Source organism: Carcharodon carcharias, chromosome 4 (genome assembly GCF_017639515.1).
Source record: "Carcharodon carcharias isolate sCarCar2 chromosome 4, sCarCar2.pri, whole genome shotgun sequence".
NCBI lineage: Eukaryota > Metazoa > Chordata > Chondrichthyes > Lamniformes > Lamnidae > Carcharodon > Carcharodon carcharias.
In genome coordinates this window covers 110,401,290-110,543,290 of record NC_054470.1, presented here as the reverse complement: position 1 = coordinate 110,543,290, position 142,001 = coordinate 110,401,290, and the positions used below count along the sequence as shown (strand labels likewise).

Sequence of the window (142,001 nt, the reverse complement as noted above, 5' to 3'; positions counted from 1 at the left end):
GTTTTTCTGAGTGGGAGTGTGTGAGCGTGTGTGTGTGTGTGATTGAGTGAGTGAATGTGTGTGAATGAATGTGTGTTTGAGTGGGAGCGTGTGTGAGTGAGTCTGTGTGTGCGTGTGTGTGTGTGAGTGTGTGTGTAAGTGGGAGTGTGTGAGTGGGTGTGTGTATGTGTGTGTGTGTGTATATGAGTGGGAGTGTGTGTGACTGAGTGGGAGTATGTGTGTGTGCGAGTGAGTGTCTGTGTGTGTGTGGGAGTGAGAGTGAGTGAGTGTGCGTGGGAGTGAGTGTGTGTGTGTGCATGAGTGGAAGTGAGTGTGTGTGTGGGATTGAGTGTGTGTGTGTAGGAGTGAGAGTGTGTGTGTGGGGAGTGAGAGTAAGTTAGTGTGTGTGAGAGTCAGTGAGTGTGTGTTTGTGTGTGTGTGCAGAAATGGGAGTATGTGTGCATGGAAGTGAGTGTGCAGGAGTGAGAGTGAGTGAGTGTGGATGGGAGTGTGTGTGTGTGTGTGTGTGTGTGCAGGAATGGGAGTGAGTATGTGTGTGTGGGAGTGAGAGTGAGAGAGTGTGTGGGGGAGTGAGTGTGTGTGTGTGACTGGGTGTGTGTGCATGTGGGAGTGAGAGTGGGTGAGTGTGGGTCGTAGTGATTGTGTGTGTGCATGTGTGCAGGAGTGGGAGTGAGTGTGTGTGTGTGTGTGTGTGTGTGTGCAGGAGTGTGAGTGAGTGTGTGTGTGTGTCGGAGTGTGTATGTGAGTCAGAGTGTGTGTGAGTGAGTGTGTGTGTGCGTGTGTGTGAGTGAGTGTGTATGTAAGTGGGAGTATGTGAGTGAGTGTTTGTGTGCATGTGTGAGTGGGAGTAAGTATGTGTGTATGCGAGTGAGTGTGTGTGTGTGGGAGTGAGAGTGAGAGAGTGTGGGTAGGAGTGAGTGTGTGAGTGCAGGAGTGGGATTGAGTGTGTGTGTGGGATTGAGTGTGTGTGTGTAGGAGTGAGATGTGTGTGTGTGTGGTAGTGAGAGTGAGTGAGTATGGGTGGGAGTGAGTGTGTGTGTGTGTGTGTGTGTGGGATTGAGCATGTGTGTGAGAGTGAGTGACTGTATGTGTATGTGTGTGTGTGCAGGAGTGGGAGTGAGTGTGTGTGAGTGGGAGTGAGTATGTGTGTGTGGGATCAAGAGTATGTGTGTGTGGGAGTGAGTGTGGGTGGGAGTGTGTGTGCGTGTGTGCAGGAGTGGGAGTGAGTGAGTGTGTGTGTTTGAGTGAGTGAGTGTGTGTGTGTGTGAATGTGTATGAGAGTGGGAGTGAGTGTGTGTGGGAGTGAGAGTGCATGGGAGTGAGTGTGAGAGAATGTGTGTGTGTGTGTGTGTGTGTGTGATTTGGAGTGAATGTGTGTGTGAGTGGGAGTGACTGAATGTGTGTGTGGGAGTGAGAGTGTGTGAGTGTGGGTGGAAGTGAGTATGGGTGGGAATGTGTGTGTGTGTATATATTTGTGTGCACGAGTGGGAGTGAATGTGTGTGTGTGTGTGTGGGAGTGGGAGTAGGAGTAAGTGTGTGTGTGGGAGTGAGTGTGTGTGTGGGAGTGAGTGAGTGTGTGTGTGGGGGGGGTGGGAGTGAGAGTGTGTGCGTGGGAGTGAGAATGCGAGTGAAGGTGTGTGTGTGTGAGTGGGAGTGAGTGTGTGTGGGAGTGAGAGTGAGTGAGTGTGGGTGGGAGTGTGTGTGTGTGGGAGTGAGAGTGGGTGTGAGTGTGTGTGTGAGTGGGAGTGAATGTGGGTGAGTGTGTGTGTATGTGACTGGGAGTGAATGTGTGTGTGTGTGTGAGTGGGAGTGAATGTGTGTGTGTGTGTGTGTGCGGGAGTGGGAGTAAGTGTGTGTGTGCGGGAATGAATGAGTGGGTGTGTGGAAGTGAGTGTGGGTGAGAGTGAGTGTGGGTGGGAGTGAATGTGGGTGAGTGTGTGTGTATGTGAGTGGGAGTGAATGTGTGTGTGTGTGTGCAGGAGTGAGATTAAGTGTGTGTGTGTGGGAGTGAATGAGTGGGTGTGTGTGGGAATGGGAGTGAATGTGTGTGTGTGCGTGTGGGAGTGAGAGTGATTGAGTGTGTGTGGTGTGTGTGTGTGTAGGAATGGGAGTGAGTATGTGTGTGTGGGAGTGAGAGTGTGCGGGAGTGAGAGTGAATGAGTGTGGGTGGGAGTGAGTGTGTGTGTGTGTGGGAGTGAGTGTGTGTGTTTGAGTGAGTGAGTGTGTTTGTGTGTGTGTGAGTGGGAGTGAGTGTGTGTGTGTGTGTGGCAGTAAGAGTGTGTGTGTGTGGGGGGGGAGTGACTGTGGGAGTGAGTGACTGTGTGTGTCTGTGTGTATGGGGGGAGGGAGAGTGTGTGCGTGGGAGTGAGAATGAGAGTGAGAGTGTGTGGGAGTGAGAGTGAGTGAGTGTGGATGGGAGTGTGTGTGTTTCTGTGGGAGTGGGAGTGGGTGTGAGTGGAGTGTGTGTGTGTGTGTGTGTGAGTGGGAGTGAGTGAGTGTGTGTGTGTGTGTGAGTGGGAGTGAGTGAGTGTGTGTGGAAATGAGAGTGAGTGTGGGTGAGAGTGAGTGTGGGTGGGAGTGAGTGTGTGCGTGTATATATGTGTGTGCATGAGTGGGAGTGAATGTGTGTGTGTGTGTGTGTGCGGGAGTGGGAGTAAGTGTGTATGTGGGAGTGAGTGAGTGTGTGTGTGTGTCTGCGGGAGTGGGAGTGAGTGAGTAAGTGTATGAGTGAGTGTGTATATCCATGCGGGAGTGGGAGTGAGTGAGTGTATGTGTGTGTGAAGAAATGGGAGTGAGTATGTGTATGTGGGAGTGAGAGTGTGTGGGAATGAGGGTGTGTGTGTGCAGGAGTGAGAGTGAATGTGTGTGTGTGGGATTGAGTGTGTGTGCGTAGGAGTGAAAGTGTGTGTGTGTGTGTGTGTGTGGAAGTGAGAGTGAGTGAGTGTGGGTGGGAGTGAGTGTGTTTGTGCAGGAGTGGGAGTGTGTGTGTGTGTGGGACTGAGTGTGTGTGTGAGAGTGAGTGAGTGTGTGTATGCAGAAATGGGAGTGAGTATGTGTGCAAGGAAGTGAGAGTGTGTGTGTGTGGGAGTGTGGGTGGGAGTGAGTGTGGGTGGGCGTGAGTGTGGGTGGGAGTGAGTGCAGGAGTGGGAGTGAATGCGTGTGCGTAAGAGTGAGTGAGTGTGTGTGTGAGTGTTTCTAAGTGGGAGTGTGTGTGTGCGTGTGTGTGAGTGACTGTGTGTGTAAGTGGGAGTGTGTGAGTGAGTGTGTGTGTATGTGAGAGTGGGAGTATGTGTGCGTGGGAGTGGGAGTGTGTGTATGAGAATGAGTGAGTGAGTATGTGTGTGTGTCGGAATGGGAGTGAGTATATGTGCTTGGAAGTGAGAGTATGTGTGTGAGTGTGTGAGGGTGTGTGTGAGAGTGAGTGAGTGTGTGTGTGAGTGGGAGTGTGTGTGTGCATGTTTGTGAATGTTTCTGAGTGGGAGTGTGTGTGAGTGTTTGTGTGTATGTGTGAGTGGGAGTGTGTGTGTGTGAGTGCGCTAAGTATGTATGTATGCGAGTGAGACTGTGTGTGTGTGTGAGTTTTTCTGAGTCGGAGTGTGTGAGCGTGTGTGTGTGTGTGTGTGTGATTGAGTGAGTGTGCGTGTGAGTGAATGTGTGTGTGAGTGAGTGTGTGTTTGAGTGGGAGCGTGTGTGAGTGAGTCTGTGTGTGTGTGTGTGTGTGAGTGAGTGTGTGTGTAAGTGGGAGTATGTGAGTGAGTGTGTGTATGTGTGAGTGGGAGTAAGTATGTGTGTATGCGAGTGAGAGTGTGTGTGTGTGTGTGTGTGGGAGTGAGAGTGAGAGAGTGTGGGTGGGATTGAGTGTGTGAGTGCAGGAGTGGGAGTGAGTGTGTGTGTGTAGGAGTGAGATGTGTGTGTGTGGTAGTGAGAGTGAGTGAGTGTGGGTGGGAGTGAGTGTGTGTGTGTGTGTGCAGGAATGGGAGTGAGTATGTGTGTGTGGGAGTGAGAGTGAGAGAGTGTGTGGGGGAGTGCGTGAGTGTGTGTGTGTGTGTGTGACTGGGTGTGTATGTGTGTGTGCGTGTGGGAGTGAGAGTGGGTCAGTGTGGGTCGTAGTGATTGTGTGTTTGTATGTGTGCAGGAGTGGGAGTGAGTGTGTGTGTGTGCAGGAGTGTGAGTAAGTGTGTGTGTGTGAGTCGGAGTGTGTGTGTGAGTCGGAGTGTGTGTGAGTGAGTGTGTGTGTGCGTGTGTGTGAGTGAGTGTGTATGTAAGTGGGAGTATGTGAGTGAGTGTGTGTGTATGTGAGAGTGGGAGTATGTGTGCGTGGGAGTGGGAGTGTGTGTATGAGAATGAGTGAGTGAGTATGTGTATGTGTTGGAATGGGAGTGAGTATATGTGCTTGGAAGTGAGAGTATGTGTGTGAGTGTGTGAGGGTGTGTGTGAGAGTGAGTGAGTGTGTGTGTGAGTGGGAGTGTGTGTGTGCATGTTTGTGAATGTTTCTGAGTGGGAGTGTGTGTGAGTGTTTGTGTGTATGTGTGAGTGGGAGTGTGTGTGTGTGAGTGCGCTAAGTATGTGTGTATGCGAGTGAGACTGTGTGTGTGTGTGTGTGAGTTTTTCTGAGTCGGAGTGTGTGAGCGTGTGTGTGTGTGTGTGTGTGTGTGATTGAGTGAGTGTGTGTGTGAGTGAATGTGTGTGTGAGTGAGTGTGTGTTTGAGTGGGAGCGTGTGTGAGTGAGTCTGTGTGTGTGTGTGTGAGTGAGTATGTGTGTAGGTGGGAGTGTGTGAGTGTGCATGTGTGTATGTGTGAGTGTGTGTGTGTGTATATATGAGTGGGAGTGTGTGTGATTGAGTGGGAGTATGTGTGTGTGTGAGTGAGTGTCTGTGTATGTGTGAGAGTGAGAGTGAGTGTGCGTGGGAGTGAATGTGTGTGTGTGCATGAGTGGAAGTGAGTGTGTGTGTGAGATTGAGTGTGTGTGTGTGTAGGAGTGAGAGTGTGTGTGTGTGGGATTGAGCATGTGTGTGAGAGTCAGTGAGTGTGTGTTTGTGTGTGTGTGCAGAAATGGGAGTATTTGTGCATGGAAGTGAGTGTGCAGGAGTGAGGGTGAGTGAGTGTGGGTCTGAGTGTGTTTGCGTGCAGGAGTGGGAGTGAGTTTGTGTGTCTGTGTGTGTGTGTGTTTGCGTGTGGGAGTCAGAGTGAATGAGTGTGGGTGGGAGTGATTGTGTGTGTGCAGGCGTGGGAGTGAGTGTGTGTGTGTGTGTGGGATTGAGTGTGTGTGTGTGTGTGTGTGTGCGCGCAGGAATGGGAGTGAGTATGCATGTGTGTGACTGATAGTGTGTGTGTGTGTGGGAGTGACAGTGAGTGAGTGTGGGTGGTAGTGAGTGTGTGTGTGCATGTGTGCAGGAGTGGGAGTGAGTGTGTGTTTGAGTGAGTGTGAGTGTGTGTGTGTGTGGGGGTGGGAATGCGTGCCCAGGAGTGAGAATGAGAGTGAGTGTGTATGTGTGTGTGTCTGTGTGTGAGAGTGGGGGTGTGTGTGTGTGTGTGTGTGTGGGAGTGAGAGTGAGTGTGCTTGTGTGTGAGTGTGTGTGTGAGTGAGTGTGTGTGTGAGTTGGAGTGTGTGTGATTGAGTGAGTGTTTGTGTGTATGTGTGCGTGGGAATGTGTGTGTGAATGGGAGTGTGTGTGTGTATGTGTGGGAGTGAGAGTAATAGAGTGTGGGTGGGAGTGAGTGTGTGTGTGTGTAGAAGTGAGAGTGTGTGTGTGTGTGGGAGTGAGAGTGAGTGAGTGAGTATGGGTGAGAGTGTGTGTGTGGGGGGGAGTGGGAGTGAATGTGTGTGAGTGTGTGCATGTGAGTGCGTGTGAGTGGGAGTGAGTGAGTGTGTGTGGAAGTGAGAGTGATTGTGGGTGAGAGTGAGTGTGGGTGGAAGTGAGTGTGTGTGTGTGTATATATGTGTGTGCATGAGTGGGAGTGAATGTGTGTGTGCGTGTGTATGTGTGTGTGAGTGAGTGTGTGTGTGAGTGGGAGTGTGTGTGAGTGAGTGAGTGTTTGTGTGTATGTGTGAGTGGGAGTGTGTGTGTGAGTGGGAGTGTGTGTGTATGTGTGGGAGTGAGAGTAATAGAGTGTGGGTGGGAGTGAGTGTGTGAATGCAGGAGTGGGAGTGAGTGTGTGTGTGGGATTGAGTGTGTGTGTGTGTGTGTGTGTGTGTAGAAGTGAGAGAGTGTGTGTGTGGGAGTGAGTGAGTGAGTGAGTATGGGTGAGAGTGTGTGTGTGTGTGTGAGTGAGTGTGGGAGTGAGAGTGAGTGTGCGTGTGTGTGAGTGTGTGTGTGAGTGAGTGTGTGTGTGAGTGGGAGTGTGTGTGATTGAGTGAGTGTTTGTGTGTATGTGTGCGTGGGAATGTGTGTGTGAATGAGAGTGTGTGTGTGTATGTGTGGGAGTGAGAGTAATAGAGTGTGGGTGGGAGTGAGTGTGTGTGTGTGTAGAAGTGAGAGTGTGTGTGTGGGAGTGAGAGTGAGTGAGTGAGTATGGGTGAGAGTGTGTGTGTGGGGGGGAGTGGGAGTGAATGTGTGTGAGTGTGTGCATGTGTGTGTGTGTGAGTGGGAGTGAGTGAGTGTGTGTGGAAGTGAGAGTGATTGTGGGTGAGAGTGAGTGTGGGTGGAAGTGAGTGTGTGTGTGTATATATGTGTGTGCATGAGTGGGAGTGAATGTGTGTGTGCGTGTGTATGTGTGTGTGAGTGAGTGTGTGTGTGAGTGGGAGTGTGTGTGAGTGAGTGAGTGTTTGTGTGTATGTGTGAGTGGGAGTGTGTGTGTGAGTGGGAGTGTGTGTGTATGTGTGGGAGTGAGAGTAATAGAGTGTGGGTGGGAGTGAGTGTGTGAATGCAGGAGTGGGAGTGAGTGTGTGTGTGGGATTGAGTGTGTGTGTGTGTGTGTGTGTGTGTAGAAGTGAGACAGTGTGTGTGTGGGAGTGAGAGTGAGTGAGTGAGTATGGGTGAGAGTGTGTGTGTGTGTGTGAGTGAGTGTGTCTGTGAGTGGGAGTGTGTGTGTGTGTGTGGGAGTGAGAGTGTGTGTGTGTGTGAGTGAGTGAGTGTGTGTGTAAGTGGGAGTTTGTGAGTGAGTGTTTGTGTGTATGTGTGAGTGGGAGTAAGTATGTGTGTATGCGAGTGAGAGTGTGTGTGTGTGTGTGGGAGTGAGAGTGAGAGAGTGTGGGTGGGATTGAGTGTGTGAGTGCAGGAGTGTGAGTAAGTGTGTGTGTGTGAGTCGGAGTGTGTGTGTGAGTCGGAGTGTGTGTGAGCGAGTGTGTGTGTGCGTGTGTGTGAGTGAGTGTGTATGTAAGTGGGAGTATGTGAGTGAGTGTTTGTGTGCATGTGTGAGTGGGAGTAAGTATGTGTGTATGCGAGTGAGTGTGTGTGTGTGGGAGTGAGAGTGAGAGTGTGGGTGGGAGTGAGTGTGTGAGTGCAGGAGTGGGATTGAGTGTGTGTGTGGGATTGAGTGTGTGTGTGTAGGAGTGAGATGTGTGTGTGTGTGGCAGTGAGAGTGAGTGAGTATGGGTGGGAGTGAGTGTGTGTGTGGGATTGAGCATGTGTGTGAGAGTGAGTGACTGTATGTGTATGTGTGTGTGCAGGAGTGGGAGTGAGTGTGTGTGAGTGGGAGCAAGAGTATGTGTGTGTGGGAGCAAGAGTATGTGTGTGTGGGAGTGAGTGCGGGTGGGAGTGTGTATGCGTGTGTGCAGGAGTGGGAGTGAGTGAGTGTGTGTGTTTGAGTGAGTAAGTGTGTGTGTGTGTGAATGTGTATGAGAGTGGGAGTGAGTGTGTGTGGGAGTGAGAGTGCGTGGGAGTGAGTGTGAGTGAATGTGTGTGTGTGTGTGTGTGAGTTGGAGTGAATGTGTGTGTGAGTGGGAGTAAGTGAATGCGTGTGTGGGAGTGAGAGTGTGTGTGTGTGTGGGAGTGAGTGTGTGTGTGGGAGTGAGTGTGTGTGTGTGGGGGGGGTGGGAGTGAGGGTGTGTGTGTGGGAGTGAGAATGCGAGTGAAGGTGTGTGTGTGTGAGTGGGAGTGAGTGTGTGTGGGAGTGTGTGTGTGTGTGGGAGTGGGAGTGGGTGTGAGTGTGTGTGTGAGTGGGAGTGAATGTGGGTGAGTGTGTGTATATGTGAGTGGGAGTGAATGTGTGCATGTTTGTGTGTGTGAGTGGGAGTGAGTGTGTGTGTGGGAGTGAGACTGTGTGTGTGGAAGTGTGAGTGAGTGAGTGTGGGTGAGAGTGAGTGTGGGTGGGAGTGAATGTGTGTGTGTGTGTGTGTGTGCGGGAGTGGGAGTAAGTGTGTGTGTGTGGGAATGAATGAGTGGGTGTGTGCGGGAATGGGAGTGAGTGTGTGTGTGTGCGTGCGGGAGTGGGAGTGATTGAGTGTGTGTGGTGTGTGTGTGTGTAGGAATGGGAGTATGTGTGTGTGGGAGTGAGAGTGTGTGGGAGTGAGGGTGTGTGTGTGGGAATGAGAGTGAATGAGTGTGGGTGGGAGTGAGTGTGTGTGTGCAGGAGTGGGAGTGAGTGTGTGTGTGTGTGTGTGTGTGTGGGAGTGAGTGTGTGTGTTTGAGTGAGTGAGTGAGTGTGTGTGTGTGTGTGTGAGTGTAGGAATGGGAGTATGTGTGTGTGGGAGTGAGAGTGTGTGGGAGTGAGGGTGTGTGTGTGGGAATGAGAGTGAATGAGTGTGGGTGGGAGTGAGTGTGTGTGTGCAGGAGTGGGAGTGAGTGTGTGTGTGTGTGTGTGTGTGTGGGAGTGAGTGTGTGTGTTTGAGTGAGTGAGTGAGTGTGTGTGTGTGTGTGTGAGTGGGAGTGAGTGAGTGAATGAGTGTGTGTGTGTGGGGAGTGAGAGTGTGCGCGTGGGAGTGAGAATGAGATTGAGAGTGTGTGTGTGTGAGAGTGGGAGTGAGTGAGTGAATGAATTGTGTGTGGGGAGTGAGAGTGTGCGCGTGGGAGTGAGAATGAGATTGAGAGTGTGTGTGTGTGAGTGGGAGTGAATGTATGTGTGTGTGAGTGAGATTGTGTGTGTGGAAGTGGGAGTGAGTGAGTGAGCATGGGTGGGAGTGAGTGTGGGTGGGAGTCAGTGTGGGTGTGTATATATGTGTGTGCAGGTGTGGGAGTGAATGTGTGTGTGTGTGTGTGTGGGAGTGAGTGAGTGAATGAGTGTGTGTGTGTGGGGAGTGAGAGTGTGCGTGTGGGAGTGAGAATGAGATTGAGAGTGTGTGTGTGTGTGAGAGTGGGAGTGAGTGAGTGAATGAATTGTGTGTGGGGAGTGAGAGTGTGCACGTGGGAGTGAGAATGAGATTGAGAGTGTGTGTGTGTGAGTGGGAGTGAATGTATGTGTGTGTGAGTGAGATTGTGTGTGTGGAAGTGGGAGTGAGTGAGTGAGCGTGGGTGGGAGTGAGTGTGGGTGGGAGTCAGTGTGGGTGTGTATATATGTGTGTGCAGGTGTGGGAGTGAATGTGTGTGTGTGTGGGAGTGAGTGAGTGAGTGATTGAGTGTGTGTGTGTGTGTGTATGTGTGCGGGAGTGAGCGTGAAGCCCGACACAAGCTTGAGGAACAACATCTCATCTTCCAATTAGGCACTTTACAGCCTTCAGGACTCAACATTGAGTTCAACTCCTTCAGACCATGAACTCTGTGCCCCATTTTGATCCTGGTATTTTGTCACGTGGTGGATTCTTGTTTTTCATGTTTTTGCTTTTGGACACAGCTGTTCATTATTCCACCATTGACATTCACTCTGGACAAATGTTTTGTTTCTTTACCACAACCATTACCACTGCCCCTGTCTTTTGTTCCCTCTTTGTCACTTAACCTCTCCCACCCTGTACCTTATCCCAGGCTTTCCCTTTTGTTCATCCTCCCCCTTCCACTGTTTGATGACATATAACCCATCACATTTCTATCCTCCTTCACTTCTGAAGGAGAGTCATATTTGACTCGAAACGTTAATTCTGTTCCCCTTTCCACAGATCTGCCAGACCTGCTGAGTTTTCCCAGCACTTGCTATTTTTATTTCAGGTTTCCAGCATATGCAGTGTTTTCCTTTTATTAACTTGCTCTTTCTCTTTTTAAATAGTGCTCGGTTCAGTGGTGTATTTCCAACAGTCTCTTTATAGCATACAAATATTACAAATCACACATTCTTCTCACTGTATGAATCTAGGTTCTAGGAAGCCAACGGAATTGAAAGGCTCCTCAGGTCCAATTTTCAGGAGTCCGCTATTGAATTCAAGGTGCCAAACTGGATAAGAAAGTTGTTGCAGTCAAACTTCTCTAACCCTATATGCCTTCAAAATAAAAGAAAGACTTGCAGTTATATAGCCCCTTTCACAACCACAGGAAGTCCCAATATGCTTCACTACCAATGAAGTACTTTTGAAGTGTAGTCACTAGTGTAATGTAGGAAATACAACTGCCACTTTGCATGTTGCAAGATCCTACAAGCATCAGTGGCCTCCTTCTGTCTTATAACCATTCCGTGATTTTAGGTGGTTATAGACCTTGATGCCTTTAGAGTCATCATCGGATTTTTCAATTCCAGATTCTTTTTAACTGAATTCAAGTTTCACCATCTGCCATGGTGGGATTTGAACCCAGTCCTCAGAGCTTTACCCTGGGTCTCTGGATTACTAGCCCAGTGACAATAGCCCTATCCCCCTATGGTCTGTGGTCTCAACTCCATTTGCCATCTGCAAACCCCCTCCAGCAACCCCCCACCCCCCATAACCCTTGACACCCTTGTCTATCAAAAATCTTTCTAACTCAGTCTCGAATATATTCAATGACCCCGCCTCCACTGCTTTCTTCCTTCCTTTCTTGAGTAAATTTAATTGGGACATCTTCCAACAGAAAGGATGAATCTTTGTTTTTTTTTATTGCAGTAGTGATCTATTTGGACTAGGTTAATATTTTTATGGTGTGGAATTGAAATGCAAGCAGCTACTTGCAAAAGTGGCCCGATCAAATGAGATAAGATGTATTCTAAACAACTTTGGAACCCATTCAGTTATAACCTGGCTCAGATAACTCTCTGGTTGCAATAAACAATAACGGCATTTTTATCAAGCTAGAGATGTGAGCAGTCGAAATAAGCATTGCATGAATTTCATTTTCTTAAATGGAAGGAACATATCAGAGGTCCCATCTTGGCGCAGTAGATTTCATCATTGCTCACTGAGCATACGTGCTACCATGATCTGATCCAAGGACTGACTGAGACAGCGAGGGTCAGGTTGTACTGACAGGTCCATAAATCATACAGAAAATAAAAATAAATGCCGGGAAACAGCTGCTGTACTCCTTGCCGCTCACCATTCAGCAGGGTCTCTGGTGTGGGTTCATTTCATTCCGCGTATCAATGGGCTTCAGTGCGATGGGACCAAATAGAAGGAATGTTGCTTTTATTGCTGGGAATAGCAGAGAATGAATTAGCATCTGGTGCTGGGGCAGATACAGGTGTATAAATGTGAATCGTGGTGGGCTGGGTGACAAGTTGATGATGTGGGGAGAGATTGATTTTACCTGCATATCTCCTTAATGTTGAATTCACATGTTACACTTTTCGATGTTCAGCTCCAAGTGATGTTTTAGCTCTGGTCTCACTGTCTTAAAATTTAAGGTGATCTTTGCTCTGAAAGAAACATAATGAAGTAACAACCTAAAGGAGACTTATCTCAGTGTTTCTTTCCTAAGTTCTGCTTTGTATTTCTTAAATTGTTCTCAAACCTCACAATCATACAGAACCATAGAGAATCATACAACCGTTCCTTCAGAATATACTTAAAACTTACAATTACGGTCAAAATATGTATTATATGTTAAGTTCATTATATACAAGGTAAAAAATGTTAATAATAATCATCTACAAACAGGATTTCTAATTCCTAATACCTATATAGCGTTGGAATAGTGGGAAAGAAAGACACAGGCAGCAAGAAAGACACAAAGGAGGGAAAAGAAGAAAGGCAGTTTCTTTCCTCATTCTAGCTTGATTTCTTTTTTCAATTAATTTTGTAAGTTAAACAATACATCTTTGAGCAAAGCAGGAAGGATGGATAGGAAGGGAAACTGGTTGAGGGAGAGAGGCCTCTGGCCTCGTCACCTGCCCTTGCAGTGGAGTGACTGGGATTGGGGCAGTTGACAGAGGACTAAGGGTGAAATAAATGAAGGTAGAGTAAGTGGAAGTGTAGGATACAAGCATTGAGCAGGTAGTTAAAGTGGAAGTGAAAAGGGGAATTAATAGGTGTGAGGGATAGTAGAAAGGGGAATGGGTAGGGACAAATTGAGGGTGAAGAGGTAGAGAAAAGCACTATGATTTGGGGAGGAAATGGGTCGGAACCATGGAGGGCCACATTTGCTCCATATTTGCCTCGCAAACCCAGCTCAAGTAGACTAAAGGAAACACAATAGAGACAGAATCTGAAGAGGAGACAGAGCAAAACAGCAATATGAAGACACTAGTGATGCATCAGACCTTCACCAAGTTATCATGTACAAGCGATGGAAGATCAAAGAGTCAATAAAGTGTCTCCCAAACACTTTGGTGGAAAGCTGAAGGAGTCAGGTATGTCTTGAATTTTAGGTTCCCTGACATTCTAAAACTGCGACAACTCTAAAGTCTAAATCAGCAAATATGCATTTTTATTATAGAAAAACTGTGTAAAAGGGGCTGTGCTACTGACACAGGGGGCAGGAAGGGTTTGCATACTTAGGCTGGTGTCAACTATGTTTTCTTGGCTCCCACTCTCAGCCTGCTCTATAAACAGAATGGTCATGCCAGACAGAAGGCGAAAACTCAAATGAACAAGAAGAGACTATGTACTTTAAATCAAGCATGAAATACGTCATATTGAAAATGTCGGGAAGTAGGCACGGGGAATATACAGGCTATATTCCCAATGATAACCTCTTGCCAAGACTTCTCCAGTATGTGTGAAATGATATGAATAAAGGAGTCACATCCATCAGCTAAAAAAGCAGCAACTGGGTGGCCTGTACAAACTTGCAGATGAGGAAAAATTCTACCTAAAAAGACCGGTCCAAAGATTGTTATCTTCTAAGCACACAAACTTCAGAACCTCCATTAACACTTCAAGCCCTGTGAATGGCTAGATCCAGTGTACACAAAGATGATCTGGATTAAATGCGGTCATTTGGATTTCTAAATGATTGCTGCAACCAGCTTAATTCACAAAGCCACGGAGATATTAAATTAGCAGCCTGAGGCATGTGCTCAGTTTTCATTTCCCACACAGCTCGGGCAAGAGATCCTTGTGAGATCTGTGGGATCAAATAACGCATTGAAATTTAGCATTGGCAACTTGTACTGACTCATGGACTGATAGTAGCACAGCCTGAGGTACAAGAAGGGACATTTCACTAAATGCATTCAACCACACTCTCGTAATACATTTATATGGGCTATCAGGCAACCTCTTCTTGAAAAGGTACCACTGTCATAGATAATCTTTAGAAAATAATTTTTGGTTGGGAAGGAAGAAAAGTTGTTATTTTTATTATACACACTTCACAACATGATAATCCATCTTGAAATGGCACCAATGTCCTCAAAAAATACCTTTTCTTAATGAAGATGTTAAGCGACTATAATAAAACCTCCCAATAACACTCTTTGGGGTCAGCTAGACATTATTTTAAAACTCTTATTCAAGGTCTTTTCAAATGCAGAGATCGTTCACCAGATCCTGGATGCGCTCAAACTGAAAGAGGCTCCTGTTCCATAAACTGATGTGGATTTGGTTCATTAGTTATGGACTAACCAGAGCTGTGAAGCCCTTAAGCAACTTGTATGGACCGCACACATTTATGCTGTTGAATCAGTAATATAGACAATGTTTCGTTAGATATGTCTAACATTTTATCCCAGCAGAGTCCTATATTTGCTGGTATCTTTAGGAAGTTGGAATCCAGCCCTTAAATCCAGCATTCCAATGCTGTCCAGTACAGACCCCCACCTTTTACACTTCATACACTTGAGTTTACCTAAAACTCTGCTGCAACTCGCACCGAGTCCCATTCACCCATCGCCCCTGTGCTTGCTGATCTACATTGGCTCCAAATTAAGCAGCTTCTTGACACTAAAATTTTCATCCTTGATTACTCCCTCTATGGCCTCACCCCCTCCCTATCTCTTTGTCCTCCAGTTCTAAAACTCTCCGTGATCTATGCAGTTCTCCATTCTCTTGAGCATCCCTGATTTTCATATCCCATCATTGGTGATCATGTCCTTCAGCTACCTTGTCCTTTAGACTTGGAATTCCCTCCCTGAACCTCCCTCCTTTGTATCTCTCTCTCCTCCTTTAAGATGCTCCATAAAACCTACCTCTTTGACCAAACCTTTGGTCACATGTCCAAATACCTGCTTTTGTGGTTGAGTGCCAAATTTTGCTTGGTAACAGCTTCTGTGAAGCACATTTTACAATCTTGTAGGTGCTATATAAATGCAATCTGTTCTTGGTGTATTCCAGAGCATTTACAACAGTGCCATTTTCAGTGCTTCATAGGATGGCTTGAAGTACCCACTCCAGTGGAACAGTGCCAGGTGTTACTTTGGTTATAGGTATTATTCAGTTATAATAAACAGAGCTATGTAGACCTAGGAATTGGATCACAGCCCAAAACAGATGGAACGAGTGTGGCACACATCTGGGATCGTGGGGACCTCGTGAAATTGGTGCCATCAGCTCATTCCCAATTCGTTGGCTACCTATTTCCAGGGTGTGGGGTGGGACATCAGGCACGGCTGGCGCTACTCAAAGGAAGCCAGTAACTCTCTGGAAGAGGGGGGCACAGAGAGCAGGGAAGCTTCACACATGGAAAAACGGTATTGGAGAGGTCCACCCAGCTTCTCCGATGAGGCGTCGGAAGCCTTGTTTCAGATGGTGGGCAAGAGGAGAGAGATCCTGTAACTGCGTCCCCACCCTCTTGAGGGAAGAAATTCCTTCAGGTAATGCCTCTACTACCAGTGGAAAGAGTCGCTGAGGAGATCAATGCCCGGACATTTTTCTCAGCTGTTGTCTACTCATTTTCTTTTTGCAAGCAATTTGGTTTAGGTGTTATTATTTGCAGTGAAATTAAGGCTGTGGAATTGGATAGAAGGAATCGTCTGCTGGCAGTTGGGGAGATGGTGATAAGGATTGCAGGATTATTGATTTATTGGGGCTAAGGGGGATGGTTCATGTGAAACGCTTTTGATTGAACTGTTTTGGAGAGTCCGGGCAGTCAAGGGCACTGGCGTTCAATGTTGACAGACTGATGATAAAAGGACACCCCTCACTGTCGCAGAATCACCGCACCATGCTGCAGAATACCTCAAACCTGGTCACATGCTCAGGGCTATGCTGTGGGCTTCCTCCTAGACTCCCAGGCGGCAGAAGTGAGGTTACCAACCCTCCAGGGTTGGCCTGGAGTCACCAGGGTTTGAAGGTCATTCTCCAGGACACTGCTTTCTGCAAACCTGGAGAAAACTCATCAGGACGTTAAAAAGGATTTTTTTTTAAACTTTCTTTAAACATTCCTCTTTACCAGATGGGGGAAAAAAAAGCAGTTTGGCTGATCCAATTGGGTAATGAGTCTTTGTGCTTTCCAATTGGCACAGGAAGGCTGTATGTCACAAGGATGGATGTGTCCACTGACTAATGCCTGGAGTGAGGGCAAGTCATGTGATGAAACCTCCAGGAATACGTTTAATCACAATTGGCAACCCTAAGCAGCAGCATTGTTCGAGAGCACTGACTATCTGTTTCTGGTGAAAGCATGGTTCTCATCATACGCCAGCTCTGCATCTTTGCCCAGTTTCATGATATGAGCCGTGACTGAAGGGATCACCTCATCACCCTGCTGCCAGCCTAAGGTACAATGTCCTGGTTGGAATAAAGACAGCACAGGGAGCTGGCGCCAGATGAATCACGATTGCTGACAAGAAATTGGAAATACATAGAACGTACATGGGAGTGGACCATTCAGCCCAAGTGGAGTTCTAGAAATGAGCACCTGAGCTTTTGCTTGCTTTTTTAAAAATGTCCTTATTAACCGTTGGACGTTGAGGAAGTAGAACCCCTTCCTGTTCAGGGAGGTACCAGATTGGTAATGTGGAGCACACAAGCAGGACAATATATGATGCAGACTATGGCACCTTATCTTGGACTGCATCCACTTTTTTTTATTCACTCATGGGATGTGTGCATCACTGGCTAGGCCAGCATTTATTGCCCATCCCTATTTTTTTTTAAACAGGGCAATTTTTTTTAAGAGTCAACCCCATTGCTGTGGGTCAGGAGTCACATGTAGGCCAGACCAGGTAAGAATGGCAGATTTCCCTTCCCTAAAGGGCATTAGTGAGCCAGTACAGCAATTGACAATGGGTTTCATGGTCGTCATCAGGCTCTTAAGTCCAGATTATTATTGAATTCAAATTCCACGATTTGGTGTGGTGGGATTTGAAACTGGGCCCCCAAAGAGCGTTACCCTGCGTCTCTGCACTACCCGAGACCAGTGACAATACCACTAACACTATCGCCTCCCCACTTGGGAAGCCTGGAATACAGCTGAGGTCTAGTGTGCTCAAATTCGGTCTGCCCATGAGCCAAAAAATACAGGCTGTTCCTCAAGGGTTGTTGGGGGCCTCGGTGATGTCCCAGACACAATAGTAAACAGCAAACTGGGTAATGTCACTGGTGTCACCAGTTGCAGCCTGGAACTGATCCCATGGCATAAAGCGCAGGGCCCAAGGGGACCTCTGCAGCCGCTGGCTGTGCTGCCTATGCCCTGGTTCAAGGCTTGACCACTGTCTTGGCCAATATTTATCCCTCAACCAACATCACTCAAACAACAGGTTATCTGATAATTATTACATTGTAGTTTGTGGGCTCTTGCTGTGCACAGATTAACTATCGTATTTCTTACATTAGAACAATGGCTACACTTCAGGAGTATGGCCTTGGCTTGTGAGGTGCTTTGGGATGTGAGTGAATGGTGCTATACAAATGCAATTCTGTTTCTTTCTGAGAATAGAAGGGCAGCAGCCCTTTGTCTTGTTTCTGTCTCTGAGTTTTGTATATCTGTTTTGCAATCCTTTAACATTCTGGTATTGTTAAGGATAAAATCAAGCTCTAACAATAACAAATATGTTCGAAAGGACTTGGTGCTGTCACTATTTCAAACACCACCCAGCTAAATATATGACCCAGTGAAGATTGGGGATTTATGTCTCATCTACAATGGCTTTCAACTAAGAGTGACAGAGGAGGCCACAACTCGGTCATAGGCTCCTTGGTCAGTCAAAGGTACCTGACACATTGTTCCTCAATTAGGCTCACGTAAGGGACATTCTCTCTTAAGATCTACAGCAGTTATGGCCTCCCACACAGACCCCTTCTTCTCCCAGCTGTTCCTGCTCTCTCTCTCTCTCTCTCCAGTCCCCTTGGGTGCTCCCTTTCCTTCTCCTCCTGCCCCAAGCAGACCACCCCTGACTGGCGTGAAAGCATTGTGAAAGTTAGCCAACAGCAATCCACAGTGAAGTGGTTAGCATGTCAGAAATCAGTGCTGAAAGGCAGAAAACGAAGCCAAAAATAAATCGTCCAGCCTAGAAGCAAAGATCAAGTAGTAACCTGCATCTAGCGGATGAGCCTGTTAAATATCACTGGGTTAGAGTCTTTGCTGACTGCTAGCATCATGAGTTTCTGGACAAGTTTATCATGAGTCCAGAATTGGGGTAGACCAATTTCACAAATAACCAGCCTTATTTAAATCTGATTTTGAGACTTTTAAATGGTTCCAGAGGGCACCCTTTAAACCCAAGATCCCAATCCAATATGACAGATGGCACACTTCCAGAGAGGAACAAACATCTGCTTCAATTCAGCGTAACAGGCATGGCGGCATTGAGCCCTCATAGGAACACGGGAACAGGAAGAAGCCATTCAGCCCCTTGAGCCTGTTCTGCCATTCATTGAGATCATGGCTACTGTGTGACTTAACTCCATATCCCTTAATACCCTTGATTAACAAAATTATATCAATCGATTTTAAAATTAGCAATCAATCTAGCATCAACTGCATTTGCGAGGAGTTCTGAACTTCTGCCATGCTTTATGTGGGAGGCATTATCAAAAAAAACCCATCCTTTTCTATACAATTGCTGAGGTCAGATTATAAATGACATGTTGAATCTGGCAAAATACAGTAGAATTAATTGCCATAGGTACTTAGCTCTTAGAAGTTCAAGCTTATAACTGAGCCATGTGTTTGTGTGTGTGTATGTCCAGCAACCCCTCAAACTGTTTTTTGCCTCAGGGTTTAGTACATGTGTTTCGCAATCCTTAAATATTCTGATGCTATCAAGGACAAAATCAAGCTCTAACAATGACAATCATATGTTGGAGGGAAAAAAAAACTTGATTCTGTCATCATCCAAACAACACCCCAGCCTAAATTCATGACCCAGATCATGGCCCATGGGAAGAAAGTAGTTTTATATTGCATCCAGTAAGATAACCTTTAAACAAGTACTAAAAAGACCAATGCAGCCGTGTACAGGATTTGCATTTCACCAAGTTGTGGAAGAAATTAACATTGGTTACTGGTGAGATCCTTGTAGAAATTAACCTCTCCATGTTCTTTCTATTCGCAAAGTAATTAGCCAGCATCCACAAGGGACCATAGGCACACCTCTCTATTAGAGAGGGAGGAGTGGTTATACAGCTTGAGGGACACCAATCTATCAAACATGGGGCAAGGCAAGGAGACAGGGCCTCCATGAGCTACCACAGCCAGCATGAGGATTGACCCAGCATTGTTGATGTCATTCTGCACCATTCTCTAGCCAACCGAGCTAACTGACCCCCATCTTTCTACTTGTAAGGGTGCAGTCGTTCAATAACCAATTGGATTTGACAATGCAGGGCATTTGGGTCATTCAGAATGGATTGGTCAAATTCCTCATCTGTAATTATCTTAGCATGGGAGGACTAAATTACATTAAAAATCTTAGAATTTTACAGCACAGAAACAGGCCATTTGGCCCAACTGGTCTGCAGGTGTTAATGCTCCAAACAAGCCTCCTCCCACTCCTCTTCATCTCACTATCAGTTTTACCTTTTATTCCTTTCTGTTTAAAAATGCATCTACACTATTCACTTCCACCACAGCACATGGTCGCAAGGTTCACATTCTCACCACTTACAGGTTAAAAAGAATTCTCCCGAATTTCCTATTGGATTTATCATTGGCTATATTATCCTAGTGGCCCTAGCTTTAGTCTCTCCTCCTCCCTCCACCCCACCCCCCACCCCCCACCAGCCTACCCTGTCTCCACGCCTACCCTATCAAACCCTTTGTAATTTTAAAAATCTTTATTATATCACCCCCTCATACTTCTCTTTCAAAAAGAAAAGAGCCTAAGCTCTTCAGGTATTTCTAATAATTATAACTTACAAGGGTAATACCAGAACTGGGAAGTCTATTTACAATCTATTATACAGGATCTTACAGTTATATATATATATATATATATATATATATATATTATTGCTGACAAGAGGCACATGTTGTTTCGTCTTGCACTCATCAGGACAAACACAAGAATGCCAAATTTCAAATGATCACAACAATTTATACTATAGGAGAAAAGGGTGCTGATTGGTTGGCAAGTTAGCTCTGATTGGCTGAGGCATTGCCACAGAGAAAGTAAGAGGGAACTACAGGCTCCCCAAGCTCCTGTGGCAAAAAAAGGCACAAGGCTTGAACATATGCTTTTGTTTGCAGAGAACCGCTCCCTGTGTATGTTGTTTATAGCAAATGTAAATGAACCATGTTACTAGCTTGACTAATTCTATTAAATTGATTGTTAGTGTAGCTATTAGCACACTCAGGGTTGTTCAGATTGGAATGCAGGATGGCCAACCAATCAACACCTTTCTCTCCTGTATAAATTGTGGTGATTATTTGAAATTTAGCATTCTTGCATTTGTCCTGATGAGTGCAAAATGAAAGCCTTTGGTAACATGTCTTTGGCAATATTCAAGTTCTGTACTACAAAGTGACTTTGTATATATTACATCACATTACATAGGCAGAAATAGGCCATCTGGCCCATAAAGTCCATGCCAATGTTTATGTTCCTCCTTCCCCCCCACCACTTCAACTCACCCCATCAGCATAACCTTCAATGTTTTTCTCTTTTAGCCATGGAGCATATCTGTTACTTTTATTATGTTAATGGTGGGAATGAAAAACAACACAGCATGTTCGTGAAGACGTTAATGTAGTTAGTACAAGCAACATGGCGACGGAACAATTTTAGACTTTCCTAGTTCTAGTTTTCAATCAGCAGCCGTTGGTTTTCAGGCAGAATTTGGGCTGCCTTGGGGAGATAACATTTGGTAGCGAACCAGTCACCTTGCTGGCAAAATAATTTTTGTCCATCATTTTTCCTGGATGGACCAAATTGTTCCAAAATTCCACAGCTCTGTCCTCCCCATGGCCTTTCCCAATATATGGTACAGCACAGGACAAACATAGAACAAGTCGAAGTACTGAGAATTGCAAAGAATTTGTGAACACATTTCCATCCAAAACCATGGAGATTTTTTTTATTTTTTTTAAAAATCACAGAAGGAAACATCAATGGGAATTGAAAAAAAATGTTATCAATTTATGCAGAGCTAATCAATTTGTTTTGAACGGCAAGATATTGATATTTTCACCATAATGTTTACATAGAGAATATATCTGCAAAAGTGGTCCTTAGTCTTTGAACAGCTCAAATAAGTTTTTTTTAAAGCCTTTGACGGAATTCATTATACAAAGTGTCACATAGGTCTTAATTGTTAATATCTTACTTCCCAGAAATCTTTCATAGCTTTTGAATTAGGAGTTAGCATTGGTTGTAAAAAGACATTTTGCAAATACAGTCTCAGACATTACATTAGACAATTACATAGAAAAAAGTTAGCATGTTGATTGGTGAAAATCCTCAGATCTGCTCCCGCTCCATTGCATTGCTTTCCTGGAAGTGGCATTTGTGGATGGAGACCCCCATTTACATGCAGAAGTGAGGGGATGGGGTAGGATATCACCAGTGGAACAGTCATGGGCATTCCACAATTCAAGTTTTCATTTAACAATCCTCAAAATAAAAATTGGAACACATCATCTGTCTTCTGTCCTAACTCTGCATTAGTCCCAGTGAGCATCAGTACCTCCTGATAATGAATGAGCTCCCACAGTCTAATGACTACCCCAAACAGTGTAAGCATTTCACTCCACACTCTCTCTCTCTCTCTCTCTCTCAACCTACCTCCATTCCCAGCCTGGACCAGTTTGCCCCCTCCTGCTTATACTGACACCCCCGTAAGTGGACGAGACTGGATTAAACTGTAACAACGCAAAAAGATTCAGCTAATTCGGATGCAAGAATTAAAGAGCAGTTCAGTTCTGAGTTAAAGGGATTAAGTGTTAAACACAATACATAGATCAATACTGAAATGTCCAGTAGCATTTACTAATACAAATTTAAAAGGTTAGTTATGTAGAACACATACTGGCACTAGGTACTGCTACAAAGTCAATGCATAATGACCTGATTACATTAAAATTGTTATATTGTGTAGTGGTGAATAGTTTCTGTAGTAATTACTATCAGGACTATTATTTTACCTCACCGGTGCACAGGTTGTACAGTACTATGTTGAACTCCTTGTGCACTAGATTGCAGAATAATTACATAGCTTGTGAAAAAGTAGTATTACCTGGAAATTAAACTGAATATGAAACCTGACATAATTTAGACAGACTACTCTGAACAACAATCCGGGCACTGCAAATTACATCTTTTTGAAAAACACCTTGCCTAGTTAAAAATAATAGTAAAAATACTCGTATAAATTGTACCTAATCCATGAAATATACAAAACAACTTACTAAATAGTGAAGATTTGGAAAAGGAATACAGGTCACTATCTCCAGTCCTGGTGCATCATTTAATGAGATTGCAGAGTTGGCAATGCACATTACAAACTGCAGTGATGGTCCAGTAATGCTTGGGCACTGCATGAAGTTACAGACACCCAACAATTCAAAAGCATTAATAATTAAGGCACCTTTAGATTAAACAAAAAAAGAAATCCCCAAGCAAAACTGCATTCATCATTGATAGATTATCAAACTAACCATTTAAGACAACTTTTCCAACCCACCTACTCCACCAAATTACATAAAAGTTGCAGGGCAGTAGTCAAATGGTTTACCATTTTGACCAATTCATTTAAGTGCAAAGGGATATGCTTAACCAAGCAGTACTGGCAAGCACATCTACTACGAACGGTGGGGTTGGTTCATAGTAGCACTCCAAGGATGCATTCCAAAGAACTATTGTACTTCCATGCTATGCCTTAATCATGCATCATCATTATTTTTTTTTAATCTTTTTATTTGTTAGGAATTTTCTAATGCTTAAAATTCCAAAAGAACACCAGAGTAGGAAACTCTCCAACGCAGTTAGGCACCTGACGGGAGAGAAATGTATAAGCCACTGAATTTACCATACTCAGTATTAGGAAGTAGAACTCAAAAGGAGAATTCACTTCCCTGAACGCAACACCATCAACCATTTGGTAACATTTACTTTGGCACTAACAACGCCCAGTGCAAACTGGCATGATCTTGTTGACTTGTCAATCTGTTCAAAATCTTAGGATGTATCAATTAAGCATCTCGCCTAGACAGGATTCCATGAAGAACTGAAATCTGTTCACGTGGAGCCATCAACCCCAGCCATCAGAAATCAAATAACAGACCAATACAGTTTAACATTGTCATGTTAAAACACATTATCAGGCCATATTAAATAAATAGTTCACTGTTTTTGCTGACAAACTCATATATTTAAAACCTATTTTTCTGTTTATAACCGTATGTTTTGACTGCAACACAGTAATCTATAATGAAGAGCGCAATTAGCAGCAATTAAAAAAGCAAATGTGTCAGCCATGCTTGAACTAAGGAACTATTTATTCAGTAGGTCCTAAACTGCTGTTGAAACTTGGAATGCTTTGTAAAACAGAACTCATATTTGCTGATATGGAACAGACATTTGTACAATTGTCTCAGATAAACTATCCTGTATAAAATGTGGTTGTAGAAGGCCAAATGTTGGAAGCAAAATTAACTGGGTCAGCTTGGGGTCAACTGTGTTATTTTTAAATAAAAAGAGAATAAAAAAAGCACACTAATGACTTACACAGTTTGTACGTCCCAAAAAACAAAGAACTGCCAACACTCTCTTCACAGGGACTCCATTAGAAGCTCTTTGGTACTAACGTGAAGCTATAAAAGGTTGAACCTGCCTGTTCTGCAAAAGTCCATCTCAAACATGCTGATGAGGGGTGGGGTGGGGTTTGGGCGGGGGGGGGGTGTGAATAAAATAAGTTTATTATATTTTAAGCCATTATTTCTACAGCTTAGCAGGTAATACAACATAAGTACTTAAGACTTCAACTGGTGTTATGACGTCTCACACTAGGTCCTACTAAAGCAGAAATACTTGTCAACAATGTCTCATATTAGTTTATGAATAGGCCCCTGGTGCTTATTTAGTATTTAGTCTTCAGTGTTTAATTCACTCGTCCACAGCTGGTTCACATCTGGTGTCTCCTCTATCCTGGTCATCTTGCACTGAGCAGCCGCGAACCCTTCTGTTCAGTTTTACACCATTGAATGGTCATTGTGGATCCCACTCAAGATGGTGTGGTTCAGGGAGGAGGCCGACCGGTCGGAACCCTCGGCTGCGTTGTTGCTGCCCTCGTTGCGCTGACAGCACAGGATCTGCTTGAACGTTGCGCTCATCTCCTTGTCGCGGTAGGAGTAAATGATGGGGTTCATTGCAGAGTTGAACTCGGCCAACAGCAGGAAAAACTTCTCGTAAGTGAGGACGTTGCATTCAGAGCAGAACACGTCCAGCAACAGCAAAACCAGGCCTGGGGTCCAGCAGATGATAAACGCCCCTAAATGGAATGAACAAAAAAATATATACTTAGAATTTACAGCACAGGAGCAGGCCGTTTGGCCCAACTGGTCCATGCAGGTGTTAATGCACCACATGAAGCTCCTCCCACCTTATTTCATTGCATCCTATCAGCACATTTTATCAGACAGTGGGACATGGCATTCAATTTTGGCAAGGAAGAGTCTGGTGTCGAATAACTATTTTGTAATACATTCAGGAAGTAACATTTCAAAACTTCAGATTAGCTTTTCCAAGAACTAAAATTTCTTCATATTACTAAATATCATAGATGTGCTTACACATTGCACATTCACACTCTATTCCTGAGAGGCTTATCAAATGTGGTTATGCTTAAATGAGGAGGAGGAGGAAACAATACTGACAGAAAGGGAGAGGAATAAACCCTCTTAGTAATATAGAAGATAAAATAGCTTATTCCAAACTACCTTCTCCCAAATCAGGATTTCATTCCAAAATGTTAACACTGCTTCTCTCTCTCCGCAGATGTTGCCTGGTCTGCTGAGTAAACCCAGCACTTGGTTTTAATTGCAGATTTCGGCATCTGCAGTATTTTTTAGCTTTTATTTGGTGCCATGAGCTCTTATCCCCATCAGCTGAGTCGTATTTATTGTGCCTCAAGTTGTGTTTCCATAATTTATCAACTCAAATTATGAAAATCTTTCCTGAGGTTTAGATTGGCTTGCAGCTTCGTTGGCTTATAATTATTACCCCGCATTCCCTCTACTGCCCCCTCCATACCCACCCCCACCCCCACCCCCGCCTCGCTCTATCTTCTTCGCTCTTCTATCCCTTGATACACAAATTAAGAGGAAGACAGTGATGTAGTGGCAATGAGTAACATCGCTGAACTAGTAATCCAGATGCTCAGGCCAAACCTCTGAAGCAAGAGTTCAAATCTCACCACGGCAGCTGGTGGAATTTGAGTTCAGTTAATAAGTCTGGAATATAAAGCTAGTCTCGGTAATGGTGACTATGAATTGATTGTCGTAATAACCCATCCGGTTCACTAATGTCCTGGAGGGAAGGAAATCTGCCATTTTTATCCAATAGGCCTACAGGTACCTCCAGCAATGTGACTGACTCTTCACTGCCCTGTAAAATGTTACTCAGTTCAAGGGCAATTAGGGATGGGCAACAAACGTTGACCTAGCCAGCGGTGCCCACATTGCATGAAATAATAAATTACTTCACATCTGTAGTAAAAATGGTTTTATTTAATGTGTAATGCACCTTTATGAAAAATACTTGTTAGGGAAGATCACGTGATCTGTAGTAACCAATAGGAGAATAGTGTGGACTTCCTCAGCAGTCAGTGTAGACATAGAGTTGGAGTTGAAAGCACACATGTAGTTGCTGCTGAGTACATTATAAATAAACTTAATGTTTCCACTGAAGAAGCATCTGCAGATGAACTCCAAGCTTAATAGTACAACTCAGCCACCCTACAACAAACTGGCGACAAGGATGAAACAGGCTTGAACAGAAGAAATCAAGTTAGAAAGAAATCGGCACTGTACCTCACCCAGTGATTGTAAGTAGCAAGCACCGTTAGAATGGATGAAGTTAACCCCTCTCAAGAAGCCACAATTTGGGAGAATTGATCCTTTTGAACCAGCCACCGACAATTGGTCTCATTACATAGAACGCCTCACATACTTTTTTCAAGCGAACGAGATTACAGGGAAGAGAAGAGGTGAGCGATCCTCTTGAGTGCTTGTGGGAGCAAAACCTACAGTGTGACAACACCCAGGTTTGAAAAATTTCGACAAATTATTGGACTTTGTGAAGTGTCACTTTCAACCCTAGTCCTCAGTCACGATGCAGAGGTTCAGGTTTAATTCACAAAATTGAGCCCCTGGTGAGACAATTGCATGCTACGTGGCAAATTTGAAGCAGCTCATGTAACATTGAGTTTGGTACGACTCTGAACGATATGCTCAGAGATCGTTTAGCTTGTAGTGTGAAGGAGGACGCTATTCAGAAAAGATTATTGTCCCAAGTGAATCTGGATTTCAAGAAGGTGCTAGAGATAGTGCTGGACATGGAAAGCACAGTAAGAGATCCAAAAGCAATACAGGTGCGCAAAATAGCACCATCCTCCACATCGGGCGGGAAACCTCAGCCGAAAGAAGCACGAGAAAGCGAGACTCCACCAAAAAGTGGGAAACAGATCCACTAGCCGATGAATGAAGAAAAATTACTTAACAAAATCAAAGGATAATTTTAATAGTAGTGAAAACAAGCAGTCTTTCAGCGATTGGAAGTTTAAAAAAAGTCAAATGCTATTATTGTCACAGAAATGGACATATGATGAGGCAGTGCAAGGAAAGATTCAAGCAAGCCTGTAAACAAGAGAAGAAGCCCAATGAAATCTACAATGTAGAAGAGCCAGAAACAACAAATTCAGACATTTGCTCATTGTTTAATCTGAAAGTTGGAAAGACAGAACCAATATTTGTTACAGTGAAAGTAAATGCCAAACCTGTTAGAATGGAAGTGGACAAGGGAGTTTCCACTACAGTAATTGGGGAACATACCTTCAGATATTTGAATAAAGGTGATCAACAATTAAGTTTGGAAGAAACAGCCGCCAAGCTAAAAACATATGCGGGTGAACACATTCAAGTAAAAGGCATAAGCAGAATAACTGTCCATTATGGAAGCCAAACTACTCTTGATGGTGGTAGCAAATGAAGGGCCAAGCCTCCTGGGCGAAAATGGTTAAAGGAGATAAAGTTAGAATGGTCTGAAATTTTCTAGTTGAGAGCAAGTGGGCTACTAGAGCTATTTAGAAAGTATGCCACTGTCTTTAAGGACGGACTGGGGATAATCCAGGGACTGCAGGCCAAGGTTCATGTGGATCAGGCATCAACCCCTCGCTTCATGAAGGTGAGACCAGCGTCATATGTCCTGAGAGAAAAAGTCAACCCTGAACTGAACAGGCTAGAGAAACTGGGCATTTTACAACGTGCTCAGTTCTCAGAATGGGCAGCACCCATAGTCCCCATCCTTAAACCCAACCAAAACATCCGTATTTGTGGAGGCTTCAAACTGATGGTTAATAAAATAACTAAGCTAGACAGGCACCCATTCCAAAAATCGAAGACCTGTATGCCAAGCTGGCAGGAGGGACAAGGTACACAAAACTTGACCTCAGTCATGCTTATCAACAACTAGAGTTGGATAATGCCTCCCCGGAATTTGTCACAATTAATACCCGCAAAGGGTTGCGCCAATATACGCGATTGCCTTTCAACGTCTCCTCCGCTTGTGCCATCTTTCAGAGAACAACAGAAAGCTTACTGCAGGGTCTGACCCAGGTTGTATTCTATTTAGGCGATGTATTGGTGACAGAGATTGCTGAAAAAGAGCAAACTTAGAAGTCTTAGGACAGTTTTTGCAAGCTGGAGTGTGTTTTTAAAAAAAATGCATGATCCAAGTGAGGGAGGTAATCTATTTGAGTCACCAGGTAGATTCACAGGGCTTTCACCCGGGTGAGGAGAAAGTGAGAGCCATACGAGAGGCACCTGCACCAAAGAACGCCTCAGAGCTCAAATCGTTCTTAGAAATGATCAACTATTACCCAATTTGTCTACAATGCTGCCCCCCTGCATTCACTGCTCAAAAAGAGCCAACATTGGTCTTGGGAGGTGCTCCTGAAAGAAGCTTTCACAAAGGTGAAACAATTGTTGCACTCGTCCAATCTATTAGTGCATTATGACCAAAGAACAAAGAAAAGTACAGCACAGGAACAGGCCCTTCGGCCCTCCAAGCCTGCGCTGATCATAGTGCCCGTCAACTAAAACATTTTGCACTTCCAGGGTCTGTATCCCTCTATTCCCATCATATTCATGCATTTGTTAAGCTGCCTCTTAAACACCACTATCGTACCTGCTTCCACCACCTCCTCTGGCAGCAAATTCCAGACACTCACCACAGACCAGATGAAAGAATTGGTGCTGACACGTGACACATCTCCCTACGGAGCGGGAGCAGTGCTCTCGCATCGGATGGACGACAGCACGGAATTGTTATGTATCAAGAACACTTGCCACAGCGGAAAAGGGATACTCGTAGATAGAAAAAGGAGGCCTGTCCATTGTCTTTGGTGTCAAAAAATTTCACCAGTACATACAGGGCAGCCACTTTACAACCATTTCAGACCACAAACCATTGTTAGGATTGTTTAGTGAGAACAAGGCTATACCACTCATAGCCTTAGCAACAGTACAACAAGGGGTCTTAATTCTGGCAGCAGACGAATACACTTTTGTGCATAGGCCTGGTAATCAACTCGCAAATGCCGATCCCTTAGTCATTTGCCTTTAAAAGAAAATTATGAGCACATCCCCGTTCCACAGGAACTTGTTTTGCTGATAAATTTCTTAGATTCCTCGCCTGTATGTGCTTGACAGATCAGAGACTGGACAAGTCGGGACGCAGTCCTATCTCAAGTATGAGAACAAGCGCTACAGGGTTGGTCACAGGTGCCCGTATCTGACCAAATGAAACCGTACTTCAACAGAAGACATGAAATAACCAGCCAGGATGGCATCTTATTGTGGGGAGCACGAGTGATAGTTCCTCCAAAGGGAAGGGAGCCACTTTTAATTGAACTACACAGTGCCTATCCAGGAATTTCCCGAATGAAGACCTTGGCACGCAGCTATCTATGGTAGCCTGGGATGGATGGTGAAATAGAGAGTTTAGTAAAGCACTGTGTGCAATGTCAGCAACTGCAAAAGTTGCCAGTGACAGCTCCGTTATACCCATGGGAGTGGCCAGATAGAGCCTGGGTGCGGTTACACATTGACTACGTTGGACCTTTCCTGGAAACAATGTTTCTGCTCATTGTCGATGCCCATTCAAAATGGTTGGAATAATATGAGGTGAAGTCACCAATGTTGGGCGCTACAGTTGAGAAACTACCTCAGAGTTTTGCCATTCACGGACTACCAAAGGTCGTCATTTCTGATGATGGCACGGCATTCACGAGTGCTGAGTTTCAATGGTTTATCAGCCTCAGCAGTATCACTCATGTGAAAATTGCACCATACCACCCTTCCTCAAATCGACTGGCCAAAAGGGTGTTTCAAACGTTCAAGGCAGGCATGAAAAAGCTAACTGGCGATTCCTTGGCAACCAAGCTAGCATGCTTCCTTTTTCATTGTAGGACCACCCCTCACACAACAACAGGTGTCACACCTGCGGAGTTATTGTTGAAATGCTGTCTCAGGACGAGATTAAACTTAATAATGCTGAATTTAGAGAGGAAGGTGGAAAGGAGTCAAGGAAGCCAGAAAACTAGACACAAATGGCAAAGTGGGGGAGTTGGCATACGTGAAAATCTTCGGGGAAGGACCAAAGTGGTTACTGGGTGAAATAAATGCGGTGACTGGACCTCTTTCTTACCATGTGAAAGTGGAAGGCCGGATCATCCATAAACACATGGACCATTTAAGGAAGAGAAAGACAAATCATCAAGATTTGGTTCCACCTGTGACCATGACCAGGTCTATGTTTCCTGTTGAAGATACTCAACCCAGGGCTGACATTTTGATGTTCCGGTAAGAGTTGAGGATACAGAACTGCAAGTGCCCACTGAAGCACCTGATGTTCAGGCAACTCCGGAAAAGGAGGTTCCTGACAAAGAATCTGAAATTGTGGAGCTGCGACGTTCCATACGTACCAGGAAACTACCTGAAAGACTGAACTTGCACACTCCTTACCCAGTGTAAATACTATATTGTCTTGAAAAATATGTACTCATAAATATTATATGTGTAGCCAAGTTAAAGGGGGAGGAATGTTGTAATTATGGTTTTATTTAATACATAATGTACTTTTAAGAATAATACTTGTTAAGGAAGATCACATGATCTGTAGTAACCAATAGGAGAGTAGTGTGGGCTAACTAAGCAGTCAGTATAGAGATAGAGTTGGAGTTGAAAGCACACGTGTAGTTGCTGCTGAGTATATTGTAAATAAACTTAATGTTTCAACCAAGAAGTATCTGCAGATCAACTCATCATTAATAATACAACTCGGCCACCCGACAACAATTATACTAATTACTTTGTTATATATCCATGTTAAATCGGATGGACCTATTGGCAATGGCCCATGCATTATATCAGAATGAGGCATTAGCAATTTCAGCCCAGTCAACTTGGCAAAGTCCCTCCCCATTAACATCTCATGACATTTAGCTTCCAGCTGGGGAGAACTGCCCTTGTACACACACAACAACCTAACACAGGCACAGACATCCTTTCATACACATCATTCAAAAAAGAGCATAACAATGTACTCTGGGTGGGGAAATAAAATATCAAAGATTATCTTTATAGTCCCCCAACTGACCATCCAGGAAAACTTGGCTATCAGACTGGGCCAGTGTCAATAGACGATAGAAATTCACATGAGTGCATCCTCAGTAGGCTACTTGGTGCAAACATGTCTGTCCAAAATGGCACTATTAGGAATGATCGTGCTTGGGCAGGCACTATCTGGATTTCTCAATGAGAATGTCCCCCATCGTGTCTAGTGTTCAATTGTTCTGTGTTTGATTATATGAGTCTGTCTACTTAATGTTCACTGTGTTTGATTGGTCAAGCCTAAGTGAGGATTCATGGAAAAGTAAACAAACTGTAGACAAAAAATAAAAAATACCTGGAAAAACTCAGCAGGTCTGGCAGCATCGGCGGAGAAGAGTACAGTTGACGTTTCGAGTCCTCATGACCCTTCAACAGAACTAAGTAAAAATAGGAAAGGGGTGAAATATAAGCTGGTTTAAGGGTGGGGGGGGGGGTGGGAAATGGTTGTTGGGACAAGCAAATAGTGATAGGAAGAGATAACCAAAAGATGTCACAGACAAAAGAACAAAGAGGTGTTGAATGTGGTGATATTATCTAAAAGAATGTGCTAATTAAGAGGACAAGCAAGGTACAGATAGCTCTAGTGGGGGTAGGGTGAAATAAGACTAAAAGGGCATAAAAGGTATAGATTTAAAAATAATGGAAATAGGTGGGGAAAAAAACTTATGTCAATTATTGGAAAAAACAAAAAGGAGGGAGAAGAAACGAAAAGGGGGTTGGGATGGAGGAGGGAGTACAGGATCTAAAATTGTTGAACTCAATATTCAGTCCAGAAGGCTGTAAAGTGCCTAGTCGGAAGATGAGGTGCTGCTCCTCCAGTTTGCGTTGAGCTTCACTGGAACAATGCAGCAGGCCAAGGATGGACATGTGGGCATGAGAGCAGGGTGGAGTGTTAAAATGGCAAGCGACAGGGAGGTTTGGGTGATGCTTGCAGACAGACCGCAGGTGTTCTGCAAAGCGGTCACCCAGTCTGCGTTTGGTCTCTCCAATGTAGAGGAAACCGCATTGGGAGCAACGAATGCAGTAGACTAAGTTGAAGGAAGTGCAAGTGAAATGCTGCTTCACTTGAAAGGAGTATTTGGGCCCTTGGACAGTGAGGAGAGAGGAAGTGAAGGGGCAGGTGTTGCATATCTTGCGTTCGCATGGGGAGGTGCCGTAGGAGGGGGTTGAGTAGGGGGTGATGGAGGAGTGGACCAGGGTGTCATGGAGGGAACGATCCCTACGGAATGCCGCCGGGGAGGCGGGGGGTGAAGGGAAGATGTGTTTGGTGGTAGCATCATGCTGGAGTTGACGGAAATGGCGGAGGATGATCCTTTGAATGCGGAGGCTGGTGGGGTGATAAGTGAGGACAAGGGGGACCCTATCATGTTTCTGGGAGGGAGAAGAAGTTGTGAGGGCGGATGCGCCGGAGATGGACCGGACACGGTTGAGGGCCCTGTCAGCTACCATTGGTGGAAATCCTCGTTTAAGGAAGAAGGAGGACATGTCAGAGGAACTGTTTTTGAAGGTAGCATCATCAGAACAGATGCGACGGAGGTGAAGGAACTGAGAAAATGGGATGGAGTCCTTACAGGAAGTGGGGTGTGAGGAGCTGTAGTCGAGGTAGCTGTGGGAGTCGGTAGGCTTGTAACGGATATTGGTGGACAGTCTATCACCAGAAATTGAGACAGAGGGGTCAAGGAAGGGAAGGGAAGTGTCAGAGATGGACCATGTGAAAATGATGGAGGGGTGGAGATTGGAAGCAAAATTAATAAATTTTTCCAGGTCCCGACAAGAGCATGAAGCAGCACCGAAGTAATCATCGATGTACCGGAGAAAGAGTTGTGGGAGGGGGCCGGAGTAGGACTGGAACAAGGCATGTTCCACATATCCCATAAAGAGACAGGCATAGCTGGGGCCCATGCGGGTACCCATAGCCACACCTTTTATTTGGAGGAAGTGAGAGGAGTTAAAGGAGAAATTGTTCAGTGTGAGAACAAGTTCAGCCAGACGGAGGAGAGTAGTGGTGGATGGGGATTGTTCGGGCCTCTGTTCGAGGAAGAAGCAGAGAGCCCTCAGACCATCCCGGTGGGGGATGGAGGTGTAGAGGGATTGGACGTCCATGGTGAAGAGGAGGCGGTTGGGGCCAGGGAACTGGAAATTGTTGATGTGACGTAAGGGGTCAGAGGAATCACGGATGTAGGTGGGAAGGGACTGGACAAGGGGAGAGAGAAGGGAGTCAAGATAGCGAGAAATGAGTTCCGTGGGGCAGGAACAGGCTGACATGAACGGTCTGCCGGGACAGTCCTGTTTGTGGATTTTGGGTAGGAGGTAGAAGCGGGCCATCTAAGGTTGGGCGACTATCAGGTTGGAAGCTGTGGAAGGAAGATCTCCAGAGGAGATGAGGTCAGTGACAGTCCTGGACAGTTTCTGTCTGGAAACTGACACTCTGGTCCACTCCTCCATCACCCCCTACTCCTCAACCCCCTCCTACGGCACCTCCCCATGCGAATGCAAGATATGTAACACCTGCCCCTTCACTTCCTCTCTCCTCACTGTCCAAGGGCCCAAACACTCCTTTCAAGTGAAGCAGCATTTCACTTACACTTCCTTCAACTTAGTCTACTGCATTCATTGCTCCCAATGTGGTCTCCTCTACATTGGAGAGACCAAGCGCAGACTGGGTGACCACTTTGCAGAACACCTGCGGTCTGTCCACAAGAATGACCCAAACCTCCCTGTCGCTTGCCATTTTAACACTCCACTCTGCTCTCATGCCCACATGTCCATCCTCGTCTTGCCGCATTGTTCCAGTGAAGCTCAACGCAAACTGGAGGAACAGCACCTCATCTTCCGACTAGGCACTTTACAGCCTTCCGGACTGAATACTGAGTTCAACAATTTTAGATCCTGAACTCCCTCCTCCATCCCCACCCCCTTTCCGTTTCTTCCCCCTCCTTTTTGTTTTTTCCAATAATTTATATAGATTTTTTTTCCACCTATTTCCAATATTTTTAAATCTATACCTTTTATGCTCTTTTAGTCTTATTTCACCCCACCCCCACTAGAGCTATCTGTACCTTGCTTGTCCTCTTAATTAGCACATTCTTTTAGATAATATCACCACCTTCAACACCTCTTTGTTCTTTTGTCTGTGACATCTTTTGGTTATCTCCTCCTATCACTGCTTGCTTGTCCCAACAACCACCACTGCGCCCCCCCCTCACCCACTTCTCCCCCCTTCCCCCGCAACCAGCTTATATTTCATCCCTCTCCTATTTTTACTTAGTTCTGTTGAAGGGTCACGAGGACTCGAAACGTCAACTATACTCTTCTCTGCCGATGCTGCCAGACCTGCTGAATTTTTCCAGGTATTTTTTATTTTTTGTTTTGGATTTCCAGCATCCGCAGTTTTTTGTTTTTAAACAAACCGTAGAAACTGGAAGGTGGAGTTTTAAAGCACTGTGAATTAAACCTGTTACACAAAGAAGCTATTGTCATCTCCGCATGGAATCAAGATTTAAAATATACATAAGTGTCTCACAGCTACATTAATGTGGGATGAATGATCCAATTGACCATCCGTAGGGCGCATGTCAGAGGGAGTCAGCAGGAGCAGAACTGTATATTAACACAATCTTAAACCTCCTGGCCTGACACAACTCGCATTCTTCAATTCCTGTCAAGCCAGCAGACCAACATGGTACAAGAGGATGTGTAAGCGTTACAGAACCAGAACCAGGCAAACTCTAGAAGGGGAAGAGAAGCAGCAAGGTGGGGAAAGGAGGGGAACAAGAGGGGGGAAGAAGGGAGGGAGCAAGGGTGGGGGGAAGAAGGGAGGGAGCAAGGGAGGGTGCAAGGGGGAGGAAGAAGGGAGGGTGCAAGGGGGGTAAAAAGGAGGGAGAGAGCAAGGGAGGAGGGAGGGAGCGAGCAAGGGGGGGAGGAAGGGAGCAAGGGTGGGGGGAAGGGACGGAGCAAGGCAGGGAAAGGGATAGCGAGGAAAGAGATTTTATTCATTCATGGGATGTGGGCATCACTGGCTAGGCCAGCATTTGTTGCCCGTCCCTGTTTGCCCTTGAGAGGGTGGTGGTGAGCTGTCTTCTTCAACTGTTGTAGTCCATGTGGTATAGGTGCACCCAAAGTGCTGGTAAGGAGGGTGTTTCAGGATTTTGACCCAGCGACAGTGAAGGAACGGCGATATATTTCCAAGTCAGGATGGTGAGTGGCTTGGAGGGGAACTTCCAGGTGGTGGTGATCCCATGTGGCTGTTGCCCTTGTCCTTCTGGATGGTAGCAGTCATGGGTTTGGAAGGTGCTGTGTAAGGAGGCTTGGTAAGTTCCTGCAGTGCATCTTGTAGATGGTACACATTGCTGCTACTTTGCTTCAATGGCAAAGGGAGTGAATGTTTGTGGATTGGTGCCAATCAAGCAGGCTGCTTTGTCCTGGATGGTGTCAAGCTTCTTGAGTTTTGTTGGAGCTGCACTTATCCAGGCAAGTGGACAGTATTCCATCACACTCCTGATTTGTGCCTTGCAGATGGTGGACAGCTTCGGGGAGTCAGGAGCTGAGTTACGTGTTGCACGATTCCTAGCCTCTGACCTGCTCTTGTAGCCACAGTATTTATTTGGCTAGTCCAGTTCAGTTTCTGGTCAATGGTAAACCCCAGGATGTTGATAGTGGGGGATTCAGCAATGGTAATGCCATTGAATGTCACGGGGCAATGGTTAGATTCTCTCTTGTTGGAGATGGTCATTGCCTGGCACTTGTTTGACACAAATGTTACTTGCCACTTGTTAGCCCCAGCCTGGCTATTGTCCAGGTCTTGCTGCATTTGGACATTGACTGCTTCAGTATCTAAGGAGTCGAGAATGGTGAACATTGTGCAGCAAACATCCCCACTTCTGACCTTATGATGGAAGGAAAGTCATCGATGAAGCAGCTGAAGATGGTTGGGCCTAGGACACTACCCTGAGGAACTCCTGCAGTGATGTCCTGGAGCTGAGATGATTGACCTCCAACAACCACAACCATCTTCCTTTGTGCAAGGACCCCAACTAGTGGAGAGTTTCCCCTGATTCCCATTGATCCAGTTTTGTTCGAGCTCCTTGATGCCACGCTTGGTCAAATGTAGTCTTGATATCAAAGGCAGTCACTCTCACCCGACCTCGGGAGTTCAGCTCTTTTGTCCATGTTTAAACCAAGGCTGTAATAAGGCCAGGAGCTGAGTGGCCCAGGTGGAACCCAAACCAAGCATCAGTAAGCAAATTATTGTCACTTGATAGCACTGTCGATGACCTCTTTCATCACTTTATTGATGATGGGGCAGCAATTGGCCGGGTTGGATTTGTCCTGCCTTTTGTGTACAGGACATACCTGAGCAATTTTCCATATTGCCGGGTAGATGCCAGTGTTGTAGCTGTACTGGAACAGCTTGGCTAGGGGTGCAGCAAGTTCTGGAGCACAAATCTTCAATACTATTACCGGAATATTGTCAGGACCCATAACCTTTGCAGTATCCAGTGCCTTCAGCCATTTCTTGATATCGCATACAGTGAATCGAATTGGCTCAAGACTGGCATCTGTGATGCTGGGGACCCCCAGAGGAGACCGAGATGGATCATCCACTCGGCACTTCTGGCTGAAGGTTGTTGCAAATGCTTCAGCCTTATCCTTTGCACTGATGTGCTGGGCTCCTCAATCACTGAGGATGGGGATATTTGTGGAGCCTCCTCTAATGAATTGTTTAATTGCAGACCACCATTCATGACTGGATGTGGCAGGACTGCAGGACTTAGATCAAATCTGTTGGTTATGAAATCGCTTGCTGCTATGCTATTTGGCATGCAAATAGTCCTGTGCTGTAGTTTCACCAGGTTGACACTTCATTTTCTTTCAAGGTATGCCTGGTGCTGCTCCTGGCATGCCCTCCTTCACTCCTCATTGAACCACTCCTGGTGATGGACATTGAAGTCCTTCATACAGACAGAGTACATCCATTCCAAGACAGAGGTCTACACTTCTACTGGCTTTGACATTCAGGTTTGTTCAAATTGAAATAGATTGCTCCACCATTGGCAGCCATGCCTTTGACACCCTGGGCCCTAAGCTCTGGAATTCCCTTCCTAAACCCCTCTTGCCTCTCTACCTCACCTTCTTCCTCTAAGATGCTCCCTAAAACTTGCTTCATTTGGCCAAACTTTTGGTTACCTGTCTAGTGTCTCCTTAAGTGCCTCTCTGTTTTGTTTAATAATCACTCCTGTAAAATGCCTTGGAGCCTACGTTATGCCTGAGTGGTTTAGAAGAAGCAAACAGGTTGGCAGACACATTAGAGACAGCACAAATCAAAGTGGCACTGATATTCATTGCTAGCTAATCCAATATCAGCTCTGGAACAGGCTGCTGACTTGCGCAGTGAATGGCAATTCATCGAATTCTTTAAGTGGGAGCTAGGTCTGTTTCTGGCTAGGGCAGAGGTGATCTCTCACAAAGGGTTAGATCCTGCAGAGTATTCATGGCCAGAACGAAACTGGGCTGGTTTCGTTCAGCTGGAGGAACACAGGGGATGGGGGAGCGGGAGGGGTCGGAGAGGGACTTCTGGGCTTATTTTGACCTAGGGTTTTTAAACCTAGTTTCTCACCTTTCCCGGGAAAACATGTGGGTTTTTTTTTGGTGGGGGAGTTATTCATTGTGGAACACAGGATATCACAATCGTATGGTACAGGTTGGGTATTCTAGAGCGTCATATCTTCCAGTTATTGCTTGCAAGTGTGTATATGCAGAGCGACAAATGAGAGTTCAGCACCCGCAGTCTCGAGAGCCTGAGTGCTATACAGACGGTGCAATATTGATGGTAAGTAGCAAACTTCAACAAAACAGGCTTGCTGGAAGTAATTCACTACAGGAGTCCCCTCAATATGTTGTCAAACAGACAATGGAAGATATCTAAATAGGCAGGGTAAAGAGCAAAAAACAAAGAGTATCTCATGCCCTTCAGGAACACCTTAAAATACTTAGATAAACAATGAAGTCCTTAGAAAAGCAGTGACTTGTGACCCATGGCACAAGCTGCATTAATGAGTTAAGGAACACACAACATGGGAAACGGATACTTCAATCTGTCAGAGGACCGGTAAAACATGTTTTGGACTAAAATTCCAACATGCATACCGAACAATCCTGGGGTTCCAAAATGCTCCATGGTCCACTCGTAGTCCAAGATGTTCCAAATAGGCATGTGTGTGTGTGTGTGTGTGTGGAGGCCTGCTGTGCACATTCCTGCCTGGCATGATCCATGCAACTTCCTTCCCAGAGTTCAAGGGCTGCATTTTTTGGCCATGGAGATGAGCTGTGTTCGTTTTCGAGCCAGCAGCCCGGCACCGGTGGGAAGCAGATAAAAGTTAAGGTTTTTCAGGTGGGTGAGCTCTTCATTGGCATGGCGACGGGTTCCCTGTCCAATTAGGGATGGCGGGTGGGCACTCGAAGCTAACAAGCCGATCACAGGCCCGCCAGCCTGAGAGGAGCACCCGCCTGCAGCAAGAGGTAAGAAACTGAGAGGGTGCCTCAGCAAGAAGGTGCCCTCTCAGCTGCTTTTTAAAAACATAATTTAAATTAAATTTAATTTGAACTTTATTTAAATTTAACTTTAAAAAAAAAATAGAAAAAGCAGCCAGGCCACCACAATGGGTGGGGGTGGGGGTGGGGGTCCCTCTGCAAGGCAGCTGTTGGCTTCATGTCCCCCACGGCTGGAAGGGAGAGCACTCCGGCCTGTCCGGAGCACTGGCCTTCCAGCCAGTAATGGATTTCCCACCTCTATTGGCATTTGGTCTGCCTCGTCCTCCCCGCTCCCCCACCACCCCTCCTCCACCACCACCCCTCCCAACCCTGCCCCCCCAATATCCCTCCCCACCACCACCTGCCCCCACCCCGCCCTCCCCAACACCCCACCCCCACCACCCGTCCCAACCCTGCCCCCCCACCACCCCTCCCAACCCCGTGCCCCACCACCCCTCCCAATCCCACCCCCTCCCAAATTTCAAACATAGTATAAATTGAGATTGTTTGAAATTTAACATTCTTGCATTTGTCCTGATGAGTGCAAGATGAAAAGCTTCAACAACATGTCTCCCTTTTCAGCAATATTCATTTCGGTTATTCAGGGCTCCAGGTTCAGGTTGGGACTAACCTATGAAGCACTCTATTTGGGAAGAGATGTAAAAAAAAATGGAAAGCCAGCCAAATTTAAAGAGCTGGCCAATTAATTGATAATGTTAAAATAGGGGGACAATTTTTTTGAAAGCTTTCTGAGATGCGAAAACACCTCCAGCGGTTCGCAGACTTTTCCAAGGATGCAGAGGCAGGGGACGAGGAATCAGAAAGCAACAAAGAGAAGGGAAATGTTAGATAGACTCTGATGTGAATCTGCAGGCAAATCAGCACGACTCATTCCCCCAACCTGACAGCCGACTGAAACTGGGGTTGGTTCAAGCAAAGGAGGCTGCAAGGGAGCGCTGCTCTCTGTGCCACTTCACCGTACCATCGTCATGGGTCACTGCATGCCTGCAAGCTGTTTGACAACCTATAGTATCTGTTGTCCCATTAACATACACAAATCAATCTCCCGCCTGCTTCACACAGGAATGTCAGTCACCCACAAACAGGTAAACATCAGTTAGGATCGATGTCGGCCAGAATCCTTGCTTCATTACAGCCCACTGGTGCACAATTACGGATGCAGAGATTATAATCAGCCCCATTGGCTTTCATCCCACTCAATCAAGCCAAGGTAAAGCCCATGACAAAGCTGCTGGATAATAGTATGTTAATGGGACAACAGTTACTATAAGTTGTCAAACAGCTTGCAGGCATGCAGTGACCCATGACGATGCTGAATAATAGATCCACCCCTAAATGATCTCGTCATCTGTACAGCTCCAGAAAACGGGACCTGGAATTTTACTTGCCCGACCTTCCAAGGGCTGAGGAAAGCAGCGCGTCGGGGTGGGTGCTGCGAACCAGGATTCCCCTGCAGGCTATGGAGTTATACTCCACAATGCGTGCCTGACTCAGTCCCTTTTCAAAGGACAGCCTAGATCGTCTCAGCTTGCTCCTGCCCCACAGAACTCATTTCTCGTTATCTTGACTCCCTTCTCTCTCCCCTTGTCCAGTCCCTTCCCACCTACATCTGTGATTCCTCTGACACCTTACGTCACTTCAACAATTTCCAGTTCCCTGGCCCCAACCGCTTACTCTTCACCATGGACGTCCAATCCCTCTACACCTCCATCCCCCACCAGGATGGTCTGAGGGCCCTTAGCTTCTTCCTCGAACAGAGGCCCGAACAATCCCCATCCACCACTACTCTCCTCCGTCTGGCTGAACTTGTTCTCACACTGAACAATTTCTCCTTCAACTCCTCTCACTTCCTCCAAATAAAAGGTGTGGCTATGGGTACCCGCATGGGCCCCAGTTATGCCTGTCTCTTTATGGGGTATGTGGAACATTCCTTGTTGCAGTCCTACTCCGGCCCCCTTCCACAACTCTTTCTCCGGTACATCGATGATTACTTCGGTGCCGCTTCATGCTCTCGTCAGGACTTGGAAAAATTTATTAATTTTGCTTCCAATCTCCACCCCTCCATCATTTTCACGTGGTCCATCTCTGACACTTCCCTTCCCTTCCTTGACCCCTCTGTCTCAATCTCTGGTGATAGACTGTCCACCAATATCCATTACAAACCCACCGACTCCCACAGCTATCTCGACTACAGCTCCTCACACCCTGCTTCCTGTAAGGACTCCATCCCATTCTCTCAATTCCTTCGCCTCCGTCGCATCTGTTCCGATGATGCTACATTCAAAAACAGTTCCTCTGACATGTCCTCCTTCTTCCTTAACTGAGGTTTTCCACCCACGGTCGTTGACAGGGCCCTCAACCGTGTCCGGCCCATCTCCCGCGCATCCGCCCTCACGCCTTCTCCTCCCTCCCAGAAACATGATAGGGTCCCCCTTGTCCTCACTTATCACCCCACCAGCCTCCGCATTCAAAGGATCATCCTCCGCCATTTCCGCCAACTCCAGCATGATGCCACCACCAAACACATCTTCCCTTCACCCCCCTTATCGGCATTCCGTAGGGATCGCTCCCTCCGGGACACCCTGGTCCACTCCTCCATCACCCCCTACTCCTCAACCCCCTCCTATGGCACCACCCCATGCCCACGCAAAAAATGCAATACCTGCCCTCTCTCCTCTCTCTTCCTCTCTCCTCACCGTCCAAGGACCCAAACACTCCTTTCAAGTGAAGCAGCATTTCACTTGCATTTCCCCCAACTTAGTCTACTGCATCCGTTGCTCCCAATGTGGTCTCCTCTACATTGGAGAGACCAAACGTAAACTGGGCGACCGCTTTGCAGAACACCTGCGGTCTGTCCGCAAGAATGACCCAAACCTCCCTGTCGCTTGCCATTTCAACACTCCACCCTGCTCTCTTGCCCACATGTCTGTCCTTGGCTTGCTGCATTGTTCCAGTGAAGCCCAACGCAAACTGGAGGAACAACACCTCATCTTCCGACTAGGGACTTTACAGCCTTCTGGACTGAATATTGAATTCAACAACTTTAGGTCGTAAGCTCCCTCCCCCATCCCCACCCCCTTTCTGTTTCCCCCTTCCCTTTTTTTTCCAATAAATTATAAAGATTTTCCTTTTCTCACCTATTTCCATTATATATATAAAAAAAAAACCCACTAGAGCTATACCTTGAGTGCCCTACCATCCATTCTTAATTAGCACATTCGTTTAGATAATATCACCAACTTTAACTTTAACACCTATGTGTTCTATTGTACTATTGTCGTTGACATCTTTTGATGATCTGCTTCTATCACTGCTTGTTTGTCCCTACAACCACACCAACCCCCTCCACCTCTCTGTCTCTCTATCTCTCCGCCCCCCACACACACACCTTAAACCAGCTTATATTTCAACTCTTTCTTGGACTCGAACGCAAGTTCTGTCGAAGGGTCATGAGGACTCGAAACGTCAACTCTTTTCTTCTCCGCCGATGCTGCCAGACCTGCTGAGTTTTTCCAGGTAATTCTGTTTTTGTTTTGCCTAACTAACAGGCTTGGTTTCCAAACAGGGAACAGGTCAGTGAAGACCTTAGGGGGAGGTAGGTCTGTATCCGCGGTGATGCAGAGGGATCAGAGGCCTGGAGAATTGGGGGGCGGGGGGGGGGGGGGGGGGGGGGGGGCGCGTTTCGGGGGTTGTCCGATTGTGGGGTTGGGGTCTGGCAAGTCAGATACATTGGGCTCCTAAGGCATCCAACCTCCCCTAACACCACCACGCCCTCCAAAAAGCTTCCGATCTCTTCCCCCGCCCGGACCTCTACCCCCGGTCGCTCAAGCCTCTGGAACCCCCAACTCCACAGGTCCCTGATTCCCCGATGACCCCGACACGATTAAGCCTGTCTTGGTTCCACGTCCCTTAACATCCTTAGCGAGCGAAAATCTATCAATCTCAGATTTATCACTGAACCGGCATCTACTGCTTTTTGTGGGAAAGTTCCACACTTCTACAACCCTTTGTATGAAGAAGCGTTTCCCAACTTTTCTCTCGAAAAGGCTTTTGTATTTGACCTTTCAAAACCCTAAAATCAAATCACCCTTAACCTTCAATATTTCAGGGAATACAAGTCTTGTTTCTGAATAGGACATGAATTGTACTCTTCAACTCGGACAGGATCAGCATCAGTTCTTGAAGATTTACAGCTGACTTCCAACCCTCTATGAAATCCCAACTTCTTTCCTTGTTAACTTGCAGGACCTTCTGGCTTTATTTTTTTAAAACTGAGTGCACTCACCATTCCTTCGGCCTCTCAAACCAATTACAATTAAATATTGCTGAAAAGAGAGACGCATTGCCGAAGGTTTTCACCTCGCACTCATCTGGACAAATGCAAGAATACCAAATTTCAAACACAATTATGGGGAGAATTTTCTCCCCGTTGGGGTCGGGGTGAGGGTTGGGCAGGAGCGGGCGCAGGTGGGCATGCAGCCGATCACCACCCGCGATTGGCTGCGGGCTGCTATTTTACATGAGCGGGCCAATTAAAGCATGCATGTGAAAGAGCGCAAGAATCTCCCTGAAGCACAGAGCTGCCTCAGGGAGTTTGGTTTGAATTTTAAAAATTTTAATAAGAATAAAGAAATATTAAGACATGTTCTCTCATGTGACACTGTCACATGAGGGGACATGTCAATGAACTTCATTAAAAATTTTTATTAAAAACTTTAAAAACCTCCATAAAACCTCATCCTGCCTTAAGGTTGGACGGGCAGCTAAGTTAATTATTTTAATTGGTTTTTAAATGGCCTTAACAGGCCTTTGACAGTTCAGCAGGTGCGCAGCCACCTCCACTGTGTGCCCACCGAACTGAGGATCTGAATGATGGGCGGTGACATCGGGACACACGCCTGACATCACCGCTCGTCACTATACGCATTGGTGAGCGGGACCCATCCCCCGCTCACCAGCCCAATGATTCTGGCCCATAGCTAAGTTTCCTCTCCCTGCCCCGCCTTCAAGCTTTAAACGTATTTTTGTCACAATTACTCTGCAAAGTAGAGGGGACACATTGGAAGATGCACACCACAACAGGGAAACCCAATCATGTTCCAGTTGTAGGAAAAATTCACATGGACAAGATCGACCCATTTGGGGTTTTGGGGCCTCTTTTCCAGGGTTCCCCCTCTGATAGGAAGCCGAGCCTGTCGGTCAGACAAACATCCCAGGAGGGAGCCTATCAGAGACAGCACACATATACCACGAAGCTAAAAAACCGACTTCCAGGCTTTCCTCATGCTACAAAATACTCCCCACCCCACCCACCATGTAGGTCAAAAAGTTAAAATTCTATATCATGTAAAAATAAAATGAACTATGTCTTCTCTCTGTAAAATGCATAGAACTGTTTAAAGGAGAAAGATTGATTTGCATCTTGAGAGGAATTGTAGTGTTCAATTGTTCTGTGTTCAATTCTGAGTCTGGTAACTGATCTATGCTCACTCTGCTTGATTGGTTAAGCCTGGGTGTGGACTCAGAGCAAAGTAAGCAGGCTCCACAGAAGCTACTAGAATCTGAGCTGTAAGCACAAATGCAGATATTTTGTGATTGCAAAGATATTTTGAAACTCAGTGTTGCACACTTAGAAACTAGTGGCATCTCTGCATTGCTCTAGGATATAATAAACATACAACAAACTGGCAAATATACAACAGAGCGTTACTAGGAGATGGAAGCTGCCTGCAAAGCATGTGTGGCAAAGGCGGAAGACAGCCATGATGAGGCCTGCCACTGCCTAGAAGGCCAGCAGTCCTTCGAGCACAAATGTGGTCAAATAGCAACCTGAAAGATACTGCGCCCAATCCACAACAATAAAACATACAACAGGGCCTCTCACAACCTCAGGCCATCCCAAAGTGCTTTACAGCCAATTAAGTACTTTTGATGTGTAGCCACTGTGGCAACCAATTTGCATACAGCAAGCTCCCATGAACAACAATATGATAACAGCCAGACAATCTGTTTTTTTATGATGTTGACTGAGGGATAAATATTGGCCTTGGACACCAAGGAGAATGGCTCTGCTCTTCTTCAAAATGACACCATGGAATCTTTTCCATCCATCCAGAAGGGTAGATGGAGCCTGGATTTAATGTCTGATCCGTCAGTGCAGCACTCCCTCGCTGTATAGCTTCTACGGAAATTGTACCATGAAACTCACTCGTACAAAGATGGGTGCTCACTGGTGTGCTCAAGTGTTCACAACTTTCCAGCCATGTAAAGTCAGCCCACATTATCCACATCAAGTTGTGTACAACTTTGGCCTCGTTCATCTCTTAAAAAGGATATTTTCCCCACTGTTGGGTTACAGGGTTGAGACACTAACTGGAATTTAAGGAGCCTTTGCCAGTCTCCTCAGCATCTTTCGTCTGCTGCAAATGGAAAATAATCACCTGACATACAGTACGGAAAATATAAAGGCTCTTCAAGAATGAACAATATGGAAAATTTTGGATAAAGTCATGTCATCAAGCGTGTGCCAATTAAACCAATGCCACGCTTTAGATTTTTTCCCAACAAGTCAGTTGATCACAAGAAGAAAGCACATTCATTTTATATATCAGTACAGCTGAAAATCTAACCTGGAGAGAAACACTGCTAACTACATGTATTTCCAAATAAACATGGACTAAGAAGAAAGTGCCAGTGTTTACAGAGGTGTTCAGCAGAAACTGACTTTATCACAGGTACCGAATATTCTAAAACTGTTTTTAGATGTGACTATTCCAATAATCTCCCTATCGGTCTCCCACCTTGCACCCTCCATAAACTGGAGCCCATCCAAAATTCTGCTGCCCATGTACTAACCTGCACTAAATCCTGTCCACCCCTGGGCTTGCTGACCGACACTCCCTGTCCAATTTCATCCTTGTTGTCAAACTCTTCCAAGGCCTCACCCCTCCATACCTCTGTGACCTCCTCCAGCCCACAACCTTCCAATCAGCACTCCTCCAATTCTGACCTCTTAGCCGTCTCGGATTTAATGCCCCACCGTTGGTGGCCTTGACTTCAATCGCCTCTGGAATTCCCACCCTACACCTCTCCAACTCTGAAATTTTCTTTCCTCCTTTAAGGGGGGGAAGTACACTTGGTACGGTGAAAAATGGATAGGAAAGGCTCAGCGAAGCCTCCGAAGTTCTCCGATGCTGCATTGGAAGGTCTCACGTGGGCATCGCTGAGTATCTTGTACCCGCCCCACATTGTCAGAACACTAGGATAGTGAAAGGGGACTCAAGCAAGGAAACTGAGGGCTTGCACAAGAACAACTCATAATTCAGTTTGATTACAGCCCATCATGTCAGTTTGGCTTGCTGCAAGAATGTATTAGCTGGTCCCACTCCCCTGACTTTTCCCATTAGCCCTTCAACTTTTTTCTAATTAACCAAATCCCCTTTGAAAGTCATGATTGGACCTGCCTCCACCACACTCTCAGGCACTGCATTCCAGGTCCTAAATCACTCACTGTGTAAAAACATTTTTCATGTCTCCATTGCTTCTTTGGCCAATTACCTTAAGTCTGTGCCCTCTTGTTCTCGAGCCTTCCACCAGTGGGAACAGTTTCTCCCCATCTACTCTGTCCAGACCCCTCGTGATTTTTGAATACCTCTATCAAATCTCCTCTCAACCTTCTCTTCTCCGGTCCCAACTTCTCCTCATCCCTGGAGCCATTCTTGTGAAACTTTTCTGCACTCTCTCTAATGCCTTCACATCCCTCCTATAGTGTGGTGCCCAGAACTGAACACAATACTCCAGTTGAGGCTGAACCAGTGTTTCAATAGAGGTTTAACATCACTGAATGACAAAAGCAAGGAAGTTAAGGGCAGGTAGGAGAAGGCTCCCTGAAGACCCGTTTTGAGAATGACTTCCTTCTGTAGTGCCCTCCTCCACTTTCTTTCACAGCGAACTGCTGTTCTCTCAGGGTTTCATTGCTGCATCCACCTCTCCACCCAGCCCCAAAGGGCAACCTACCACACCATGACACATAACAGCAGTAAAACAAAGAGTCAAGCTTTTAGCAATCTGAGTTGAGTTTTAGAAGTCAGAAAATAAAAGTTAACCAGCAGCCTCAAATGGCAACTAAACTGCTTAGAGAGGGATCAACCCCTTCACCTGCACCGCTAAGCGTTCTTCCTGCTGTTAGTGCCATGCATGGCTGCTTGTGTTTATCATAGGCTGAGTTAGGTGCTGGGGTAGGCCAATAACACTGAAGGCCCTTAACAACAACTGCAAACCCAAAGTAGGCTGTTTTAGATCTAAGATTTTAAAAGTTCTCGCATGCCCTGGACACCGAAAGAGCTGTCCACTCTAGATATGTCGAACAGCACACTTTCGGCACATAGCACATGCGCGTCTCCTGTTCGCCATATCGGAATGCCTAGGCACCCATTTCTCACCTGAAAAAAACAAGGGCGGCACATCAATTTTGGGACTATTTTGCCTTGCTTGTCTTTAGTTAGCTTTGACTTCTTGAGCAGCGCACACCCCCATGCTCATTTCCTGAAGCAGACTTCAGTGAATTGTGGGAGAGCAGCTGCGTGGGGCTCAGTTGGTCGCACCCTCATCTGAGAGTCAGAGGGTGTGGGTTTAAGTCCCACTCCAGAAAGTGAGCACAACGGCAGCACTGAGGGAGTGCTGCACTGCTGGGGGTGCTGTCTTTTGGTTGTGACATGAAATTGCCTTCCTCAGATGTAAAAGCTCCCATGCCACTATCTTGAAGAACAGCAGGGAAGTTATCCCCAGTGCCCTGGTCAATATTTATCCCACATGCAGATTATCTGTTCATTGTCATGCTGATGTTGGTGGGAGCTTGCTGTTTGCAAACTGGGTGCAGCATTTCCCATACACAACAGTGACAACATTTCTGAAGTGCTTCATTGGCTGTAAAGCTCTTGGTGTTGTCCGATGGTCATGAAAGGTACTATAGAGGTTTCAGATGTCTTAGAAGTATTATGAATGGTGAGGAAGACTGTGACAGACTTCCAGAGGACATAGACAGGCTTGTGGAATGGGCTGGTACATGGCAGGTGAAACTTAACATGGGTGAAGTGATACATTTTGAAGGAAAAGCAATATGAAATAAAAGGATATATTTCTAAATGGAGGCAACAGCAGAGGCACACATGGCGGGGAGAGGTGTATGTGCGTGAATTGTTGAAGATTTCCAGGCAAATTGAGAAAGTAGTTCATAAAGTAGACTGACCCTGGATTGTGTAAAGAGAGGCAGAGTAGGAATGTAAAGAGGTTACGGTGCACCTATATAAAACAATGATTCTCCCTCAACAGGAGGATCTGAAGGCATTGGAGAGGGCGCAGAACAGCTTTTCAAGAATGGTTCCGGGAATGAGGGTCTTCAGTTCTGAGGACAGGTTGGAGAAGCTGGGGCTCATTTCCTTGGAATCGCGAGGAGATTGGATAGAGGTGTTCAAAATCACAGGAGGTCCAGACAAGAGCAGGTAGAAACTGTCCCCATTGTCGGAAGGATCGAGAAACAGAAGACACCAATTTAAGGTGAATGGTAAAATAACCAAAGGAAACAGGAGGAAAAACGTTTTATTTTTAAGCACAGCGAGTGACCAGGACCTGGGGTACACTGACTGAGTGTGGTAGAGGCTTTCAAAAGGGAATTGGGTTAGCGCCTGAAGAGAAATGAACCGCAGGGCAGCAGGCAAAGGGCAGGGGAGTCGGACTAGCTGTGATGTTCTTAGAATTACAGAGTTCATAGCACAGAAGCAGGCCATTCGGCCCAATTGGTCTATACACAACAGAAGCATCCTCCCATCCTACTTCATGTCACCCTATCAGCATATCCCTCCATTCCTTTCTCTCTCATGTACTTTTCCAGCTTCTCCTTAAACACATCCACACTGTTTGCCTCAACCATTCCCTGTGGTCCTGAGTTCAACATAATCAGTACTCTGGGTAAAGAAGTTTCTCCTGAATTCCCAATGGGATTTAATAGTGATTACCTTGTATTTATGACCCTTGATTAGAGAGCCAGCACAAACACAATGGGCCAAATGGCCGCTTCCTGTGCTGTAACTTCCTACTATTCTAAAGACAAATCTTTTCTTTGAACTGTCATCTCTAAAGACAGCTGGAGAAGGTTTGCACAACAGCAAGTAGGTCACATAAGGAGATCAATACGATGCCAGGATGCCTGACTCACACTGCAGTATGGTGAAACTGTGTGTCAGAGCAGTATAAATAAAATATTTGAATTGCATCTGGTTTGTAACTTGCCAGTCCCACATCCTTCTGAATGAGGACTTCTGTGTGCAGGGAAAATAGCAAGAGTGATCTGGGAAGTGTTTAACAGATAGCATCTGGTTTTACAGAAAAGTGCAGACAAATGATTTAGTTGGGTTTCAGTTGCCAATGGGAGCAGAGCGACAAGTGACAAGAGTACAATTATCTTCCACCACATACGGAGGCCATTCAGCTCATCATGCCTGTGCTTGCTCTTCGAAAGAACTATCCAATTAGTCCCACTCCCCAGCTTTCTCCTCATAACCCTACAAATTATTTCCAAATGGAATTTCTCAGATACTGAAGCAGTCCCTGTCCATATGCAGCAAGATCTGGATAACATCCAGGCTTGGGCTGATAAATGGCATGTTACATTCGCGCCACACAAGTGCCAATGACCATCTCCAACAAGAGAGAATCTAACCACCTCCCCTTGACATTCAATGGCATTACCATCATGAAATCCCCCACTATCAACATCCCGGGGGTTACCATTGACCAGAAACAGAACTGGACTAGCCATATAAGTACTATGGCCACAAGAGCAGGTCAGAGGCTAGGAATCCTGCGATGAGTAACTCACCTCCTGTCTCCCCAAAGCCTGTCCACCATCTACAAGGCGCAAGTCAGGTTTGTGATGGAATACTCTGCACTGATCCAGCTCCAACAGCACTAATGCAGCTCAACATCATCCAGGCCAAAGGGGCTTGCTTGATTGCCACCCCATCCATCACTTTAAACATTCACTTCCTCCACCAATGATACACAGCAGCAGCAGTGTGCACCATCTACAAGGTGCACTGCAGCAACTTGCCAAGCTTGCTTAGGCAACACCTTCCAAACCCACGACCTCTACCAACAAGAAAGGGAAGTGCAGCAGATGCATGGGAATCTGCAAGTTCCCCTCCAAATCACACACATTCCTGACTTGGAATTACATCACCGTTGCTTCACTGCCACAAAATCCTGAAATGCCCTTCCTAATAGCACAATGGGAGTAGAGTGACCAGTGACAAGAGCACAATTATCATGCAGCAGTTCAAGAAGGCAGCCCAACACCAGCTTCTCAAGGGCATCGAGGGATGGAATATTAAATGCTGACCTTGCCAGTACTGTTCACATCCCATGAACGAATAAAGTAAACAAACATATCCAATTGCCTTTGGAAAGTCACCATTGAATCTGCTTCCTTCACCCTTTCACATAGCATCTACCAGGTCACAACAACCCTGTGTGGGGGAAAAAATATCGCATTTCCCCCCTAGTTTTTTTGCCAGTTATAAAATCGGTGTGTCCTTTGGTTACCGACTCACATGACAGAAGAAACAGAGTTTCTCCCTAATTTGCTATCAAAACCCCTTAATTTGAACACGTCAATCGAATCTCCCTTCTCTGCTCCAAGGACTTTAGGACAGGATTTTCCCGGTGGGCGGGCAGGCTCGGCAGGGGGAGGCCTGGGAGCAGTCGGGAAGCCGATTGCCACCAGCGATTGGGCTCCAACGGCGATTTCACGCTGGCTGGCCAATCAAAGGCTAGCACGAAACGCACTGTGCAGCACTCAGCACTGCCAGGGTGGGGGCAGGGGGAGCGCGAGCGCTGAAGTTCGCGCAGTGAAAGCTTCCCCAAGGCACAGAGCTGCCTCAGGGAGCTGAAGATGTTTAAAATAAAAAAATAAAAAAGTTAAGCAATATTAAAAGCATGCCCCCTCAAGTGACTCATGAGCAGGGACATGTTATTAATGAAATGTTTAAATTTTTGATTGCTGTTGGAAACCTCATCCCGCCCGTGGATGAGGTTCCCTAAAAAATCCAAAGGCCGCTTGGCCTTTTCGCCTGCCCTGCCCACCGTAAGGTTGGACGGGCAGTGAAAAGTTTCATTTACTTATTACTTTAATGGCCTTAATAGGCCTGTTGATCGTCGGTGGGTGCGCTGCCGACTCCCGATTACGTGTTGACGTCAGGACGCTCGCCCGACAACGTCACGCATCATTTTACACTCGCTCGGGTCAGACACGGGCCCATCCGACAAGTACAACATCCTGCCCATGGATTCGATTGGAAATCCACGCCTACTGCATTGTAAATAGAGGATGGGACTGGGTGTGGGGGTAGAGGGAGAGGTCGGAAGCAATGGAAACAAGGAGAAATGATCAAATCTGACAAAAAATTCCATTTCAGCAGCTAATACTTTCCCAAAAAAAAGTTTATTACAACACACATGTTGAAAATTAGTCAGAAAAGAATAATGCTGACTTTGAACCCATCCACCACATTATATTAGCTACTTGGAAACATTGCCAATCTTTTTTTTTTCTCTTCCTGGTTAGGACTTCTGGAAATCATACCATGTATAAAAATGCACTTGAAATTATTCTGAAAACAGACCCAAGGCACTGACTGCATTAGAACTAAAAAAGAGTTGCATTCATATAGCACCTTTCACAACCTTTTGGCATCCCAAAATACTTTGCAGCCAATTAAGTGCAGTCACTGATCTAATGTAGGAAACTTTGCAGCCAATTTGCACACAGCAAACTCCCACAAAAAACAATGAGATGATAAAGCATATAGTCCGCTGTTCACTGAGAAATACATATTAGTCAGCTAGGACACGAAGGGGAACATACAAACATACGAATTAGGAGGAGGAGTAGACCATTCAGCCCCTTCAAACCTGCTCCGCCATTTAGTAAGATCAACTGATCTGATTGTGGCCTCACCTCTACATTCCTGCCTACCCCTGATATCTTTTGACTCCTTTTTAGGTGAGAACTTATTTATCTCTGCCTTCAAAATATTCAATGACCCTGCCTCCACCACTCTCTGGGAAAGAGAAAGAGTTCCACAGACTCACAACCCTCAAGAGAAAAAAAATTCTCATCTCCATCTTAAATGGGTGGCCCCTTATTTTTAAATTGTGTCCCCTAGTTCGAGTCTCTCTCACAAGGGGAAACATCCTTTCATCATCCACCCTGTCAAGTCTCCTCAGGATCTTATATATTTCAATAAGATCACCTCTCATTCTTCTAAACTCCAATGGATACAGGCCCAGCCTGTTCAACCTTACCTCATAAGAAACTGCTTCATCCCAGCTATCAGTCGAGTGAACTCCCCTACTCTTTTTCAAAATGATGCAATGGGAGCTTATATATTCCAACAATGCTCCAAGGATGCTGCGCTCCTCCAATTCTGGACCCTTGCATATCACCAATTTTCACTGTTCCACCATTGGCGGCCATCAATGAGAGGGAAGACATGGCCTCAAGTTTAATATCTTATCTGAAATACAGGACTGTTGTCAATGCAGCACTCCCTCAGTACTGCACTGAGTACATCAAGTTTAGATTTGCGCTCAAGTATCTGGTGGTGGGACTCAAACCCACAATCTTCTGACTTAAGAGGCAAGCATGCCACCAACTGAGCCACAGCCAAAGTCAGAAACATTCTGACAATGTTCCATTCAGATCCCTTTGCTGTGATCCTTGTACTTTCCAACACCAATGAAACAACAACTACTTGTATTTATATAGGACCTTTAATATAATAAAACATTCCAAAGCACAGACACATGCAAAGTGCATCTGTCGTTCTCAAAGTAATTAGAATGGCTAAAGGTAGCCAGTATGTCCCATTGTTAGTTCCAATAGAGAAAGGAAGAAAGACTTGCATTTATATAGCACCCCTCATGATCCCATGACATCCCAAAGCCAATGAAGCACTTTTGAAGAATAGTCATTGTTATAATGTAGGGAATGCAGCAGCAAATGCATGCACAGCAAGATCCCACAAACATTGGTCAGGACACTATGGAAAACTCCTCCGCTCTTCTTCGAAACATAGGCCACCGGGTCCTTTTACGTCCATGCAAGCAGGCAGATGGGGCATTAATTTTTAAACGTTCCACCAGAAACTCTGGCAATGCTGCGCTCCCTCAATAGTGCATTGGGAGCGTTAGCCTAGATCTTGTTCTCCACTCTCTTGTTTGGGACCTTGAATCAGAGGGCGGCTATTCCCACACGTCCTATTAACAAGGTTCCACTTCAACCCCACCACTTCCACAAATAGTTATGAATGTTAGAAAATAGATGTGTACACAAAAAACACTATAGAAGACAAACATAACTTTTTCAATTGTTTAATAAAGGCCAGAATTTTCCGTGCCCACTGGCTTCGGGCGTGTTCAGTGGCATGAGCAGATAATATGGCGAGAAGGTGAAAAATCGGTTTCACAACGTCATGAAACCAGTTTGTGATCATTCGCTCAGCCCGTCGGCAGTTCACGTCTCTCACCATCGGACTTCAGGAATCTCACTGTAATACATCTGCATATTATAAAGCTAGCCCATCAGACTCATCCCCCCGCATCAGCGTGACAGCACGCCGCCGTGTTTCACATCATCACATAAGCAATGTGCACCTGGCGAGCTGCACTTCACTCAGGACTTCAAGGTTTCTTTGCCAACCTTGCTTTGGGCAGCACTTGCAGTCATCAGTGCCAGGCTTCACAGGCAGCACATCACTTTTAGGGGGGCTCATGGGCAGGTGTCTACTTACCAGACCGGCCATAAGGCAGGGATGGCTTTGTACAGCTGCAGGGTTGGGGCTTGCCTGGGGAAGGGGGAGAAATTGCCACAGGCAAGGGAAGAGGCTGCAGGGCGAGGGCTGTACCGGGGAAGGAGGGTATCCCAGGGTGTGTGTGGGGGCACATGTTGATCTGTGCAAGTGGCCTCAAGATGGTGAGGGCTGAGGAGGCAGCCTTCAGAGGAGATGAGGCCAGTTGGAGATTTGAGGGTGTGTGAGGGAGAGTGTGAGTGGTGATATCCCTTGAGCTAGCAGTGAATGAGATGTGTGATGGGTGAGTTTAGAGTGATGAGATGGTTGCTTTACCCTGGAGGCACAGATGAGATCATTCATCCTCTTTCTGCATTGGATGGCCAACCTCTTCTGCAGCATTGGCACTGATCACCAATGCCATCATCTATGAATCCGGAGCGGTATTGTTGTGCCCCTCCTGCAGCCAGAGCCGGGGTAGAGGACATCACGGCAGGGCCTCCACAGTGTCCAAAAGGCACTCGAGGGACACGTCACTAAATCTGGGGGCTGCAGTCTTTTTGACTTTCGGGGCCGTCCGGTCTTCCTTGCAGCAGCCCTGGGTGAGAAGCACTGAGAGGCGTGCGCGCGACTACACTTTAAACGTGGTGCTTGGCATGAAGAAGCGGCGAGGTGATGGCGTGGCAGGCGAATGAGAGCCCGCCCACCATGGAAGCTGCGTGTTTGCCAGGAATGCATAATTAATGCGGCGGGTTTAGGACGATACAGCGCAAGAAGCCCCCACTGCGGCTGGCAGGTAAAACATCGTTCCTCCCGCCCGCTTCGTGCAAAATCTGGGACGATTTCACCCAAAGTTTCTTCAGAATCTGAAGGAGGTTTGTTTTTCCAGAGTCTATGGAGGCACCACCGTTTTTAAACCGATACAGTGAAAGCTTTGCAAAAGATTTATTATTTACATTATCCTTTGGAAACTATTTTTGTACCCAAAAGTAGATTTTCCTCTAAAACCACACTGCATGGATTTGGAAATCTCTTCTGTGTAAACACAACATGAAATTATATTTTGCAGCAGCTCTGAGAGAGGTGTGTCCATGCTGGGAATTCAACCAAGACTAATATTGAAACAAAAATGTTTAATGAAAATAGGATGATTTTACTTCTGTTTTGAAATGTTGACTGCAATACTGCACGGAAACCACCAAAAGCAAAGTTGCAGCCTCAAAACCCACACAACATCCACTTGGGGACAGTCATGAGTCTCAGTAATTGCAATGTGCGACTCAGCCAGCTGACATTCCCCTTGTTTCAGCACTTTTCACAGTGCAGCTCAGGCAGAGATTTCTTTCAGCGAAGTCATACCTCAGTTCATTTCCACTCAATAAACGTTCACTGGGCGGATTAAAACTGAACTTTTGTCCAAAACAGAAAGTCCCACAATAGGGTGGATACCGAGAGGGTGCTTTCCCTAGCTGAGGAGTCTGGAATGAGGGGTCACAAGCCTCACAATAAGGCGTCAGCCATTTAGGACTGAGACTAGGAGAAATTTATTCACTCAGAGGGTTGTGAATCTTTGGAAATTCAGGGATTCTTTAGCCCAGAGACAGTTGTTTATTGCTGAAAAAAGGGATATGTCAAAGCTTTTCATCTTGCACTCATCAGACACTTCCCAAGAATGCCAGTATAAAGAGAAAACAACAATTTATACGGTATGAGAAGAGAGTGCTGATTGGTTGGCAAGTGGACTCTGATTGGGTAGAGGCATTACCATGGAGAATGCACCAGTTGGTGACAACTGACAATTAACTGCCAAGCATTGTTTGAAATTTAAACCAGGCAGCTTGACCCTGATTGACCAAGACAATGCCCTGAGGAATGAGTCAGCGAATGGCTGTCACTTATTTTGTTTAGCTGAAACAGACACAATGTATGTACATGTTCTTTCTGTCTGCAAAGAACAGGGCCCTGTGTTTAATTTATGTAGCTTCCAATGACCTGATCAAGGTAAATGCCCGTGGGATGCCTTTGATGCACTCTACTTCAGCATGAAGTTTGCATGGTGAGCAAATGGCCCAGGCCCTAGTTTACAAGGTGTCCTGCCTATCACATAAATGTGATTTGGGTATATGAATTTCAGTGCCAATATGACACTAGGTATGTAGGCTGTACATCCCAAAGACTGGCAGATCGTACCTAACAGCGTGTCCCAGCCTCTGTTCGCAACGGGCAGGGTACAGGTTGGCCCATGCGTGCAAAACTCAAAACACGGCGCCCAACATTAGTTGCGATTCCGCGATTGGACAACATTTGCTAAATAATCTTCACTGTGCCAAGAATTACGCTGACAACCAGTTTACGATGGTCAGTCAGGCTCACCATGTGGGGCATTTGCATGTACTGGAAGCTATGTATATTAATACACAGGGGCCCTGTTCTTTGCAGATATGTACATATTCCGCCTGTGTCAACTAAACAAAATAAGTGACAGCCATTCGCTGACTCATTCCTCAGGGCAATGCCTTGGCCAATCAGGGTCAAGTTGCTTGGTTTAAATTTCAAACAATGCTAGGCAGTTAATTGTCAGTCATCACCAATAAGACCAATCTTATAGTGTGTGGAAATGTAAGAATCCCAACATGTGTATTGCGGTAGACAGTGGTAGAGGACCCCCGGCAGATTTCTCAACTAGTGCATCAAGGAAGGGGAGTTCATTTGACTACTCCATTTCAAAAGTGAATTCAACATGTCTCTTTTTTTTCAGCAATACTCTAGCCTAGAGATGGTCAGTCGTTGAATGCGTTCAAGGTAGAGATCGCTATATTTTTGGATACCACGGTAATTGAAGGATATGGGGATAGTGGAAGATGGAGCTGAGTTGAGCAAATGAGTTGGCTGAATGGGACACAGAATCAAGGGACTGCAGGTCCTACCCATATGTTGATTTCTTACGTTATAAAAAGCAGACATCTAATAAAGTCATCGTCCGTGTACAAGTTTTAAAAATTTGGATTGTGCAAACAGTGCAAGGTACAATATTAAATGTGCTCCTCCCTGCAAGATAAATAATGCTTCCTTCTCAACCATTTCCACGTGACCTCCTGCTCTCCACCAAGCTTATTTTTCCTCTGGCAATTTACTCGAAGATCCACTGATATCACCGTAAGAGCAGGAAGATGATCAAAATGCTCAACCAACCCAAAGCACTCTACAACGAGCAGCCTAACAAACTAAGACAAAAAAGGACAGCAAAAACATTCATGAAGTTAAACGCCAATACACAAAATCTCAGCAGAAATGGTCAGAATGAAACTGTGATGCCTGTCATGCATTTAAGGTTAAGGAATTTGCAGTCAGAGGGCTGTATATTCAAAGGGCTGAAAGTACTGGCTTATCAGGGTGCTTTGTTGACTGGGAGTCCACAGTTTACTGCCAAGGGAATTTTTGTTAAAACCACTAGAGAGAGACAGAATCTATTGTGGGCAAAAATAAGATGAATAATAGGAGCAAAATTACCTGCTGAAAGAGCATTATTTATGAATCACGAAAATCTAACATGCCAGCGTGGAATTATTTATGTCATTCGTGGCTGCATCAGATCACTGCTTTTGGCAACCATTTCCCAATTATTTGGCAAAGTAGTTCTTGAAATGGCTATCACGCCTGAGAATGTGCCTTGGGATCAATTTATTCATCAGCCTTCCCAGTGGCAGGAGACACGCAGCCAGGCCTCAGGGCCTTAGAGGTGCTGAATAGACTTCCAGCACAAATTCAAAATCAGTTGCATTCAATGACATTCCTACCTGCATCACTTTCATAGGACACATTAATAAATCATGACAAAGGGTTACGAAAAGAGTAACTAGGGAGAAACTTTCCACTGACAGAAGAGTCTGTAACCAGAGGACATGGATTTAAGATAATGGCCAAAAAGAACCCAGTGGTGGTGACAAGAGTGGGGGGGGGGAAACCCCAATGCAGCGAGTCGTGGTGATTTGGAACGTGCTGCCTGAAAGGACATTAGAAGCAGGTTCAATGGTAATTTTCCAAAGGGGAGATTGGCTAAATGCTTGGCAAGGAGAAACGAAAACTGCAGAGCTCGGGGGGAGAGAGCAGGGCAGTGACACAAATTGGAAAGGCACTTCCAAAGGGTTGGCACAGACACAATAGGCTGAACGGCTTCATTCTACATAAGCATTACTGATACAAATGGTACAGAAATTTAACCCCTCCCCCACAGGATGGGTAGGAGAGGGGTGGGTGTTAAGTTAAAAATTCACTGATAGGGCACCTGACCTCAAAATTACCTCCAAACTGCTGCCTTCCAGTTATAATGGTGAAGGGAGGTTTGGAGAGCTGGGGGGGGGGAGGCGGTAGAATGCCTTGCTGTCCAGAGGCGGACGCCAAATTTAGTATGATAATGGGACTGTGTGATCCAAATTTTAACCGTTTTACATTTAATACCTGTGGGCCAAGTTTCCCAGAGCCCAGCAAACCCATCAGGCAAAGGTCTATACAGCACTGCTTGTGGGTCAAGAGGAGCAAGAGTCCTAGTCCTCCTGACCCCATCCCCACACACTCCCCAAGCTAACCTGCATCCCAATCCAAGCCAATCGAACCTCCGTCATCCATCCATGGCACACCTCCACCTCTGGCCCTCCGCGCCATTTCACAGCTAATGGGCCAGAATTTTACCTTCGGCGTGCTGGCGCTCTCTTGACACGCCAGAACGTAATATAACACACGATGACGTTGGGCGTGTCCTGACCTTACCGCGCACTCGCACGATATTTCATTCGGCGGGCGCGCGTCCCAGAGTCAGCTGCAGGTCCACCGATAATTGAAAGGCCTATTAAGGCCACTAAGCTCCTAATTATCTCAAAATTTATGCTGCCTGTCCAACCTAATGGTTGGCAGGCAGGCAAAAAGGCCAAACAGCCTTTACGAGCGGGATGGGTTTTCCTAAAGTTAATACTGATTAAATAAAACCTTTATTTTGACATTAAAGATACAGTCACATGGGGGGATCGTTTTATTACATTTTTACTGTATTTATTAATTTTTTTTAAAAAGCTCTTCAATCTCCCTGAAGCAGCTCCGCGCGTATGCGTGAACTGTGCACTAGGCCTACTCTCTTTCCTCCCCCTGCCTGCACAGACAGCGCTCAGCGCTGCCACTCGCGATCCACACAGGGCGGGCCTCAATTGGCCTGCCCGGGTAAATTGGTGGCGCGGAGCCAATTGCGGGTAGCAGTCGGCTTCCCACCCCTCCCGCCGGCCGTAAAATTCTGGCCATGGAGATGCTTAATCAGACAAATGGGCAAAGAATAAACAGTCCCTTAAACAAAAAACTGGCACCCGTAGGATAGAGAAAATATTTAACTATGAAAAGCCTCATTCCTTAATTGTTAAGCTATTCAAGCAGAAAAATATCCCACATCACATTCACACTGTTGTTTCCTGTTGCAATTAGGCAGGTTTACATTGTATTTAAAACCTTTACTATAGGTGAACAACTTTGGATATTTCATTAGCTACATAGATAGGCGTCACAGCAAAATGGCCTGGGAGCCAGAGGGATCAGGTGGAGGTGTGCCATGGATATTTAAAACCTGTATTTAAAACCTTTACTACAGCTAACTTCTGAGTCAGTAATTAGAAAATGTATGTCAGGCACTAAGTGTTGAAAACACTGTATAATATCACACATATTCACTGACATACTCAGGTATTGTTGGTATCTGAGGCTCAAAAAGAAACTTGGCAACATGTTTACTGTCATTTTGCTCTATAAACATACCAGGAGTGTCAAATTACGTTTCGGGATAATAGCATTTTATTTAATGCCTCCATCTGAAATTCTTTTGCCTAAAAGAATTTCAGATGAAACAAAAACTTGCATTTATATAGCACCTTCAATATAACCATGTGACTTGTTTGATTGTTGTAAAACCCTATCTGGTTCGCTAATGCCCTTTAGAGAAGGAAATGTGCCCTCCTTACCTGGTCTGGCCTACATGTGACTCCAGACCCACAGCAATGTGGTTGACTCTTAACTGCCCTCTGAAATGGCCTAGCAAGCCACTCAGTTCAAGGGCAATTAGGGGTGGGCAGGAAATGCTGGCCTTGCCTGAGATGTCCATATACCATGAAGGAATATAAAACCTCCCAAGACACTTGGCAGAAGTACAATCAATCAGGCAAACTATTGACAGAGTCAGAGAGTGCCAACTGGTTGCTAATAGCTACACTAACAACCAGCTTAAGATAGTCAAGCTCATAATGTGGCTCATTTACAATTGCTAGAAGGTTCCTACAAATGAAAGGAACTTGTGCCTTTTTGAATTACCCGGGAGCCTGTAGTTCCTGTTGCTTTCTCCATGGCAACGACTCAACAAGAGTTGACTTTCCAACCAATCAGTACCCCTTTCTCCTGTAGCATAAATTGCTGTGATTGTTTGAAATTTGACATTCTTGTGTTTCTCCTGGTGAGTGCAAGATGAAAAGCTTCAGCAACTTCTCTCTCTTTTCAGCAGTATTCAAGTTCTGTGTTACCAAGCGATGCCCGTTTATCAGAGTTGCCATCATTCAGACTAAAACAAGCTCAACTGAATGCAGAGGATCACAGGAAACTATCTGAAGAGTGGGAGTTTGCCCTGTGCCTTGCTGAGCATTCTTCTCTTACCCAAAAAATGGATGAGCTCAGTCTCAGGCCTCGGTCTGAGAAAAATGGGCTACAAGTATGACTGATTCACCAATCAGCTGATCATCTCACTTTGAGATGCCCTGATACATAAACGTAGTTAGTGGCTTTTTCCTGACCGACTCCAGGTTGGGTCGTTGGGTGGGCAGGCCCGGGAAACGGCCAATTAACGGCCAGCCAGCCTGAAAGGTGTGCTGAAAGGCTCAGCACTGCTGGGGTGGGGAGAAGGAGGAGGACGAGAGCAGAGCGCTCACTGAAAGCTCCCTGAAGGCAGGGAGCTGCAGAATATTAAAATCAGAAATAAAGATTTTAAGAGTATGAAAAACATGTCCCCAAATCACTCACATGAATAAAGACATAGTAAAAATGTTGTCAAAACATTTTTTTTAAAGTAATGTTGGAAACCTCATCCCACCCTTGGATGAGGTTTCCTAAAAAATCCAAAGGCTGCCTGGCCGATTTGCCTGCCCGCCAACCATAAGATTGGACGGGCAGCAAAAAAAGTTTTCAATTAATACTTCAACGGCCTCAATAGGCTTCTTAATTGTCGGCAGGCACGCTGCCGACTCTCGCGCACACCTGCCGACTGAAATATTGCACGAGTGCGCGATGACGTCAGAACACTCACCCAGTGTCATTGCGTGCTATGTGACGCTCGATCGGGTCGGGCACACGCCCATCCGCGGGACAGAGAATCGTATCCCTCGGCAGTTTTAGTCTTCCGAGGGAGTCATTACCTTCGACAATAAAGAGAGGGGGAGAGGAGGATGAAGGGGTTGAAGAAAAGGGAGAGAGAGGGTGGGAAAGAAGGGGGACTTCCTTGGACTTCACTGATCAAGATCAGGAGGCAGCACTGTAGCATCCGTGAAGAAGTGCAAGAGTGTATGTCCTTTTTTGTCAGGTAAGAAATTCTCCAAGTGGAATAAAAAAATAGTCTACACCAGGAGTCAACAACCAGAGACGCGGAGATGTACGCAGCTCATTTAGGACTCACGTGCAACACCCAACCTTGATGGATCGAAGCTGTTATTTTTCATCATCAGTCTAAATATGTTTCTAATTTTAAATTAATATTTTAACAGATAACAGCTAGAACTTGTGAAATGTTCAACCACAAAATGTGAAATTCTATCTTGTTTGTTCAAAAGTCAAAATAACTTACAGGTGCGTTTTTTTGTCAAGTAAAATGACCCCATGAGCCATCACGGTAATGGTTTACATATCACCCAATAATCAATCACGCGAGATGTTCGCAGCTGGAGACATATAAATCAATAAATATAAATCAATAAAGCTTAAAAATAAGGGGGCTCCCATTTAAGAAGGAGAGGGGGAGAAATTTCTTCTCTCAGAGGGAACTCTCTTCCCCGGAGAGTGGTGGAGGCAGGGTCATTGAATATTTTGAAGACAGAGGTAAATAGATTCTTGACTAACAAGGGAGTCAATGGTTATCTGGGGTTGGCGGAATGTGGAGTGAGGCCACAATCAGATCAGCTATAATCTAACTGAATGGCGGAGCAGGTTAGAGAGACCAAATGACCTACTTCTGCTCTTTAATTTGTGTGTTTCCGTGTAGAAAGGAACTAACTATGGGCCACATTTTGCTGGAAACAAATTTAATTTATTACAGCAAACAAGTTTGAGACTTTCACCAGTAGTACTGTGCAGAACATTGAGGTCAACAGACATTCGTTTAAATAGATTAGCATTTGAATTAACACATTACTGTCAATAAAAGAATTCAATCAAGATCCCAAAAATTGCTTCAGCCTTATTTTTCATTATTATTGGCATTCGAGTAACGGCATTGAGGCTCCTAAGTACTCTGTTTTGGGCCAAATTTAGAAAGTATTATTCAGATTGATGACACTGGTCTAGGTCCTAAATAAAAAATCATTGGCTTGAGAGATTTCATCATGCCAGGGCTCTCCTTCAGTCTGAAGGGAGGAAGGGCAGACAACATTTAGATTAGAGTGCTAGATGTTTACAGTAGCTGTGCAGTTTTGAGGCAATTATTTAGCCAGTGAGCTTGACAAAGAATGGAAATTTTTCTAACCAGGTTTTCTGGGTCATGTGGATCGTTTATAAATGGGTTACTAGCTTGGAAGTTTGCAGGGTTTATAAACTTGCCAGAGTGCAGCTACACATTTACACTACTCACATCTAACAACTTTTTCTTACAACTTTAAACTTCCTTTTTAAGGATTTTTCTGATGTTTATCATTACTTGCCTTTAGGAGGGAAAGAACCGCTTTCTTTAAGAAAACTTAAGTTGGTCCCTGAAATGCCCGTTGATACACAACAGATTCACAGTGGAGGTTTATTTATTGTGTGTCTCACACAGACATAAAAAGATAAACTTTGGGAAGCGAGTGGCTTGTACAAAATAAGCCAAGTTACTTCTAACCCCACAAAAATAATTGCTTCCTGCTGTATAAAGTACCAATCACCAAGAACTGTTCCCCACATCTGTAGCAATATGCAAAGTGGGATTAGTTACAAAATTTATAACAAAGATGAGCTTGTTTTTAATTAAAAGATTTTGGTGCATAGTTCCTGTATGGTATCAAATAATGAAGTGCATATTTCTGGAAGTGCCTTTGTTCCAGTTTATATAGGGGCCTGAAGAGTGTGATTTATTTAATTATACTATTTAATTGTGTACAGCCTCACTGCCCACTCATTAAGTTATTCAAGCAGAAAAATATTCTCTATTCCAATCGCATTGTTGCGCCCTGCTGAATTATACAGTCATGTCAGGTTTACATAGTATTCAAAAACTTGGACTCTAGTGTGCCTAGTTTCCAAGTCTGTCGTTAGTAAATGAATATCAGGCAGTAATTTTACAAAAAAACATATTATATTGCACCTACATAAATACTTAAGCATTGAGTATAAGCTGGGCAGCATGTTTATTAGCTCTGCAAACATATCAGGAACTTCAAGTGACATTGTGGAGTATTTGCCCTCATCCGAAATTCTTTGGTCCACTGATTTAGCAGAGACATGAATCCAATGGGTATGACAGCATTGTGGTTATGCAACTGGACTAGCAGAGACATCTGTTCAAGTCTCAATAAGACAGTCGGGAAATTTAAATTCATTGAATTACTCGCATCAGTAATGGTGACTAAGAAACTATTGGGTTGTCGGAAAAATCCATTGGGTTCACCAGTGTCCTTTAAGGCAGGAAATCTGCCATCCTTACTCTGTCTGGCCTACACATGACTACAGATTCACAGCAACATAGCTGACTCCTAACTGCCCTCTAAAATAACCTAGCAAGGCACTCAGCTGCATCCAAGGAGGCACTTCAATCTCAAGATCAATTAGGGATGGGCAACAGGGTGCCAGATCTTGCCACCGATGCCCACATCCCATGAACAAAGAGGTAAAATAAATGATTTCACCAAAAACCTTGCAAACTCCTAGAGTTTACAAAGACCCCACCACTTCAGCTCCCACACCCATTTCTGCCAGATGCCTCTGTTGAAGGGGCTGATATGGAATGGCTGGGGCTGCCAGCTCTGGTTGGACATACTCCTGGAGGGTTAATCACGTGGCCTCCTGTTTACAACCAGCCCGCCCTCACAACATGGCTACTGGTCTTCCCGCATGTCAATCCTCACGGTGCAGCACCTTCCCAGCCAACTGGAAAGCAAATCAGATTCATTAGTCCCAACTGGATGATTCTTGGCTTGTCAGTCAGTCTTTTCTTCCACACATGTCCCAAAACTATTAACCAAAAGTGTTTAAAGGAAATGAAAGAAAAACATAATTCAGTTCATGCCCCTTACGATTTGGCTCAGAAGAGTTTCCTGGGGATTAACCTTTAATTCCTGGGGACTCTAGAGCAATCCTGGAGGATTAGCCAACTCTTAGGTACAGGTCTAACAATGTGAAATGGCTTCTCGTGCCTTGTCCATCCCCCTCGTATTCAGGCAGGGGCCTAGACAGCCAGTATAAGTAAGAGTCTTATTACAATTGCACAGGGAATTGGTGAGGCCACATCTGGAGTACTGTGTGCAGTTTTGGCTCTCCCTACCTAAGGTAGGACATACATGGCATACAGGGAGCGCAATGAAGGTTCACTAGACCAGTTCCTGGGATAAGGGGATTGTTCTATGAGAAGAGCTGGGTCTATATTCCCTGGAGTTTAGAAGAATGAGGGGATCTAAGGAAAATACTAATGGGGCTTGTCAGGGTAGATGCTGAGAAAATGTTTCCCTAGCTGGGGATATTAGAATATGGGCTATTTACTGTGATGCTATACCGCTTATCAAAGACAAAAGGCAGGTCCTACAGATGCACAGGGTAAATCCAGCATCCCAAATAATTAAGGGGAAAGGGTGTTGGGTTTCACCAAAAGCATACCAGATAGCAAGATCAGCAAGAGGTTACTGAAAATGTAGGAAAGTGGCAGACACTTGCAAAAGTCAGAAATATGGAGGTGAAAAAATGTCAGAGGTTACAAGAGCTGAGCTGAAGTGGAGCAGAAATTTTTTTGGGAAGAAGGGGTGAGGTGAGGAAGGCAAGAGTGCTGGCTAGCCTATATCTTGCCAATTTAACCCCTACTTTAACCCACACTGGGAAATTAAACTGAGTATTACAGTCAGCGTGCGGGTGCACGCCTGACATGTCCGAGCAAAAAATGATGCACAATGACATGGGGCGTGCGTCCCAATGTCATCACGCGATATTTCGTTTGGTGGGCACACATTGGAGTTGGCTGCACACCCACCAATAACTAAAAGGCCCATTAAGGCCATTAACAATCTAATTAAATTCAAATCTATGCTGCCCGTCCAACCTTACAGTTGACAGGCAGGCAAAAAGGCCAAGTGGCCTTTACGTTTATTAGGGAACCTCATCCATGAGAGGGATGAAGTTTCCTAAAGCTAATAAACATTAAATAAGAACTTTATTTTGGAATTAAAAACATGTTCCATCTCATGTGACACAATCACATGAGGGGGCATGTTTTATTAAATTTTTTACTGTCCTATTAAATTTTTTAAAAAGCGCTTCAATCTCCCTGAGGCAAGACTGAAACACACTTTCTTGCGCATGCACGAACTGAGCACTATGCCCGGCTCTCCCTCCTCCTGCCCCACCCGCACAGGCAGCGCTCGGCGTAATTTCTTGCCATCCATGCAGGGCGGGCCAATCGCGGAGCAGAGCGCAGGTGGTGGTCGGCTTCCCAATCGCCCCCGCCAAGGGCAAAATCCTGCCCCATACGTCTGAATTTACTGCTCACTAGATAACCTCCCAGAGCCACCACTGGAAGCACGAGTTTAAGCCAAGATAAAGCCAGTGCAAAGACATAACTAGTTCCTCGGCTGTTGATAGTTCAATTCAACACATATTAATGATTGGCATGTACGCTTTAAGCTGTTCCACAATGTTTATCTATTTCTATCCAACTTTTATGTGCCCTTACTATTAGAGATGAACTCAGTTAGCAACATTGGCCTAAATTAATGCTACAATGCAAGCCCAAAGCGTTACATCTCCTCTCCTCCTGGTAACCCATGAACACTGAACAATCTGAAGCTCTGGCGATTTGAATAGTGCCTCGCCATTGATCCTACTCAAAATGTCCGTCATTTCATCATGTAGACTCCATACATAAAAGCTGGCACTGCTGCACACAAAGAAAGAATATCTATTTGAGTCTTCACAGCGTCTTGCTAGCCAGGTAACAGGGATTTGGCTTCCAAAACATGTTATCTGGTCTTGCTGATACTCAGCTGAATGTCTAATGAGAAGAAACTATTTCACATTCCCATCTTAACAAGGTCAACAGTAAGGTGCCAATGCATTTTAACTGTTTATTCATTAAATGATGCTGATTAGTCACCAGATCGGGCCAATAAAATAAAATTGGAGAGCAACAGGAACAGCACATAACTATTTCAGCTATGTTGGAATGCTCTGCCTGAAAGAGCAATGGGAGCAGATTCAGTGGTAATATTCCATAGGGCAACTGGACAAACAGTTGAAAGAAAACATTTGCAGGGCTAAGGGGAAAGAGAAGGGGAGAGTGTGATGGATTGGACAGATCTTTCAGTTGAAACAATAAGCTGAGATCCTGTCTCCCCTATCAGGTGGGTGTAAAAGGTCCCAGGGCACTATTTTGAAGAAGAGCAGGGGAGTTATCCCTCAGGTCCTGGCAAATATTTATCTCACAACCAACAGCTAAAAATAAATTATCTGCTGGGAGCCAATTGGCTGATGCTTCTTAAATTACAACAGTGACTACAGTTTAAAAAGTGCTTTATCAGATGTAAAGTGCTTCAAAACATCTAGTGGTCGTCAAAGGCTTGATATAAATGCAAGTATGTCTTTCAGGTTCCCCGAATGGATGAGTGTGTTTTTTATTTTCAACGATCTCTGTTAGAAAACGCCACTGTGATGCATCAGAAGGCTGAACAGCTCGTCGATACCGAGTACAGGCTCACACATGGATAATGGCTCCTTTGCTAAGATACCATCAGCAGCTTATTAACTATAAATCACAATCCCTGGAAGTGGATTGGAAAGAACAGCAGGAAAAGCTAGAAAAAGAATGTAAAATGAGCACACAGGTTTTACTACCCAAATCCACCCCAAAACTCTCTTTTCAAAAGACATCCAAGGAATTAATACTTAAGCCAAAACCTGTAACAAGTTTTTGAAAGCTATGTGACTTTCTGAAAATGTAGGATATGGCCGAGTTTCATTTGCACTAATAGGCAATATTTACAATTCACATTTCTGAAGCATTAGATTGTGTAATTCAAGACACTTGGATTAGTATTCAAAAACATAAATATCCGTTAAAGAGAACACTGTCTTTGTGCAGACTACTTAGTCCAAACTTCAGCAAAGCTCCACTATAAGATCTTGCCAACTTGCAATAAAATGAATGTCAAATGCTTTGATACCCTTCTATGGAATTTGTGTGACACTATGTTTGGTCAGTATATCTGTTGCTATGAAGCTGGACTTTACAAGACAGTTATGCTTTAAAATATCCCCTTTAATTTCAGATATAACAGAATGTTCCGAAAAGGGGCATGGTGAGGTCATAATAAACACCTCTGCTCAGAGACAGGCCCATGTGAGCTGGTTATCATGGGGGAGAAACTCAAACAGAAACCTACTGAAATATCAAGTGACAATTTTCAAGCCTTTACAAAGTAACTCACAGAAAAAAGGACAGTTGTTTCTTTGAGAGGCAGAGAGAGAGAAAAAAAGATAGTGCTTGTGAGTAGACAAAACAGTTACTGCTGTGGAGATTAATAGAATGCGTTAACAACCAAGCAGGGTTCATTTTCTGTTTGAAAAGACAGAACCAACGAAGTGGGCCTTGCTAGTGAAAACTGGATCTAAGAAACTCAGGCTGAGTGGAACAATTTTTGAAAAACACTGGAATTTTCCAGCTAGTGTGGCAGGGAGAACTAAGCTTGCTGGAAAGCTGGGCATTATGGATGGGCTGTTACTGAAATGATACAAATACACCAGAAGTGCAGCACACAGCCAAAGGGGTTGTGTAACACTTATCTTGATTGTATTAGCTAGTTATGGTGAAAGTACCTTTTCTTTAATCTGTTGTATTAGTTGCCTGTTAAGTAATGTTTGGTCTATGGTTTGATGTTAATTTTGTTTGTTACAGTAAAAGTCTTAAAATGTCAAATCGTGTCCTGTGATTCTTTCTATTGGTCACTGGGAAATTCATCACTTTTTAAAAACTATTGGTCTATATTGGGATCGGGACAGTGTTAAAGGAGTTAAACCTTTACTCAACCCAAAAATCACCGCTCAGATAACTAAGGGAAGGGGCGGCGGGAGTGGCATTTGTTAACTGAGGATACAAAGCAGGTTTTTAGTTCTTTGTTAAATAAATAACTCTCACAGTTTGCTGACACAGGACTGGTGAGGAGAGCAGGGCCAAAAAAAAGAAGCCACCAATGTTATAAACAGAGAGAGAGAGAGAGAGAGAAAAAAAAATAGCCTTCTGGCTGCAATCTAATCTCAAATGCCAGTGAGATTACAGCTGTAAAATAAAGTTGAAGATGGTATCAAATTGAAAGAAAAAATGTACAATTCTGCGAAGATTAGTGCTGGGTCAGGAGATTGGTCAGAATTTTTAAAAAACAGCAGAGAATTACCTAAAATTATTGGGGAGGAATTAGAGTGCGAGAGAAAGCTAGCTTGAAATAAAAACAGATACAAACATTATTCAAAAAGGAAGAGTCATTAAATGGAGCATTGGTCCTCTAGAGAGTGAGAATGGGGAATTGATATTGGAAATTAAGAAAGTGGGGGAAGTGTTGAACAGATATTTTGTGTCTGTCTTCACTGTAGAAGAGACAAGTAACATCCCAGGAATAAATGTGCATCAAGGGAGGGAGAAATTCAAAACAATTACAATCACCAGGGAAAGGGTACTGAGAAAACTATTAAAACTAAAGTCTGTCAAGTCCCCAGGACCTGTTGGCCTGCATCCTAGGATCTTAAAGGAAGTGGCTGCAGAGATAGTAGACGCATTGGTTGTAATTTTCCAAAATTCACTAGATTCTGAAATGGTCTTATCAGATTGGAAAACAGCCAGGATGACTCCTCTATTCAAGAAAGGAGAGAAAAAGAGAGACAACAGAAAATACAGGACAGTTGGCTTAACAGCTGTCATAGGGAAAATGCCAGAATCTATTATTCAGGAGGTTATAACAGGAAACTTAGGCCAGGATTTACTGGTCGACAAGTGGAGGGGTTGCGGGGGTGGGGCCTGCTCCCGACACATAAAATGATGCGGGATGATGTCAGGCAGAACTCCCAACATCACCGCACCCCATTTAAATTTTCAGGAAAGTGGGAGCTCAGCAGAATCAGCTGTGCGCCCGCCGACCTGTCAATGGCCAATTGAGGCCTTTCAGAGTCATTAAAGTAATTAATGGAGCTGCCCGTCTAACCTTAAGGGAGCCCTGGCGGGCATTAGAAAAAGCATTAAACCTCATCCACGGGTGGGATGAGCTTTCATGTAGATTTTTAAAAATGTAATTAAAGTGTATTTAAAAGTGATGGACATGTCCCAACTCATGTGACAGTGTCACATGAGGGGACATGTCAGGGAATTTTTTTTTCTCTATTTTTCAGATTTTTTTTTTACTGTGGAGCCAATCTCCCTGAGGCAGCACTTAGCCTCAGGGAGATGAGTGCGCTCTTTCGTGCACATGCGCGAACGAGCATACTCTTGGCTCAGGGAATTCTCCCCGGCCTGCATAGGGAGTGCATAGTGCTTCCGTGCAGATGTCACGCTGGGTGGGCCTTAATTGGCATGCCCGCTCTTCAACTTCCCTTCCCCCCAACGGGGGGAAAATTCTGCCCTTAGAAAATCTTAATGGGGAATCAGGCAGAGTCAACATGGCTTTGTAAAAGGAAAATCTTGTTTGCCTAATTTATTAGAGCTCTTTGAAAAAGTTACAAGCAATGTGGATAAAGGGGATCCTGTAGATGTAGTGTACTTGGATTTCCAAAAGGCATTTGATAAGGTGCCACATTGAAGATTACTCCACAAAATAAGAGCTCATGACATAGGAGGTACCATACTCCAAGAATAGAGGATTGGTTAGTGAACAGGAAGCAGAGAGTAGGGTTAAATGGGTCATTTTCAGGTTGCTAAGCTGTAACTAGTAGAGTGCCACAGGCATCGGTGCTGTGACCTCAACTATTTACAATCTATATCAATGACTTGGATGAAAGGACGGAATGTGTGGTTACTAAACTTGCCGATGACACAAAGATAGGCAGAAGAGTGGGTTGTGAAGAGGACATGAGTCTGCAGAAGGACATAGATAGGCTAAGTGAGTGGGCAAGAACTTGGCAGCTGAAACATAATGCAGGAAAATGGAACTTGGAAATGGAAAGTGGAACTTATCCACTTTGGCAGGGAGAATAGAAAAGCAGCATATTATTTAAATGGAGAGAGACTGCAGAATGCTGAAGTACAGAGGGATCTGGGTGTCCTGGTACATGAATTACTAAATGTTGGTATATAGTTACAGCAAGTGATATGGAAGGCAAATGGAATACTGTCGTTTATTGCAAGGGAAATGGTATATAACATTCAGGATGTTTTTCTATAGCTGTATAGGGCGTTGGTGAGACCACATCTAGAGTACTGGGTACAGATTTGGTTTCCTTACTGTCACGAAGAGATATTAATGTGTATAATGTTATTGGAAATTATTTTTAAATTGGAATTGTAGTAGGGTGTGTGTCTATATGTGTCTCTGTGTGTGGCTTAATTGGATTAAAACCAACTACTCTGGGTGCTTTGTTGTGTAGTAGTTTGAGATGTTAATTAGATAAACGTAAGGGTAGAAGGTAAAGAGTACATTTGCATTTGTTGAATAAACCATTCAAAAGAAATGGGTAAAATCTTGCACCTTAGCTAGGAGACACCAAGCAATGTGTTTATATTACTAATAAAATTGGTGGAATGAAAGGATTATTGTTGGGCGAGGTAAAATTAAAAACCTAGTAATACAATGGAAAATTTATATTCAAAATGGGAAGCTAGGTATAAACAGAAAAGAGTTTGTGTATATACGACAGAGGCGTTTAAGATCTAACCAGCCTGTAAGCCTACAACTGTGTCTGCAAAGGAACCAAATTGCAAGGAACCTCATTTTGAATTCGTAAGGTCAAATGTGCTTTGCCTGTTGTCAGTTTAAAGTCTATGGGTTATTGTCATCTTGGTGAAGATTTACCTGGGAGTGATTAATGTAGGAATTTGTTTAAAAAAGTTATTATGGTAGTTATTTGTAGACATGTATTTAATTTCCTGTTAAATTAATAAATGTTTAATTTAGTTTTACATAAAAAACCTCTTGAGGCTTGGTGGTTTTATTCCTGAATTCAGAGCTGCAAGTCAAACATACCAATGAAAATATAGGTTATGACAGTTGCTCAAGTTTCCCTCTGGGATTTAAACAACTCAGCTTTTACCAGCTGCTGTGTCATAACATTACTTAAGAAAGGATATATTGCAATAGAAGCGGTGCAAATAAGGTTCACTCGACTGATTCCTGGGATAAGGGGGTTATCCAATGAGGAAAGGTTGGACAGGCTGGTCCTGTATCCAGTGGAGTTTAGAAGAATGAGAAGAGATCTTATTGAAACATAAGGTCCTGAGGGGACTTAACAGGGTGGACGCTGAGAGCTTGTTTCCTCTTGTGGAAGAGACTAGAACTAGGGAACATGGTTTAAAAATAAGGGGTCTCCCATTTAAGACAGAGATGAGGAGAATTTTTTCTCTGAGGGTTGTTAGTCTGTAGAATTCGCTTTCCCAGAGAACAGTGGAGGCTGGGTCACTGAATATTTTTAAGGCTGTGTTAGATAGGTTCTTGACTGACAAAGGAGTCAAAGGTCATCGGGGATACAGGGGAAACAATCAGGTCAGCCATGATCTTACTGAACGGCGGAGTAGGCTCGAGGGGCCGAATGGCCTACTCCTGCTCCTAGTTTGTATGTCCGTATGATACATTTGTATATCAGTCTTCTACATGAAGACCACCTCAGAATTACAATGGGAGGAAGACACCAAATAGAAGAGGAGAGTGAGAAGGGAACCTTAAACTGAACCCCTGAAGTTGAATGAAATGAAACACATCAAATCTCGACTGTCATCCAACCTTTCCATTCAATTCTATGCACCCTTGTTCCCACTTCGCCCCACAAACCCTTCCTCTACCTCCCCACCCACCGAAAGAGTTTTGTGCTAAGTGTTTGGGGAGCTTTTGAAAGAAAGGAGAGAGGTAGAGAGGCAAAGTGATTTGATGAGAGGCTTCTAAAGAACAGGATTGCAGGATCTGCAAGTTCAGCGTCTAATGGTGAAGTTCAAGGATTGGCGCTTCTGGGAACAATTGGGAGCCAGAGATATCATGGGGAGAAGCTAAAACATATTTTAGAATATTGCTGAGGGAAGGGATGATGCATCTCCCAGTCAACTGCTGTAACAGATAAATAACAACATGCATTTAAATAGCATATTTAATGAAGAAAGACATTTTAAAGGCATGGCAGAAGTGTAAATACAAGACCAATAGAGACAAGGGTGTGCTCAAGAAAACTGCATTTCTTCAATTAAACATGCACTCTCAGAATCTTACACCATTGGAGGAGGCCATTCGGCCCACATTGCCAGTGCCAGCTCTTTGAAAGAACTATCCAAATAGTGCCACTCCCCTGATCTTTTCCCATTACCCTGCAAAATTTTCCCTCCTTCAATTATTTATCCAATTTCCTTCTGAAAGTTATTACTGAATCTGCTTCGGCCACCCTTTCAGGCAGAGCATTCCAGACCATAATTCATTGTGTAAAAAGAATTCTTTTCATCTCACTACTGGCCCTTTTGCCAATTACCTTACTTGGTCATCTGGTTGCCAATCCTCATGCCAGTGGATACAGTTTCTCCTTAATTACTCTATCAAAACCCTTCTTTGGCTCTGACCACTCTATCAGATCTCCTCTTAACCTTCCCAGCTCGAAGGAGAACAAGTCCAGCTTATCTGATCCCTCATGTAACAGTGTTTCATGCTGAACATAGACTATTAGACAGACCAGCCTTGTCTTATGAGGAAAGGTTGGACAGACTAGGCTTGCATCCACTGGAGTTTAGAAGAGTAATAGGCAACGTGATTGAAACATATAATCTCCTGAGGGGTGTTGACAGGGTGGATGTGGAGAGGATGCTTCCTCTTGTGGGAGGGTGTAGAACTAGGGGGTCACTGTTTAAAAATAAGGGGTCGCCCCTTTAAGACAGAGATGACAAGAGTCAAGGGTCAAGAGTCTTTGGAACTCCCTTCCTCCAAAGACAGTGGAATCAGAGTCTTTGAATGTTTTCAGGGCAGAGGTAGATAGATTTTTGATAAACAAGGGGATGAAGGGTTATCGGGGGTAGGCAGGAGGTTAGCCAGATCAGCCATGATCTTATTGAATGGCAGAGCAGGCTCGAAGTGGCCTTCTCCTGCCTAGTTCACATGTCCACACATTAAAATTCTAGAGAAGGATTCAGATAAGATATAAAATCCTTGCAAATCATCCAGCAAGTGGAATTCTCTTCATTTTGCTTTTTTGTGATCACTAAAGAAATTCAGAATTCACCAACTCTTGGTCCATTTTCCTTTTAGGTCAATGCACTGCAGCTAATCAACCTGTTCTTGTATTATTCCTGCTTCAGGCTCTTTTAGGTATCCCCTTCTCCATTTGGAGGTCCTGTGGCACAGGGGTAGCATCCCTGTGAGTCAGAAGTTATGGTTTCAAGTCTCACACCAGGACTTGATGGCAGAGGAAGGTGAGTTCATAATGTGGCCAAACAGGTTGATTATCAAGCTGTAAATCCTTCCAAAATGTGCCACTCGCAGGCAGTAAAAGATTCCTGGTCAGCCATGTGATTGAAAGAATGTTGGAGCCTCTACCATTGCTATCCATAGCTCCAGACTGCAACATATAAAAGTGCATGTTGCCACAGCACCTTGGACTCTAAGTGAGCTGTAACACCAACGCCACTTCTCAATTGATCACCCATGCACGTTGATTTTGAAGAGTAACTCTGCCTCTTCTATTGTCAATGCTGCATCTAGATAGTTAAGAAATACTATTGAGGGCTGCTCCTTGCCCGATTTCCCTTAATTAAAAATAAAATCAATCTATTCCCGAGAGCCTAAGTAAAGTGGTTCCAGAGGATGGGGAAGACCCACTTGGGTCCCCTCTCCTCCTCCTAGGAATAATGCAGCTGAATCCTTTCAAAGCAAGCCCAAATCTGCAACAACATCCACGGAGGGAGTTTCAGGGTTTTGGCCCAGCAACAGCCAAGTCAGGGCAGTGTGTCGCTTTGAGGGGAACTTGGAGGTGGTGGTTTTCTCATGTGCCTGTTGCTTTTGTTCTCCTAGGCGTTAGAGATCACTGGTCTGGACTTTGATCTGCTCTCGTAGCCACAGTATTTATGAAGCTGGACCAGTTAAATTTCCAGTCACTGGTAAATGCCACCTCCCTCTGTCCCACCACCCACCCCACACCCCACCTCCCCAGGTCATTGATGGTGTGGGACGGTAAATGCTGCTGAACATCAAGGCAGTGTGGGTAGAGGGGGAGGGTAGAGCATGTTTGGGGTAGGGAGGGTGGTTGATGTTCCTGGGGGAAGGAAGATGACAGATTATGAAGAGGGGTGGGGAGGAGATCGCAGGGGTAAATTGTGAATGTGGGGCGAGCGCAAGTACAAGGTTAGCTCGGTTTGACTGCAGAAAGAACCCTTGCTCCTGTTGGCCCACAAGCCGTGCTGTAAAGGCACTTGGCTGATGAATTCCGTCCTTCTCGTCTCCTTTTATCTAAACCAGAGTTCACAAATTCAGATGGTTAAGGGGACTATTTTTACACCATTTCTAAAACATATTTGCTTCCAAGCAGCTTGCTGACTAACAAAACTTGCATAATGAAAGCTGCTCTCAGATGTAAAATATATCACACCATATTTAAATAAACAAATCCTGCGCTGTAACTTTAACAGTATAACACAAGCCACAAATCATAGGTAATCAGTTCAGATTGGCAATTTCTCACTGTGACATGCAACATGTTTAAGATCATTCGTGCTCATCTACATATATACACCCCAGCGATTCATGAATTTATGACTTTGTATTTTTTTTGCCTGTAAACCAAATCAATGAACAAGTGGCTTTAGTGTGAACAGAACCAGTAATACCTGGCAAAGCACTATCAAAAAAACAAAGTCAAAAAGTCTCATTTAATGTTTCACAACAGTTCCACACTGTTCAAAATCCAGGCTAGGAAGAAAATGTAACACTGTGCTAACTGTGACATGGCAGCAAAGTACCTTGGGCCTAGGCCAATATCTACATTCTATAAATTATTAGCAATCAACGCCAACGTGATTTAAGGACCAGCCAAACAATTTAACACCACCTCAAGCCTTTCACCAATCACTTTCTTGCCAGAGCTCTTTGCAATCTGTGCCCATCGATGGCTAACTGTCAACCAATTTACCCCATCCTTCCACCATCCCTTCTCCTCCAGGAACGCTCGCTCGAGAACAAGGAAAGCAAAAGGTTCACTTATTCTCGACCCACCTTCCTTCACAGAATCCGCAAACACAGCGTTGAGGATCTATGGGATTCAAGGACCCCCAATGTCACGTTGACAACAGTCAGGAGGAGAAACAGCCAAAAGACAAGGAGAGAGATCCATTTTCTAAAGAGTCTCCTCAGTGCTTTGCACTTCTGAGGGAGTCCAAAATTAAGGGCAGAATTTCACCCCTCCCGTTATGGGGGAATTTTAGGAGTGGACATGTGGAGGCGCGACTCCGATCGGCGTCCCCAATTGGGGTCGCGCCGCCATTTTACGTGGGTGGGCCAATTAAGGCCCGCCCAGCGTGATGTCCGCCCAGAAGTGCTATGTGCTCCCTATGCGGGTGGGGGGATTCCCTGAGCCAAGAGTGTACTCTTCCACACATGTGCATGAAGGAGCGCACTCACCTCTCTGAGGCTAAGCACTACCTCGAGGAGATCGGCTCTACAGTAAAAAAATCTTTAAAATAGAAAAAAAAGTTTTCCTGACAGGTCCTCATGTGAAACTGCCACATGAGTTGGGACATGTCCATCACTTTTACATACACTTTTATTATCTTTTTTAAAACCTACATGAAAACTCATCCCGCCGGTGGATGAGGTTTCATGGTTTTTCTAATGCCCGCCAGGGCTCCCAGCCTGCCCACCAACCTTAAGGTTGGACAGGCAGGTCCACTAAGTAACTCTTTTGAGTACAAACACGTTTCCATCTGTTTCAGATGAAGTTACATTGTTTCATAGTTTGCCATTGTGAGATTTGAACTCATGATCTTGGGGTTACAAACCCAGTACCATAACCACTTGGCACTTTAATGACTTTGTCAATGACCTCAATTGGCCATTTGACAGGTCGGCAGGTGCACAGCTGATTCTGCTGAGCCCTCACCTTCCTGAAAATTTAAATGGGGCAGGGTGACGTCGGGAGCTCCGCCCGACATCATCCCGCATTATTTTACACATTGGCGAGCAGATCCCGCCCCCTGTTCGCTAAATGGGAAATCCTGGCCTAAGGGTCAAAAGTATATGAAGGGTCAAAGTATATGATAGGTACTAATAAAACCAACAGGGAATTCAGGAGGAGTTTCTTTACCTGGAGAGTGGCGAAAATGTGGAACTCGCTACCACAGGGAGTGATTGAGGTGAACAGCATTTAAGGGGAAGCTGGATACACCTGAGGGAGAGAGGAACAGAGGAAATGCTGAAGGGTGAGGTGAAGTAGGTGGGAGGAGGCTCATTGTGATGCTGTAAAGTCTATGGGCAAAATTTTTCGCTCAGCGTGCAAGTGTACGCCGGACGCACTCGAGCGTGAAACAGCTCGTGATGATGTCGGACAAGCATCCCAACGTCGTCATCGTGCACTCACGCAATATTTCGGTCGGCGGGCACGCGTGAGAGTCGGCAGTCCGCCCGCCGACAATTAAGAGCCTATTAAGGCCACTAACATTGTAATTATCAGAGACATGTTGTTGCTGGTCCAACATCACGGTTGGGCGGGCGGGTGAATCGGCCATTGTCTTTTTCAGGAAACCTCGTCCAAGGGAGGGATGATGTTGCCGATATTAATTTTTACCTGGAATTTCAGCGCACCTTCCAGGCTGGCTGGCCATTAACTGGAAGCAAATATGTTTTAGTAATGGTGTAAAAATAGTCCCCTTAACCACCTGAATTTGTGAACCCTGGTTTAGGTAAAAGGAGACGAGAAGGACGGAATCCATCATCCAAATGCCTTTACAGCACGATAATGGGCCGACAGGAGCAAGGGTTCTTCCTGCAGTCAAACCAAGCTAACCTAGTACTCGCACTCGCCCCACATTCACAATTTACCCCTGTGATCTCCTCCCCCAGCCAGTGTGAAATTGCAGTCGGGGGGGGCCGATCGTGGTCAGCTTTCCGCGGTCACCCCTGGATCCACCAGCAGGCACCTGCCAAGCTAAAAATCCGGCCTTATACAATTTTACACAGCGTTCTGCCACAATAACACAAAACAGAAGGATTTCCCAAGGAGGCTACCCAAAGGTTAGAAATTAGAACACCTACAGCAGGAAAGATTGAGGGGAGACTTAATAGAGTAATTCAAAATCATGAAGGGTTTTGACGGAGTAAATAAGGAGAATCTGCTACCAACGGCAGGAAAGGTCAGTAGCCAATGGACACAGATTAACATGTTAGCAAAAAGAAAAACACCAGAGGTGAGATGAGGAAAATATTTTCACGTAGCGAGTTCCTGTGATCCAGAATGCAGTGTCTGAAAAGCAGATTCAATAACAAAGTTCAAAATGGAAACACTTGAAGGGGAAAGATTTGCAAGGCTATGGGGCATAAAGAGTAGGGGAATGGAACCAAAAGAGCCGCTACTGGCATCATAGGCCAAATGACCTCTTTCTGTACTATATCATTCTATAATTTGTGGCTCTTAACAATCTTTGATCAGAGGTGACAAACATTCTGCCCTGGGACGACTAGTCAGACATCAGAGAACAGGAAGGATATAAGATAATGTCCCGATTAACTTCATGGTAACTTGTGGGTATTTCTCAGAATGTGAAGTAAACACATTCTCCTCAATCTTCACCACATTCTCATTAGAGATGTTTGTAAACAGCCATTTCAAAAATACTAACTAATGAATGGGATGGTAGATTATGTTTAGCAAGGTTTTGTTCGGAGGAAATATAGTGTGACTTGGCAGTACTTATAAAAAAAACTGTTTTTGAAAGATAATAATCAGGTTAAAAATAAACAGAAACCGCTAAGTTTTTTTAAAAAAAAAGGAAAACAGCTCATTTGGACTGTCTTAGACACATTGCTAATGTCATACAGGACATCAATGAATGGTACATTTGGCAGATTCAGACGGCGGTAATAAAATTAAGAGCTGGTTTCTAGGTTACAAACCCTTAAAATAAAAAAGAACAAAAGCAAGTTTTTTTCCTCTTCCAGTATTGCTATGGATACCAGCGGTTACACTACAGGGCAAGCCACCTCTGTGGTACTTAGGGCTAGTGTAGCACAGTTATTTGAGTATAGGCTTCTCAATGCCTCAGGGTTACTCCTGTGACTAGGCAAGATTCACATGGACCAGGGGGAGTCTCAAATCTCAGGCCTGTGTTTAGTAAGGTCAGCCTAGACCCTTAAACTAGTGAATTCACCAACAACTACTTATATTTATACAGGGCCTTAAATATAGTATAATGCTCCGAGCCACTTCACAGGAGTACTATCCAACAAAATTTGGCACTAAGTCACATGAGGAAATGTGGAGGACAGGTGACCCAAAGCTTGGTTGAAGAGGTGAGTTTTAAGGGATGCCTTAAATGGAGAAGAGCAGAGAAGTTTAGGAGGGAATTGCTTATGTTAGGGCCTAGGCAGCTGAAGGCAAGGCTGCCAATGGTGAGTGACTAAACTAAAGGATGCACAAGTGGCCAGAATTTGAGGAGCACAGAACTCAGAGGGCTGTAGGGCTGGAGGAGATTAGAGATATGGAGGGGAGCAATGTCATGGAAGGATTTGCAAACAAGGATGAGCAGTTTTGAAGTGAAGCATTATTAGACCATGAGCCAATTTAGATCTCAGGGGCAATGGGTGAATGAGGCTTGATGAGAGTTAGGAAAGAGGCAGCAAGATTTTGGATGAGTTGAAGTTTATGTAGGGTGGAAGACAGGAGGCCACACAGGAGAGCATTGGAATAGCTAATTCTGGAGGTAACAAAGCCAATGGATGAGAGCTTCAGCAGCAGATAAACTGAGCATAGTGGAGTCGGTGCTGGTAGATATGTGGTGGGCTGACTATGACTGGATGGACAAGGATGCAACCAGGCAAATGCAATCCCACAATGTTGGACACAGTGGAGAGGTGTTGGAGGTGGATGATGCAGTGAAAGACTACAGACAGATAGAGAAGGACGAGGAAGAGTAGATTACCATGGTCGCAGACACATTCGCTTCCAAAACCTCTCCATTTCTTCTCTCCTCTCTCAAGTCCCACCTAAAAGCTCTTTTTCGATCAAGCCTTTGGTCACCTGCCCTAATATTGCTTGATGTGGCTAACTGGAGTGTGATACATTCAAGGGGCTACATAAAAGCAAGTTGTATTTGTAGATTGCTTTCAGTCAGTAACAGTAGTTCTTCTAAACTTGGTCAGAGGAACCCGGAGCTGGATGGGAGAAAATTCCATCAGAGTTTTCTCTCCCAATCATTCACAATATTGGGCCATAGCTTCCTCAGAGTGGCAGTCATGGTTCGATTGCTACTCCGTGCCCAATTACTTAGGGAAATTTCTTCCATGCCTGCCTCACCTGACCTTCCGACTCAGGCTGGGCGAGATCCAGGCAGCGCAGAATCACCAAAGTCCAGTGTCCAAGTCAGGAGAGTTGGATTGAAGGAGGACACAGCCCCTTTCTTACAACACTAGCTGCCGTAACCCGGGTAAGTTGAAAGGTCAGGGAGCAGGCAAATCTTTAAGGTAACTGGGTAGGATTTAGGGGGTGTGGGGGTCAAAGGTCGGGTGCGGCTGGGAGGTTATCGGACATCGGGGAGGTTGTTGTGTGGGGGGGTTGTTGAAGGTTGGGGGAAGGTGGGGAGGAGGTCCGGTCTGGTCGGGAGGGGGTAGTGTCTGCAGAGGGGGAGGGGGGGGGTGGTGGTGGAGGTGGATCTCTGGTTGGGTTGAGTCGGTGGGGGGCGGGTGGGGGGGGGGAGGGTTTTGTCAAATCAGCTCAGGTTGGAGGGAAATCCCATGGGCAGTCGGTATGAGGGGCACTGGGGGGAGTCCCGTGGTGGAGGTCGGTCTGTGTCTTTACATTTGATACCCAGAGGTTAGGAGAGGTCTTAATTGTTCTGATGAAGAGTCATACGGACTCGAAATGTTCCTCTCCACAGATGCTGAGCTTTTTCCAGCTATTTTTGTGTTTGTTTCAGATTTCCAGCATCTGCAGTATTTTGCTTTTATCATAATTCTAACTGTTTCTGAGTAACTAGTTGTGTAACACAGCCAGAACCATTGGAATTTCAAGTTGCATTTTCGGATGGTTTCCAGTCCAGGGCAATTGCCCTAAGGAAGTTTGCACTTCTGGGCAACTGGTGTGCAAACCCTTACCTTTGAAGTTCCAAGAGGGGTTCCCCAGCGCATCTTTGGCATAACCCCAAATCTGATGCTGGGGAGCTCGAAGATTATGGCCTGTTATATTTAAAGTTTCCTGCAGGAAGCTATCCATTAACATTAAAAATGTAACCCGCCTTCCAAGACTGGGGGCTGCATTAACTACACCTGCTGAGATCTATGAAGTCCAGGTGTAATTGGAGCCAGTTGTACAATTTAGCACTGCCAGCTCGGGAGACTCGAAAGTGTGCACTACTATCACCTCAAGGCAGGCACTGTCCGACAGATTAAATGTTTCTAAAAGGGGAGATGATATGAATCAATTGTCACCAAAGTTCAACCCAGTTGTTTATTGTGACCAAAGGGCCTAGAATTTCCTCACTGTGCAAAGATATGCTGAGATTCAAGTTCACTTTGCACTGGTCCTGTTGCCAGGAATTTCACAGAATCACAGATCTTAACAGCACAGGAGGAGGCCATTCAGCCCATCACGTCGGCACTGGCTCTCCAAATGAGCATTATGACCTAGTGCCATTGCCCTGCCTTTTCCCCGTACCCATGCACATTGTTTCTATTCAACTAATCATCTAATGCCCTCTTGAATGCCTCAATTGAATCTGCCTCCACCACACTTCCAGGCAGGGCATTCCAGACCCAAACCACTCGTTGTGTGAAAAAGTTTTTTCTCACGTCGCATTTGCCTCTTTTGCAAATCACTTTAAATCTGTGCCCCCTCTTTCTTGATCCTTTTACGAATGGGAACAGCTCCTCCCTATCTACTCTGTCCAGCCCCCTCATGATTTTGAAAACTTCTCTCAAGCCTCCTCTCAGCATTCACCTCTCTGAGGAGAACAGTCCCCACCTCTCCAATCTACCCTCATAGCTGAAGTTTCTCAACCCTAGAACCATTCTTGTAAACCTCTTCTGCGCTCTCTCCAACGTGTTCACATCCTTCCTATAATATGGTGCCCAGAACTGTACACAATACTCCAGCTGAGGTCTAATGAGTGTCTTATATAAATTCAACATAACCTCCCTGCTCTTGTACTCTAAACCCCTATTAATAAAGCCCGGGATACTATATGCTTTATTAACTGCTCTCTCCACTTGTCCTGCCACTTTCAATGATCCATGCACATATATACCCAGGTTTTTCCACTCCTGCACCCCCTTCAAAATTTCACCCCTTATTTTATATTGTCTGCTCATGTTCTCCCTACCAAAATGCATCACTTCACAATTCTCTGCATTGAACCTCATCTGCCACCTACCTTGCCCACTCCACCAACTTGTCTATGTCCTCTTGAAGTTCCACACCATCCTCCTCACAGTTCACAACAATCCCAAGCTTTGTATCATCCGCAAACTTTGAAATTACTCCCTGCACAACAAGATCTAGATCATGAATATATATCAGGAAAAGCAAGGGTCCCAATACAGACAACTGGGGAACTCCACTACATACCTTCCTCCAGCCTGAAAAACTTCCATTGACCATTACTCTCTGCTTCCTATTTTTCACCCAATTTTGTATCAACATTGCTTCTGTCCCTTTTATTCTATGAGCAATAACTTTTCTTATAAGTCTGTTGTGTGGCACTGTGTCAAATGCCTTTTGAAAGTCCATGTACACCACATCAACAGCATTACCCTCATCGACCTTTCCTGTTACCTCTTCAAAAACTCGGGCAAGTTTCCCCTTTAGAAATCTATGCTGGCTCTTCCTTATCAATCCATATTTTTCCATGTAGCTACTAATTCCATCCCAAATAATTGTTTCAAGAACCTTGCCCACCACTGAAGTTAAACTGACTGGTCTGTAATTGCTGGGCTTATCCTTACAACCTTTTTTGAACAAGGGCATAATGTTTGCAATTCTCCAGTCCTCTAGCATCATCCCTGAGTCTAGGGAAGACTGAAAGATTATGTCCAGGGCTCCTGAAATTTATGCACTCATTTTCTTCAATATCCTTGGATGCCTCTCATCTGGCCCTGGTGCCTTGTTAATTTTAAGTACCGACAGTCAATTCAACACTTCCTCCTTAACAATTTTGAACCCTTCTAGTTTCCTCATCTGTCATCGTGGCCTGGGTAGCATTAACCTCCTTGGTAAAGACGGATGCAAAATATTCATTTAATACCTCAGCCATGGCCCCTTCGTCCACGTGTAAATTCCCTTTTAGGTCCCTGATCAGCCCTAGTCCTCCTTTTACCGCCCTTTTACTAGTTATATGCCTATAGAAGACTTTGGGATTCCCCTTTATGTTGGCTGCCAGTCTTTTCTTATAATCCCCCTTTGCTTCTCTAATATACTTTTTCACCTCCCCTCTGAACCTTCTGTATTCATCTTGGTTCTCAATTGTATTTTCTACCTGGCACCTGTACTAAGCTCACTTTACACCAAAATTTGCTGAGAATCTCATTGCGTGTGGCAGATCATTTTAAAAAAAGACATAAAACAAAATCAAATCAATGTAAACTATCAGGGCTCCAAGGAAAGCACAGAACATCCATTATTTAAACCCATCTTAAATCTCTGATGTCATGAAAATTAAAAGCTTGCAGCCATCAAGACCATCACTCACGCACATTAAACATGAACCGGTTTCAGAAAATACAATCCTGGAAATTTTTCTCTAATTGTGGTAATTATGGTTATATTTAGTGCGTAATGTAACTTTAAGAATAATACTGGTTAAGGAAGACCACATGATCTATAGTAACCAATGGGAGAATCGTGTGAGCTACCGCCGCAGTCAGCGTAGAGATAGAGTTGGAATTGAAAGCACACGTGTAGTTGCTGCTGAGTATATTGCAAATAAACTTAACATTTAATAAACCCAAGAAGTGTCTGCACTTCTATCACTAACAGTACAACTCAGCCACCCTACAACATGAATGCAGCAGATTCTGATGCTATTTTAAAAAAGAAAGAGATGCAGAAGATACCACAGTTAGTTACTTTATGCACAAATTTCCTCAGAGAAATCAGTGCGCCCTGGCACTTACATCATTGTTGTGCTGGAAATTACAAAGTTTCTGTACATCTGAGGAGAAACATGCAACTGTGGGTTAACAACTCCAAACTGCTCACTAAATTAGTACCTGCTGAGTCAAGCTGGAAGCTCAGGCAAGACAACAAACAGAATTGTTGCATAGAACAGTGCGCTGAGTTAAGTTCCCTATCTTTCCCAGTGATAACCAGTCTGAAAGTTCTTGTGTCCAAATGTCAACTGATCAAGAACATGGAGTACAAGAGAAGATATCCCAGTGTGTCACCATCCTCGACCAAATAACAATTCTTCTAAGTGAAAGGCGTTTCTTTCATCATATTAGCGAACAAAGAGAGCTATTTTTGAAACTTCTGGCAGAAGCTCTTGTTGTGCAGGTCTCAGTAATGTTGATGTACAATACTGCCTCACAGTACCAGGCATCTGTCAAACTGATAACAAATGGTAGAGGAAACAGCCATTCCTTTAAATCACTTTTGGACCACAAACAGGCAATGACTTAACTCATATCTGAATGTTGAATTGGTTCCTTGTTGTTCAGCCTCAAACTTCAAGACTGACAATGAGATAGACTCTCAAAATCCACAATGAAGCCACCTTCTGGCAGCCTGAGAATTACACAGCTTTCATAGCACAGAAACAGGCCATTCAGCCCAACTGGATTATGCACAACACAAGCATCCTCCCATCCTATTTCATATCACCCTATGCTTCTGTTCCTTTCTCCATCATGTACTTTTCCAGCTTCTCCTCAAATACATCTACACTATCTGCCTCAAGCATTCCTTGTGGTAGCAAATTCTACATTCTCTCCGGATAAAGACGTTTCTCTTGCATTCCCTATGGGATTTAATTGTGACTACCTTGTACTTATGACCTTTGGTTTTGGACTCCCCACAAGCGGTGAACATATTCTCCACGTCTACTCTATCTAGCCCTTTCATGATTTTAAAGACCTCCATTACATCACCCCTCAGCCTTCTCCTTACATGGAGGAAAGAGCCCCAATCTGTCCTGTACCCTCTCATTCTGGTCTTATTCAAGCAAACATGGGTCATCGGCACTGGTTTAGCACACTTCCGGTCAACCAAGCAAAATAAAACTTAAAAACACTACTAAAGGCTCCTAAATTTACACATTCTTCAAGATTGCATGAAAATGTTTATACTGAGCCAGCTGAAGGACAGCAGAAATGAGGAGCCCTGTACAAACTGATAAACAATTAGAAGCTGGAAATGCTTTTATCATGAAATACTGAAATATGCATCACAAGGGCCATTTGGACAATATTACACTGCCCCGTAGCAAGCATCTCATTTGTTATAGACGTTTAGAGATAAATATTTCTTGACCATTTTTTTTAGAAGATAGCTGAAGTGATATCCACAAGAAGCTTCAGTTTTGCACTTTATTATTGCCCAACAAGTCTTAATCTTATCTCTAAAGGCTCGAAGAATGAAAAGGAAAAGAGCCAAATGCAAATAATAGACGTCAATTAACTTTTGGCAGCCTTTCAATAGAAAGAGAAAGGAAACATTTACCAAGCACTATAGCAACCGTCTTCAACAGGCTCATCATGGTGTCACGGTTTCTGCGGGGTCCTGAGCTGTGGCGAGACATTCGCATCGTCCTCTGCCGTACATAGACAAAGATGTGGGCGTATAGGATCACCATAACGACAAAGGTGACCAGGTTGAAAATAGCCCAAAATACCAAGTAGGAGCTGCTGTAGAGTGGCGCCATGGTGGAGCAGATGTTGATGTTGCAGATGCAATTCCAACCCACACTTGGGATAGCGCCCATGACGATGGCCATAGTCCATATCACCACAATCACCACGACGACGCGCCGGTTGCTCATCCTGGTGTGGAGCTGCATGCGGAAGACAGTTATGTGCCTCTCGATGGCAATGGCCAGCAGGTTAGCCACCGAAGCGGTGAGGCTGGTGTCTATGAGGCCCTGGCGGAGAAGCCACGTACTAACGGTCAACCTGCGGGTGTTGGGTCCTGTGTTGAACATGAGGTAAAAATAGGCCAGGCCTGCAAAGAAGTCGGCCGCCGCTAAATTTGCCATCAAATAATAAATAGGAAAATGGAAACGACGGTTCACATAGATGGCAATCATAACAAGCAGGTTAGCAAGCATGATGAAGATGCACACGGTGATACCCAGCCCCATGACAAGCTTGCTGATTGTGTTCCATTCTTTTGCTAGGGGCTTTTTACTGTTGTTGTAAAAAAAGGTAATGGTTTCATTGTAGAAGCACTGTTCTTCCATTCTGGCAACCTAAGAATGACAAGAAGGAGGAGTTAAGTGCAAGCCAGAAACAATTACCTAAAATACATTACACTGAGTAGTGCGGCCTTGATTATCGCAATCTGATTTCAAACGCAATTTTGAAACAATATTTGCCAAACTTCATTAATTTTCCTTTCACCCTTGATAGACAATCATCTTACCACATGTATGTGATAGGGACCAGGACCTGCTGCAGGTTAACAGATCTCAGCTAAACTGTTCGCTGTCCAGGCATGGGAAATAATGGAGGAAATTTTGCAAGGACAGGGCATGTCGGGACAGATGTCATTAATTTGCACCTCGTTCCACACCCCCCCCCCCCTTCAAAAACGATAAATGCTGTAAGTTGGGTAAAGTTGAGTATCAATAAGGGCACAGTGAGGGCATCTGGGACTTCAGTGAACGATGGGACCAACAGTCTCTCTCCATAACCAAAGAGATTTAAGGATTGAGAAAGAAACAGAGGAACAGGGGAGAAGAAAAAAGGAGCACATTAGAGTCAAATCAGGTAGAGAAGGAAAGAAAGAAGGAAAGAAGGAAAGAAAGAAAGAAAGAAAGAAGGAAAGATTGGATTAAGAGAGAGGTGAAAAACAAGAAAAAATATAAATTTGACATTTTTAAAATCTAACAACAATTTACTACATGCAAAATTATTATTTAACAGTTTTAAGTTGTTCACTTTTCTGGACTGAAGAGGTTCACACTGGAGAAGTTCACATTATGCTGTTAGGAACCCTAACTTTCTGTAGTGAGTTGAACGGGTAATTAATATGTAATTACATGAGGAGGCCTAGTGGTATTGTCACTGGGCTAGTATTCCAGAGACCCAGGTTCGAATCCCACCATGACAGATGGTAAAATTTGAATTCAGTAAAAGCCTGATGATGACCACAAAACCATTGTCGATTGTTGTAAAGATCCATCTGGTTCGCTAATGTCCCTTTAGGGAAGGAAATCTGCTATCCCTACAACAGCAATGTGGTTGACTCTTAAATGCCCTCTGAACAAGGACAATTAGGGATGGGCAATAAATGCCAGCCTAGCCGGTGATGCCCACACACAATGAATTTTTTTTTAAGTTGTTAGAAGTAGCAGGGAGGTTAAAGGCAAGATGCTAATTGCTGAGAGGTATTCGGAAGAATGAATGCAAACTGACCAGCAAGGCCTAGGGTTTTGCAACTCTCAGTGCATCTCTCCAGCCCCCGGACTCACTGATTGAATTAGATAATGGCGCTGTCATTAATTCGCAGTTAATTTCCTGGGAAACTTGCTTCTGAAATTTAAACTGAGCCTATCACTTGAGAATTCCCCCACAACACTCATGTTAAAACACCATGTTAAAAAATAACTGATTTCCCTGTATTCCCAGGTCAATGCCACAGATAAGTCACTGCACATTAGATTTATAACGTAAATTATCTAATATTGAATTATGGATTGATTTGGTTTCTAAAGCTAATTGCATCTATTTCTACAAAATTTACATCGATTCTATTTGTATATCCAACTTACTGACTCAAGTAGTAGATAAGATTGCAAGTAGCCAGACCAGAAGTGGGCACAGTTCTCCACTCTTGGTTCTACAACAACTTTATACATTGCAACACTTTCCTGGACTCGCATACATCCTAGGAAATCAGTCACTGCACGTCAATATCCTGCTCAACACGGCAACAGCTAGAGACATTTCAGGAAACTACCACAGCCAGATATTTCGCTTGATTCATCGCATTCACGGTGCATTAGCGCTTAATAAATTTACTGTTGGCTTGAAACTGAAATCACTTTACAACAACACTAAATTGGGAGTGTTAATCTGGTGCATAAGCCAGAACTGGCTTCAATCCAAACAGCAGCAACACTGCCTCTCACGGGGAATCACACAGCTTCATTTCCTGTGTCAGCATTACATTATGACAGCAGGGCAGGTGTAAAGCAAAACTTCTTTACACTTATACTACGCTATATTATAAATGATTTTCATAGCCATCACTTTATATTTCTCATCAAATACAATGAGCCATTAAGACGCATTACTAATCTTGCAGATCACTTGGAATTTAACACCTAACTTTAGAACATCTTTTGCTGCACTATTTGCCATCAGTTGCAAACTCAGATTGACATTCTACATACAAGAACCTAATATTGCTACCTAAGCCAAAGCACTGACCACAACTACCCAGTTAGAAGGAGAACCATTGCACTTGTTCCTCCCTATCTCCGTCACCTCTTCCATCTCTATTACTCTGAGCTCTCTGCACTCCTCGAATTCTGACCTCTTATGTGCGTTCCCCGATCTCTATCTTTCCACCACTGGTGTTAATTGTATATAAATTGTGGCTAACTATGTGCAGATGGAAGGCTGGGTTGTTACTTGAGCACATATAAAGGGACATTGCACCCAGATATTCCTGGAGGCCTTCCGGGACTGGTGAGCACCACAGGGGCTGGGGTGCATCGTCCGCCCCAAGAACAACATTTTAGTTTGATTTGGTAAGTTTCCTTTTAAAGTTTTGTTTTTTGTTGCAGTGTCCCTTTAAGATACTGTCAACTTAATTATTTTTTCATTAATTTGTTTTATTTTCATTAGTTCTCAAAAGAGGGTGTAAAGAGACACTGACAGACACGGTGCATAGTTGAGTTAGGAGGTTTATACTTGTAATATTAAGCCCTGTGAATAAATTTAAACTGCGTAAAGATGGGCTCCGGTTTCATCCTTCACTAACTGGCTATCAGGAAAGTAACAACAGGCAGTTGAACTTTCAGCTTCCTAGCCCTAAACTCAAATTCCCTCACTCAACCTCTCTGCCTTACTACGTCACTCTCCTCCCTTAAGATGCTCCTGAAAACCTACCTGTTTCCTGTCCTAATATCTCAAGGGCTCAGAGTCAATAGTAACTTTTAAAAGGGAGCTGGATAAATATTTGAAGAGGTAAAAAATGCAAGGCTATGGGGTATGAGCATGAGGTAGGAGATGGTGGGGTGGTGATGAGATTAATTGGATAGATCATTCAAAGAGCCAGCACAGGTATAATGGGCTGAATGGTCTCCTTCTGTGTTAAACATCAAATTGACTGGTCTGCAAATTCTCATGGCAATACTTGCAAACCAGCTATTTTCTAATCTTCTGGTATGAATTTAAACTCCAGAAATTCTCAACAACCATGTCATCATTCACCTCTGTTTCCTCCATATGAGTAATAAGTAACAGTAGTTATCACCTCAGAGTCAAAATCGCAATTATGAAATGCAAGAGGATTATAATTTAGATGGATTTTAAAAGGTTATCTCCCGATGATTGTTCAATGAATGTATATACTAATTAGAAAGAAAGAAAACTTGCATTTATACAGCATCATTCATTAACTCTAGATAGCCAAGTGATTTATGGCCAATTAGTTAGTTTTGAAGTGTAGTCACTGCTGTAATGTAGGAAACGTGGCAACCAATTTTGTGCACAGCAAGCTCCCACAAACAGTAATGTTATAATGACCAGATAATCTGTTTTTGTGATGTTGGTTGAGGGTAGGATTGTCAACTGTGATTCAGTGTATTCCTGGAGGTTTTGTCACATGGCTTGCCCCAACGCTCTAGCCATACATCGGCCAACACATCCCTCCTTGTGACATACTGCCCTCCTATCCAATTGGAAAGAAGATGACTCATTACCCAATCAGATGATGCTCGACTGTAAGCCAAACATACTTTTCTGCCCCCCCACCCAATCATTTTCAATGTTTTTATATCTGGTAAAGAGAAATGCTCAAGAGATTTGGCATCTCATCCAAAAAGTCAGCACCTCCCAACTGTGCGGCACTCCCTGCACTGGACTATCAAAATAGATTATGTACTCAAGTCTCCAGAATAGAATTTCACTCTTCAGCTTGTGGACTCAAGAACTGAGCACGCTACCCACTGAACCACAGCAGACAAACAACTACAATGGCAAATTTTGGGGTTCATTTATGGTGAAATACGTTTGAAAAACCAGAATGATTAGGTTAGACTTGCACAGAACTTGGTTAGACTACACTAGGAGAGCCTTGTATGGTTCTAGACCCAATCTCACAAGGAAAAAAAAGATGCAGAGTAGCTGGAGAAGCTGCAAAAAGATTTCCGAAGGTACCACCAAAACTGGGGGACTATAGTTATCAGGAAAGACTGTTGAAGGTTGGAGTTCTTTAGAAAAGAAAAGGCCAAAGGGTGACCTAACAGGAGGTACTTCAAATTATGAAGGGGTTTGATGGTACAAATGTAGAGAAGCTGTTTCTACCTGTGGGGAATGAGCTATCCAAAATGAGGAGCTATAAACATAATATAATCAATAATAAATTCATTAAGTAATTACACAAAAACCTCCTCACCCAAAGAATGGTGAGCATGTGGAAATCACTAACATATGGATAGCTTGAGGTGAACAGCATAAATGCATCTAAGGGAAGCTATTTAAGCACGTGAGGGAGAAAAAAACTGCAGTGTGTGCTGAGACAGTTAAATGAAATAAAGTGGGAGGAGGCTCGTGTAGATCCTAAATACTGGCGTGGACATGCTTAGGACAAAAAGCCTGCTCCCGTGCAGTAAATTCTTTGTAAAACAAAAGACTATTTTAATAGGGCGAGAGATACGTACCACAGTTACCATTACAGGAGCAAACCGCAGCCCTAATCCCACTTCACAATACAGGATGTTTTAGAGATAAAGTACAGTTGTATCACATCTATTACAACAAAGGGCTGAATGTTAACTTAGCTGCCTTGTCAGGAAAGGGGACAGGGTGTGCTGTTGGAGCTGAACAGGTGCGGGGAGTCTGGAAGACGGGGACTGCCTACACATTATGGAGTTTTAACTCCACAGCATGCATGTGACGTTATGACCGACTCCCTGATTGACAGGCTTGCCTTCCAGTCGGACAGGGAACAGTCTAGAGGGGGGACCGGTGCAGGGGCCAGGTAACCAAGTAGATCCACATCTGAGAGGGTTGATTACAGGAGTGTGGGGCTTGGGGGGAGGAGGGGTAGATTTCTCAGGCTGTGGTGATTCAGATGAGGGTCGATCCCAGAGAACCTGATTTGGGGATGGGAAGAAAGAGAGGAGGAAGGTTACCAGGGTTTGGGGTGCAGGGGGAGGGGGGGTGAAACAGAGCCACATGGGGACTCTGATTGCTCGGAAGTTGTACAGGCAGGAGACTCTGGGTACAGCAGGGAGGTGAAAAAGGCACTTACTCATTGAAACACCATTCCCTGTTGGGCTTAGGTGCTCTGGTTCCCTGATGTTTGAAAAACCCAGCTCTCCACAGTTCAACTCAAAACGGTGAATAAAATGAGGTTCCTCATTATAATATTTAAAATGCCAATGCATCTCCTTGAAGCAGGTTGGTCCCTCAAACTCCCCCAACCTCGCCCACACCCCACCAAGCCCCACACCACAATCCCGCTTCTGCTAAAACCGGGAGCGGACGGATGAGATCCAGATTCATGATTTTTAACCTCCCACCTGACCCAAACCTGCCTTTTGGGGTTAAAATTCCTCACAGAGTCAATTATGGCATGAGACAACAATGCCTTTTGTACCAGGGAATGGCTGCAGTTATACATCTATCGTCATTGGTAAGAGATTTAAGTGGGTGTGGTTATGTTCACGGAATGTAAAACGCCGTTTTAAGAATGCAAGAACCTCAGCATGGGTTACTGCCTACTTAGTAACACAGAGCATCTTAGATTTACAACCCTTACTTAAAGTATTTAAAAAGCAACCAAAGCCCATTCATCAGATTGTGGCAGTTATTATGAAATATGGCGTTCTGAGTAAAGTAAACACAAAAAATAAGAATAAAACCTAGAAATTACTTTAAAGGATGCACACTCAACACATCTCAATCACACGGCTGTCTTCTATTTTAACACAGGCGCCAACACACTTAAATAGATGGGTCAATGCTGAAAGAGCACACAAAGGAATGTCAGCCAAATGCACAAAGTGCTCAGTCACTAATAGTGACAACAGTCGTGTCCAGGGCTGCAATTTTCCAGCCCTGTTGTGGGGGGCAGTCGCAATGGGAAATTCAGCAGCCCTGCCAAAAGTCCATCGACTCCCGGCAGGACCGGACGATCCCGGAGGAAGCTGTGGCCGGAAAATCCCGTCCAAGGTTTCTACCTTGTGTCGGGTTCATGTGCACTGATCTTTGAAGGCGGCAGGACATGCTGAGTGAGTAGTTAGCAAAACATACGAGAGCTTAGACTTCATAAATATATTCAGTACAAGAGCAGGGAAGTTGTGCTGAACCTTTATAAAGCTCTAGCTAGGCCACAACTAGAGCATTATGACCAGTTCTGATCACATTTTAAGAAGGATCTGAGGGCCCTCGAGTGGGTGCAGAGGAGATTTACCAGGATGGTTCCAGGGATGAGGGATTTAGTCACAAGGTTAGGGTGAAGAAGCTGGGCTGTTCTCCTTGGAGCAAAGGGCATTGAGGGAAGATTTGATAGAGATGAACAAGATGATGACAGGTTTAGATAAGGTAGATAAAGAAAAGCTGTTCCAATTGGCTAATTGCACAAGGACTGGAGGGTTGTGGAGGTGGGGGAAGCCTTTTTTTTTGCAAGAGGCGCAGGGGCAATGTGAGGAAGAACATTTTTACAAGCAAGTGGTAATGACCTGGAACTCGCTGACTACAAGAGTGGAAGCGGAGGCGATTGATGATTTCTAAAGTAAATTAGACAAGAGCTCGAGGGAAAAAAACTTGCAGGGCTATGGAGGCAGAGCGGGAGAATGGGATTGACTGGGTTGCTCGACAGAGAGCCAGCATAGACTCAATGGGCTGACTGGCCTCTGTTGGCTAGGGGCTGCAGCCGAACTGCTGACACAGGCAAAAGCAACTTTTGACTTGAAGTAACCTGATTCCAGTCACTGGCCTGAGCTGGCTGGAACCAGTTTGAAGTAGCTGAGTTTCTTGAAGAACAAAGGGAAAGAGATAAGACACAAGTCCTTATTTAGAAAAGGAGTAACGAGGTAATGCAACTAAATCCTTGGGACAAAGCCAATGAAAAGATGCCACCCACAGACAAGGCAAGCAGGCCTAAACCAACGGGAGAGAGACAGCACAGCTTGGAGAGATAAGATTTCGGAATAAGAATGAAGAATTTCAGGCGTGGAGCCAGTGAGAACTCCAGAGACCAACCATTGCAGAAGCGTAAGAACCTACGTCAGCAACGTAGAGACACAAGAGAGAGAGAACAGAATGCCTGGCCAGCGCCAGCTCTCCTTTTCGGGTATTAGCTTTTATATTCTGTGACCACTCAGGGAGTGTCAGAGAAACCCACTGGTGTGCATTTAGATCCTAGTTTTGGGTATAAAACTGTATAACCTGCTGTAAACTGCATGTCTATATTTAACCAGACGTATAAGCTATATGTAGATGTGAATGTGAATAAAGCGAATTTAGAGTTAAGAGAGAATTGATTCTTCTCCTCTTTGTACTAAGCCAACAACCGTTACCGGTAACCTCTGGCAACATCTACTTTTGTGTTGTAATGATTCTGTGAATTTATGCATTATGTAAATTCCCAAATCCATGGTGTTGGGAAAAAGAATCCAGAAATGTCCTACCTCTGGACTAATTAAACTGATAAGGATGCTGAATCGTTATTGGGAGGTGTACAGTACTGTTCTAGTAATCTGATTCAGTGGTTCTTGAAAAGAGGAGAGAAGGTTTAGATATGGGACCTTTTCGACATCAATATTTTAATCACACAATTGTGTGCTCTGTTTCATACACAGCGGTACGACTATTTCTTATAACCAGACCATATCACTGTGTCTCAAATGGCTGTGATCTGATGAGAAGCAATGGCAATGGATTATTTTTAGATTTCACCAGCTGACAACCTGAATTACATGCGCATTCATGGAACCACAGACCTCCTCAGCCTGTTGCTGTTGTTCCATCTGAATGGGTTATTGACATTTTGCGGAGAGTAGTGAACGCTTTGAGCATTGAATGCTCTTTAAAGCATTCTACACAAGTAGCTTTTTTTGTTGGCATCTAACACTGCCATGAAAATTATTCTGTAAATTCCCAGCACTCACAATTAAGCAGATACCGCAACACTAAACAGCTGATTCACCAATACTTTTAAGAACAACTCCAACCTAACCTTGTGGCTAAATCCTTGGAACGGTTCTAGTAAATCTCTTCTGGACCCTCACATCCTTCCTAAACTATGGTGACCAGAATTGGACACAATACTCCAGTTATAGCCTTAACAAAACTTTATAAAGGTTCAGCACAACTTTCTTGCTTTTGTACTCAACGCCTCTATTTATGAAATCCAAGATCCCATATGCTTTGTTAACTTCTCTCTCAATATGTCCTGCCATCTTCAAAGATGAACCCCAAAACCCCTTCTCTCCCAACCCCACCTCCAGGCATATCTGTGTAAATGATTTGAATAGAACAGCCTCAGGTAATAGAGATGCTAATGCATGAGCTTTGATATTAATTAGTCATAGTCAATGAAGAAGGAGGAATTAATTAGCCTGTCTCAGTAATCATGAACAGCTCACATCACTAGGTTAGGGAGCTACGGGTGTGGGGACCCAGCTCCCAGCTAGGAATCCCTCCCTGACCCGGGACAGAGATAAAACACACCCAGGTATGGAGATAAGGTTAACTGAACAAAATCCTGCAAAGCAGACAGGCCCAGCAAAGACTGCATGATGGTTAGAATGCAAATGAAGAAAGACAATCCACCCATTACAGGGAAACGTGGCATGTTCTTTATTTTGTTACCTGTAGACATGTTAAATTGTACTGGTTGAATTGCCTCAGTCTGACCTTAACACCTGTCAATGAAATATTGCAGCACATCGACTTGGATCATGCCTTTTCCCAGCAAGTGTTTGAGCAGCTCACCTTCAGAAAGTGATTGAAGAGGAGATACACTTGCAAAATATCCGATCGCGGTCACCAGGCAGTGCAAGCACAGACTATACCATTGTACTAGCAGATACAAGGCAGCGCGGGGTCAGCTCCCAGACACATAGCTTTGCAACAAGAGATGATTGACTTACATATAGAACATTGTACAATCCTTGTTACTGAGCCAAACTCTCTCCCCACCCCACCGAGAAACATTATTTATACTGCAATACAGCATCATCCCAATTTGTAAAGTATTAGTTGTAATGCCTGGATCTTGCCCAGCTCTCTCCCACTCAATTCCTGAATTGTTATTTGTACCAAATTTCAGTGCTTCAACTTCTCCAGCTACGGTAGAAAAAAAACCAAGGAAACATCATTATTTCCATTGTTCCACCATTGGCGACCGTGCCTTCAGCTGCCTGGGCCCCAAGCCCTGGAATTCCCACTCTAAACCTCCTCCAGCGCTCCTAAAAACCTTGAGCAAGTTTTTGGATAGCTGTCCCAAATCCTGATGCAGTTCAAAACCACATTGTGTTCAATTATGCTCCTGTGAAACCCCTCAGGCTGCTTTACTAGGTCATAGGCACCGTGCAAATGCAAGCTGGTGTTTTTATTTACCTTGTTGTCCAATAGTCACCACTGTACCGCCTTTTCAGATTAAAGTTGTGTGGGTCTGCTTTTAGGCAAATTTCATCCACTATCCACGAAAGGAACAGAGTATCCTTGCAGTTCTATCTCAGCCTGGAGGGATTAACAAAAACTAGCTTAAAGCAACGTAATATGCATAAACCATTAATCTAAAAAGGGGTAAACTGCCTGATAAAACAAAATAGCACAAATGTATATTTAAGTAATCTCACTCCAACATAGTTAATGGATCAGAAATCCTAGTTCTCGGAATTGGTGTATGTTTTGTTTTTGGCCATCTCACTACAATATTCTCTAAAATTTCAACGAAAATGACAAAACCAGTAAACCACAATTATTTCCATACTATTCTGTAATTTTGGAATCCCAGGGTTAGACTGCAAACAATTATTTGCTGCATTAAAGAGGATTCAGTGAACACAAACTCCATCCTGGCCCAACCACGCGATAAATCGGACAGGGCGACTGCTCTCTCTCAAGCAGACGCAAGGGATCCCGGGGCATAATTCCAACAAAGAACGGGAAGGATTCCTACCCGCACCTCACAAGTTGTCCGGGCCAGCCTTTTGGCTCTCAACTAACATTCACCGTTTTTCGAAAACGCATTATCTGGTTGTGTGCCTCATTGACGTTTGTGGGATCTTCCTGTGCACAAACTAACTGCTGCGTTTCCCAGATCCCGACAGGTGACCACACTTCAAAAGTACTTCATTGGCTGTAAAGTGCTTTTGGGGTGTTCCAGGGTTGTGAAAGGCACTTTATAAAATGCAAATTATTTTTCTTTTCCTAGTCAGACACGGTTGGTGGGAGCGCGGCCACTGTTTAAAAATAAAGGGGTCGCCCATTTAAAAAAGAGATGAGACAAAAAAAATTTCACTCAGAGGGTCGTGAGTCTTTGGAACTCTGTTTCCACCGCCTTTTCAGGTAGAGAGTCTTTGAATATTTTTAAGGCAGAGGTAGATAGATTCATGGTAAGCAAAGGGGGTGATAGGTTATCGGGGGTAAGCGGGATGCAGATTTCAGTTTACTATCGGATCGGCCATGATCTTATTAAATGGCGGAGCAGGCTCGAGGGGCTGAATGGCCAACTCCTGCTCCTTGTTCGTATGTTGTGTATGGACAATTGATGATGCTCTTTCGTTTTTTTCCTCGCTCTTTGTACATGCACATTTTACCTTAAATTCGTTTCTCAGAACTCAGATGGGGAACTCAGTAGTTTGAGGGGTGGGGTGGGGTGGTAAGGTGAGGTGGAAAATCACAGCTCTGAACCCAATCATTGGACTACCAGCTGATGTGGCAGTATTCTATCTGACAATGAAGGCTACATAAACACACCAAGCAATTGTACAACATTATTCTCACAGGATAATTTTTTTTTTCAGGCCTCTAGGAACTATTTTAATTAATTCTAATGCTCTTTTAATTAAATTCTAACTGGTATAGTGCTGTGAATTAAATCTCTCACCATCAAGTGGTACAATGTTGTGGAATACATGTCTCTGATTCCCCAAGTGCTCTGTCAGAAGCGGGTATCAATTGACACATAGAAACCCACCAGTGTTCCAGGCTAACAGTTAACACTCTTTGCTCTCTGCTTGCCAAACTTCGCTGCTTCCTAGTCTGGCAACGCCTTGATTTTATTTTCACTACCCTCCATGGCCTTGCCCTTCCCTATTTCCGGAACCTCCTCCAGCCAGAGACTCCTCAGACATCTCGGCACTCCTCCAATTCAGGCCCCATCGCTGCACCACAGGTGGCCTTGCCTTTGACTGCCTGGGCCTGAAGCCTGGAATTCTCTTCCAACACCTCCCCAACTCCATCTCCTACCTCAGGAGCAAGAGACTTCTCCACTGTAACAAAAATAAAAATACCTGGAAAAACTCAGCAGGTCTGACAGCATCTGCAGAGAGGAACACAGTTAACATTTCGAGTCTGTAGGACTCTTCAACAGAACTAACTTCTCCCCTGTACCATGGTCAACATGCATCCCTCGGTGAACATCACAGAAACAAATTACCTGCCTCATCACATCACCATTTGAGGGAGATCGCTGTGTATCGATTGGGTGCCAAATTTCCTGCATAACAACAAATATCTCAGAAGGGATATAGCCATCCCAAAGACATCTAGAAGGATCAAAGAGGGTAAACAACTTTACACTTCAGAAGTGCCTAATTGACTGTAAAACTCTTTGCAACAGCCTGACGCTGTGAAAGGTGCTGCTGCAACAATTCTCTTTTGACCCCGACTTATTCCTGAATGCCTGCTACAAGCTCAGCCTGATTGTATGCAGCCTTAAAAGTTTTAGCCCAAACAAAAACCCACTTATAACTGTCACCCTGATCCTGCTCAGACTACACTGGCTCCCAGTAACACAGTTTAGCACATGCTCTTTAATGGAGTCTCTCCAAATTGCCATTTCCATCTCTGGCATCTCGCTAGAGGAACGCTGCACTGTTGCAGATCTTGCTGAATTCAACAACAAAGCGCAAAAATGTGTCTAGTTCTGGCTGGGCCATGTTTAGACTGTCCGTAGACACGATAAGATCATCTCTGGCAGACTCCTTTCAAATTAACATGAGTCTACTGCTCATTGTTAGCTCCTTCACTGTCACCAGAATCACATTTGTACACAAATTGCCTCCCTAAATTCTTTTGCTTTGCTGCAACTCTCCCCAGCTCAAACACCTGTTTAAAATCTACTTTTGCTATTCATCACTTCTCCACTACTGCTGCCTGATGCCCAAGTATAAAATGTCTTGCACCAAAGCACAGTAGCCACAGTGTGTACCATCTACAAGATGCACTGCAGCAACTCACCAGGACTCCTTCGACAGCACCTTTCAAACCCACAACCTCTACCATCTAGAAGGACAAGGGTAACAGGCACACGGGAACACCACCACCTGGATGCTCCCCTCCAAGTCACACACCACCCTGACTTGGAAATATATCGCTGTTCCTTCAATGTCACTGAGTCAAAATCCTGGAACTTCCTCCCTAACAGCACCATGGGTGTACCTACATCACATGGACTGCAGCAGTTCAAGGCAGCAGCTCACCACCACCTTCTCAAGGACAATTAGGGATGGGCAATAAATGCTGGCCCAGCCAGCGAAGCCCACATCCTGTGGATGAATAAAGAAAAGTTTAAGGATGCTCTAAAATTGCTGCATATTACAATCAGACTCACAATCAAACATAGATGATGCATTACTAGTTAACACAAAATGTTAGTTAATCATAATGATTTCATCATACCGGCAACAGAAATACATCCTGTATTTTTGGCGCTAATTTAGTCATTATAATCAATGTTTGATGTCACTGCCTGTGGTGGGAAGATAGTGAAATGCTAATTCCACAACTGTTCTTCCCATTTCTGCCTTTCGAACATTTTTGTTATTCATTCATGGGATGTGGGCGTCACTGGCCGGGCCAGCATTTATTGCCCATCCCTAATTGCCCTTGAGAAGGTGGTGGTGAGCTGCTTTCTTGAACCGTTACAGTCCCTGTGATGTAGGTACACCCACAGTGCTGTTAAGGAGGGAGTTCAATTATATCCTCTGTTGTGGCTTAGTATCATGCCCTGGCAAATATTTATGCCTCCATCAACATCACAAAAACAGGTTATCCAGTTATTATCTCAATGCCCAACTGCTTACTCACACTAAATCCTCTTCACCCATCATCCCTGCTCTCGCTAAGCAACACTGTCCCCAGTCAAGCAATTTCCATTTTAAAATTCTCATTCTTGTTTTCAAGTCCCTCCGTGGCCTCGCCCCTCCCTATCTCTAATCAACTCCATCCTCACAACCCTCCAAGATATTTGCCTCTTGAGCATTCCCACCATTGGTGGCCATGCCTTCAGCTGTCTGGGCACTAATAACTTATGAACATAAGAAATAGTAACAGGAGTAGACCATTTGGCCCCTCGAGCTTGCTCCGCCATTCAATAAGATCATGGATGATCTTCTTATGTGTCAATTTCCACATTCCCATCACCCCCCGATAACCTTTGATTCCCTTGACTAACAAGAATCTTATCCACCTCTGCCTTAAAAATATTCAATTACCCCGCCTCCACCACCTTTGGAGGCAGAGTTCCAAAGTCACACAACCCTGAGAAAAAAATTTCTCATCTTTGTCCTAAAAGGGCGACCCCTAATTTTAAAGCAGTGCCTCCCTAGTTCTGGACTCACCCACAGGAGGAAACATCCTTTCGACATTGTCAAGGCCATTCAGGATCTTGAATACTTTAATCAAATCACTCCTCACTCTTCTGAATTCCAGTGGAAACAAGCCCAGTCTGTCCAACCTTGCCTCATAAGCAACCCACTCAGTCCAGGTATCAATCTAGTAAACCTCCTTTGAACAGCCTCCAATGCATTTACATCCTTCCTTAAATAAGCAGACCAAAACTGCACAGTCTTCGAGGTGTGATCTCACCAATGCCCTGTATAACTGAAGCATAATATCCTTACTTTTATGTTCAATCCCTTTTGTAATAAAGGATAGCATTCCATTAGCCTTAATTACTTGTTGTAACTGCATACTAACTGTTTGTGATTCATGTACTAGAACACCTAGATCCCTCTACACCTCAGAATAATGCAGCCATTCTCCATTTAAGTAATACTCTGCTTTTTTGTTCTTCCTGCCAAAGTGAACAATTTCACATTTTACCACATTAAACTCCATTTGCCAGATCTTTGCCCACTCACTCAACCTAACTATATCCATCTGCAACCTCATATCCTCTTCACAACATACTTTCCTACCTATCTTTGTATCATCTGCACATTTAGCTACCATGTCTTCACTTCCTTCATCTAAATCATTGATGTAAATCATAAAAAGTTGAGGCCCCTGAGAGACTCCACTCATCACATCCTGCCAGTCAGAAATAGACCCATTTATGCACACTCTCTGCTCTCTGCCAGCCAGCTATCTTCTATCCATGCTAATATGTTACCCCCTACGATGTGCACTTTTATTTTCTGTAATAATCTTTGATGGCACCTTATCAAACGCCTTCTGGAAATCCAAGTACCGTATGTCTTCCCTTTATCCACTGTGCATGTTACTCCTTCAAAAAAACTCCAATAAATTGGTTAAACATGATTTTCCTTTCACAAAACCATGCTGACTCTTCCTGATTGCCATGATCTTCTAAGTGCCCAGCTATAACCTCCTTAATGATCTATTCTAATAACTTCCCCATGACAGACATCAAGCTAACTGGACTATAGTTTCCTGTTTTCTGCCTTCCTCCCTTCTTGAATAGAGGGGTTATATATGCTACTTTCCAATCTGATGGAACCTTTCCAGAATTTAGCAAATTCTGGAAAATTAACACTGTGCATCGACTACCTCATTATTCACCTCTTTCAAGACCTTAGGATGTAATCTATTGGGACCCGGAGACTTGCCAGCCCACAGTTTCATCAGTTTACCTCAGTACCATTTCCCTAGAGATTTCAATTTCACCAAGTTCCTTTCTCTCTTTCAGTTCCTGATTTGCAACTATTATTGGAATGTTTTTTGTATCCTTTAAACTGAATGCAGAAGCAAAATATTTGTTCATTTCTTCTGCCATTTCCTTATTATCTACTATTAACTCTTCACTGTCACTCTCCAGAGGACCAACTCTCACTTTACTTACCCTTTTCCTTTTTAAATACCTGTAGAAACTCTGTCCATCCATTTTTACATTTCTAGCTGGTTTCCTCTCATACTCTAATTTCTTTCTCCTGATTAGCCATTCTCTGCCGTTCTTTATATTCTGTCCAATCAGCTATCCTGCCACTCATCTTTGCGAGTTGTATGCTTTTTCCTTAAGTTTAATGCTTTCCTTAACTTTAGTTAACCATGGATGGTGGGTCCTCCCCTTAGAATTTTTCTTTATATTAGGAATGTACTTATTCTGAATACTCTGAAATATCCCCTTAAATGTCTGCCACGGCTTCTCTATTGATCTATCCTCTAGCCTAGTTTCCCAGTTCACTTCAGCTAGCTTAGCTTTCATCCCCACACAATCGTCTTTATTTAAGTTTAAGATATTAGTTTTAAGCCCACTCTGCTCCCTTTCAAACTGGATGTAAAATTCAATCATATTGTGGTCGCTGCTACCTAGTGGTGCCTTTACTCTGAGGTCGTTAATTAATCCTCTCAAGTTACACAATACCAATTATAATATAACCTGCTCTCTGGTTGGTTCCAGAACATGCTGCTCTAAGAAACTATCTCGAAAGCATTCTTAAGAATTCCTCATCCAGGCTACTACTGCCAATCTGATTTTTCAAGTTTGTGTAGATTAAAATCACCCATGATTATTGCCATCCCTTTATCCCAAGCACACAATATTTTCTCTTGAATACTTTGTCCTACATTGTGGAAACTGTTAGGGAGCCTGTAGACCACTCCCACTAATGACGTTTTTCCCCTACTATTCCTAATCTCCACCAAACCAATTCTACATCCTGATCTCCTGAACCAAGGTCATCTCTAACTATTGCACCAATGCCCTCTTTCATTAACAGTGCTACCCCTCCACCTTTACCTAGCTTCCTGTTCTTCCTGAATGTCATGTACCCCTCAATATTAAGGGCCCAATTTTTGTCATCCTGCAGCCACATCTCGGTAATTGCTATCAGATCATATTTATTTACTTCAACGTGGGCCATCAATTCATTTGCTTTGCTAGTAATGCTACATGCATTCAGATAGAGAGCCTTCAGTTTTGTCTTTTTATTACCTTTGTAACATCTAGTCTTGACTGCTAATTTATTAGATTGTTTTCTCTGACCCTCATTTCTCATATTACTATTTTGCTCTCCTGTCTTGACTCTACACCTTGAATTGCTACCTCTACCCAAGCTTGATCCCTCAACCCCTCTTGTTTAGTTTAAAGCCCTCTCTACTTCTCTAGTTATGCGATTTGAGAGAACACTCATCCCAGCATGGTCCAGGTGTAAACCGTTCCAACAGTACAGCCCCCATGTTCCCCAATTCTGGTGCCAGTGCCCCACAAACCAGAACCCACTTCTCCCACACCAGTCTTTGAGCCACGCATTTGTCTCTCTAATCTTATTTGTCCTATGCCAATTTGCACACAGCCCAGGTAATAATCTAGAGATTGTTACCTTTGAGGCTCTGCTTCTTCATTTGGTACCTAGCTCCTCATACTGACTTTGCAGAACCTCTTTCCTCGTTCTACCTATGTCATTGGTACCTACATGGACTACGACAACTAGATCCTCCCCCCTCCCACTGCAAGTTCCTCTCCAGCCCTGAGATATCCCAAACCCTGGCACTGGGCAAGCAGCAGTCATCTGGACTCTCACTCTTTGTTGCAGAGAACAGTGCCAATCCCCCTCACTATACTATCCCCTACTACCACTACATTCCTTTTTCCTCCCTCGCCTCTGCATGAACGGCTTCCCACACCACAGTGCCATGGCCAGTCCGCTCATCCACCATGCAGACCCTGCTTTCATTCACACAGGTTGTGAGCACCTCAAACCTGTTTGACAATTGCAAAGCCTGAGGCTCCTCCCCTACCGTCTGCTCAGTCCCATTACCTGTGTCACTGACAGTCACATCCTCCTGTCCCTCACTGCTGACCAAAACAGATGACCCTCTTTTTAAGAGGTGTGACTGTCTTCTGGAACAAAGTATCCAGGTATTTCACCCCCTCCATTATGTTGTGCAGTGTCTGCATTTTGGCTTCCAGATCAATAATCCTGATCCAGAATTCCTCAAGCTGCTTACACTGCCTACAGATCACCTTGGCACCCAAAAACTCCCACAAATCCCAGCTGCAACATAACACCTGTCCCGCCATTCTAAATTATGTTATTTAGTTAATTTACTTTAATTACACTCTTCCTGTGTACGTTACAAATTTGCTGTGTTTATTGAATGCTAGTACCACTGAAAACGAAAGGTTATTCGCTTAACTACAAGGTGCTTGTTTTAGATGTTGTTTAAATGACTTTATTTTTATTGCTATTTTATCTTCATTGTTTTATTTTTAATTTTCAAGTTTTCAAATTTTGGTTTATTATTTTGAAGTTTTAGTTCTTTTTATTTACACATCTACCTGAACTCACCTGTCCTAAGCTGGTTTCTCACCCACTGTCCCTTAGACTGAGCACTAACCAGCCACTCAACTTACTAGCTTCCTGTGATGCCACAGTTGCTTTTTTCTCCTTTTTTTTGCCTCCAGACTCCAGCCTCACAGCAGCTGAAAGAGTGCGCTCCTCATCTCCCAACTGTCTCCCACAGGTCCGCTCGGCTCCGACTCCCAGCAAGGTAGGCCTCACTCGAATCCTCGGACTGTATTTATAGGTGTTCCTCAGCTCCCGACTGTCTCCCACAGATCCGCTCCGACTCCCAGCAAGTTCTGGAATTCCCTCTCTCCACCTCTCTCTCCTCCTTTAAAACGCTCCTTAAAAACCTGCCTCTTCGACAAAGCTTTTGACCATCTGCCCTAATAATGCCTGATGTGGGCCAGTGGCAAATTGTGTTTTCTAATGCTCCAGTGAAGCACCTTGGGACATTTTATTCTATTTATATAACTCCTATAACAGGAGTAGCTGTTTGTGGGGCTTTGCTGTGCACAAACTGGCTGCTGCATTTCCCTTAATTCCAAAGCTGTGTTTGCTGCCAACACGCACAGCTCAAGAGTTTTGAGCGCCCCGTAGTTTCACTGAGGTCGAATATTTCTAATCTACCATGAAAGCGGCCTCCAACAAAATGAATGGGATTCCTAAGAGGAGCAGAGTTTTTTGAGTTCATATAGAATCAAACAATAAAGTGCGAAAACAGCTTGATAAGCCGATGTGGAATCCTAGGCTTTACAAACAGTAGCAGAGCACACAAACATAAGAAGCTGGTATGAAATCAATACAAATCATTAAAGGGTACTAAGGCCTTATAGAGCCCAGAAGAGATTCACTATAATTATAGTGAATGAGAAATGAATGAGAATTAATGAGAAATGACCAAAAAACAAAGAGAATATTAGATTTCCTCCCAAATGTGCTCAAAACTACATGACACTATGCTCCAGTAAAATTGGGTGCTATTATTCACATGATCCCAAACTAGAGAGCGTGAATTGCAACATTGCAACATCAAGGAGATTTTAAGAGAATCTTTCTTGCAGGGGGAGGGGGAGGGGTGCACAGGACGTGGAAGCAGAGTTACTTTTAAAATGGGAAGTGGGTAACTATTTGGGCTGAGTGGTGCCTGCACGGACCAGCGCACATACGCAGGCGGCCATGTTGCAAATGGCAGGAAAGGAAGTGTGGTTACAACAGTGACTGCTCTCCAAAAACACTTCACTGGATGGAAAAAGGCTTTGGGGCGTTTTGAGGGTGTAAAAGGTGCTTTGGAAAGGAGAGTTGTGTGTGTCATTCAATGCTAATCATTCTTCTTCCAAAAGAAATACACTCAACAAAAAGACAGTTTTCAACTGAAATACTTCCATCGGACTGGAGTTACTTACTTCTCTTCACTTGGAAAAAGAAGCCTAGTCACAAGTTTTGTACAGCAGTGGCTTAATCACCTTCAGAGCTTCCACTACTAAAATACCTGTTCTCGTGTTTCGAAAGGCTCCTGCCCATTGCAATTAATAATTAAACTTCACATTTGGCAGTCACATAAACAATTGATTTCTCCATGTTATAAACCTCCCAATTACTTTTGAACTTTGGCCTGTTAAACAGGACTTCGTTAGATCAATTAATATCAACTGAAAACCAAAAATTCATATGGCTATAACATACACCTTTTGCTTCTGTCCCCTGCCCAAAATGTTTTTATTCTCTCTCTCTCACCAAGTCTTTCACCATCAGGCACAAATCTGACACAGATAAGCCAAGCAGCCTTTTCTAAGTATCAATACTTTTCTCCATCAGGCTTTTAGAAGGTGCACAATAGTGAGTTACCTGGATACCTTGCACCTCAATGTATTACTGTACTCATTCTGCCACCCCTACTAATCCTTAGCCCCCATGGGGAAGTGTTCAATCTCCATTCTGTTTTTTGCCTTCAGCAGTACTAGGGTCATTTTCAGCACAAGCTCACAGTGTCCAATTAAAGCTGAGCAGTTTGATTTGCCAGAATTCTCTTCACCCGAAAATCAACTGAAACAAATATCAAAACCAAGATTTTTGTTAGTTGAAGCACGTTGGGGGTTAGAGAATCAAGGCAGGTAGATGGAGTTAAGATGCAGAACACCCATGACCTAACGGAATGGCACAAGAGGCTCGAGGGGCTGAATTTGTTCATGATATGTGTGCATTCCTAATTGCCCTCAAGAAGGTGGTGGTGCCATTTCAGAGGGCATTTTTAAGAGCCAGCCACATTGCTGTGGATCTGGAGTCACATGTAGGTCAGACCAGGTAAGGATGGCAGATTTCCTTCCCTAAACGACATTAGTAAACCAGATGGGATTTTACAATAATCAACAATGGTTTCAGTGTCATCATTAGACTTTACATTCCAGATATTTTTTGAATTCCACCGTCTGCCGTGGTGGGATTCAAACCTGGGTCCCCAGAGTATTACGCTGGGTCTCTGGATTACTAGTCCAGTGACCACACCTCCCCCCACTAACTCGCCATCGCAAGTGCTTATATATTTTGGTCTGACATTAATGATGGAAGAAATTTTTTTCAGCACTGTTACTCCCAGGCTCCTCACGCCCCTACTCCCTTCATTTGCAGCTGTTTCTTTCCACTCTCATTTTCATCTCTTGAATGCATTCATTCATTCAATTGCTTTGATCCTCAACTAAGTCTCCATGTGCAATGCCAGACATCAAGGGCAGAATATTATGCTGGGCGTGTGGGCATGCATCCCAACGTCATTGCGCAGTCTCACGATGTTTCATTTGACAGGCATGCCCGCCGTTAATTAAAAGACCTATTAAGGCCATTAACAATCTAATTAAATTTAAATTTACGCTGCCTGTCCAATTTACGGCTGGCGGGCAGGTGAAAAGGCCCACCGGCCTTTACGTTTTTCTTGAGGAAACCTCATCCATGAGCGGGATGAGGTTTCCTGAAACAAATAAACATTAAATAAAAACTTTATTTTTGAATTCAAAACATGTCCCAGCTTAAATGACAGTCACATGAGGGGACGTGTTTTATTATGTTTTTATTCTCTTCATTTTTTCTTTTTTTTTTACACAGCGCTTCAGTCTCCCTGAGACAGCTCCATGCGCCAGTCCTGGCTCTCCCTCCTCCCCCCGCCCGCACAGGTAGCGCTCAGCGCTGCTGCTCATGATCCACACAGGGTGGGCCTCAACTGGCTCGCCCGTGTGAAATCGCGGTGCAGTGCCAATCGTGGGTGGCGCCAATCGTGGGTGGCGTTCAGCTTCCTGATCACTCCCCACCCGCCCCTGCCGAGCACCACCGCCAAGGGCAAATTCCTGCCCCAAGTCTTTGCAGATGATTCAAAAGTGTACAGCATCACAGACAATCCCAATCCTGAAGTTACCTTCAGCCAACGGTCGTGCTCATAACAAACTTACTCATAGTGAGAGCAGCCTAGATGCTGTTTAAGGGGAGGCGGTGGTCTAGTGGTATTGTCACTAGACCAGTAATCCTGAAACCAGGGTAATGCTCTGGGGACCCAGGTTCAAACTCCACCACGGCAGACGACGGAGTTTGAATTCAATCCATCTGTTCCAACCCAACTGTTTCATTAACGTCCTTTAGTGAAGCTCTGGCCCATGTGTGACTCCTTACCCTCTGAAATGGCCCATAAGCCATTCAGTTGTATCAACCTGCTAGACTGTAGCAGTTCACCAACTTCTCAAGGGCAATTAGGGATGGGCCATTAATGCCCACATCGTATGAATGAATAAAAAAAGAACTCTAATTCAGGGTTTCTGAAGCCCAATTGGTCCACTACAGGCCCAAGTGAAGTCAATTAACTCAACACAAAGAACATAATCTAACTCAGGCCTTTATTGTCTGTAAGGGGAGGCAATGGTAGTTGCATTGTCGCTGGGCTAGTAATCCAGGATAATGTTCTGGGGCAAAAACAGAATTACCTGGAAAAACTCAGCAGGTCCAGCAGCATCGGCGGAGAAGAAAAGAGTCGACGTTTCGAGTCCTCATGACCCTTCGACTCTAGTTCTGTCGAAGGGTCATGAGGACTCGAAACGTCGACTCTTTTCTTCTCCGCCGATGCTGCCGGACCTGCTGAGTTTTTCCAGGTAATTCTGTTTTTGTTTTGTTTTGGATTTCCAGCATCCGCAGTTTTTTGTTTTTATCTCTAATGTTCTGGGGACCCGGGTTGGGATCCCACCATGGCAGATGGTGGAATTTTAATTCAATAAAGAAAAACTGGAATTAAAAGTCTCATGATGACCTTGAAACCATTGTCAATTGTTGTAAAAACCCATCTGGTTCACTAATGTCCTTTAGGGAAGGAAATCTGCTGTCCTGGTCTTGTTTACATATGACTCCAGACTCTCAACAATGTGGTTGACTCTTAAATGCCCTCTGAAAAGGAATGCTTTACTAACCAGCAACACCCACATCCCATGAATGAATAACAAAAACAAAAGGGTCATCTATTCAAGGAAGCACTTGCATTTATATATAGTGCCTTTCATGACCTCAGGGTGTTCGATTGTGAGTTACAAGCAATGAGGGTAATGCTGTAATGTAGGATAACATGTTAGTCAATCTGGGTTATTACCACATTGTGCAGAAATCACAATCATCTATTTTTAGGCAGTGGTTGAGGGCTAAATATTTGACTTATCTCTAGTTTTCTTTATTAATAGGGGCAGAGAGCACAAGAGCAGGGAGGTTATGCTGAGTTTATATAGGACGCTAGTTAGACCTCAGCTGGAGTATTGTGTATAGTTCTGGGTGCCACAACATAGGAAGGATGTGAACAGAGTGCAGAAGAGGTTCACAAGAATGGTTCCAGGGATGAGAAACTTCAGCTGTGACAATAGATTGGAGAGGTTGGGACTGTTCTCCTTGGAGTGGAGGAGGCTAAGAGATTTGATCGAGGTGTTCAAAATCATGAGGGGGCTGGATGGAGTAGATAGGGAGAAACTGTTCCCGTTCAGAAAAGGATTAAGAATGAGAACGAGGGGGCAGAGATTTAAAGAGATATGCAAAAGAAGCAAATATGACATGAGAACTTTTCACACAATGAGTGGTTCGGGACTGGACTGCACTGCCTGGAAAGTGTGGTGGAGGATGGGTCAGGCGAAGAATTCAAGAGGGCATTAGATAATTATTTGAATATAAACAATGTGCAGGGTACAGGGAGAAGGCACTAAGTCATGATGCTCATTTGGAGAGCCAGTGCAGAAATGATGGGCCGAATGGCCTCCTTCGGCACTGTAACAGTTCTGTGATTGTATGATAAAACTATGGCATTTTTTGTCTCCAGCTAAGGGTATAACCAATTGAGTCATCGCAAAGGACTTTTATTATTCAAACTTGATAGCATGCACCTTCCAACAGTTATGATCCTTTCTCCATTTAAAAAATTTCCACTCATAAAAGAAATAAGGGCAGGGGAGGCCATTCAGCCCTTCGAGCCTGCTCCACCATTCAATAAAATCATGGCTGATCTACAATCTCAATTCAATTTTCCAGCTGTATCCCGCTATCTCCGATTCCTTTGGGCTCACAGTCAATTCAGTAGCACTTAAATGGAAATTGTTGATATTATAATGTCTCTAACATTGGTAAAACATCCCAAGGCACTTAAGTAAGCGCATCATCAGTAAAAACATTTTGAACACAGAGGGACAAAAGGAGATTTTAGGACGGTTAACCAAACACTTGGTCAAATAGGTGGGTTTAGGAGGAGAGAGAGGGAGGGAATTTTAGAACTTAGGCCCCAGGCAGCTGAATGCATGGGTGCTGAAGACAATGGTGTCAGCCTTCCCAATATGGATAAAATATCTAACATATCGATTAAGACTTTCCAACAGATGATGTGACGCTGGAATAATTCTGGAGTAAAGTGGAAACAAAGGCTGCTCTCAAAGCGAGTACCATTATGAGCTAAATAGGATGACAATTCACTCCAAACCACTGCCAGTGACCAAAGACAAACTGCTGAGATACTGGAACGTGATGTACAATAAGCAATGCAGCAGTCACATGACTATTCTTATCTTGTAATCGAAAACAGCTCTGGAATCAATGGCCCAATGAAAAAGGAGCACATTATTTCTGCAACCATTACCCTGAGAGCAATTATCGCAATGGACTACTCGTCACCCATCAAGGCAAGTCCTTAGCAGTGTCCCTTAAAGACACAAGGAATTAAGAAAGAGGGAAAAATCAGCAAGAGCTGCTGGTATGTGCGAATCCCATGTGCCTTGATGTTGGGCTCCGAGACACTGGATATTCTTGAAAGATACCCAAGAGACCATCCAAAGACAAAGTCCTTTGATCCAGACCTCCCTGAAGCCAGTTCAGAGGGCAGGGAATGGTGGGGGTCAGGGGTCGGTGGGGGAAGGGTGGGGTCAGGAAAGCATTTGAGTGGTTTATATTCAGTCAATCTCCTCTCAGGAATGTGGTTTAAGAATTCCAAACACTTAAAATATTTGGTCACTAGACCCAATGGTGAAATCACTCTTCACTAATATGGGTATGACAGCATAGTGAGTATGTTACTGGATTAGTGATGCAGAGGCCCGGACTAATAATCTGGAGTCACGAGTTCAAACCCCACTATGGTAGTTGGAGAATTCAATTAATTAAATAAATAAATCAGCTAATTAAGTAAATCTAGAATTAAAAATCTATTAGCAACAGCGACCCTGAAACTACCAGATTTATGTAAAAACCCATCTGGTTCATGAATGCCCTTTAGGGAAGGAAATCTGTCGTCCTTACCTGGTCTGGCCTACATGTGACTCCAGGTACACAGCAATGTGGTTGAGTCTCAACCGTCCTCTGAAATGGCCTAGCAAGCCAATCAGTTGTATCAAAACCGCTGTGAAAACTATAATCCACATGAACATCAGTGGCTCCAGGCATCGGCTCACCACCACCTTCTCAAGGGAAATTAGGGATGGGCAACAAATGCTGGCTCAGCCAGTGACAATTCCTTCCAGTGAATGAATGAAAAAAATGGATGTCTGTTATAACAATGAACAAAGAAAAAAACTTTAAAAAATGCAAAACTCAGCTTTTATTATAGTCAGACATACACAACTGATCTGCAAATATGTGAAACCTGGAAATAATTTCCACTGTGTTCTGAAATACTAAAGAATAATAATGCGCTGAATCAAACCTCCTCTTGAAACACTAAATGACTTAAACTGAGCAAATTTTCCTCCACTCAGGCTGACCAAGGGCCCTGTCATTGTCAGTCTTGCGTGGAATTTGGGAGTTCATCGACCTTTCCTCCCAACTTGCCCATCTTCAGCATCATTTCCCTTCAATTGCCAGTTTATACCGCAATGTTCTATTGCTGTTGCACAATTCGAGCTGGAGTTGTAAGAAAACCGCCCATTGTGGCCTGGCAGTTTTCTTCAGGTTATTGCTTTATAGTGAACTAATGAAGAAAAATTCATTGCATGCGTTCCAAACCAGCCACTGGAAAGAGCAAGAGAATGCCAATGGCATTATTTTAATTCTTTCGTTTCCGAAAGACACAAATGATGCTTTTCGGGGGAAGCAAGTATAAGGTGAGAATTGGATCGCAAGCCACATGGTGAAGTATGAAACTAGACACAGATCCTTTTCTTGATAGTTGATTTATTTACAAAATGCAGCATTCCATATGTCTGCCTCTTATCTACTAACTCACTCAGTGTCCCAGCAGTCTTTCTTTATATGTGATCCAATTACTTAATCAATTATGGTCCGTCACTCCTGTATCATTAAGCTTGATAATACAATTAACATACTATTAACACAAGGTGCCCTCTTAGTTTCTCTGCTCTCAAGACTACCTCTCCCTCAGCCCAAAGCTCTTAATCCCAACCATAACATCATTATCAAACCTGCTGATAAATGGGGAACTCACAGCCTAAGCAATCTTTTATACCAGGAAAAAGACCTTTGTATTCTCCTTTAATTCCTACAGAAAAGTCAAAGCGTATGTCTCTCCTGATCTGCTCTGCTTTCACCTTACCATTCTGAAGACCCCACTCCCATTCAATGCCTAGTCTGTGCACTCTACTTTCTACGAGACCAATTGCTTGCCACGTTAAAAGAAGTATCTCAGGCAGGATTTGGCTGACTGACAGTCTACGCTGTGTTGTTGACTTAAACATGCTGTGTTACAAAGTGGCAAGATGAAGCTTCACACCCATTGTTTCCCACCTGGCGACAAGTTTCAGTTGACAGACTTGTGATGGACTCACTGACTGGAGTGCCCTCTACGGGGAAAGAATGTCCAAGCTCACTTGAATGGAAAGTGGAAACCACAATCTCAAAGCACACCACTTTCGATGCTTAAGTAAGGGAAAGAACCTGGGATATGGGTTCAAATCCCACCACGGCAGCTGGTGGAATTTAAATTCAGTTAATAAAATCTGGAATATAAAGCTCATCTCAGTAATAGTGACCATGAAACTATCATCGATTGTTGTAAAAACCCAGCCAGTTCTCTTGTGTCCTTTAGGGAAGGAAATCTGCCACCCTTACCTGGTCTGGCCTACATGTGACTTCAGGCCCACAGCAATGTGGTTAATTCTTAAATGCCCTTTGAAACAGCTCAAGGGCAATTAGAGATGGAAAACGAATGCTGGCCTTGCCAGCGACATTCACAACCCATGAAAGAATACAAAGTGAGGAGCACATTTGGGGATGCATCATTGGCACCTCAATGAGTTGGGATTGGTGTACATTGTCTTCTCAACGGAGTGTTGAAACCACACAAACATCCCCAATTCAATTAGTTCCTTCAAATAATGGATTATTAAAGTACAAAAACCAATCAGATAACACAACCCTACAAACTGACAGAATGAGCTATTTAGTCAAGGGATAAACACAGTCTTCACATGATCTCTGAATAAACACACGTCACATTCAAATGCATTTGGTTCTCTTAACTTTTCCCTTCATGGAGGAAAAATTGCTTTGAACTTTGGACATGTTCGCATGTCATGTAGAGCCAGATTATCAATCACATTCCAATACCACCATGAATGCTTCATCCCATGCTTTTCTTTTTTTAAAAAAAAGCACACAGAAGATCTGCTTCTAGTTACCAATGAGTAACAAGCGGAATGACTGAAAAGTTATCTCACATGGAATCCTCATTTACTCCCAAATGCAATTTATTTTAATTGCTTCCAACCGCAGCAGCACCCCCACACCACACACCCCACCCCCACACCCCAGCAACAAGGGCAAAAGAAAACAGACAGTTCAAGCAGGTCACCTCCAACTCACTTGAGGTAACTTCTAATACATCTTGATTTGGCAAATCACTTTTGTCTCTTTCAAATGGAAAAGGCAAAATGAGTAGACACATGGAGAAAGAAAAAAAACCTGTAGTGAAATACATCTGCACTATTTCTCCCCAAACTGCTGCAGAGCAAGTGGGAGGATGGCTGGCATTAATGCACACATGGGATGGAAATAATGTTAGTGACAGCTGAATTCCAAGATTGGCAATAATCTTCCATGCAATTATCCCTTATGTACAGTGGGTTTTTTTAAAGAAAGCATTGCAGCCACTTCTTTTAATATCATTTGATGCTTCTAAATGGTGTGGGACCTCAGGAATTACTGGGCTTTAGGATAGTAAGCCATTCACTAAATACATATGGGAATCAAAGCCTTTCATAAAAAGCTTCTATGTTATTGTTTATAAACATAGACTAAAATTGATAGAACATTTGAGTACTTCGGCGTATACTGACTTGGTTACCATGGTGCTCCATGTATTTTAAATGGTAGTTTGAATACATTTTGCCAAGACCCCAAGCTCGGAATTCCCTCCCGAACTCCCTCCGCCTCTCCTTTTGGATACTCCTTAAAAAACTTATTTCTTTGACCATGCTGTTTGGTCATCTGCCCTAATAATCCTTATGTGGCTTGGCTTCAGGTTTTATTTGTTATGGCTCCTGTGAAGCTGTTGGGATTTTTTGCTACATTGAAAAGGGGCTATACAATTGGAAGTGGTTGTGGAAAAAAATGGAATTACTTCGCCCACTGAGTAAGTGACAGTGTGAAACTTGTTTTCACATAGGAGTGTTTGAGGGGAATAGAATGAGCTCCTTTAAAAGGAAGCTGGATACGTACATGAAGGAGAAAGGAATAGATGGATATTGATAGGGTGAGATGACATTCATGTGGAGCATGGACCCCAGCACAACTAACCAGGCTGAGCGACCTGAAAATTCAATGTAATTCTATATGATTCTCAATGACAATACCATCAATGCATCTGATTTAGCGCATGGCTCCATCTTACTTGACTCCCACCTGCTACAGACATTTACTTTGCAATAGGGACAAGTGCCTAAAATATGCAGCATGAAATTTCCTTGTAATGTCTAGTTACACAAATCTACAGCTTTGTGACTCAAGCAAATTGGATGAAGAGCGTGACTCAGAAAAGCAAAAGGGCCAAGTTGTTAGGAAAGAAAATTCTGAATTTGTGTCGCTCAGCAATATGTGCCATTAAAAACATTTTAATCACAAATTAGTTAAATAATGAAAAATTGAACTTAATCATCCATCATTTCAATGCAAAATACAAGTTAACAACTGGCTTGAAGGGCTTTATAACCAAGTGCTGAGAGCCTTATGTCTCCCAAGTGTAGGTAGTCTGACAGCTGTTGTTTGTAATACAGTTAACCGACTATTTGCTCTTAACTGAAGATTTAGCTAGTCAGGTTGAGGACTGACAGAAGCAGAAGAAGCCAAGTAGAGTGTCAAACCATGCCCACTCAGCACAATGATATACTAGGGAATCCCTTCTGAGAAACAGGTCTTAAACATTATTGATTTCTGTTGACGGCAATTTGCCCACTTACATAGTGCAGACTGGAATCGGTAATATTAGGACAACTATACATTGCACAACTCAGCTCAAAACTGTGCAACACTTAAACGTACTGTGACTGAAGCATTCCCAAAATTATCATAGCAGGTGTCAAGTAAGATGGAGCTATGGACTAAAGAGATCACAATACCCAACAATGATGGAAGTATGCCATTGGGCAGCACGGACCAGCAGTTGAGAGGTCAGCACAGCAAGGCTCAGGCATGCTTTTGTTTATTCTTTCACGAGATGTGGGCATCACTAGCAAGGCCAGTATTTGTTGCCCATTCCTAATTACCCTTGAACTGAGTGGTTTGCTAGGCCATTTCAGAGGGCAGTTAAGAGTCAACCACATTGCTGTGGGTCTGGAGTCACATCTAGGCCAGATCAGGCAAGGATGGCAGATTTCCTTCCCTAAATCCTTAACTAGAGACCTAGGATAATGCCCTGGGGACCCGGGTTCGAATCCCACCATGGCATATGATGGAATTAGAATTAAATAAAACAAATCTGGAATTAAAAGTTTAATGATGACCATGAAACCATTCTCGATTGTTGTCAAAACCCAACTGGTTCACTAATGCCATTCAGGGAAGGAAATCTGACCATCCTTGCCTGGTCTGGCCTGCATGTGACACCAGACCCGCAGTAATGTGGTTGACTCTTATGTGCCCTCTGAAATGGCCGAGCAAGCCACACAGTTCTATCAAACCGATACAAAGTCACAAAAAAGGAACGAAACCGGACGGACCACCCGGCATCGGAAACAACAATGGCAATCTCGGCCCTGTCGACCCTGCAAAGTCCTCCTGACTAACATTTGGGGGCTACTGGAAGGGTTGTCTCACAGGCTAGTCAATCAACAGTCTGACATAGTCATCCTCACCGAATCATATCTTACAGGTAATGTCCCAGGCACCACCATCATCATCCCTGGGTATGTCCTGTCAGACACAACAGAGGTGGCGGCACAGTGGTATAGTCGGGGAGTTGCCCTGGGAGTACTCAACATCCGGACCCCATGAAGTCTCATGGCATCAGGTCCAAAATGGCAAGGAAACCTCCTGCTGATTACCACAAAACCGCCCTACTTCAGCTGATGAATAAGTGCTCCTCCATGTTAAACACCACTTGGAGGAAGTACTGAGGGTGGCAAGGGTGCAGAATGTACTCTGGTTGAGGACTTCAAGATCCAGCACCAAGAGTGGCTCAGTAGCATCACTACTGACCGAGCTGGCCAAGTCCTAAGTGACATAGCTGCTAGACCGGGTCTGTGGCAGGTGGTGAGGGAACCAACAAGATAGTAAAAAAATACAGGACCGCATCCTCACCAACTTGCCTGCCACAGATGCATCTGTCCATGACAGTATCGCTAGAAGTGACCACCCCACAGTCATTGTGGAGATGAAGTCCTGCCTTCACATTGAGGATATCCTCCATCGTGTTGTGTGGCACCATCACCATGCTAAATGAGATAGATTTCGAACAGATCTAGCAACTCAAGACTGGGCACACATGAGGCGCTGTGGGTCATCAGCAGCAGCAGAATTGTACTCAAACACAATCTGTAACCTCATGGCCTGACATATACCACACTCTACCATTACCACCAAACCAGGGGATCCACCCTGGTTCAATGAAGAATGCAGGAGGGCATGCCAGGAGCAGCACCCGGCATACCTAAAAATGAGGTGTCAACCTGGTGAAGCTACAGCACAAGACTACTTGCATGCCAAACAGCATAAGCAGCAAGCGATGGACAGAGCTAAGTGATTCCACAACTAACGGATCAGATCTAAGCTCTACAGCTCTGCCACATCCAGTATTGAATGATGGTGGACAATTAAACAACTCACTGGAGGAGGAGGCTCCACAAATATCCCCATCCTCAAAGATGGAGGAGCCCAGCACATCAGTGCAAAAGATGAGGCTGAAGCATTTGCAACAATCTTCAGCCAGAAGTGCCAAGTGTTTGATCCATCTCAGCCTCCGAAGGTCCCCAGCATCACAGATGCCAGTCTTCAACCAATTCAATTCACTCCACATGTATCAAGAAGTGGCTGAAGGCACTAGATACTGCAAAGGCAATGGGCCCTGACAATATTCTGGCAATAGTACTAAAGACTTGTGCTCCAGAACTTGCCACATCCCTAGCCAAGCTGTTCCAGTACAGCTACAATTCTGACATCTACCTAGCTAAGTGGAAAATTGCCCAGGTATGTCCTGCACACAAAAAGCATGACAAATCCAACCCGGCTAATTACCACCCCCTCGGTCTACTCTCGATCATCAGTAAAGTAATGGAAGGGGTCATCAACAGTGCTATCAGGCGGCACTTGCTTAGCAATAACCTGCTCACTGACGCTCAATTTGGGTTCCGCCAAGGCCACTCAGCTCCTGACCGCATTACAACCTTGGTTCAAACATGGACAAAAGAGCTGAATTCCCAAGGTGAGGTGAGAGTGACTGCCCTTGACATCAAGGCAGCATTTGACAGAATGTGGCATCAAGGAGCCCTAGCAAAACTGGAGCCATTGGGAATCAGGAGGAAAACTCTCCACTGATTGGAGTTATACCTAGCAAAACGGAAGATGGTTGTGGTTGTTGGAGGTCAGTCATCTCAGCTCCAGGACATCACTGCAGGAATTCCTCAGGGTAGTGTCCTCAGCCCAACCATCTTCACCTGCTTCATCAATGGCCTTCCTTTCATAAAGTCAGAAATAGGGATGTTCGTTAAAGATTGCAATGTTCAGCACCATTCACGACTCCTCAGATATTGGAGCAATCCACGTGCAAATGCAACAAGACTTGGACAATATCCCGGCTTGGGCTGACAAGTGGCAAGTAACATTCACGCCACACAAGTGCCAGGCAATGACCATCTCCAACTAGTGAGACACCAACCTTCTCCCCCTGATATTCAATGACATCACCAATACTGAATTCCCCACTATCAACATCCTGGGGGTTACCATTGACCAGGAACTGAACTGGACTAGCCATACAAATACTGTGGCTACAAGAGAAGGTCAGAGGCTAGGAATCGTGTGACGAGTAACTCACCTCCTGGATCCCCAAAGCCTGCCCACCATCTACAAGGCACAAGTCAGGAGTGTGATGGAACACTCTCCACTTGCCTGGATGAGAGCAGCTTCCACAACACTCAAGAAGCTCAACACCATCCAGGACAAAGTAGCCCGCTTGATTGGCGCCACATCCACAAACATTCACTCCCTCCACCACTGACGCACAGTAGCAGCAGTGTGTACCATCTACAAGATGCACTGCAGGAATTCACCAAGGCTCCTTCGACAGCACCTTCCAAACCCACGACCACTACCATCTAGAAGGACAAGGGCAGCAGACACATGGGAACACCACCACCTGGAAGTTCCCCTCCAAGTCACTCACCATCCTGACTTTGAAATAAATCGCCGTTCCTTCACTGTCACTGGGTCAAAATCCTGGAACGTCCTCCCTAACAGCACTGTGGATATACCTACACCACATGGATTGCAGAAGTTCAAAAAGGCAGCTCACCACTAGCTTCTCAAGAGCAACTAGGGATTGGCAATAAATGCTGGCCCAGCCAGTGAAGTCCACATCCCATGAATGAATTTTTTAAAAATGATTTTAGTGAACCAGTTGGGTTTCTTCAGAACAATTATAGTATAGGGTTACTATTTCTGAGCTTTATATTCCAGATTTACTAATTGAATTTAAATTCCACCAACTGCCCTGGTGGAATTTGAACCCATGTCCCCACAGCATTAGCTGCTGGATTACCAGTCCAGTGACATTACCCCTGTGCCACTGCCTCTCCACTAAACATATCTCAAACCCATAGCTTCGCTGCCACTTCATGTTGGAGGCAACCAGCAAAATTGGGGCCTTGCTACCTCAGCGGGAGGGGGTGGTGTATGTCCACGTCCAATGAAAGAATAAAGAAAAAAGGTGGAACGAGGATCGGGATCTTTATATCGTAACATTATTTCGGAAGTGCTCTTTCCATCAGAGGGAAGTCTGTAGTTCAAAAGGTACTGACTGGCTTCTTGAGCAAAATCAGCCCAAATTCACTCCTGACCAATGTCTCTTGTGTGAAAACTGGAAGACGACACGACATCAGGCTGGGCTGTGTAGTTTGACAACTTGCCAATTCTCAAAACCGAGGCTCACGGAGGAAGAAGGGGGTCGCTGCGGTGAGCCAGCAGAGAGGACGGTGCCCATGGAATCATACCCAGCACATGCCAGATCTTCAAGGGAAATAAGAGTCATACTTGCCCACAAACCAGAGGTTTGTGGCTCAATGTTTTAAAGATGCATGAACATCTTGGAGTCAATGAATTCACACTGTAAATGCTGCAGAACATGTGATCAAAAATACTTTGAAATGACCATGTCTTTGTTCACTTACTGAATATCCAACCATAATTCATTCGCAGAGCTAAATGGGAGCGAGAAAGAAAAAGAGAGAAAGGAGAGAGAGAGAGAGAGAAAGAGAAAGGAAAGAGAGAAAGAGAAAGGAGAGAGAGAGAGAGAAAGAGAAAGGAGAGAGAGAGAGAGAAAGAGAAAGGAGAGAGAGAGAGAGAAAGAGAAAGAAGAGAAAGGAGAGACAGAAAAAGAGAAAGGAGAGACAGAGAAAAAGAGAAAGGAGAGACAGAGAAAAAGAGAAAGGAGAGACAGAGAAAAAGAGAAAGGAGAGACAGAGAAAAAGAGAAAGGAGAGACAGAGAAAAAGAGAAAGGAGAGACAGAGAAAAAGAGAAAGGAGAGACAGAGAAAAAGAGAAAGGAGAGACAGAGAAAAAGAGAAAGGAGAGACAGAGAAAAAGAGAAAGGAGAGACAGAGAACAAGAGAAAGGAGAGACAGAGAAAAAGAGAAAGGAGAGAGAGAAAGAGAAAGGAGAGAAAGAGAAATGGAAAGGAGAGAGAGAGAAACAGAAAGGAGAGCGGAGAGAGCGGAGAGAGAGTGGAGAGAGAGAGCAGAGAGAGAGAAAGGAGAGAGAGAGAAAGGAGAGAGAGAAAGGAGAGAGAGAAAGGAGAGAGAGAAAGGAGAGAGAGAAGGGAGAGAGAGAAGGGAGAGAGAGAAAGGAGAGAGAGAAAGGAGAGAGAGAAGGGAGAGAGAGAGAAAGAGAAAGGAGAGAGAGAAAGAGAAAGGAGAGAGTGAGAGAAAGAGAAAGGAGAGAGAGAGAAAGGGAAAGGAGAGAGAGAGAAAGGGAAAGGAGAGAGAGAGAAAGGGAAAGGAGTGAGAGAGAGAGAGAAAGGAGCGAGAGAGAGAAAGGAGCGAGAGAGAGAAAGGAGCGAGAGAGAGAAAGGAGCGAGAGAGAGAAAGGAGCGAGAGAGAGAGAAAGAGAAAGGAGCGAGAGAGAGAGAAAGAGAAAGGAGCGAGAGAGAGAGAGAAAGAGAAAGGAGCGAGAGAGAGAGAGAAAGAGAAAGGAGACACAGAGAGAGAGAAAAAGAGAAAGGAAAGAGAGAATGAAAGAGTAAGGAGAGACAGAGAGAGAGAGAAAGAGAAAGGAGAGAGGGAGAATGGAGAGAGAGAAAGAGAAAGGAGAGAGACAGAGAAAAAGAGAAAGGAGAGACAGAGACAGAGAGGAAGGAGAGACAGAGAGACAGAGAAAAAGAGAAAGGAGAGACAGAGAGAGAGAGGAAGGAGAGACAGAGAGAGAGAGGAAGGAGAGACAGAGAGAGAGAGGAAGAGAAAGGAGCGAGAGAGAGAGAGAAAGAGAAAGGATTCAGAGAGAAAGGGAAAGGATCGAGAGAGAGAGAGAAAGAGAAAGGAGCGAGAGAGAGAGAAAAAGAGAAAGGAGCGAGAGAGAGAGAAAAAGAGAAAGGAGCGAGAGAGAGAGAAAAAGAGAAAGGAGAGACAGAGAAAAAGAGAAAGGAGAAAGAAAAAGAGAAAGGAGAAAGAAAAAGAGAAAGGAGGGACAGAGAAAAAGAGAAAGAAGAGACAGAGAAAAAGAGAAAGAAGAGACAGAGAAAAAGAGAAAGAAGAGACAGAGAAAAAGAGGAAGAAGAGACAGAGAAAAAGAGAAAGAAGAGACAGAGAAAAAGAGGAAGGAGAGACAGAGAAAAAGAGGAAGGAGAGACAGAGAAAAAGAGGAAGGAGAGACAGAGAAAAAGAGGAAGGAGAGACAGAGAAAAAGAGGAAGGAGAGACAGAGAGGAAGAAAGAGAAAGGAGAGACAGAGAGGGAGAAAGAGAAAGGAGAGACAGAGAGGGAGAAAGAGAAAGGAGAGACAGAGAGGGAGAAAGAGAAAGGAGAGACAGAGAGGGAGAAAGAGAAAGGAGAGACAGAGAGAGAGAGGAAGGAGAGAGAGAGAGAAAGGAGAGAGAGAGAGAAAGGAGAGAGAGCGAGAAAGGAGAGAGAGCGAGAAAGGAGAGAGAGCGAGAAAGGAGAGAGAGCGAGAAAGGAGAGAGAGCGAGAAAGGAGAGAGAGCGAGAAAGGAGAGAGAGCGAGAAAGGAGAGAGAGCGAGAAAGGAGAGAGAGCGAGAAAGAGAAAGGAGAGAGAGAGGAGAGAGAGAGAAAGAGAAAGGAGAGAGAGAAAGAGAAAGGAGCAAGAGAGAGAGAAAGGAGCAAGAGAGAGAGAAAGGAGCAAGAGAGAGAGAAAGGAGCAAGAGAGAGAGAAAGGAGCAAGAGAGAGAGAAAGAGAAAGGAACGAGAGAGAGAGAGAGAGAAAGGGAAAGGAGCAAGAGAAAGAGAAAGGAGCAAGAGAGAGAGAGAAAGGAGCGAGAGAGAGAGAGAAAGGAGCGAGAGAGAGAGAGAAAGGAGCGAGCGAGAGAGAGAGAGAAAGGAGCGAGAGAGAGAGAGAAAGGAGCGAGAGAGAGAAAGGAGCGAGAGAGAGAGAAAGAGAAAGGAGCGAGAGAGAGAGAAAGAGAAAGGAGCGAGAGAGAGAAAGAGAAAGGAGCGAGAGAGAGAGAAAGAGAAAGGAGCGAGAGAGAGAGAAAGAGAAAGGAGCGAGAGAGAGAGAAAGAGAATGGAGCGAGAGAGAGAGAAAGAGAATGGAGCGAGAGAGAGAGAAAGAGAATGGAGCGAGAGAGAAAGAGAAAAGAGCGAGAGAAAGAGAAAGGAGCGAGAGAGAGAGAAAGAGAATGGAGCGAGAGAGAGAGAAAGAGAAAGGAGCGAGAGAGAGAGAGAAAGGAGCGAGAGAGAGAGAGAAAGGAGCGAGAGAGAGAGAAAGGAGCGAGAGAGAGAGAAAGGAGCGAGAGAGAGAGAAAGAGAATGGAGCGAGAGAGAGAGAAAGAGAAAGGAGCGAGAGAGAGAGAGAGAAAGGAGCGAGAGAGAGAGAGAAAGGAGCGAGAGAGAGAGAAAGAGAAAGGAGTGAGAGAGAAAGAGAAAGGAGCGAGAGAGAGAAAGAGAAAGGAGCGAGAGAGAGAAAAAGGAGCGAGAGGGAGAAAAAGGAGCGAGAGAGAGAAAAAGGAGCGAGCGAGAGAAAAACGAGAGGGAGGGAGAGAAAAAGGAGAGGGAGGGAGAGAAAAAGGAGAGGGAGGGAGAGAAAAAGGAGAGGGAGGGAGAGAAAAAGGAGAGGGAGGGAGAGAAAAAGGAGAGGGAGGGAGAGAAAAAGGAGAGGGAGGGAGAGAAAAAGGAGAGGGAGGGAGAGAAAAAGGAGAGGGAGGGAGAGAAAAAGGAGAGGGAGGGAGAGAAAAAGGAGAGGGAGGGAGAGAAAAAGGAGAGGGAGGGAGAGAAAAAGGAGAGGGAGGGAGAGAAAAAGGAGGGAGGGAGAGAAAAAGGAGAGGGAGGGAGAGAAAAAGGAGAGGGAGGGAGAGAAAAAGGAGAGGGAGGGAGAGAAAAAGGAGAGGGAGGGAGAGAAAGGAGAGAGAGGGAGAGAAAGGAGAGAGAGGGAGAGAAAGGAGAGAGAGGGAGAGAAAGGAGAAAGAGGGAAAGAAAGGAGAAAGAGGGAAAGAAAGGAGAAAGAGGGAGAGAAAGGAGAGAGAGGGAGAGAAAAGAGAGAGACAAAGGGAGAAGGAGAAAGGAGAGAGAGAGAGAGGGAGAAGGATAAGGAGAAAGGAGAGAGAGCGAGAAGGAGAAAGGACAGAGAGGGAGAAGGAGAAAGGACAGAGAGGGAGAAGGAGAAAGGACAGAGAGGGAGAAGGAGAAAGGACAGAGAGAGAGAGAGAGAGAGGTGGGGGGAGAGACATGAGGCAGGTGAGGGTCGGGCATAGAGGGAGAAGGCAGGCTGGGGAGGTAGGGGGGTTGGGGGAAAGAATGAAGAGAGAGGTGGGGGGAACAGGAGAGCGAGAGACCAGGGGTTTGGTATCAAAAGGTCTGATCTATCCATTCGAACGAACTGCCCTGACCTTGTGAAATATTTCATCAATTCTGAAGCACTATTTTGTTTGGAGTTCTGGACTGCCACTGCCAAGTGTGGTTCTGTCACTTTCTATTTTAGTCTATTTAGTGGTCAGCTAGGTTATTGACCAACAAAACTGCTGTTAGCCTCAGGCACTGCTCTGTAGATTACGTTAGCATTGGTACCATAGAGAGAAAAGACTGACGCCAGTAAAAACCAGTAACCAGCCAAGAACATCAAAGCCAAAGACATCGCACAGTGCTGTGCTACATGGCCCTACCCATGTTTCTCTGTACAGTGCATCTCTACCCCTTGCCCACATCATTAATATTGAATTTAATTGGGAGGGAGGCAGATGTATAGTGGTAATGTCACAGGACCAGTAATCCAGAGGCCCAGGCAAATGGGCCTGGGGAAATGGGTCCAAATCCCACCACAGCAGCTGGGGGAATTTAAATTCAGTTAATAAATCTAGTCTCAGTAATGATGGCCATGAAACTATCAATTGCTGTAAAATCCATCTGGCTCACTAGTGTCCTTTAGGGAAGGAAATCTGCCATCCTTACCTGGTATGGCCTGCATGTGACTCCAGACCCATAGCGATGTAGTTGACTCTTGACTGCCCTCTGAAGTGACCTAGTAAGCCACTCAGTTCAAGGGCAGTTAGGGATGGGCAACAAATGCTGGTTTTGTCAGAGACACCCACATCCCGTGAAAGAATAAAAAGGGAAAAAAAAAGTCATATAAGTGCCAACATGAAGCCATGTATTTATCCTCACAGGGAAGGGATTTGTGCTTTAAAATGAACACAAAATGTCTACTGAAGCAGCCCCGCTACAGCACACCCGTGAGAAAGCAAATGAAGTAACTGTGCATACATCAAAGGTTCCATCAAGCTAGTCTCAGTCCCACCAGCTCAGGTCTGTTAACATTTCTCTGCTATATTGGACTATTATTAAGTCAGCCAGTGTGCTGCAAACTCTCAACCCGCATCCCAGAAATAATTCCCTTGACTGGATCAGGTTAACCAATTTTAATCTCAACCACATTTTCGCTTTTCCCTCAATGGGCATGCATTGGTGACTTCAAATGGCGATCTACAGAAAGTGTATTTATTCAATCATCATTGCAAAGACGACATATTAAACAGCAATTAAACTCAACCTGTGGTCAGGAGTAATGACCTCCCTTCTCCAAATGTCTGTACTAAACAGCTGAATCAAGTAAATCTGAACATCAGCTTGGTGAGGTATTATTAATTTAGGAAACAGGCAAGGTAGACGGAAGATTAAATACAGACTTTATAAAAGAGATGAATAACATCATGTTGCATTGGCTACTGGTGACTTTATTTCTATATGCAATTCCTGTCGAATATTCAACAAACTACAGAAGAAAGATGCTAATGCCAGCCAGAGAGACTGTTAAAAGGAAAAAGGGACGCCACAGATAGAACTTACCAACAACATATGCAAATACTAAATCTACAATAGATCAGAAACAGGTCATCATCCCGAAAATTGTTGCCCTGGAGAGTTTCCTGAACCAACATCACTAAAATAGATTACCTACACGTTATCACATTGCTCTTTTTGGAATCTTGCCGTGTACAAATTGGCATCCGCATTTCCTCTTCTGAAAAGTGTTGCATTGGTTGTAAAGTGCTTTGGAACATCATAAGGATGTGAAAGGCTCAATATAAAAACAAGTCTTTTTTTTTTCCCCACACTTGGTACATAATTCAAATCCCAACTCTTTCCAACAATAAAAACAAGAAAAATGCTGGGAAAAACTCAGCAGCATCTGTGAAGAGTCATACAGAATTAACATTAATTCCGTTTCTCTCTCCACAGATGCTGCTAGACCTGCTGAATATTTCCAGCATTTTTCCTTTTTATTTCAGATTTGCAGCATCTGAAGTACTTTTCTTTCACCCAGTTCTTTCCAGCAAGATCCATTTCAGCATTTTTCAACTGGTCCAACATGGTAGAGCATCATCTTTGTTGGTGGGCAGCCGGGAGGTGGAAGGTGGGGTGGGGAGGGTTGAGGGAAGGAGGGGTGAGGAGATAGAGAAACCAATCATAGAAACCCCATTTGTCTGCAAAGTGTATATTCTGCTGTCAAATAGGGGGGAAAAACAGAGTGTGATATCGTGGATATTGAAAAGGCTGCTCCTCTGCACATTCGGCTAAATAAGCACTTTAGAAAAATAAGAATGTGTGTAAAAGCTTTTAACTGTAGCTTTTGGGATTTTGTAAAATTCCAAATACCGCAGGGCAAAACAGCAAGATCAAAATGAAAATTTATAAAATTGCATAATAATTTCACATAGTCACCACTGCAACAGAGAAGCTGGAATAAATTTTGATTCTTTGTTGTCGGGTGGCCGAGTTGTGCTATTAATGATAAGAGCTGTACTGCAGACACTTCTTGGGTGGAAACATTAAGTTTATTTACAATATACTCAGCAGCAACTACACGTGTGCTTTCAACTCCAACTCTATCTCTACACTGACTGATGAGGTAGCCCGCACTGCTCTCCTATTGGTTACTACAGATCATGTGATCTTCCTTAACAAGCATTATTATTAAAGGTACATTACACACTAAATAAAACCATAATTACTACAGTCTCCTTGTTCCAGGTGTTTAAAACTGCATCATAACATGGGCAGAAATTATGTGGAAAAGCCCAGTCAGCCACCCAGTAGCTTCTAGAAAACAACTAGTTGGCTAAAGGAAATTTATAAATTGTCCACAACAGGGTGCGCTGATGCCTTCTCCAACTATCCATTGTCATTATAGCCAATAACTGTTACAGCAGTAAATGACAGACTCGCCATGTTGTTCTCAGAGACTATCAACATTTTGAATGTTTCCATGCAGGACCAGGAAGGGGAAAAAAATCTATACCAAGACTTTTCTTATTGTCCAACTTGCATTTTTTTAAGCTTTTTTTAAAGCTTTCGAGAATTGAAAACGTGATTTCAAGTCCTGTCCACCCATCACACCCTGTGCTTGCTGATCTACACTGGTTCCGAGTCCGGCATTGGCTCGGCTTGAAAATTCTGTTTTCAAACCCTGGTCTCACCCTTCCCTATCTCTCAAATCTCCTCCAGCCCGAAAAACACCCAAACCCAACTGAGATCCTCCAATGCTGGCCTCTTGCACATAGCCTATTTTAGTCATTCCACTATTGGTTGCTATGCCTTCAACTACCCAGGCCCTTAACTCTGGATTCCCTCCCTAAACCTCTCCCCCTCTCTCTCCTCCTAAAACCCAAGATTTTGTCTGCCTAACATGTTGCTCGGTGTCAAATTTTGTTTGAGAGTGATCCTGTGAAGCCCCTTGTGATGATTTATTACAATTCCTCAGCTCTTTCTTGAGGCTTTTCCCAGTCTAGTTGATGCTCTGTAACTACAAACCTCAAAATAAATCTTTTTATTAAGAGCTTCCATCTCACTGAGGTGGTTTCAGGCCAATCCACATCCAACAACCTGCTCTGAAAACTCTGTTAACATTTTGACAGCTGAGGCAAATTCCACTACAGCAACTGAGACAACGCACAACATTCTAAAGCAATCCAACATTTTAAATAAAACAACACACATCATTATAAAAAGAAAGTCAATTTGCCCTATATCCCAATGTTAATGGAGCCTTTAAAGGATTCCAGGATCTGGATCCATTCTTCTTTAGGCCAGAATATGGCAGTGTACCAAGTTTGGTTGAAATCTGTCCATTTGTGTTTGAGATATATTGTTTACAGACAAATAGACTAACAAACAGGGACAAAAACATTACTTCTGTCCACCTTCAGCGACGGAGGTAACCAGCGTTTTACCACACCTTAGCTCATCATTCCACTAGAACTAGTGCATTCAGAACAAGAATTTTCATTTATAAAAAAAGTGTCCTAAATGTAGCAAAAACTTAACACTGAAAGAGATGTTGGACCAGATAGCCAAAACATTGATCAAAGAGGTGAGTATTATGTAGCACCTTAAAGGAGGAGAGAAGCTGAGAGGTTTAGGGATCAAGTTCCAGAGTTTAAAGCCCAGACAAATGAGAGCAGAGCCACCAATGGTGCAGATGTGAAAACTGGGGATGTACAAGAGGTCCTGAATTGGGGCAGCGCAGAGATTTCGGAGAGCAAGAGATGGGTAAAGTGATAGAAAGAACAAGGCAAAAACAAAAATACCTGGAAAAACTCAGCAGGTCTGGCAGCATCTGCGGAGAGGAACACAGTTAACGTTTCGAGTCCAAATGACCCTTCAGCAGAACTAAGTAAAAATAGAAGAGAGGTGAAATATAAGCTGGTTTAGGGCGGTGGGTGGGGTGGGGGGGACACAAGTAGAGCTGGATAAAGGGCCGGTGATAGGTGGAGATAACCAAAAGATGTCACAGACAAAAGGACAAAGAGGTGTTGAAGGTGGTGATATTATTAGAAAGGAACAAGGCTTTGCATGGATTTGAAAACAAGAATGCAATTTTTAAACTCGAGGCATTGCCAGGCCACAATCCAATATCAGTCAGCAAGCACAGGGGGGAACAGAACTTGGTGCGAGTTATGATACAGGCAGCAAAGCTTCAGAGAATTGCCAGTTTACGTAGGGTGAAAGATGGGAGGCCAACCAGGAGAGCTTTAGAATGGTCAAGTCTAGTGGTAGCAAAGGCATGGATAAGGGGACTTCAAAGCAAAGTATGAATGTTTGATCTGTAAACAAGTGTCAACGTTGATTTATTGTGCTTTTGTTTCAATTTTTATCTCATGATCCTGCTTTAAAGGCAAAAACTCAGGGCAGAAAGGAAACTAACATGTGTATCTCACTAATGAATGAAAGATAACCCGTGGCTGGTGAACTAGAACACAGTGAGTCCACTGCTAAATGCCAGCAGTTGTTCCCAACTGAATCCAATCCCACTGCAAACAAGTAAAAACACAACCATTAACTTTGTTGACTCAACAATTAATGAGGGCCATAAAGGTCACTCCAAAGTCCAAAGATTGATATCGTTTGTCCCAACATTTTCTAAGTGAACCAATGCTCGTCAGAAGCCCACTGTCCTGGCAACACAAGCATTTACAACTGTACTTCATCAAGATCCACTGGAGTCTCCACCTTTAATGTTTCAAGGCACTGTTAATTATGTCTTCACAGGCTCATGTTGCATTTCATGCATTTTATGCTGAATGGCACTTACAGGCAGCCTAAGAAACATCTGTTCCAGGTTTTTTTGAGTAAAGAGGACCGGATGCGATTTAACTGTGCCCCAAACAGGCTTGTAGGGAAAGTAAAACTTTTGCACAAAGCGTTTGCTGTTGGCTGTGCCATGTGGTTTTCAGATTATGAGAGGCTTGATTAGGATGAAATCCAAATTAATACCAACAGAACCAAACCTACTAGCGCCAGTTTAAGCAGACACAGTGAATCGAGAGTTCCAGCTTTTTTCAACTGGAGCCAGAACAAGGGATTACTTCAGGAAATGAAAGGCCGGATAACAGGTACAGTGTAGATCCCCTCTCTCCCCACCCCTACCTCCCACCCTGATACCTGGACTGGCACAGTTATCTGATGCTACGCCTGCATCAGAAACCAGGTTTCTTTGTGCTCTTGTTTACTGTGAGTTTGTTTACCTTTTAAGTGAACATTTCCATTTCCAACATCGAACTGCATCATTTGATCTGCCAAGCCTGATCGCTACAATGCATCTGGATTCAGTTCTGAAGCTTCCATGGAGAGAAATAAACCATTTTTTTTTTTGCTACAGATCACTCAGCCGCCGCTTCAAACTCTTTTCATGAACCCAGCTCATTTAAAATCAAGTTTTAAACTAACTGATGCGGAGAATTTCCTTTTGTCCCGCAAGTGGTGAATCCGTGCACCAAAAGGGAATTCCTCTCAATTTTGAGGGGAACCAACTCAACACCGCCGCCCACCCGCCAACACCCTGCAAAATTCACCAATTTTTTTCTGCATGCTGGACTGACCACGTCGAATTCTTGCCAAGAAAATAAAGCGAGAATGCGCAGCTTCTTGTTTTTTTTTATCCCCCACGCCCCTCCCCAGAAAAAGAAAGGACCAGGATCTTCCTCAGATATTTCAGTAGGCTGTGTCCTTTAGACTGCAGAATATGTCCATCTGTCACTCCTAGTTAGGTGTTGAACGAGAACTCCCACTCCCTAATAAAATAACAACACTGATTGCTTTTGATTGAGGAGCACAGAGTTATCAAGGCTAACACGGGTCATACGCATCCAGGCATTGGTTACAAAAAAGCAAATTTACACCAATTCCCCCAAATGTAACCTCCAACAATTATCCCATTGTAATGGTGGCGAAATGGCTTAAAACACAACAGTACATGCGCATTTTTTTTTTTCAAATTTACTTCTAAATTTAAAAGGAAACTATGATTTAAATGAGAATCTGATGGCAATTCCAACAACAGTGGTGCACATGTAATTTTCAATAATTTAATTTTGAGCATCTGTTGGTTAAAAGTGGTTTTTTATTGATTTTTTTCTGAATTTAGCCAGGTTTATGGTGCCTATTCACACCCTGTCCTGACCTCCCCACCCACCCACCACGCCCACCCCCAAACTTTGATTTTTATCCAGTGTTTATTTAGCACTAAAACTAATGTCTTGTTTTTTTAAAAAAAACTTTAACAGGTCCATCTACATGTAACATGAAAATAGGTCAAATCAGTAAAGACAGTCAGTGCTCCAGTGATCGCGAACATTATTGTTAACCATACACATGTGGGCAACAGATGGTTCCTCATGGAGTCTCTAGGAGTTGACTATCCTTTTCGTACTCAACTATCTTAACTCAAAGTCTGCCCACATGGGCAGTGACCTACTACACCTTGCCTCCCCACAAGTCAGCACCTACAACGGAGCAGGCCCTATGATGGGTGAGTAGGTGGTGTAATGGTAATGTCACTGAACCAGTAATTTGGGGGCCCAGGCTAATGCTCTGGAGACATGGGTTCAAATCCCATAGTGGAATCTGAATTCAGTTACTTAAAAGAAATCTGGAATATAAAAGCTGGTCTCAGTAATAGTTTCACAGTCGCTATCAATGATTGTTGTAAAAACCCATCTGGTTCACTAATGCCTTTTAGGTGCCACCCTTACCTGGAATGGCCTACATGTGACTCCAGGTCCACAGCAACATGGCTGACTCTTAACTGCCCTCTCCTAACAACAAATGCTGGGCTTGCTAGCAATACCTATATCCCATGAAAGAATAAAGAGAAGGGCAATTGGGAGAGAAAAGTAGAAAAAGTACAATGGGAGAGACTAGCCCAGCTAGTTGAAATTAAGATAATTCTACAATCTCAATTAATTCCACCACTTGAATGATAAACTATTGTCATGCAAATCATTTTCTAGAAAATGACATGCGAAACTTAAAGTAAAACAGAAGTATTCGAGGCCAATGTACAGCAGTTTCAGCTCACTACAATGATGCATTTCATACAACTACATTACAAAGTACTTATTATCCAAGCAAAAATTACAGCTGTCATTTTTCCAACAGAATGACTCTGCCAAAAAGCAGAAAATTAAAGCGTGCCATTGATTTATAGAAAGCTATCATTTCCCGTGCGCTCTGAATTACTATTTATTATATATTTACATCAGAACTGTATTTGCCACGCAGCTCAAAAATATAGGCCAGCTGACCAAAACAAACTCCCCAAGTTTTGGACACACAAGTTATTGAATAAAACCACACCATTATCACACACAAGCTTGATACAACTCTTCTACACACATATCACAAATATGCTCACATCAAAATGTTCATTGATGTCGCTCATTCAGTTTCCAGTTCAAGGAATCAAAATCGGAGATTTTAAGAACATAAGAAATAGAAGCAAGAATAGACCATACAGCCCAGTGCGCCTGCTCCCCCATTCAATACGATCATGTTTGACCTTTGGCTTTAGCCCCATTTTCCTGCCCATTCCACATATCCCTTGATTCTAAGAGACCAAAAATCTATCTATCCCAGCCATAAACGTATTCGACAATGGAGCATCCACAACCCTGTGGATAGAGAATTCCAAAGATTCACAACCATCTGAGTGAAGAAACTTCTCTTCATCTCAGTCCCAAACGATCTGCCCCTAATCCTGAGACTGTGTCCCCGTGTTTTAGATTCCCTGACCAATGGAAACAATCTCTCAGCGTCCACCCTATCAAACATCTTCAGAATGTTGTAGGTTTCAACAAGATCACCTCTCATTCTTCTAAACTCCAGAGAATATAAGCGCAATTTACTCAGCCTCTCATCATAGGTCAACCCCCTCATTCCAGGGACCAATTTAGTGAACCTTTGCTGTACCACCTCCAATGCATGTATGTCCTTCTTTAAATATGGAAGCCAAAACTGCACAAAAGTACTCCAGCTGTGGTCTCACCAAAACTCTGTACAATTGTGGCAAGACTTATTTATTCTTGTACTCCAATCCCCTTACAATAAAGGCAACCCCACCATTTGCCTTCCTAAATGCTTGCTGTACCTACATGCTAACTTTCTGTATTCCTTGAACCAGCACACGCAAGTTTAAAAATTACATTATCAATTGTCGGGACCTAGGCGTCACTGGCAGGGCAGACATTTATCACCCATCCCCAATTCCCTTGAACAGCTCTTAAAGGACATTATCCTTGAATCTCTGTAGTCCATGTAGGAAATCTCACAGCCCTATTAAGTAAGGGTTCCAAGATTTTGACCCAGCCATCATGGAGAAACAAAAATATATGTCAACAGTGCTATCAAACAGCACTTGCTTAGCAATAACCTGTTCAATGGCACCCAGTTTGGATTCTGCCAGGGCCACTCAGCTCCTGACTTCATTACAGCCTTTGTTTAAACATGGACAAAAGAGCCAAACTCCCATGGTGAGGTGAGAGTGACTACCCTTGACATCAAGGCAGCATTTAACAGAGTGTAGCATCAAGGAGCCCTAGCAAAACTGGAGTCAATAGGAATCAGGGGGAAAACTCTCCACTGGTTGGAGTCATACCTAGCAAAAAGGAAGATGGTTGTGGTTGCTGGAGGTCAGTCTTCTCAGCTCCAGGACATCAACTGCAGGGAGTTCCGCTGCCCAACCATCTTCAGCTGCTTCATCAATGACCTTCCTTCCATCATTAAGGTCAGAAGTAGGGGTGTTCGCTGATGATTGCACAATGTTCAGCACCACTCACGACTCCTCAGATACTGAAGCAGTCCATGTCCAAAAGCAGCAAGACCTGGACAATATCCAGGCTTGGGCTGACAAGTGGCAAGTAACATTCGCGCCACACAAGTGCCAGGCAATGACAATCTCCAACAAGAGGGAGTCCAACCATCGCCCCTTGGTGTTCAATGCATTAACACTGAATCCCCCACCAACAACATCCTGGGGGTTACCATTGACCAGAAACTGAACTGGACTAGCCATATAAATACTGTGGCTACAAGAGCAGGCTAGACACTAGGAATCATGCAACAAGTATCTCACCTACTGACTCCTCGAAGCCTGTCCACCATCTACAAGGCACAAGTCAGGAGTGTGATGGAATACTCTCCACTTGCCTGGATGAGTGCAGCTCCCACAACACAAGAAGCTTGACCCATCGAGAACAAAGCAGCCTGCCTGATTGGCACCACATCCACAAACATTCACTCCCTCCACCACCGACACACAGTAGCAGCAGTGTGTACCATCTGCAAGATGAACTGTAGGAATTCACCAAGGATCCTTTGACAGCACCTTCCAAACCCACGACCACTACCATCTAGAAGGACAAGGGCAGAAGATAGATGGGAACACCACCACCTGGAAGTTCCCCTCCAAGTCACTCACCATCCTGACTTGGAAATATATCGCCATTCCTTCACTGTCGCTGGGTCAAAATCCTGGAACTCCCTCCCTAACAGCACTGTGGGTGTACCTACATGGACTGCAGAGGTTCAAGAAGGCAGCTCACCACCACCTTCTCAAGGGCAATTAGGGATGTGCAATAAATAGTGGCCCAGCCAGCGGAGCCCACATCCCGTGAATGAATTTATTAAAAGTCAGGATGGTGTGAAACTTAGAAGTGAGGGTGCTTCCTTGCACCCTGCTGCCCTTGTCCTTCCCAATGCCAGAGCTCACAGGTTTGGGCGTGCTGCCAGAAGAGCCTTTATGGATTGCTGCAGTGCATCTTGTACAAAGGAATCTGAGATGTTATTTTGGTTCTGTCAGATTATTTTCTTGTGGATTTTCAAACGATCACAAGCCACACAAAATTGAGGGTCGCCAAACCTAATTCTGGATCCCCTCACAAGTTGCTCTTGTCTGATACCCCATCACCTCAATAATGGCTGTGGCAATGGAGAGGTAATGGCTGTGGCAATGGAGAGGTAGTCACACCCCGGCCAACAACTTTTTTAAAATAGCAACCCAACCAGTAATGCTGGACTCCATCTGGGTTAAAGTGGGAAGTTTGCTAAATCAACCTTCTCTAAATCAGAAATTGCTTGATATAGTATAGGCAGCTGCTTGATACATCAGCATTAGCTCAATGGGTAGCAGTCTCACTTCTGAGTCAGCAGGTTGCAGGTTCAAGCCCCACTCCAGATATTTGAGCACACAATACGAGGCTGGCACTTCAGGGCAGTATCAAAGGAGTGCTGAACTGTCAGAGGTAATGACATTTAGATGAGGTGATAAACTAAGGAGGAGATTCTGTGGCACAGTGGGTAGTGTCCCTGCCTCTCAGCCAGAAGTTCTGAGTTCAAGTCCTACTTCAGGACTTGGTGACTGTGGCAGGTCCATTCATAACATGACCAAATCCTTCCACAACGCCAGCCAATAAAAGTGGAGGAGTTTCCTGGTCAGCCATGCATGATGCAGAGAGGCACCTCTTGGCTAGCAACCTGTTCCAGAAAAATCTAGCTATAGAAACAGATCTAAGCATGTGCCTCATGCACCACTAGGCACAGGAAAAAAAAGTTAAACTGAAGCTGTGTCTACCCCCTAAGGTAGGTATAGAAGAACCCATGGCCTCGGTTCAAAATAAGAAGGGAGTCTCAACATCAAGACCTCATACAACATCCACAAAAGAACGTCATTGGTTGTTTCTCTCCTTGCTTTTCATGGGATCTTGCTGTGCTTCTCTACATGACAACAGTGAACAGTATATATTATTTTCCCTGAAATGGTTTCAGTTGCCCTCAAGACGTCAAAGATGTTTGAGAAATCCAAGCATTTTCTCTGCCTTATTTTCCTTCACATTTACAGAATAAGTAGCAGGAGAAGCAGAATTGTCGGCCATTTACAAGCCCTGCCCTGACTAATGACATCACAAAATATTGTGCTGGTTGCACTGGAATTCAAGGTCATCATAATGACAAGCTGTAACACAAATTTTGATTCCTCTGTTCAGAAAGCTGATAAAAGCAGATAAAACATGTATCAAAAGACAGGTTTAACCTGCACATAGTTGCCTCAACCAGATTAAATTCTGTCTACGTATGCATGCTCCGCAAAACTGTGTTTATCACTGAGGCAGCACTACTCAATATGCCTCATTCTCCAAGGAAAGATTAAGCACCGGGTAGAGATCATTAACACTTCGTGCCTCAAGGAATGGCTTAGATCCTGTCCGCAACTACATATATTCGTTGTAATTCTGAATGGAATTTGTACAAAGTTTTTGCCACACAATGTAGTTTTTTTGTGCAACTTTTGGCCTTTGACTTAAGCATCCTGTATTTGACAAGAGAAGGGGTTAAACAAGATAGATGCCAATAGAGAAAGGAAAAGAGGGGAAAAGGACTATCTTACATGTGGTCACCATCCACCAGTGTTTCAGCTGAGATCAGAACTCAAATCACAAACCAAAAAACTGTCACACGACGGGAAATGGATTAACAAAAAAAATACACCATCTCAAGCCACAAATAGAAACTTTACTGTACCTATCCGATTCTGGGGGTTACAACACCGGATAGCTGCCTTTCATCCGTCTCTATTGATGTTAAATTAAATTTACTTTTCCCTCACCCAATGTCAATTTTTTACAAACACATATATTCACAATTCCCACATAACCAGTCGATTAGATCCAAAAGTTAGCACTCAAAGTCTTGCAATTAATAAAATGGCATCCTCAAGATTCAATGGTCACAAATTTAAACATCTCATCCAATTCCTGGAATGCATTGCCTGAAAGGGTAGTGGAAGCAGATTCAACAGTAACTTTCCAAATTGAAATTGGATTAATACTTTTCAAAAGGGACTAAAAAAATATACAGGGCTGTGGGGAAAAAAGCAGGAGGGAGTGGGACAAATTGGGTAACACTTTCAAAGAGCTAGCACTAGCACACTGGGCCAAATGGCCTCCACCTATGCTGCATCATGCTAAGGATCTATGAATTAATTTTTGAAGTTTACAGGGAACCAGGATTGTTTATTATCTATGAAAAATGAATGCCATAACATCATCTCTGAATGGATAGACATAAGAGTATGGTCATTACAATCTTGGATTGAGAGCCATCATTGCATGACTGTAAGCAGCTGCATCATGCATTTAAAAGAATAAACTAGTTATTAAATTCAAAGCAGAATGTAACTAAACAGTTAATTGTTTTTTTCTTTATGTCTTGAATCTGATCATAAAAATGGACAAGTGTAAGGCAAATTTTAAATCTTCAAACAATGCTGGACAAAATATTTGCTGAGACACTTTCAATCTCATCAAAACAGGTCACTGGGACAGTGTGTGCATGTTTATGCATGTGCAAACATGTATGTGCATGTATATGCGCGCGAATGCACCTCTCTCAAACATGAAGAAATTTGTCAAAAAATTTAAAGGATAATACTGCTGAAAGAATGCATGGAAAATTAATATTAATGTGCCATATTTTCATTCCCCTGTCCCCAATTTCAACTTCACAAATGTGACCTGCAAGACTCCACAAAAGTAGTGTTAAGAATATTTAAACCAGGGTAAAGCATTTGGGACATTCTTGAAGTATGATCAGAGGGGGAAGGAGGCAGAAAACATCACACTATCCCAGAACTGTAGCATTGAAAGTGGATGCAAAAGGCAGTGAGCAAGGTCCCGGTTTTACAATCTAACACAAGTGCAGTGCAATGCTGTATGAATCCGTGTTTGCCTACATCCCATAAAAGTCAAGGACTGAATTGCCCCTTTCACAAAACCAAAGAATGCAGCAACTGTGGAGAAACCGATACAAGCCCAGTGGTTCTACACATTAATGCAGCACTCCACTAATGCACAAGGATGGCACTACTTTTCTGTTGGAGAAGTATCAAGACTAGTGAATTAAACGTGATGAGATTGGGCTTTGATGTGTGAACCCAGCAAGTGATAACTAACTCCTCAAAGTCACCTAATTAATCATTCAGAGGTGACAAGGGGAAAACTCAATAAAACCCGTGCACCCTTTACAGGTGAACTTTCCAAGTTAGTGGTTCCAATGCATCACACCCCTGTTCCAAAAACAAGTTAATCAGGAAGCACTTCTTACACAAAAGGTAGTGGAAAACTGCAGTGGTCTCTCAAAACAACTGCTAAGGCTGGAAATCAAATGGAAATTTCAATACTGAGAATGATAGATTTCAGTCACTGACATATTAATCACCTAGACGTACAGGGCACAACTTGTTCCAGCATGCACAACTTCAAAATTTGCTCATAATTCAAAATTTGGAAGTATTGTGGATTGTGAGGAGTATAATGTAGAATTTCAAAAGGACTAGAAGAGTTGGTGGAATGGGCACAAAAGCAACAGACAGAATTTAATGCAGAGAAATGTGAAGTGATTCATTTTGGTAGGAAGGACACAGAGAGGCAATATAAAATAAAGGGTATAATTCTAGAAGATGGTGATGGAGCAGAGGGACCAGGGTGCATATGTGCATAAATCATTGAGATAGCAGGACAGGTTGAGAGAGCATGGTTAATAAAGCATACAGTATCCTGGGCTTTATAAATAGAATCATAGAGTACAAAAGCAAGAAGGTTTGTTAAACCTGTAGAAACCACTGGTTAAGCCTCAGCTAGAATATCATGTCCAATTCTGGGCACCATACTTTAGAAAGGATGTGAAGGGAATAGGGAGAGTGCAAAAAAGATTCACGAGAATGGGTCCAGGGATGAGGAACTTCAATTATGTGGATAGATTTGAGAAGTTGTGAGAAGAGGTGGTTAAGAGGAGATTTTATGGAGGTATTCAAAATCATGAGGGGTCTGGAGAGAGTAGATGGAGAGAAACTGTTCCCATTGATGGAAGCATCGAGGACAAGATTGAGAACACCGATTTAAGATAATTGGCCGAAAAAAGCAATGGCGTCATGAGAAGAAACTTCTTCACACAGCAAGTGGGTAGGATCTGGAATGCACTGCCTGAGAGTGTGGTGGAGGCAGATTCAACTGAGGCATTCAAAGGAGAGCTTAATTAATATCCAAAAAGGAAGAAGGTGTAGGGCTACGAGGGAAGGCGGGGGTGGGGGAGAGCAGTGGATGAATTGCTCCGTTGGACAGCTACCACAGAAATAGGGTCAAATGGCCTCCTTCTGTGGCGTACTCATTCTGTGATTGTGTGTCACGGTTAGATAATGTAGATTAGAAGGCAACTCCTGACAGCACAAAAAACAGCACTGAACAGCCAGCTCCAAAGGCCTGCTCCTGTACTCCAAGTTCAATGTATTAAGGGATAGTCAAAAGGAATCGAGGTACAGATCAGCTATGATCTAACTGAATAGTAGAATAGGCTGGAAAGGCTGAATGGCCTCCTGCTGTACTTATTCCCCACTCAGTGCTAAACCTGGAGAGGATAGTTTATAGGATGCATTCACCACCTCCGCGCCCCCCCCCCCCCCCCCACCACCACTCTCAGTGTAATTGACCCTGTTCCACTTCGCTCTTTAAGCCCAACTCAGCCACCAGTCTCCACAGGCATTTTATTTCGACTGGACACAAACCTTCACTTTGAAAGTTGTTGAGAGGCTGAAAGGAAGTGGAACAAAACCAAAAATGAATTCCAATAGCCCACTTACACAGTTCAGCTTAGTCAGTCCAGTTGTGTGCATGTTAAACTCACTAAGCACCCTCAACACCCAGCCCCGCATTAACCCCATTGTCCAAATCCTCACTGCAAATCTGCTGGTTGAAATTATCACAAAAAAAATTAAAATGGACACTATTTCACAAACTCAAGTGAAAACTTGCCCGAATTACAGCCACATTTAAAAGAAAATTAAAACAAAGATGACAAGAAACCCAGTTAACTTTGGCACCATAAGTTGTTGCTGGAGTAAATGGAATCAATTACATAACACAACCAGGCAGTCAATAATTAAAATATACATCAACAGACATCAGAATAGAAAGATATGGAGGCTGGAACACCTACCTGGTGTCTTGCGCTCTGTCGCTCTCACTCGAGTGGCTGCAGGAAGAGCAACAGGAAAAGTATCGTCTGTTTAATGAGAACACTTGACAGTAAATATATTCCTTTTAATCCTGCAAGAAACTCTGCAGCCTCAGTGTAACCCCGTGGAGAAATAGGACCATCTTCACGCACAAGGAGAGAGAGAGAATTATCTATTTTTAATGATTGTTGCTGGGGTTATTCCCCCCTTCACAGTCTTCTTGAAGCAAATGCCAGCTCTGCTAACTCTGGCTCTACAGAAGGTGTCCGTCTTATTGTTCCGTTAAGTAGTCAGTGGGTCCGCTCCGTTTTCCGTCTCTCTCTCCACTGCGCTGTTTTCCTGCTCTCTCCGCTCCCACTGCGTTCTCTTTCCCGATCTCACTCTCTCTGCGCCTATAATGCGCTCTTTCTCTGCGCTCCTCTTTCTCTCTCTGCGGCCACACTGCGCTCTGTTTCCCGGTCTCTCTCTCTCTCTGCGCCCACACTGCGCTCTCTTTCCCGGTCTCTCTCTCCCTCTGCGCCCACACTGCGCTCTCTTTCCCGGTCTCTCTCTGTGCCTACACTGCGCTCTCTTTCCCGGTCTCTCTTCTCTTGAGCCCACACTGCGCTCTCTTTCCCGGTCTCTCTCTCTCTCTCTGCGCCCACACTACGCTCTCTTTCCCGGTCTGTCTGTGTGCCCACACTTGCGCTCCTCTCTCTCTCTGCACGTATACTGCGCTCCTCTCGCTCTATCTGCACCTATACTGCGCTCCTCTCGCTCTCTCTGCGCCCAAACTGCGCTCCTCTCCTCTCTCTCCTGTACCGAACTCTCTGAAACTCGGCTCCCCTGGGCTGGACCAGCCAGGCGCTGACGTCAGCCCCGTGCCGCCAGTAGGCTGGGGCTTAATTGCAAACACATTTTGGATGCAGCCTGAGTTATGTATATTCACCTCTTTCTGTTTCACAAAACCTAACCTTCCCCCTTCTAACCTCTCACTTAAATCTTAATCATATCTTTTAGATAGCATCCGCACTAGACAGAGGAGTGAGAGAGAGAGACACAGATGTATTCATGTGGTAGGTAGTTAAAAAGTTGGCTCTTTCTCTAAATATTCTTTTATTCATCCTGGAGAAAACGTGGCCGGTTTCGTCAACTTGGCAATGACCGCCTTTTTTTTCTATCCCTCCTTGAATGTCTTGCATATGTAGTTTGGAAGCCTTTCAGTCAGCCAGAAATAAAACCTATGGAGGCTTAAATGGAAGGAGGCAATAGGTGAAATAGTTTTGTTTCTTGTTCTTGCTGCATCCCCACAACCTCGTGAAAGTCATTCGAGGTCACAAATCGTTTGCAACTCAAAGGAAAACAACATTGTTGGCATATTAACATAACACAGAAAAGGAATCAAAGCAAAATACTGACTGAAGGTGCATGTTATAAGCGCTTGCAGGGTAACTGTTCCACTCAATAAGCTCAAGAGAGAAAGACGCTTGTTATTTTGATTCTGCCAGTTCAGTTGCACAATACTGAAAGTTGGGGAGGGGGTGCTGGTTGTTCTTAGGTCTAGCTTTGCTAAAAACAAGAGCAAAGCTCCCGATTAAAATATGTGAGCATCAAATGATTTGAACTTGAGCACAAGCTTACTTTCCTAGTCATGGCGTTGTACAGCTCTGAGCCCCTGATAAAACTTGTTCGAATACCTCTGTTGCAAAAACCGCGTTCCTTTCTAAACCTGGAGGCCCGTCTTGCTCCCGACCTCCGTCCCTGAAGAGGGCCGGAGTTGTAACGGAGCAGTACTATGACTCAGTACTTCATCTTTCTCTGGAATAAGACTGAAAGTGGGAAGTCCGTGGAAATCTCACACGAAAGCAGATGGCCTTAAAGCGATCCAGTTGGCAGGTCCATTCACTCTTTTAGACAGTGCAGGAGGGGCAATAGACCAACAATGAAAGAATTGCACAGAACTTAACTGTGCAAAAACGGGGTATTTGGCCCTCATGCCTCTTCTACCACTCCATTTACTTCAACTCACTCTGTCAATATATCCTTCTATTCATTTCTCTCCTTTGTATGTTCCCTTAAATGCACCTCCTCCATTCACCTCAACCACTCCTGGTGATGGCAAATTGTACATTCTCAACACTCTTGAGTAGAGGTTTCTCTTGAATTCCTTACTGGGTTTATCAGTGACCGTCTTATATGTATAGCCCCTCATTTTTGGATGTCCCACAAGTGGAAACATTTTCTCTGTGCCTAACCAATCAAATCCCCTTCATAAGTTTAAAGGACTCCTTAATACGAACATGCGAAATAGGAGGAGTAAGCCATTCTGCCCCTCAAGCCTGTTCCGCCATTCAATAAGAACATGGCTGATCTGTTTGTGTCTCGAGTTCCATATTCCCATCTACCCCCAATAACATTTGATTCCCTTGCCTAACAAGAATCTATCTACCTCTGCCTTAAAAATATTCAGTGACTCCGTCTCCACCGCCTTCTGAGGCACAGAGTTCCAAAGCCTCCAGAGAGAAAAAAATTCTCCTCTCTGTCCTAAAAGGGCAACCCCAAATTTTAAAACAGTGTCCCCTAGTTCTGGACTCACCCATGTCCACTTTGTCAAAGCACCCAGGTCAACCTCTCTCAGTCTTCTCTTCTTGAGGGTAAAGAGCCCCAGCCTGATCAGCCTTCCCTGATAATTGTACTCTTTCAGTTCTTATGTCATCCATGTGAGTCTGAGGAAAGGCCATCTCTCTAAAGCGTTAACTCTGTTTCTCTCTCCACGGGCGCTGTCAGATCTACTGAGGATTTCCAGTATTTTTGGTTTGTTCCCAGATGCCCTCATGACCTTTCCTGTTCCCCCCCCCCCCCCCAAGAATTGTGGGTAGTGGTTGATTGGATGTGGAATAATAATTGGTATGAGATCAAAGGACGGAGACCAGGTTTCTTAGACATTGGTAAACTAAAACTAAAACGGTGCTGGAAGTTGCTAACACCTTTTTTTACAGTTGGAAAATGTAACCATGACTGGTTTACGGAAATTAACCGAGTAACTAATGGGATTGACAGATAAACTGGAGTTAGAGTTAGAATTACATGAAGGGGTGACGGAAGCAGATATAGTTGAGGTAATAGCACAACATTTGTAACTGGAAGGGATAACAGAGAGACCATGTTCTCCAGGGGGTGAGTCAGTCGAGTTAGCTAAGATCCAGTTGCGAATGAAGCAGCTGGAACATGAAAAGGAACAGAAAATACTTGAATTGGGGGCAAAAGAAAAAAAGAGAATTGGAATTGAAAAGGTTAGAGGCAAAAGGAAAAGGAAAGAGAAGGAAAAGAAAGAGAAAACGAAAGAAAAGCAGCTTGAGTTCAGTTGGAAGCAGCTGCCAGCAAAAGCTGGTTCCAGAAACCAAAAGAATGAAGCCCCCAAATCCAGGGGAGGGGAACAGGAAAGGTCCCAAGAGGACATTCTAATCAAAGGACAGAAATATGGAAGAGGTTCTGTTCTGTGGAAGTGAAAGTAAGGAGCAGAAAGCTCCAAGCTTCAAGCTTGGAGAGATGAAAGCTGCAGGGAGCCGGTTTAAAGCAATATAGGCATGCAAGAAGCCAGAAGGTCCAAGGAGACAGCTGACGGTCTGGAACTGTTTACTATGGGCATGTGAAGCAGTGGTGTACTGTTGACAGCTGAGTCAGTGAGAGAGAGTGCATGGAAGAAAGCTTAAATGCACGTGGTGAACCAGGGGAGAGGAACATCATAAACAGAGATTGAAACCCTGTAGGAGGACCCTTGTAGAAGACGTCTGTTAGAAAGTATTGGTTTGGGAGAAGATTCCAAAGCGAGTTCTTAGAGAGTAGAGATAAGAAACCCTCGTGTGAAAGGCGGAGTGCAGTGAGACCAGTTGCTTCATGGTGTGACAAGCGTCTGGGGAGAATTGAGGAGAGATCCATAGCATTTGTTTGAGGTGGCATCTGTCACTTGGTTTCAGATTGTGATGTGCCTGACCACAGGTTGCCTATAGGTTTACATGGACTGCGTACTTACTATGAACGTTAAAGCATATGATCATTTTTGTAACTTGTATTATCCTTACAACTCTGTATATATCTTTAAAGGTATAGTTGTGGGTGAAGGACTATTATAATATAGTTCATCTTTTGTTGTTTAATAAATGTTTCATTCTCATTGACTCATAGACGTTTATAGAAGGAGGCCATTTGACCCATCATGCCCATACTGGTCAACAAAGATCTGACTGCACTAATCCCATTTTCCAGTGCTTGGCCCATAGTCCTGGAGGCTATGACAACACAAGTGAATATCTAAATACTTCTTAAATGTTACGAGAGTTCCTGACTCAACCACCCTTTCGGGCAGTGAGTTCCAGGCTCCCACCACCCTCTGGGTGAAAAAAATTCTCCTCAACTCCCCTCTTAGCCTTCTACCTCTTATCTTAAATCTATGCCCCCTGGCTATTGGTCCCTCTACTAATGGAAAAAGTGCCTTCCTATCCACCCTATCTATGCCCCTCATAATCTTATATATCTCTCTCAGATCCCCTCCCTACCTTCACTGCTCCAAGGAAAACAACCCCAGCCTATCCAATCTTTCCTCATAGTTCACACCCTCCAACCCAGGCAACATCCTGGTAAACCTCCT

General features: G+C 44.3%; 1 protein-coding gene across 2 annotated transcripts; it reads right to left on the bottom strand.

The window, feature by feature from the left end:
* Window positions 1-21,986: 21,986 nt before the first annotated feature.
* lpar1 (lysophosphatidic acid receptor 1) lies at window positions 21,987-138,306 on the bottom strand. Of its 2 annotated transcripts, XM_041186636.1 has the most exons (4): window positions 137,356-138,304; window positions 94,588-94,710; window positions 84,290-85,034; window positions 21,987-24,022 (listed from the first exon to the last, which is right to left on the bottom strand). In XM_041186636.1, the coding sequence occupies exons 3-4, from the start codon at window positions 85,023-85,025 to the stop codon at window positions 23,724-23,726; spliced, it is 1,035 nt and encodes a 344-aa protein (XP_041042570.1). In that variant the 5' UTR covers window positions 85,026-85,034; window positions 94,588-94,710; window positions 137,356-138,304; the 3' UTR covers window positions 21,987-23,723. The 2 variants fall into 2 exon arrangements, with proteins under 2 accessions (XP_041042570.1, XP_041042571.1); XM_041186637.1 differs by lacking the exon at window positions 94,588-94,710 and having other exon boundaries at window positions 137,356-138,306.
* Between the last annotated feature and the right edge of the window lie 3,695 nt (window positions 138,307-142,001).

What these genes read in the sequence shown, in the direction of transcription:
- lpar1 (XM_041186637.1), bottom strand. Translation starts at nt 85,025, where the DNA reads ATGGAAGAACAGTGCTTCTACAATGAAACCATTACCTTTTTTTACAAC. An exon ending in GACGGTTGCTATAGTGCTTG is followed by an intron (nt 24,023 to 84,289) that starts GTAAATGTTTCC and finishes CATTCCATTTAG; the next exon opens with GGGCGTTTATCATCTGCTGG.